This window comes from Castor canadensis, chromosome 19 (genome assembly GCF_047511655.1).
Source record: "Castor canadensis chromosome 19, mCasCan1.hap1v2, whole genome shotgun sequence".
Taxonomy (NCBI): Eukaryota; Metazoa; Chordata; class Mammalia; order Rodentia; family Castoridae; genus Castor; species Castor canadensis.
Window position 1 is genome coordinate 43552485 of NC_133404.1, and position 125965 is coordinate 43678449.

Here is a 125965-nt window from a genome sequence, read left to right on the forward strand (position 1 = left end):
TAAGACAAAAATCAGGTGGTCAAGACTATGAAAGGTGAACACAGACCCGGCAGGGACCCTGCCGATGTCCTGCGGGTGCAGGGAAGAGGCCTAACTTCTTTCCCTTGGGAAGTGCATCGGTCCCTGGTCTGGACCACTGGCCTTTGCTGTAGTGGGGACGGCAGGCTCCGCTCCTGGGGGGCAGTGTCAAGGACGTTAGGGGCGCAGACAAAGGCAGGCGAGGTGGGGCTCCCTTTTTTCACAGCCAGAGGGAAGTGTGGGGGGGTGTAAGTTCCTAGGACTGCATTAGAGTAGAGATGAGGACCTGAGGGAGCCAAATCCAGATGGACTCCATTTTCTTTATAAAACTCAGGTGAGGTCATCCAACAAGTGTCAGAGGGGGGAAGGGCAAAAATGCAATGGAAAACAGGAGAGGACGGCCCGTTTTTGAAGTTTTCAGCTAAACTTTATTGTTTGGGGGTGGCCAGGGTTAGGTAATTGGCTATGTGTTTTGTTTTTAGACAGAAGTGAGGGACCTGCAAAGGAGAACACAGGGGCCATTTGTTCAACACCACTGATTTGAGCATCCCAATTCCTATTTTTTAAAGTTGCTGCTATGTATAGTCAAAATCTTTAAAGTCAGGAACTGTAATTTATTTCTGCATATAGAAAAGAGCACATATGTTAAGAGTGTGCTTATAGTACACACTTGTAATCCCAGGTACTGAGGAGTCAGAGATTGGAGATTGGGAGGGTTGTGGTTCAGGGCCAGCCTGGGCAGAAAGTTAACGAGACCCCATCTCAGCCAGTAAAAGGCTGGGTGTGGTGGTGCACGCCTGTCATCCCGACAGGTCATACATTCCTGAGCGTTGCCAACAGTGAGTATTGCCTGCCCCATGCATGCACACTGCAAATTCCATCCCATTGCACATCGGGGCTGCTATGACCTGCGCCCTGGAAGGTGACTGCAGGCCACAGGGCTCCGATTCACAGGTAGGACCACATTCTTCCCTTTGGGCAAAACAGGGCTCATTCAGGCTTAGAATCCTACATCCACCCGGGTCAAGGTGACACAAATAATGTCAGCCTCTAAAGTTTACCAGCAGGGATGCTGAGGCACAGAGAGAAAGGGACACCCATGGTCACGGGAGAGACACGCCTGGGCCTCGGCTCATCAGCCCCAGGAGCTGCTCTGCCCTTGTTCCCTGCTCATCGAGTGAGTGCTCGTCAGCTGGAAAAGCTGAGTCTGGGTCTCAGCAGAGCTGGGGAGTGCTTAGCTCTTCCAGCTGTGCCACCTGCAGTGTGGTTTCCAGCCAGCTGCCGCTTGTTAGAAATGGAGATTCTCAGCCCGTGCCACCCACTTCAGGCCCAGGGAACCGGAACCTGTTTCTAAAGAGGTCCCCAGGGCTTCTGTGCACAGCAGGGATGGTCCAGGTTGGCTTCAGGGGATTTCACATTCAGTACCGCATTGAAGTCGTGCTGCTTCCCATTGGGGTCCCTCAGCGCCCCCTAGAGGCCAAAAATCACAACAGCAATGGACTGCGTTTAAAACAGGGATAGACACCATAGGCTTTTCTTTTTCTTTTCTTTTTTTTATTGTTTTATTACTCATATGTGCATACAAGGCTTGGGTCATTTCTCCCCCCTGCTCCCACCCCCTCCCTTACCACCCACTCCGCCCCCTCCCTCTCCCCCCCACCCCCTCAATACCCAGCAGAAACTATTTTGCCCATATTTCTAATTTTGTTGTAGAGAGAGTATAAGCAATAATAGGAAGGAACAAGGGTTTTTGCTGGTTGAGATAAGGATAGCTATACAGGGCGTTGACTCACATTAATTTCCTGTGCGTGTGTGTTACCTTCTAGGTTAATTCTTCTTGATCTAACCTTTTCTCTAGTTCCTGGTCCCCTTCTCCTATTGGCCTCAGTTGCTTTAAGGTATCTGCTTTAGTTTCTCTGCGTTAAGGGCAACAAATGCTAACTAATTTTTTAGGTGTCTTACCTATCCTCACCCCTCCCTTGTGTGCTAAAGCTTTTATCATGTGCTCAAAGTCCAATCCCCTTGTTGTGTTTGCCCTTGATCTAATGTCCGCATATGAGGGAGAACATACGATTTTTGGTCTTTTGGGCCAGGCTAACCTCACTCAGAATGATGTTCTCCAATTCCATCCATTTGCCAGTGAATGATAACATTTTGTTCTTCATAAGCTTTTCTTGATTAGAGGCACATACAGCACACGTGGAAGAGTAGAAATACCAGGTGTTAAGTTCATTTATGAATGCAGCAAGCTCTTTTGCAAGGGGAGCCAAATTTCATCTCCCAAGGGGCCTGGAAAGACAAGTATGAAGTCATTCTAGGGTTTATTTTTCTGTGGCTCATAGGAAAATGGGTAGACAAAGCCCCCTTTCAGTGTTCTTAAGGCTGAGCATGTGTGTCATGGTTCTGTGAAATGAAATCCTATAACTATTGCCTTTCAGCCCTGGGAAGGGGACTCTTCCAGGAACCCACTTAGTAAATTTATAGAAGGAATCCGACATTTTTCTCTAGGGTGGAAAGGCTACAACGGGCACCATGGTCCCAGTTATTGCCTGGTCAAGATGGTAGAAGACGGTGGGTGAGCTCAGATTGATGGGCTCCAGGACCAGAACCTCCCTGGCCAAGGAAGGTCCACAGAGTGACCGTGTTTAATGATGACAGATGAAAGTGTATTTAAGGGTCCTGCAACAGCAATGAGGGCTTCATCACCAACTTCACAGTCCACCAAGGACTCCCACAAGGCCAGGGACACATTGCCATGGGAGTTTCCTATTCTCCATGACAGCTGCTGTGAAAGGCTGTACCACTCCTAAGCATATATGTGAAGGAGTGTCGATCAACACACACACCCACGTTTATGGCAGCACTGTCCACAAGAGCCAAGCTGTGGGACACCCAACAACTGATGGATGGATAAAGCAGATGAGGTGCGTGTACACAATGGAGTACTCTTCAGCCATAAACAAGAACGAAATTACGTTGTCTGCAAGAAGAATGGGTGGAGCTGAAGACCAGGTTGAGATAGGTCCTGCTGAAAAGCTAAACATTGCCTGTTTTTGCTCACGTGGAATCCAGATCTAAAATGATAAGACGATGATGGAACAAGAATATAAATGGGGTTCTGTCTATAGGGGGAGGGGCCAGTGGGGGGCAGTAGCTTGCCCTGGAGGATGAAGAGGATTAGAGCATGTTACATATATGTAAATACATCCTCATACATATGCATTTCTCTCTCTATATATATAGTAGGACGAAGCCCACCAAATACTGCTTGAAAAGGGAGGAGAAGGGAGAGGGTTAAGGGAATATAATAAAGATGCAGAATTTGTTCAAAGTACATGGTACACACGGAATTAGCACAAGGAAACCCCCTGTGTGATGTGTGCTAATAAAAAAATATTTACCCCATCACTTCTTGATACTACCACTAGGTGGCAGCAGCAGTTTATGAAAGTCCTGCACTGCTGGACTCCTCCCTCCGCCCCCAGCACAACCTTTAGGCCAGCTGTCTATTAGATCCGGAAAAAAAAAAACACCTGGAGAAAAATCTGGGAATGTAAAATGAAACCTATGTAATTAAAAAGGGTAATTATAATTACAGCAACCTGGGACTGAATACCAGAGCAGGTATGATGGATAACTCTGTTGTGTGTTAGTTCACTGGTTACCTTTAGTGTTTAGATGCTGCCCCTCCCTCAATCCTCAACTGTAACAAATAAGATTTTTCAGTTTTTTTTCCCTCTACATCTTAAGATGAAAAAAATCTTTCCGGCTTTTTTTGACTGATCCATTGATTTTCCCTCAACTTCCCCTAAAACAATAAGTGAAGAAAACTCACCCATTTGTTCCCGGTTGTGATCCTGCAAGTTCAAGGCAAACTGCCATGTCAGCCATCTGGGATTTATCACGTCTGCTCTGTTACCTCATCAACGGGCACACATCTTTCCCAGATGTGCAAGAAAGAGACTCTGAGGTCACAAGGAAGGTGGAGCAGTGCCGCGCTCTGGGCTTTGTGGCAGCCAGGTGTGGGGATATTTAGTGACGAGAAAGAACGCCTGGGAGTCTGGTTTTTCTAAGACTTGGCACGTTGCACAGATGCTCTGACGCGGGCCAAAGCCCACCCTTTCATGCACGAGTGACCAGGACATCTCTTGAGGATGAGCCCAGATTGAGCCGTTTCCAGGAGAAAGAGGGACAAAGAGGGAAACTGAGAGGTCACGGTGAAACTCGCAGTTTCGGGTTAACCTGAAACATGTTTGACCTCCGCTCTTCAAGAGCTGCAGTCTGTGACTTGTGACACGCCAGCAGAGATCAGCTCTCACAGCATGTGATTCGATTCAAGGAAATGCCAGTCCCAAATCCATGTTTCTATGTCCCTGTCCTTTTTCCCTTGGGCCCTTCTCTGACCGCGTGGCTGTGCACCACGGGTGCATTAAACCTGTACTAAGTACGGATGGTCTGTCAGTTTGCACTGGCTCGCACCCCTCTGAACCCGACTCCACCCTAAGGAAGTATCCCTAAATACAGAAAGACACCATAGTACGGAAGGAGAGGTTCGCTGCAACTCGTTTAAATCATGAAAGGTTTGGGGGGGGGGCTCCATCTTTAGTATGCGGTCATGAAACCTGGAATATCCACACCACTGGTTTATTAACGGGTCATGAAAATAATGTGTGAAGATAGGTAAAAGCCCATGTAATTAGGAGAACAAAGAAGAAACAGGAGTAGGCACAGAGAAAGTTTGAATTTTGCACAGGGAGAACACTGAGGAACATGGCAAAATATTGAGTAGTTGTTTCAGATACGAGTCCAAGTCAATTTTCCGTAAGCCTCATGTAAAACGGTAAGTGAAGAAAATTTATAAATATACAAATCAGTTTTCTTTTTGGGTAGTTTCTGAATATTCTTTAAGTGTTCTACAATGGAAAATGTGTCCTATATAAACCTTTATTGAATATACAATAACTTCACAGTTCTTTTATCTCAAACTGTCTTGTCAAGTTGTCTTCTCTCCACCTTCACCTCCAGGTCTTAAAACCCGGCACCCCAGTCTGGATCTGGTTCTTTTGCTGTTGTAGACCAAAAAAATGAGGTCCAGTCTGGTTTCTGTCCCTGAATTCTCTGCCAGTGGGGGCCTGGGCAGGAGATGGCCGGAGTCGTGGGAGGTGGTAAGTGACGGGAGTTGAGGTGCCTGTTCCATCATGGCTTCCACACACTGTTTGCCGGTGGTGAACGAGAATATAAATTTAAAAACCTTATAGGCCAATAGTAAGCATTCTTTGAATAAAATTGTGTGTATAACTTCCAAAACATCAAGGGTTAAAAAAAAACCAGAAAAATCAAAGGAACAGGTAATAATGATAGAAAAAGGACATGTTTGAAGGGGTCAAAGACTAGATATCATTAAATGAGGTAATGAAACTGGAGTTTAGGACCCAAGGCCCAAACTCTTGAGATCCCATATGCCAGGTCTGGCCACCTGTCCCTAAAGGCCAGATAAAGAGAAAGGAAGTTTATTACATGGCTTAGGACATGCCGTGGGAAGAGGCAGAGGAAGCACTTAGCCCATCCTCAGCCGTCTTTGGGGTATAGACGTGAGCTATAGGTTTAAATAGACAAAGAACTGGGGGCAGGGGACAAAGGTGTGCAGAGTTAAACAGTCCTAGTCACAAGTGTGGTCTGCTTGACCATTATCTCCGTCTTTATTCTGGGAGAGGTTCCGGAGTTGTTACCTGGATTTATGGTCAACTAGCAGGTGGTCCATCCTGAGGAAGACCTACTGTTGGGGGTAGTTTTGTTTCCTTGTTGTAAAGGTCTTATCAGTTCTGTCCTTTCTGGAATCCAAGGTGATTGCAAAGTGACTGCACAGAGAATGGCTAACAGCAAAGTCAGATACAAAAATGGAGACAGAGATGTCAAGCTTTTCTCCCGCTTTGAATTAATTCATGGGACCAAGTAAGGAGTCAGTGCTTTTTAGCAAAAGCAATTTGAGTGCCTCTTACACTAAGACCAAGCATATAATAAGTGTGAATGCTTTAGCTTTCTCTAGGAAAAGATGAAGATGTATTTTGGTCCAAAAGCAAAACAAAATTTTATTCTGTTGTAACTGCACACATCTAAAACAAAACAAAAAAGAAAAATAAAAGACCAAAGGACAGAAGGAAGATGGCAGGTTAGAGACACCAGCACTTTCCTGTGTTTCCACAAGATGGCGGCAGACAACAGGTGTATGACTGCAGGGTGGGGGAAGCAAAAACAAATAGCCAGCAACCAGGTGAAGCCAGAAACACTGGGTCTGGGAACTGTAAGAGAAACAGACAGGGGCTGCAGGTGAAGGAGAAGGAAAGTATGGAAGAGCTCCACAAATGCAGAATTCAGAACCTTACAAAAACACAGTCGAAGGAGATGTGCAGTTCTCATGCAGGCTGGCCCCGAAGAAGAGGTTTCCTCCCCTTTCCAGTTTAGTCATTGGTACCACACCAGGGAGCCATGGTGAGAGAGGTCTCACCATTTGCATTACCACCAGAGTCATCAGCAACCCTGAATTTTTATATCTCCGAGTACAAATACAAAGCTTTCCTTCTTGGCTGAATCAGCAGGTGGCCACCCTAAAGCCAGTTAGGGTCTAGGAGAAGGTGGCTTAGACACAAGGGTGTGGGAACAAGTGTACATGGTGGTCTGTGTTGCAGAGAAAGGCAGAGGGCACATCCATGTAAAGTGATGGTCTGATGGTGGGAGGGGGATGAGGGACTAGGGGATCACTTGGTGCCCACAGCTTCCCATTTTCCCACTAGTGGCCAACACAGATTGCTTATTTTGGTCACCTTTTAACACTCAGGCTCAGAGACATGTAGAGAACATTGCTAGAACATTTCCCACTGCACTGGCAAAGCACTGGGGTGTGAGTGGTGCAAGTGGCTCACAGCAGGTCCTACTGTTGGAGTGTCAGTCTGCATACAGAGCTCAGCGAGGTGAATACAGGCCTGAGGGGAGATGGTCTTAGCTCTGGCATTTGGGGAAGGTGAGGTCCACGCTGCCCAGTCTGGTTTGACCTGGTTGACTGGCTCTGAGAAGGAGCGCGCTCTGTTTCTCCAAACTTGGTGAACTCCAGAACCACTGGCCAAGGAAAGACAGTGTCTGCATCTCTACACAAGGAGGAAGTGTTTGCATTTTTGTCTTTGTTTTGTTTTGGATTTGTATTGTGTGTTCTCCATACATAAATCTGAAATTCTTTATCTTCCTTTCATATCTCATTTCTTCTTTGTTTTTTCCTTTCCCCACTCCTTTTTTAACTTTATTAATATTACTTTTACCTATTAATTTTTTGGCAGACTGATGTTTGAACTTGGGACCTCGCACTTGCTAAGCAAGCACTCTATCACTTAAGAGACACACCCCCAGACCTTTTGCTTGGTTATTTTTCAGATAAGTTCTCACACTTATCTGAATTTTCCTGGGCCAGCCTTGGATTGCCATCCTCCTATTAACACCTCCCATGTAACTGGGATTATAGAATGCATCACCATGCCTGGGTTGTTCTTTGAGATAGAGTCTCATTAACTTTTTTTTTTTTTTGCCCAGGCTAGATTAGAAAAATGATCCTCCTGTCTCTACCTCCCAAATAGCTGGGATTACAGATGTGAGTCACTGTACCTGGCTACTTTATTAACTTTAACTTCTTAGTTTAACTTATATTATTTTTGTCCTTTTCTATTGTTATTGGGGGTATAGTGGATGTTTGACTGTTTTATATTATATTTATATTTCTGGTTTGTTTTGTATTGATGTTACTATGGTTTATTTTCTCCCTCCCTGAGTCTTATTAGGATTGAGCCCTTGATAGAAGGCTGCTCACTAAGATGACCTTCATAAAAAGAGATATCCATCCCAACAGATGCACAAATTACAAAACAGAAGCACAAGAAATATTAACAAGCAAGGCAACATGACTCATCCAAAAATTCATAAGTCTTCACTAACTAAATCCAAAGATATTGAAGCAAATGAAATGCCAGGCAAAGAAATTAAAAGTCAATTTTTAAAAAATGATCAGTGACTTCAAGGACGATCGAAATAAATCACTGAATGAAGTAAACAAGGTAAAACAAAGAATCTGGGTGAGAAATTCAGCAAAGAGAGGGATTCAGAAAAGAAAATGAAAGTCTTGGAAATGAATAGCTGAATAAATGAAATAAACAACTCAGAGAAAAAGTGTCTCAGTGGAAAGTACCACCCATAGACTAGATCAAGCAGATAGTGGTAAAGAAAAAGTTATGGCTGTAACTTCCAAGAAGTTTTTTTTTTATTTACTGGAAGAAGATTCTCTATTAGAAGACAACTAAAAGACCATGCTTAATTGTGTAAAAGAGGGAGCTGAAATACAGGCTAAAGCCACAGAAAACATATTCAGTGAAATGAGAGCAGATATTCCCTAGGGGAACATGTGGACATCCAGGTACAGGAAGCTAAATGCCCCAAATAGACATGACAAGAATAGGTCCTCTCCATGTCACATCATAATTAAAATTCCCAGAGAACAGAAAAAGGAAAGAATGTTGAAGCTATAAGAGAAAAGACCAAGTTAAGTACAGAGGTAAACCCATCAAAATAACAGCAGAAGTCTCAGCAGAAACCCTAGTGTCCAGGAGAGCATGGAGTGAGGTATTTCAAGCAGTGAAAGAAAGCAAAAAAAAAAAAAAAAAAAAAAAAACAACAGAAAAACCTGCCACCAAGACTCCTACCCAGAAAAGTTATCCTTTAAAATCAAAGGAGAAATAAAGGCTTTCCAGGATAAGCACAAATAAAAACCATGAGGAATCCTAAACATAGAGGAATAAAAAATTATATACATGTGCAGGAGCTCAAGAAAAAATAAATCTCACTAGAAAAAAAACAATCAAATGACAGCTAGGGAAAAACCAAATATCACCAACTTAATAAACCAGCAAACCCCTAAAATGAAAAGGAAAAAAGAAATAAACACTGAGTATTTGAAACAACCAGAAAGCAAAACAAAGTAACAGGAATTAGTATACACACCTTTCAATAATTTCCCCAGATGGTCTTAACTCTCCAGTTAAATGACACAACTGGCTGATGGGGTAAAAAAAATCAAGAAGCAACTGTTTGCTGTCTGCAAGAAACTCACCTCTCTTGCAAAGACACACACAGGCTGAAAGCAAAAAGGATGGAAAATCATATTCCAAGCAAATGAAATCTGAAAGCAAGCAGGAGTATCTAAATTCATAACTAACAAAGCAGACTAAACCAAAATTAATTAAAAGCAACAAAGGTCACTCCATGTTAATAAAGGGAACAATCCATCAAGATAGAATGGTTGTCTATACGTATGCAGTGAATGCTGGCATGCCCAATTTCATACAGACACTACTGGACATAAAGGGATAGACAGGTCTACATACAATAATAGTGTGTGACTTCAATATTCCACTCTCGTAAGGAGATCGATCACCCCAACAAAAAGTCAGCAAAGAAACTTCAGAGTTTGACAGTAGGTCAAATGGACTCAGTAGACATTATAGACCATGCCATCCAACCACAGCAGAAGACACTCTTCTCAACAGTTCATGGAACTTTCCCAAAATGGGTCACATTTTAGGTCATAAAGCACGTCACAATAAAACCAAATCATTGAAATAACTTCTTGTATCTTATCAGATCTTAACAGAATAAAGTAGAAATAATAGTAGAGACAACAGAAAATGTACAAACACAGGGAGATTGAACATTACACTTCTGAATGATAGGTGGGTCATGGAAGAAATCAGGAAGAAAATTTTTTTAAAAATCCTATAATCAAAAAGAAAATGAAAGCAACTTTCTAGACCCTGTGGGATGCAGCAAAGGCTGTGCTAATTTTAGATTTGACTTGTGCTTGTTTTTCTAAGAACTTCAGGTGCACCATGAGACTATTTTTTGAGATCTCTCTGTTTCTTTTTTTAAATGTAGGCAATTATAGCTTCACGTCAGGTCCACAAGTGAAACCATGAGTCAAAATAGATCTTTGCTCCTTTAAGTTTTTTTTCTAGGTATTTAAAAACAACTCTGTAAAAGTTATTAACATGACACCTCAATATAATAAATGCTATATATGAAAAACCAATAACTAACATTATAATAAATGTGGAAAAACTAAAAGCATGTTCTCTGAAATCAGGAACAAGACAAGGGTGTCTGCCCTAACCATTCCTGGTCAGCACACTTGAAATCTTAGCCAGAGCAATAAGGCAAGAGAAAGAAGTTAAGAGGGACAGGAAAGGAAGACCTCAAATTGCCCCTACTTGCAGATATAATCCTACATTTAAAAGACTCTAAAGACTCCACTGGAAATCTCTCAGATTCAGCATACTTTCAACAAAAGTATCAGAATAAAAGCCAATGTACAAAAGTCAGTAGCTTTCTATACACTGATTACAAACTTGCTGAGAAAGAAATCAGGAAAGTGATTCCATTCAAGGTGACCTAAAAAAATGCTTAGGAAATCTAACCAAGAAGGTAAAAGGCCTCAACAAAAAGTATAAAACACTGAAGAAACAAAGTGAAGCAGATATTGGAAGATGGAAGGACTTCCCATGTGTGCGGATCTTCAGAATTAACATTGTGAAAATAGCAGTATCACTGAAGATCTCCAGATTCAATGCAATCCCCATAAAAATTTGAATGACGTTCTTCACAGAAATAGAAAACAAAAAAAAATCCTAAAATTCACATGCGAGCACAAAAGATCCCGGCTAGCCAAAGCATCCTAAGAAAGAAGAACAATTTGGGAGGTATGACAGTGCTTGATTTCAGATTATACTGTGGAGTCGTAGTAACCAAGACAGCATGGTACTGGAAAAAACAGACGTGTAGATCAATGGACTGTAACAGAGCACCCCAAAACAAGCCCATGTAGCCATCTGGTTCTTGACAAAGATGCCATAAACATACATTGGAGAAAAGACAGCCTCTTCAACAAACAGGGTTGGGGAAACTGGATATCCACATGTAGAAGACTGAAACTAGATCCCTACCTATTACACTGCACAAAGGTCTACTCAAGATGGATCAAAGATATTTATGAAAGATCTGAAACTGTGAAACAAAGAGAGGAACATCCTTCAAGTAGGCATAGGCAGCAACTTTCTGCATAGGACCCCAGCAGCTCAGAAATTAAGAGCAAGAGCTGAGAAACGGGATTGCCTCTATATCCCATTTCCAGAGCAAAAGAGGTTGCCTACAGCACAGGAGAAAATCTTTGCTAGTGATTCATCGATGAGTGACTAATATCCAGAATATATAGAGCTCAAAAAATTAAACACCAAAACAGTGAATAGTGCAGTCAACAAAGAAGCAAATGAGTTGAACAGATATATTTTAAAAGAATTACAAATGGCTAATAAACGCATGAAAAAATGTCTAACATCTTTAACCTTTAGGGAAATGCAAATAAAACTCATTGAGATCCCATCCCATCCCAGTTGGAGGGGCTACCACCAAGAAAACAGCCATGCTGCTGAGGATGTGGGGAAAACAAACCCCTACACACTGCTGACCAGAGTGTAAATTAGTACAGACGCTACAGACCTCAGTATGGAGGTTCCAGAAAACCTAAAATTGTGACTACCATATGATCCCACTATACCTAATGTCCTAAAGGAATCAAAGTCAGCATATAATAAGATACTTGGATATCCACATTTACATGGCATGATAGGCAAGTTATGGAATCAGCCTAGGTACTACCTATGGATAAAGAAAATGTGGTATACGTATACAACGGAGTATTATTTAGCCATAAAGAAGACTGATATCACCAGGCGCTAGTGGCTCACACCTGTAATCCTTGCTACTCAAGAAGCAGAGATCAGGAGCATTGTGGTTTGAAGCCAGCCTGGGCAAACAGTTCACAAATATAGGGCTGGTGGAAGATGAAGGCCTGAGTTCAAGCCCCAGTACCTCAAAAAAAAAAAAAAAGAAGACTGATATCATGTTATTTGCAGGAAAATGGTTGGAACTGGAGATCCTATGTTAAGTTAAAGAAGTCAGACTCAGAAAGACAATATTGCATGTTTTCTCTCATCCACGGACTCTGTTTTAAAAACAGCCATGAAAGTCCCAGGGGGACCATTAGGAAGGGGAAGTGCGATTTCCTTTATTTTCATCATTGTGACAGCATCCCTGACATAAGTAGCTGACGGGAGGAAGGATTTATTTTAGCTCATAGTTTCAGTGGGTTCAGCGGGTCATGGTGGGTAGGGAGGATCAGAGCAGCTGATATCATGGTGGCCAGGAAGAGAGAAAGGGGATGCAGGAAGTGGGCAGGGTGAGATATAGCCCCGACTTCTTCCTCCAGTCAGGCCCCACCTCCGACCTTTCACCAGTTCCCAGTAACGCCGTCATTTTATGAGTCTATGGAGGATGGATCCATGCATTGTGCCAGGGCCTCAGGATCTAATGGGCACACCCAGAGGCGTGGTTCACTACCCTTCTAGAGTAATCCATCAACTTGATAGTTAAGAGTGACATCACAATCTGGGCGCTCACACCCGCAATCCTAGCTACTCAGGAGGCTGAGATTGAGAGGATCTCGGTTCCAGGCCAGCTCAGGCAAAAAGTTGAAGAGACCCCATCTCAACAGAGAAAGGCTGGCATGGTGACACATGACCATCATTCCATCTTGGTGGAAGTATAACTAGGATCCCAGTCCAGGGTGGTCTGGGCAAAAAAATGAGACCCTCTCTCAAAAATAACCAGAGCAAAAGGACTGGAGGTGTGGCTTACATGGTAGGGCTCCTGTCTAGGAAGTGTGAGGCCCTGAGTTCAAAGCCTTGTACTGCCCCAAACAAACAAACAAACAAACAAACAAAATTGACCACCACAAGGGGATGAGTGGGAGGGGGACAGCAGGTAAGAGAAAGGAGGGCGAACGTGATTGAAATTTATTATACGCATTATGAAAATGCTGCAATGAAACTGTTATTTTGTACAAGACATGCTGACAAAATAAATAAAAGACCAATTAATACATATGAAGCTTAAATGAAGAGTAGGGATGCAAATACTGATGGGGCAAAGCAAAACAAAAAGCAAAGAGCTGGGAACAGGACAGAATATGTTTTCTTAGGTAAAAGGAACTCTCAAAAGAAAGGTGTGAGAAACATAAGCACCTCCAGGCAGGCCACCACCATCCTGGTCCTGAGATATTTAAAGCAAAACTCCAAAAGAATAGGGGAACAGACATAACCACAAGACTGGGGTAGAAGACCTCCCAGTCTTTGACACACGAAGTAGGAAAATATTGAGACAGAATATTTTAGTAAACTCAGACTTGATTTATGAGCTCACAGGATGACATTTTGAAATGTTAGCACACTTCCTTCCTCCTGTGTCTCCTACCCAGGATTCTTTGTATCCCATCCTCGACCCCCAGATAGATGTGAGTCACTTGCTACAGAACTAGATACAAGATGCAAAACTGGCCTCAGCACAGACAGAGGGAGGTCAATGCATGCTAGCTTAGTACTCTGTGGACCAGGGGAGAGCCCAGGACCACAGAAGAAGGAGCCTCCCAGAACGTGGACCAGTGCTCCAGAGTGCCAGAGAGAACCCCAGTGTCCTTGTCATTGACCTTAAAGACCTCCAATGCACAAAGATCCATCATTAAGAGCGATGCTCGTTGGAGCCTCCAAGACTCTTCCTTGACGCCATCTGGGGCGTACTTCATCCCATGTACACAACTCCAGACAGTCTAGGACATTTGTATGCTTCTTCCCCAAGTAGAGGGGCTGGGGGCCCTGGGGTGGCTGAGGGGCGAGGACAAAAGCCTTGAACTGGTCAGGTGGTTCCAGGCAGCGTGGGTTTGAAATCTTCCTCCGGGTCAGGAGCGGTGATGGAACACAACACTCCTGCTACAGATAAACAGAACACAGTATTCTAGAGCTGAGAATGCAACCTTTATTTCAACCCTCTGTGCTACATATGTAAATTTTAACAGGCTATAAGAACCCTTCAAGACAAACTATTTGGCAACAGTAGTATAAGTACAATACACAATGTACTTTAAAAAATCAAATCACCTAGAAGACACCTGAAAGTTTCTTCCTGAATCGCATTTGGACCAAGTCAGGAATCAAAACTAGAATTACAGATGTATTTAGAAAATAATAAGAACATTTATCCTATGAAAACAAGGTATAAACCAAGCCCAGCCAGGAGGAAACTTCATAGCTTTGCATGTACACTGATTTTGAAACAAGAATGAACATATATCCAACTAAAGCGATTAAGGAGACACAAAAGAGAACCAAAGTTTCATGGGCATTTGATTTTGCTGGTTTTAGATTTGTTTTTGTCTGCATAGTTTCTCATGCTTCTTCCTTTATGAATCCTCCATCATGTTAGTCTTCGAGCTGGACTGAGCCAATTAGATGCTGTTCCCTGGGACTTTGAAGTTAAGAGTGTCACAAGGAAGCAGGGAACAGCTTAGCTTTCATTCTGGTCACCAAACCCAGTGTTCAGTGACTGAGCCAGGACACTCCGCCACCCTGCTTATCTGAGCACTCAGATTCCTCCCTCCTGCTCACTCCCTGCACCTAGTTCCCCGCACCCCTTGTGTGCATTTCTGGGCTTCCTGACATCCTTCTCCAGTCATTCTTTTCCAGCTACATTAGCCACAGTCAGTTTCTGTGGTTAATAACCTCATACCCTGACAGGTCTTCTGAGCAAAGAGAAATGGAAAAGAATAAGGGAAGAAATTAAGAAGAGAAAAATAATCTGAAGCAATGATGAGTAAATTCAAGAATTGTTTTCAAAGACCAATCCAGTTGGCAAGCCAGCAATGAGACTTGTCACTGAAAAAGTCTGAGAAAAGTCACAAATACCTGTACAAAGGAAAAATGTATATGTGAAATTCCAAAGTTTAAAAATTATGAAACTATGACTTACAATTCTACACTTGAATTAATTAAGGAGAGAAATAACCAATGTTAATTGAAGCAGGAAACTTGAATGTACTATTAATCATGGCAGGAAGGTCGATTAACCAGTTTATAAAAGAACCCACTTCCTTCCCAAAGGGCACAGAGCCAGACTGGTTTCTTTGAGCCTGGGGTGTTGAGCCTGGCCTGAGCCTTGGGCACAGAGGAACAAGCAGTTAAGTGCGGTCCACACAGCCCTGGACCGGTCCAGAACGAGAGAGACCCACCACTCCCGGACCCTGCTGGCTCTCTGCCTTGGTTGCTGCTACCCTGTCGCAGACCCCGCTGTCCAGCGGGCCTTGGTGGGCGGGGACAAGTCATCTTGCTGTGCTATTGAGATTCAGCTTCATTCACCCTCATACCTGCTTATCTATGGCTGGTGTCAGCCACCCCCTGACCAGGCAAGTCCATAGTGCTAACCCAAGCCATACTCATTAAACCACCGACTTGGCTGCTCGCACCCCAGAATCTCCAAGTTCAGGGCATTTTCTCCCCTGTCTGAGGAAGAACACTGCCGACTCCAGTTAACACCCCAAGGAAGCAGGGGCCGAGGGCTGGACTTACTTGCCAGGGGTAAGAACTCAGACCTGGTTGGGACATGGGACCTAAGGACCAGGGAAGAGTCTGTGGAGCTTGTCCAGGAGAAACCCTGGAGCCCAGTCGATGCCAGGACACAGGTGTGCAGTGGATGTATCCTGGACTGCTGGTCACTCCAAATGGGACCTGGGGAGGACCCATAAAGAGAAACTTCTTTCAGGTGCAGAGTGAAGGGCCATGATTGTCCTTTTATTGTGAAGTGTTGCTAAACACTTAGGAGCCCTGGGGACCTTGGAAAGTCAGAAGGGAAAAATGGTGGACTCGTTGGGGGCAGATACCACTCAGGTGTTAATGCAATGCCCCATGTCTCTCACTGGGCCTCACTGAGTGAACACTGGTCCTTAGGCCCTGTGCTAGGTGACTCAGTAACTGACACATCTGGTAGTGGCTACGGAGGGAGCCAGGCCCTTGATCTGGTGAACTCCCTTAGGCATGGAATGGACACCTGTTGACCACATCTTTCAGGTGGTTGATCAGTGCCATTAACAGTTGGCTCCAAGCACCAGGGACAAAGGAGCACTCTATCAATCAATCATTCAATCAACCATCTATCTATCATCTATCTATATATCAATAAATTACCCAATAGCTCTACGGCTTCCTGAGGGTCAAAAAATCCTCGGGCAGGTTGCACCAAAGCACCTCATTTCCTCACCCACAGGACAGGGCCCTTGCCCGTTCCATTTTAGTCCCTTTCTTAAATCACACCTCTTCCCAAAGTGCGCCAGAAGGAGGAGATGTTGTGCATGTGAGGAAAATCAGGTTTCCTACCAATTCCCAGAGCGCAGATAGGTGATCCCTGATCCAGGGCAATCTCAAAAGCCAGATGCATCCATCTCGTCGGGCCACCAACGAGAAGCCCTGGGTGGCTCCGCTTCCCGGGCCCTGAGGACATCCCGACACCCAGTTCCCGCCCCCCGCCCCAGCGCCTCCAGGTCTCCACGCAACAATGAAGCGTGGGCGGGCCCAAGCGGCCTCATTTGCATACCGCCGCGGCTTGGCCAATGGGCTGCTCGGGAGCTTTGGAACGCCGTGTTGCCATCTGCGTGCGCGTGTGTGTGCGAGTGTGACAGCGGCGGTGGCCGTGGCGGTGGCCGTGGCCGTGGGAGGCGGGCCGCCGGAGCCCAGTCGCGCGGGGACCGGCCCGGGCGCCCGCTGCCCAAGCCGGTCACGGCCGCGTGGCCCGGCGGAGCCTCAAGACCACCCCGCTCCGGCCCGGCGCAGTCGCGATGTCGGTGGCCGGGCTGAAGAAGCAGTTCCACAAAGCCAGCCAGGTAGGGAGGGTGACCGGGAGGCTGCGGCCCCGGGAGGGTCAAAAGCCCCAAAGGTCGGGGAGGGATGGGGGGCTTCTCTAGGGTCGATTTCCTCCCGCCTAGGAGGGCGCGGGGCGGCGGGAGAGGCCGCCTGCTTCCCCCCCAGCTCGCTGGCGCCTCCTCCTTCCCAGCCCCCGGCGGCTGTAGATTGGAGAGGTTCTGCGCCCCAGAGCAGAGGTGGTGGCCGCAGGGTCTCAGGCCCCGGGTGGGCTTGGAGAGGTTGGTCCCCACCTCCCCTGACGCGCAGGGAGAAGGATCTTAGGAAGGACGTCGCCGCAGGGCCTCCCCGGAGTCCCCAGCCTTTTGGTGGCGAGCGCCCCGGGGCTCGTCCTGCCGCCTCTGCGCGCTCGGGCGCCCCCGGGGGATGCTGCGCACTTGGCGCTGGCCTGGGCCCCGCTGCGCTCCCCGCGCGCGCCTCCGAGGGGACTCCGGGGTCTGCGCGCAGCTCTCGGGCTGGGGCTCTGCACGGCCGGCCTTCGCTTCCTCTCTCCTCTCCGGCCTTCCCGTGTTGGCCTCCCGCTCTCCAAGAGCGGACAGTGTGGCGGGGAGACACCGAGACAGACGCGTAAACAAACAGTGCTAGACACACCTCCGCGCCGGAGGATGGCAGATGACACAGCGGGGGCGTCAAGGAAAGCTCCCCGGAGGAGGACACATGTCACCTGAGAATTAAGTAGGACAAGGAATTGGAGGAGGAGAGGAAGGGCATTCTGAGCAGAGGAAATAGGAAAATATCGTGTGTGTGTGTGTGTGTTGACAACAAATTTGTTTTCCAACACTGCATATTTCCAGTCACAGCAAGGCTCATTCTGTAAAACCTATCCCCCATTAGTGGCGCTGAGGAGGTTGCAATGCCCGCTTTCCCTTTCCAGAACCCAGGTGGACAGATTTCATCCAGGTTCCACATTTGTAATGAGGCCCCATTCTGCTTCTCCCACAAATTGGTCCATGCACCGCAGCCGGACTTAGATGATTCCCTTCTAGCGTCCATCCCAAGCCCAGAGGCACTCACACCCCTTCCAAGAGCAGGCTGGGTGAGGCTGATTCTGGCTGGAACCGTTGGACTGGGATTGCTGTTTTGGATGGTAGAAGTCTTGGAGGAGGGTGAGGCAGAGGTGGTGGAGACGCTGTTGGACCCCTAGCACCTGGAGGGAGTCTGTGGCATGTTATTTGGCCTTGGGGCAGGTACTTATTCTACTTGTAGCACAGGGGATGAGGCCAAGATTGGAACTACTGATTTTCGGAGATTCCTAAACTAAAAATGGAGATTTAAAAATATCAATGTCGAGTAAAGTGCAAAAATGTACAGTGGGCTAAGTCCAGACCCCAGGGTACATTTGCATTTGGGGACAATGTGCTTGCTGAGCAGTGACCACTCAGTAAATATTTATTGAGTAAATGAGGTTTGGGGATGGCTAACACAGGAAGGAGAGAAGTGGGAGAATCCAGGAGAGGGAAGGTCTCATGGATGGAAGAGGGGATTGTTAGAGGCCAAGCAAGGGACAAACTCTCTGTGGGTTAAGAGTGGGGCCTGTTGGCTTGGACAGCCAGGAGGCTGCCTGCTGCCATGGTCAGGGCAGCGACAAACAAACTGCTGGCCATGCCTGTCACACTGGCCTCCTTAGTGCTAATGGGGAACAAACCTCCTTTTCTAAGCATTTTTTCTTTTATTGGGTATAGACTTCATAGGAGCTAATCTCAGCTAAGTATGATAAAAGCTGGCTTCTGGTCACTGGCCAGAATGAATGGGTGAAATCCTTGGAAGTTATTGGCATTTGGAGAAGTATTACACTAGTGGTTAAAAATGAAATGGAGCCAGGGGCCAGTGGCTCACGCCTGTAATCCTAGGTACTCAGGAAGTAGAGATCAGGAAGATTGTGGTTCGAAGCCAGCCCAGGGCAAATAGTTTTTGAGACCCTATCTTGATAAAAACCCACCACACAAAAGGGCTGGTGGAGTGGCTCAAGTGGTAAGAGCACCTGCCTAGTAAGCATGAGGCCCTGAGTTCAAACCCTACTACTACCAAAAATAGATAAATAAAATGGGCAGAGGGTCTGATTTTTTTTTTTTTTTTTTTTTGCATGAGCTGAAATCATCATTAAAGGAGAGACAGCACAAATTCTCTCTGGCCTCTCAACATTTGGTGGTTTAGGTGCCCAAAAGATACATTTTTAATGGTTCTACAAGTCTTTCTAAGAAGTCTTGCAATGCAACAAAATTGTTGGAGAAATTAGACTGGATTTAATATGATGAGATGGAGCACGGTAATAAATAATGCCAGCTGTCCTCAGACAACTTTTAGCAGTGGGTTTAATTCATACAGAAGTTCCCAGAGGCTGGAGAAAGAGAGTCAGGGTGATGTCAGTGGCTAAATAATGCCTAGGACTCGGGCCTGGCTCTGCCACTGATTAGCTCTGTGACCTTGGAAACGTGACTCAATCCACGTGGCCCCAGGTTTTCTCTGTATGATGAATTTGAGGATTGAGAAGAAGCTAGGTTCTTATTCTAAACTTGACTGTGGTGATGGTGGCCTGACTCTAAATACACTGAAAACGCTGGACTGCGCACGTTAGTGGGAGAATTATATGCTCTGTGAATTATATTTCAGTAAGGTTACATGTGTGTGCGTGCATCCATCCCAGTTCAGAATATCTTAAGTAATTTTCTGAAAGCATTTCAGAAGAAAGACAAAAATGATACAGTAGATTTTTTTCAGATAAGGGAAATGAGGACCATGGCAAACAGATTGTTTTTTCTCAACTACAGGCAAGGTAAAATTACCTGTCACCACCCGGTAACTGCTCCTTCTCTCTTTTTTTTTTTTGCAGTGCTGGGATTTGAACTCAGGGCCTTGTACTTGCTAAGCAGGTGCTCTACCACTTGACCCAAATCCTCAGCTGTAACTGCTCCTTCTTTCCTTAAGTCTTATCCGTCTTTGAGGACAGGATCCCCTTACTTTAAAGAAAGTAAAACCTGGGGGTTATGCATCTTTTAGTAGCATTCGAAGACCAACAGAGAGGTTGAAATGAACCAAAGTGAGAAGAGTGTAAGTTGTTACTAAAAACCTAACTCAGTTCTTTGCTTCAGCATTTGAGACTAGAACCCAGGTTGCTTGATTTTGTAATTGCGTACTTTAAAAAAATCTTGACAGGATTTAAAAAACAGAATTGTTTACTCTTTTCCTAGTAGGTGTTAGAAATAAATATGAATAGGGGCTCCAAGATGGCTCACAGCTGTAATACCAGCTACTTGGGAGGTGGAGGTAGGAGGATCTTGGTCTGAAGTTGTCCCCAAGCAAAAACAAGAGGCCCTAGTGAAAAAAATAACTAAATCAAAAAGGGCTGGGAATGTGGCCCAAATGGTAGAGCAAGCATGAAATCTTGAGTTCAAACCCCAGTACCACCAAAACCAACCAACCAACCAACCAACAAACCCTATACCTTAGAGACGGCACTGTGGTTTGTTGCTAAATGACAATAAAAATGTAGCTCACAATCGTTGCGTCATAGCTGTTATTCGTCGGTTTGCATTGCTCACCCTTGTCTCACAGTGATTTTTCTTGCCAGTGGTTGCTGGTGAAGGTGGGTGCTCCAACCCCAACACTGCACTCATATCCACGTTCTTTCCATTTCAGGACTGTCTTCACATCTAGGGCCTGGTTCCACATCCCCACGAAAGTCTAGGGACCACGTTCATTTCTTCTCTCTGGAGACTAGCCATCTGGTGATGACATCCTTGTGGGCTCTGCGCTAAGTTTGTTTCTTTTTGTCTTTATGTGGTGGTGCCCTTTCATCTCTGTAATGTGGCCCAGCAACGCAACAGGGGACAGGGAGCCCTTAACACAGCCTTTCGTGACTCCCCCACTTTCTCTTTCACTGCATTAACCAGAAAGAGGATAAGTGGTCATAGGGGCCGTGCCAGATTCCCTGCTGCCATCTATGGGCAAATGCTTCAGAGAAGGATGGCTTTGTAAATTATGAGAGTCTCTGGGGAGACAATGAATGTCTCATGTTTCACTGACAGAGAGAGAGAGAGAGAGAGAGAGAGAGAGAGAGATGCACTTTGCAAAAGCCATGTTTTCCTCTTAGATGCTTCAGAAAATATATTAAAGCTGAAACATTCTTGCTTCTTTCCACACAGATTGCTTGATAACTCAATCCATAAATCTATGTAATTTTTTTTAAGTCAGGGTGCAAGGATAGATGTTCAAACTGAACTGAATTTATTTTTAAGTATCTAAAGAATACAAGAAAACCCAAACTCTTCTTACCACAGGTAACTTTTTTATTCTATGAGGTGAATGTAGCTTGGAATTTGATTTAAAAATGCATACGAGAGCAGGTTTTTCTTGTTATTTCAGATTGGTTTGCCAGCTTTATTAACAAATCAAATAAAAATTATATTTCCCAAAGTTAATTGTGTGTGTGGATCTCTCATGTGTGTTTGGGAAAGTTATTACTGGCATGCTTTACTTAGAAAATAAAGCTGTCAGCAAGCAAAACTGACATACTACTTTATTTGGCTAAATAATAGGTGAGCATATCCCAGACATTCTCCATGATGCAGGTGTGGATTCTTAAACTGTGGTTTCCAACAGGAGCCTGGGGGGTGCTGAGCTGGGAGGGGAGGGCCTGGGGCAGTGCTAGGGAGGGACTCACGGAACCATGCTCTCTCCTGCTTCTTCTTTGAATGCCTTCCCAGCCAGCTCTTACGTGCAGTTCCTGGGGTCATCCTTACTTTGTTATTTTTATTTTTAATTTTTTTAGCACTGCACCATCACCTGCTGATCTTCCTGGGTCTGGTGGTGTCCCTTCTGACTTTCTCTCTAGTTTGTTGGGTGATACTGTCTTTCCACCAGCAGTGAGTAGTCTTTCCCAAACAGTGATGTCACAAATTGTTCATGGGCTCCAGCTACTGTGTGGAGCTGCCGCTGTTCCAGGCTGCAGAACCTCACTCCCTAGTGACTCTTGACATCTGAGTCATTCACAGCTGTGCTCTTTCCTCCTGTGGGTCACAGTTCTAAAGTCTAAAGAACCCCGTGCACTCCAGTATTGGGGCTGCTCTGCTCGTCCGAGTTAAGGGCAGACAGAATGCACCTGGCTTCACCCCTGTTTTCTCTCTCGTTCTTTGGGGGCTTTGCTGCTGTGGCCATGGCTGTTTTCAGGGCATCTCTCCATTCATTTCCATCAGCATGTAGACTTACAGACCTACCTCCATTTTGTAAGAAGAAAGGAGAAAGCCCTTTTTGGTCTTAATCCCCCTTAACCCGTATCCTCCTATCCCTTGGTCATCAAAATTCTGCAGAAAGTTGGTGTCCCATCTGCTTTTCTGTCACCGGTTCTCTTCTCAATCCATTCCTGGTGGCTGTCCTCTCCAGTGCCCTGAGCCTGTGTTTGTCTAGGTCATGTGTGCCTCCAGGTTGCCCACGCTGATGCTTACTTCCTCCATTTGAACTCTCAGAACTGGCCCGTTCTCTGAGGACAAAACGTTCTACCCTTGCTCAGTTCCTCTGGACTCTGCCTGCTCTTTCAGGTGACCTGCAATGGCTCCTTCTCATCCCCCTGGCCACAAAATCCAGGAATGTTCTGGGGCTCTGGCTTGGACACCTCCCCCTTTTTCCCCTCTCTCTCTCTCAAGGTGGCTTCCCCAGCCGCTCAGATTTAAATGCAGTGTATACATCCACTACTCCCTAAATTGTGTTTGCAGCTGGTGTTCCTCCTGAGTGCAGATTTATGAAGCTAATTGACCCCATCCCTCTCTCTCTCCTTGGATATTGGGTTGAGGTGGCCAGACCTGAAGTCTTAATTTTCTCCATCGTCACGTGTTTTTCTACTGGCGGTCTGCTTAGCTGCTTAAGTAAAAGAAAGCAACGACAAAACAACAACTAGGAGTTGTCCTTGATTTCCTCCTTTTTCTCACGCTCCGGTCATGAGCGCATCCACCCTCCTGGTTCTGTTTTGAAGGCACATCCTTCATCCATCCACCATTCTACCTTTCTGCTCTGCCACCCCCGTCCTGGCATCACTTCCTATCCCTATGACTGTGGTGGCCTCGTAACCCACTTCCAGCCTTTGTTCCTACCCAGCTACCTCTGTCCCCCCACAGTGGCCAGGATGATCTTTTAAAAATTAACTCAAGGAGCACAAAATAAAACATAGCAAATGCTGGAGAGGATACGGAGAAAAGGAACTTATGCTGCTGTTGGAATATGAGTTAGTGCAGCCACTGTGGAAGACAGCATGGCGGTTCCTCAGAGAACTAAAAATATGGGAGATGGAGATTGGAAAGGATTGTGTTTCAAGACCAGCCCAGGCAAAAGTTAGTGAGACCCCATCTCAACAAACAGGCCAGACATGGTGGGATGTGCCCAGTCTGACCATGCAAGACCTTATACAAAAACAGTTTGAATCGTCCATCCTCAGGTTGCCTTAGTGTCAGCTGTTCTTGCTCTGGAGTTAACTATGGTGTCTGCAGGTACAGCTCCTAGCTTTTTGTGGGGAATGTCCTGGAAAGCTTGTGGGATGGAAGATTGGCTAGAACAGAACTGAGCACTGGTCTACATGCTGCTGTCTTGTCTCTGGCGATACGGGGACTGTGGTACCATCAGGTGAGGGGCAGAGAGCTGTCAAGTCATGACGCAGACTGAGTGGGTGTCAAAGCAGAAGGCCATGTGACAGGGCAGCCTGGCAGCTGTGCAGATGCTGACGAGAAGTGAAGTGGGGCTGGCACTCTGCTGTGGTGACCCATCTAGAAATATTTTGAGGAGACAGGATAGGTGGTTTCTGAGAAGGCAGATCTTATCCCCGGCTTGGTGGCCCCATTCAGCCTTGGCATCTCATAAATAGAAGTTGCATATCTTAAAATAGAGCTTAACACATTTCTTGTAACTAATAAAATTTGTTAAAAAATGTTAACCAACATTCTCGAGTTTATCCATCCTGGATTCCTGCAGCTTACATTGATGTTGTTAATCAAATGTTTTTGTTTTCCCCGAGAAAAGACCTGCATTGCCTAAAACACAGGTTGAATCCTTTAAGGGTTGATTGTCTTTTATTTTTGCTGTACTGGGAGTCAAATCCATGACTTCCATCTTACCAGGCAAGTGCTCTACCTCTTGAGCCATGCTCCCCGGGGGTTGGTTGCTTAATTGATGAAGGAACAAGGTAGACTAGCAGTAATGTCAGGCTGGTAGGCAATGCAGAAATATCATAGTGTGGAAATAAAATTCCACGCTATTTAGGGCCTCAAAACCCAAGATTTCACTTGTTTTATTGCTCTTGTTTTTCTGCAGTGGGTGGAGGCCCAGGTTTATTTGGAAGGAGCAGAAGTAGAAATGGAAGTAATTAGGAAAATACAGAAATTTTTGTTTCCTCATCTTTTATTTTTGGCCCCCAGCTAGGCATTATTAAGTACAACATCAGTTCCATTCAACAGTGTTTTGTAGTTAACCTTCCGGAGATGGAACCCGCATTGATGTAGGAAAGACTCTGGACTGCAGGCTGAAGTCGCACAGTGCTCATGCCAGTGCACAGCTCTGGAAGTTGACTTGCTCACTTGGGAAAGGGGACACAGATGGCCTCACCTGCTGGCTGTGAGGACTAAACATCCTCAGGGGTGCAGGTGTGAGGTGTTGAAAGCAGTGATGTTCATTGAGAGGGAGGTGATGTGGAATGTCAGAAGGACAGGAGGGTTTGGAATTAGGAGAAGCAGTGTCCTGGGTTTGCCAGGAAGAGTGACTTTGGGAGAGTAGCTTAATTTTCCTTAGGGTTCGATTGTGTCCTCAATAATGCAGATAGCAGGGAAATATCAAAGGTCATTCTTAGGCGTTTCCATTCATTAGTAGGTACTTGACCTTCACAGGAACCTGATGTTTAACAAATGACAACAAAATAGAAACTTAAGATAAATTGCCCTCAAGAAGCTTCTGGACCAGTCTACTTCCTCCATCCTCCCCAGGATTTGGCCTGAGGTCTCACCCACAAATCTATAGATTGACCAAGGAAACCTAGGAGGCCAAGGCCTGTTCTCAAGTTCACGTTGCTTTCTCATCTTCCCTCCAAGGCTTGAGCTCAGCAAGGCCTCCACATTTGCTGTTCTTCCCTGTGTGGCAACCATGATTTCTGAGAATGAATGAAAGAATGAATGAATGAACAGGCTGATAAGCTCACTCTGCTACAGGATAGACAGAAAAGGATTGGTGTTCTTACCCTCCTCCTACAAAGGAGGGACTTGAGGCTTGGCAAGGTTAAATAAAAGTTGCTCAATGTCAGCCGGCTGGAAAGTGGTCCTGGTAGGACTCAAGAGGCCTGTGTGATTCCAAAGCAAGTGCAACAGGGAACTTGTCACCATGGTGCCAGGCTCCTCCAGCCTCTCCCAGTGGCTCTGAACCTTGCATAAATTCAAGGTGCTTTGTCATTCTACAGGTGTCACCTGTTTATGTTATATAGAATAATCTAAAATGGGTTGGCAAACTACACAAGGGCCAGGAAGATGTAACTGCATTGCCTGCTTTTTGTGCAGCCCTGGAGCTTAGACAGTTTTGTGCATTTTCTTTCAATGGTTGAAAAAAATCAGATGGATAAGAATATTTTGTGACACATGATAACTACATGAAAGGCAAATTTCATTGTCCCCAGATAAAGTTTTATTGGAATGCAGCTGTGTTCACTTGCTTATGTGCTTTTGCACTCCCAGGGTAGAGTTGAGTAACCGTTATAAGAACTCTCGGCACTGGGTGCAAAGCCTGCAATGTTTTTGCTTTACAGAAAGCGTTTGCCCATCTCTGCTCTGTCTGAGGAGTCAGTGTTGGTGGTGTGCATGTTTCTGGAGCCCTGAACGGGACGGGGTGGTACCGACGTTTGAACTCAGGGCCTTGTGCTTGTTAGGGAAGTGCTCTACCACTTGATCCACATGCCCGCCCACTAAAAAATGATTTGTCTGAATGTGAAGTTCAGTTTGTCTTTTTTTTTTTTTTTTTGTTATACTGAGGCTTGAACTCAGGGCCTTCACCATGAGCCCTATTTTTTTTTTTTTTTTTTTTTTTGGTGAAGGGTTTTTTGAGATAGGGTCTTGGGAACTGTTTGCTTGGGTTGGCTTCAAACTGAGGTTCTCCTGATGTCAGCCTCCCATAGCTGGGATTACAGGGATGAGGCACTGGTGCCCGGCAAGTTTGTAGATTTTTGAAAGGCCACCACTTGCTTAATACTTCTGATTCATTCTGGTGACCTGGGAAGGGTCTGGGTCTGGGAACACATTCTTACATTTAGTTCAGGAGACAGGAGTGCCTCAAAGTCATCTTGTCACCACACCATGTCACACTGAATTCTTCCATCAATTACTACTGTATGGAAGAACCACCGCAATGTATTTCCTTGGTTGGAGAACTCAAGAAATGTTTGCTTGCTTGGTGTGGTGGCTCACCCCTGTAATCTGAGCTACCTGAGAAGCTAAGATCAGGAGGGGAGTGGTTCAAAATCAGTCTGGGCAAAAAGTTTTCAAGACCCCCCCATCTCAACTAATGGCTGGGCATAGCGGCACACTCCTGTCATCTTAGCTATGTAGAGAAGCACAAAGAGGGGGGTTGCAGTCCAGGCCTGCCTGGGCCTAAGGTGAGACCAATGCATAAAGGCTGGGGGCGTGGCTCAAGTGGTAGAGCGCCTGCCTAGCAAGTGCAAGGCCCTGAGTTCAAACCCCAGTACCAGTCCCCCCCCCACATGTTGTTTGCTTACAGGTAGTTCGCCATTCTGCTGTGCACCCTGTTTTAATTCCTCCCCAGGGAAACACCACTTGCTCCTGGCTGGGTTCCCTCCTCTTCCATCTTCTTTCCTTTCTTGTCTTAATTATTCCTACTTCACTTTGAGAAATTCTCCTTTGCTTCATTTTGAGAGTCGTAATTTGCCATTCCTGCCGGTTCTCTCCTTCCTTTCCCAGGGCTCAAGAGGGCTGCTTGGGGGGAAGTTGTTTTCTCTGTCATTCTTTCTGGCAGGGCTTTGCTGGTAGGTGTGTTTTACTTTGTGAGCTGTGTGTTGTGAATGAGTCATTACCTAGTCTAGAGGCTTTGCAGAAATTTCATGCCGAAATTATGTGAGTTACCAGATGTGCAGACTTAAGGGAATATGGTGTGTTTATTTTCCTCTGGAGACTTCGAGGCAGTTCTTTGGGAATGGAAGCCAGCTGAAATTACTGAGCGAGAAATTCTTTGGAGCCTATTATTGAAATAGGGACGGTGACATCAGAAGACCAGCATTGACTTTTAAGGGACAAATATTACTGGATTTACTTGATTTTCCTCTCTGAGAAGGAAAACTTCCATGGATTTAGGTACAGTAAGGCCTGATCTATGACATGTTGCTGCTTTGATAAGGTGCTGGTTCTTACCTCGGACTCTGGGGACATTTGGGGCAGTGAGAGTGGTGGGTATGAGGTGGGTGGGGGCGATCGACAGGTGCCAGGAGATGAAGGGAAAGTGTGTGCCAGCCCATTAAGCCAAAAGCTGAGGGAATGGGGCCTCCTCACGCTGAGAAGTCAAGGCCAGGGCTTGCCGGTTCTGGAAGGGGCTGAACTCACTGGGGGACAACTGTTGGATTTTCAGGCAGAAGCCATGAAGCAGTAACAGTCCAGTGGAAGTCTAAAGATTTGGGGTCCAGAGGAGGCTGAGTCTCTGCAGGTACCCGCAGCAGCATAGGAACCTGGGAGCCCCGAGGAGAGAGAGCAGAGGCCCTGTGCCCGGCACCTGCTGGGACTCTGGGGATGTCTCCAGGCTTCTGTTTCTTACTGGCAACATGGAGTAAGGCTTCAAAGGGGGGGGTTTTCTAAAGCGGCTACAATGTGTGGCCCAGTTGTAACTTGCAGGGCTGTGGTGAGAATGAGAACCAATGTATCCAGAGAGCTTTTCACCTGGTACCTGCTTTAATTCATGGCGGCTTTAGTATAGTAGTCATGCAGCAGGGATAGGTAACACGCTGGTTCAGGGTTTGGGTGTAGACTTGGAGAGACCAGGTTGGATCCCAGCTCAGCCATTTTGGCAGCTCATGACTGTGAACAAGTTTCCTTGCTGCTGCAGGCCTCAGTTTCCCTCTCTGCACAATGGGGCCAGTGCCAGCTCTAGCATGTGGACTCACTTTGAGGGTGAAATGAGTGAATGCAGGTGGAGGGCTTAGCACAGGACTCAGCCCATAGTAACCACACAACAAGTGCCAGCTGGTGGCCTTCTCAGCGGACCTCCCACCTGTGACAGAAGGTGAGTGCTGCTCCCTGAAGCCGGTGGTGTTTATCCCCACAAGCCAGCCCTTGCTATGCCCGTGAGGACCCTTTTTGGGTTCCTGGGCAGCAGAGGGGCTGCTCAGGCCGTGACTTACGTCTCTTAGGTGGTTTTTATATTGTGCGCACTGAGCACCTGCACGTAACTCCAGGTTGAAAGGCGGCCTGCACTTTCCCGGGACTGCACTTTCAGAGGGGCTGGAGCACATTTGGGGTTGGCACTGAGGGGACACTGGTGTTCCTTCATTTGTACTGCAAGTGTAGCTGGAAGTGGAGTCTGGCTGGTGTAGACTGTGCACACTGCTTTCTTGGTTGAGTTTCACCATAGGTAGACTTTGAGCTAAGGATTGGTGTCCAGGTCAGTTTTCTGTTTTGTTTTGACTTTGAGGTGATCTCGGGGAGCCAGTAGGGAGCAGGGAAGGGAAGGACGCCACTGCAGTGCACCGTAGGTAGTTATTACCTCTGGTGGTGACTGCTACTCAGTCCTGATAGGGAACCAGCACAAGCAGCAGAGAAGTCCTGAGAGTGACCCTGGCAGACGCGGGAGGCTGCCCTGACTGCTGTTGTGACATGACCTCCCTGGTGCTTCCTGTTTGCCAGGCACCTGGGCTAACGTTTTTCCTGCCAGGTGGAAAGTGCAGGTGTTTGCAGAACGGGCTTAGCTTGTAGTGACGCATCCTGCAGGGCTGGGCAGGGTACCGATGCGCCTGCTTTCCTCACCTAAGGCTCTGTGCCTTGTTTTCCTCATCTGGAGCTAATAATGGCACCTGCTCCCTAGACTGTGCCTAGGAGTCACTGTGCTGGCAGGGTGGAAGGCAAGGCACTGGACAGAACGCTTGCTATACTGGCTTATTGTGATGTCACATTCTTCAGGTTCTTTATCAGAGTAATTAAATCTGCCATGTTTATTGTGGTGTAAGATGAAAGTTCTTTGAAAAAAATTTAATTTTCAGTTATCTCTTTGGGCATCATTTCCCCAATTTTTAAGACTATTACAACAAAATAAAATTATTTTTTAATTTTTTGTGGCGCCAGGGTGTGAACTGCTATCTAGGCACTCTGAGCCATGTCCCCAGCCCTTTTTGCCGTAGATACTTTCTGAATTGAGTCTTGTGTCTGTGCTTTGGGATGGACTGATCTGCCTATTTATGCTTCCCCGAGTAGCCGGGAACATCAGGTAGCTGCACACCACCACACCCAGCTACTGGTTGAGATGAGGTGTCTCAAACTTTTTGCTAAGGCTGGCCTCAAACTGCAATCCTCCCAGTCTCTGCCTCCTGAGAAGATGGAATTTACAGGCATGAGCCACCATGCCTGGTTTAAAGATTTTAGTTGACACCTATTTGTACATGTTATGAGGTACAATGTGATGTCTTGTGTACAAAGGGCAGTGATCAACTCTGGTAATTAATATATCCATCACCTTAAATTTTTATCAGTGTCTTATGGGAGTACATTTAAATTCCTGTCTTCTATTTTGAGATAAGGCATTAATTATATCCACCCTGCTGTGCCATAAAACAGGAACTTATTTCTCCTGTCTAATCTTGTAGCCATTGACTGACTTCTTTCTCTTCCCCCTCCCTCCGCACCCCCCTGCCCCCCCCCTTCCCAGCCTAATCACAATTTTATTCTCAACTTTTATGAGATCAACTCTTTGACATTCCACTCATGAGTGACCTCAGGCACTGTTTGCCTTTCTGTGCCTGGCTTACTTTGCTTAACATCGTGTCCTCTTGGTCCATTCATGTTTACGTGTGACAGTAGTTCACGCTTTTCATGGCTGAGTAGCATTCCACTAGGTACCTCTGGCACATTTTCCTCATCCGTTCATCTGCTGACGGACACTGGGTTGATCGCGTAGCCTGCAGTGCTGCAGTAAACATGGGGGTGCGGGTGTCGTCCTGCCCAGTTGACCTCCTTCCCTTTGGGTGCTACCTAGTAATGGCTTGCTGGATTGTATCACGGTTCCATTTTTGACTTTTTTTTTTTTGAGGAGCGGCCATACTGTTCTTCATAGTGGCTGTACTAATTTCCATTCCCACCAACAATATAGGAGAGCCATTTTCTTCACATCTTTGAAGAAATTTGTTTTTGTGTTTTTGCAAATTTCCATTAGCCAAGAGCCAATGGCTCACACCTGAAATCCTGGGCTGAGATCGGCCAGCCCAGGCAAATAGTTTGCGAGATCCCATGTCCAAAATAAGCAGAGCAAAATGGACTGGAGGTGTGGCTCAAGTGGTAGAGCGCCTGCTTTGCAAGTGCAAAGCCCTGAGTTCAAACTCTAGTCCCACCAAAAAAAAAAAAAAAGGGAAAAATCCCATTACCCTTAAACTATTTGTTCCCTTGGTGTCCTTCGATGTGAATTCATATTTCTATACCGTGATGACAAATGGTGACAAACTCCGTTTTTTATCACTGTCCCGAAAAGAAAATAGCCGCCCTGCACCTGGTCCAGTTGTCACAACTCTGAAAGAATATGGCACAGCCCCCATTTTGCAGATGACAAAACAGAGACAGACATCATGTGGCTTTCAAATGGTCACACAGCTGGTACCTTGTGGGGCCGCATGAGCCTGGGTGGCCGCAGAGCTCTGCTTTCTCTCTGCTCACTGGCTCTCACTGGTGCAAGGGGAAGTTTTCAAAGGAAAATGGAGGGGAACTGTAAGATGTTCTGAAACAATATTGTTGGCTCCCAGGACTGAGCACAAAAATGACACCAGCCCTAGGTTGGGCAGGCGGTGGTTAGACAGACGTCCTTGGGGCAGCGTGTCCTGTGTGAGGCTGTGGTGGCCTTTATGCCAGGTTGTGGGTCAGGCAGAGGCTTTTTAAGTTTATTTTCTATGAGGTGGAGGCTTTGTGGTTCTGTTTTCAGGCAGATGTGCCTGTCACCTCCTGGCTTTATTTTTTGTTAGGGTTTTGACACAAGCCACTCCTTTTGATTCTGGCCACTTTCACAGTGCTGACTATTTGCACTTCTTTGTGAATTGCCTTCTGATATTTTCCATTTTTTTCTATTTCATTATCACTTTAAATTTACCTTTATATATTAAGTGTATCTATCCATCAGCATGTAATAATTTAGTTAGTTAATCATCTGTGGTTATTACAGCCTATTTTATGTTGTTCCAATTTTCTGCTTGTGGCTTTTTAATTACAAATTACATCTTTTTTTTTTTTTTTGGCAGTACTGGGGTTTGAACTCAGGACCTTGTGCTTGCTAGACAGGAGCTCTGTCACTTGAGCCACTCCCCCAGCTCCTCCATCCATTTTCTTTTTTTTGGAACTACCAACTTGCTTTATATTCCAGGTGGTTTTCTGTCTTGCTTTTAGAAGAGAGTGGATCCCGTGGGTCTGGTTTCAGTGCGGTTGGTGCAGGAGGTGGGAAGGGGGAGGCTCACAGTGGCAGCTCAGCCCAAGAAGATGGCACGTCCTGCCCACAGCGCTGCCCTGGCCATGTTCCAGGATCTGAGCTGCCTGGCGTGATAGCCACCCACTGTGGCTATTTTGAACCTTTGAAATGTAGCTTCTGTCTGAGATGTAGTCCTATTATTTTTTAAAGTTTTAATTAATTAAGATTTAACTTTAAGCGGCCATGTACTGGATCCCACAGTCACCCTGAGTCCAGGGATCCAGTGTGCTTTACTTAGCAGTGTTGCCAGTCCCAGTGCCTGTCACACAGTAGGCACCTAATGTTTGCAGGAAGAGTGAATGCAGCTGGAGGAGGCTCCGCCCGGGCTGCTGCAATGACTGCTGTGACAATGGTGTCTTTCACCTCTGTGTCTGCTGCAGGGAGAGGAGGCCGCTCGCTCACCTCGTCCTAACTCCCTCTGGTGCTCTTTCCCATCCCACTGTGTGTCAGTCCAGGCGGTGACACCCACCTGTCCTTGCCATGGGGATTCCTGCCTGCGTAACGTCCTTGGGAGTTTCTCAAGGCTGCCGTCGGGCACTTGGCACTGGTCCTCATTTCCAGAGCTGACCTAGGTTTTTCCAGTTTGGTAGCTGCTTGCTGATCCCAGGGAGAATGTGGGTGCCAGCGAGGGAGAGAGGACGCGGTCTCTGGCTCGGGCAGGAGCTGTGTGTCTCTGTTAAGTAGCTCAGGAGTCCCCAGGTCTCCATGGCGGGCTGTGTCTTCCGACCATGTGAAATGGCCCCAGAGCCCTGCTTGCTGCTCTCTGCTGTAGTTCTACCCAGACTGGTGACATTGCCTCCTGTTTAATTTTTCTTCCCATTTGTCCTCACCGCTCAGTGTGGCATGACACTGTCTGAAGGAGCAGTAGTTTCGGTTTGAATCAATTCTGGGGTCCTTGCCTGGTATTTAAAGACAACACTTAACCTGGGGTGTCATGGACGTCATGGATGCCTGGTTGCTGGCCACCTGGCTTTCCTCGCTGTTTGTTTTCTGTTCCCTCCTGTTGTCAGCTGCATTCCCTTTTCTCTTGTGCCTTTTATTTGGATCATACTTACACCATTGCTAATTCTACCAGTAGTAAGTTTTCCAGAATCCTTATTAAAGTTACACTTTTGAAATTCCTGAGATTAAAAAAAGGCCGAGTATGGTGGCTCATGCCTGCCATCCCAGCTACACTGGAGGCAGTGATTGGGAGGATTGTGGTTCGAGGCCAACCTGGGCATAAAGTTCATGAGACCCCATCTCAACCAATGGCTGTGTGTGGTGTTGCGTGCCTGTCATCCCAGCTACACAGAAAATACAGGTGGGAGGATTGTGGTCTGTGCCCAGGCATAAAACCAGACCCTATCTCAAAAATAACTAAAGCAAAAAAGGGCTGAAGGCATGGTTCAAGCAGTAAGGTACCTGCCTAGCAAGTGCCAGGCCATGGGTTCAAACCCCACAAAATAAAAATAGCTTTTTTTACTCTTCCTGATAGATAATTCCAAATTTGTCTTTTTCTTTTAGTTTTTTTTTTTGCTTGTTTCTCTAAATCCCGTTTATTCCCCCATTACCTGAGACGTACAGCAATTTAATCTAGTGTTACTCAGTCCCTCACTACTTCATTTTAATTTTCTGTCTTTGTTTTCACATCTGTGATAAACCGCATTTGCATCCATGGAGCCTGTTTGATGCTCACTTGTCATTCTTGGTTTCTCCCACTTTGACACGGAGCATTTTCAGGGACATTTTCCAAGAAGGCTGAGCCGTATGCTTCCTGAGACTTTGCATATTTGAAGCTGTGTGCTGAATATCGTGTGCTGAATATCGTCGTTTTAAGTCACAGACTTTCCTATGTGGAAAAGTAGACCTTGCTGGATCATCTTCTGATGCCGCCTGTTGGGTGAAAATATTGCGGGATTGGAGTTTATTTCTGTCCCCTTGCAGATGACCAATCTCTCCAGTCTCTCTCTCTCTCTCCTTCCTTCCCTCCCCTCCCTCTCTCTGTCCTCCTCTTCCTTCTTCTCTCTCTGTCCCTCCTTCTCCTTTGAATTCTTATGTGACTCCTTATTCTTGTCACCTCAAAATGTCACCAGCGCATGTTCAGCAGTGAATATTTCATCAATTTTGCTGATGCATGGTGAACCACGCAAGCTGAAGTCTGTTTTCATCTGGGGAAGTTTTTCAATTATTTATTGTTCCAATACTTTTTTTTGAGCTTCTTTTTTATTTACGTATTTTTTTTGAGAAAAAATTGATGCATGGATTGGATGTTTGTTCTTTGTCCCTTCATCCGTTAACCTAGTTGCCTTAAAAACTTTGGGGAAGAATACACCTCATAAGAAAAAAAAAATCACTTTTTTTGAACTAATTTTGTTTTTAGGTATTTTTGCTCTGTTTTTGAAGAATTTCTCCTCTTTCCCATAAATGACAGTTGTAACACTGGAAAGTCTGTGTTTACTTTTTATCACTTACCCAGTGGATTTGGGTTTTGTTTTTATTGTGAAAAGTTTCAAATATGCAGAAAATGACAGAAGAGAAGCAATGGCTACCTCACTCCTATCATAGAGAGCTGCAGCTGTTAACTTTTTGTCATCTTTGCTTGTTTTTTCTTGAAGTTTCAGAGATTTCATAACATTTCATGACCTAATACTTCAATCATCTAAAAAATAATAGTCGTCCCCCAAACCAAATAAAAAGTAGCAGCCCTTCCCTATTTCATATGTCCCCTGTCGTGCCCAGCAGTGACTGCGCTCCAGTGGGCATTTCCTAACCCCCCACCTCCGACAGATGCCTCCTGCATACTGGATCGAGCCAAGGACCACACATTGCATGTTTTTGTGTGTCTTAAGTCTTTTGAAAAAAAGAATTGAAATTCGCATAGCATAAAATGAACCATTTGAGGTGAATACCTTAGCGTCCTTCAGCACATTCACAGGATGGTTGACTGTGCAACCATCATTTCTACCTAGTTCCAAAACTAGGGTTTTCATCAGCCCCTGAATAAAACCCTAGACCCTGTAAGCAGTTGCCCTCCATTCTCCGCCCCCTCCCCCATCCGAATAATCACGCATCTTGCTTCTGTCTCTGTGGATTGACTTGTTCTGTATATTTCTTAAAAGTGGAACTGTACATTATATGGCCTTTGGTGTCATGCTTTCTTAGTACGTTTTTTAGATTCATCCATGGTGCAGTATGTACCAGCACTTTATTCTTTTTTATGGTTGAACAATATTCCATTGTTTGGATGTGCCATAATTTGTTTATTCATTTATGCATTGACTGACTTTTGGGGTTTTCCACCTTTTGGATATTGTGTGTAGTGGTGCTATGAATGCTTGTTCTGGTCAGTTCAGGATCCTAAGATAAAGTATTAGGGACTGGGTGGCTCAGACGGCACACATTTATTTCTCATAGTTCTGAAGACTGGCAAGCCCAAGATTAAGGTGCTGGCTGATTTGGTTCCTGGTGGGAGCCTCTTCCTGGCTTGTAGAAGCCGCTTTCTCACTGTGATCCCTCTTGGTGGGAAAGAGAGAGACAGCCAGCAAACTCTTGTCTCTCTTCTTTTTTTCTTTTGGTAGGACTGGGGTTTGAACTCAGGGCTTCTTGCTTGCAAAGCAGGTGCTTTGTTGTTTGTGCCACACCTCCAGTCCATTTTGCTCTGGTTGTTTTGCAAATGGGGCATCATGAATTATTTGACTGGGCTGGCCTCCATCCTTGATCCTCCCCATCTCAGCCTCCCATGTAGCTAGGAATACAGGCATGAGCCACTGTGCCTGGCACTCTCCTTGTCTTCTTATGAGGGTACTAATCCTATCATGAGGGACCCCACCCTCATTACTTAATCACCTCCCAGACACCCCACTTCCAAATAAATCCGACTGGGGGTTAGGGCTTTGACATTTCAACAGGGGGCCCATAGAGTTCTCATGTATAGGAATTGGGTGCCTAGTTTCAATTATTATTATTTTTCATTTTTATTAGGATATATTCCTTATACAAGGGGATCCATTGTGACAGTTCTTGGTTAGATCACCACCCCCCACCCCTGCTGTTTCCCCCCAGTTCCCCTCTCTGCCCCACTTAAAGCCATTGCAAGAGGTTTCTCTGTTCTATTTCATATAAGAATATGAAGTCCATCCACCATATACCCTCACCTTCATCTCCTCCATCCAGCGCCCCCTGGTTTCAGGTACTGTGGGTGTCCACCCACGAGTGGAATCACTGGGTCATTAGGTCTCTTAATTATGAAGAGTCTCCTCACCTTCATTTTCTTGGTATTTGTTCTTTTTATTCTTTCACCTGATGACATCAACTTGCTGAGTCAGTGGTCCGTCCTTTTGACTTAATCTAGCTCCCTCACGTGCTTTCCCAGCATGCTCTCCTGCACCTGTGTGTCTTCCAATCGCAGCATGCACCTGTGCACCTGTGTCTTCCGATCCCAGCATGCACCTGTGCTCCTGTGTGTCTTCCGATCCCAGCATGCACCTGTGCACCTGTGTCTTCCAATCCCAGCATGCACCTGTGCGCCTGTGTGTCTTCCAATCCCAGCATGCTCTCCTGCACCTGTGTGTCTTCCAATCCCAGCATGCTCTCCTGCACCTGTGTGTCTTCCAATCCCAACATGCACCTGTGCTCCTGTGTGTCTTCCAGTCCCAACATGCACCTGTGCGCCTGTGTGTCTTCCAATCCCAGCATGCTCTCCTGCACCTGTGTGTCTTCCAATCCCAACATGCACCTGTGCGCCTGTGTGTCTTCCAGTCCCAGCATGCACCTGTGCTCCTGTGTGTCTTCCAATCCCAACATGCACCTGTGCGCCTGTGTGTCTTCCAATCCCAGCATGCACCTGTGCTTCTGTGTGTCTTCCAATCCCAACATGCACCTGTGCGCCTGTGTGTCTTCCAATCCCAGCATGCACCTGTGCGCCTGTGTGTCTTCCAATCCCAGCATGCACCTGTGCGCCTGTGTGTCTTCCAATCCCAACATGCACCTGTGCTCCTGTGTGTCTTCCAATCTGGACACAGTGTTCTTGTTTTCTCTCCAGTCTCCTTTTTCCTCAGTGAGGAATTTAAGATACTCACACCTTCTACTTTGCACACGGCCTATTTTGACAGGAACCATGCCCTCATTTCTTGTCGTGGACCTAAATCCATCTCTGTGTTCCTACAGTAAGTCTTCCTGGAAGAAGGCTTTGCTGATTCTTCAAGGAGCTGCCTTTGACCTCGCTCCATCAACTTCCGGCCACAGGCCTCTGCTTTCTGTTCCCATTCACCGGGCCATGGATGGGCCTCATGTTGACGCATAGCTGTGACACCCCGGCTGCTCAGTCTTATCACCGGCTCAGGCACAATTCCTCGTGTTGGGCTGAGTGGGTGGCACTTCCCATGGGACACCCTGGGCTGGGGCACACTCCAGCCCTTTTGGGCTGCTGGTTGTTTTTTTTCTTCTCTCTTCTTCCATTTCCAAAAAGTGATAAAATAGATATTGAACTGTGCTATAGTTTGGGTCTGAAATGTCTTCCAATGGCCTGTGTGTTGAAGGCTTGGTTCCCCAGCCCATAGTGCTATTGGGAGGTGATGGAGCCATGAGGAGGTGGGGCCTAGCGGGAGGAGGTGAGGTCATTGGGGGCGTGGCCTTGAAGGGAATTGTGGGAACCCAGTGCCTTCTCTCTCTCTTTGCTTCTGGCCACCATGATGTGAATGGGCTTCCTCTGTTTGTACCTGCTTCCTCAATGACGTAATGCCTTGCCACAGGCCTAAAAGCAACAGGGCCAACTATCCATGGACTGGCACCTCCAAAAGCATGTGCCAAAATAAACCTTTCCTCTTTCTAAGTTAATTAACTTGGGACTTTCGTCACAGTGATGGAAAGCTGAGTACATGATCCTGCAACATCCGAGGCAGCTCTGCTGTCTTTCAGGGCCCCAAATGCACCTGCCTGCAGGCACTGTCCTCAGGTGAGGAGCCCACACACCTGGGCATGTGACTTTTCTGGTTATCTGTGTGTGCAGCTGGTGGTTCCCCAGGAACTGTGGATTTGGGATAGACAAGGAACCAGAGTTCTTCATAAGTCACAGGGACTCAGCCCTGGGGTGCTGAAGTGGTTTGAATCAAATTCTTTGTGTCTCTTTCTTTGTGGTACTTGGGTTTGAACTCAGGACCTACACTTGCTAGGCAGCTGCTCCCCCTTGAGCCACTCCGCCCCTTTTTTCTTTGTAGTTTAGGTTGCGTCTCATGTATGCCCTGTTTCAGACAGTGATCCTTCTACCTCACAGCATCCCACATAGCTGGGATTGTAAGTTTGAACCACCATGTCTGGTTTATTGGTTGACATGGGGGTTTGCTAACTCACCCCCCACTAGCCTTAAAGTGCAATCCTCTCAATCTCTGCCTGTTGAGTAGCTAGGATTACAGGCATGCATCACCACAACTGGTCCCCATGCTGATTTTTGGCAACGATCCTGGATTGTTCTGAAGTTACAGTGCTGTGCTCCAGGGTTGCATGGGTAGGATGGGCTAGCATCTCAGCTGGCTTAGCTTGTGTTTGGAACTGTGGGCCTTGTAAATCAACAGCATCTGTGTCACAGCTTATGGAGAGAGTCATTTCTCCCAACTGTGTTCTGACAGGCAGAGGTCACTTCCTGATGACTCTTGGCTGTCATTCTGGTCCCCAGGAGAGGCTCTGGCAATCGGGTTCAGAGGTCCATTTTCCTAAATATGTCCATAAATACCTGGCCAGGAAGAAAATATAAGCCTCAGGCACAGTAAAGCTAGAGGAAAAAAGGAAAAAAACCACCTCAACTTTGTGTTATCCAGGGCAACAGCTCCTCACCCTGGTCCCCGTCCCTGTCCCTTCTCCATCCTTACCCACTGTGCTGCTTCCTTGGATGGTCGGGCCTCTCCCCACCCTAAGTAACTTTCCTCTGTCAGTATGCACCCATCTTCCTGGTGTTTGATAGCTCAAACACAGCAAGCTGTGTTATTCCACCATAACTAGAAGCCCGGGGCTGCTTTGACAGTGAACAGTTCAGTGACTGCAGGACACAATTTTAGACTTCAGCTGTGCCATTTTGGGAAAGTTGCTTAATCTCTCTGGGCTTCTATCTGTATTTTAAATGAAGGGGCTAAACCAGAATGCCCTTCCAGATGTAAGTGAGCAGGGGAAGCAGGACAGCCTGTGGCCAGCTTTGTGCTTGTTACTGATGGAGACTGGTGGCTGGGGTCAGGAGTAGATAGATGGAAGGATGAATGGATAGACAGCAGACAGATAGCTAAATAGACAGATAGATAGATAGACAGACAAAAGGGAACTGAGCTCTGTCTCTGTGCCTGGGCGTTTTTGACAGGCAAGGAAAAATAGTGTCACTGGGGATAGAATCATGTGGCCACAGATGTCTGCTGAGATTGTAAAGAGGTTAATAACCTTGTGTGGAAGCCAAGCGCAGAGGGACTGTGCGTCTGTGCCCGGCCACTGGACGCCATCCTCCTGATGTGATGACACAGTGTTGCCCCTTGGCCCTTGCTTGTTGTCAGCTGATCTTGATGAGCAGAGGTTGGTTCTGCACACTGACCACTCGGGTGACTTCTGTGCTGGTCATGGTGTGTCAAGGCTCTAGGGACATGGGGGAGCTCTCAGGATTACTCAGCTAAAACAAAGGTTTTTCTTTTTCGTGTGTGTATGTGTGTTAAATGTAGTGGGTAGAAAATGTCACCTGTGGGCTGGACATGTCCACTGTGGGCATAAGAGAGGAAGGGGAGGCTTTCTGAAGATGGGCAGGAAATAGTGCTCACTTTGCTGTCCAGAGTGAGGCAGCCTCTGCAGAGTCACTCAGTCACACCATGATCTGACTCAGCCTTGCTCAGTTGTAGACAGGCACAGACATTGGGTTTCTTTCTGGACAGGATTGTCCCTCATGCCAGGAAATCGAGCAGTGTCACCGTCACAAGAGCAGTAATGTCATCTGGAATTTGTGCACTCAGTTACACACTTGTCAAAAGGCTTTAGGTTTTCTGGACCATCGAGCAGTGTCATAAACAGCAAAGGTGCTTAAGTCAGGCTGACGAGTGGATGGCTACTTTGCTGGGTAACAGGTTCGTCAGCTGTGCCTTACCTGTGTGTGTCTACGGGTGAGAGGTGGACAGGCGTTGGAGAAGAGCAATGAGCTTGGAAAACCACTTTCATCAGCTCGGTCCTTAGTGGCAAAAGTAGGAGCCATACATCAGTAGGGAGTGACGATTGCCCAGGACCCACTGTGCTGGACAGGGTCTGAGGTGCTGTGCATCCAGGTGAAGTTGAGACGTGAAGTCCCTGTGTGTGCTGAGGGACAGACACATAAATGGTGACTCCAAAGCATGGTGAGGAGAATGCCATGAGAAAAGGATTGGATAGCTGCCCTTAGCGACAGTGAGCCGGGCTCCACTGGCTGCTTCTCAAGGCTCCTTTGTGACATCAGTAGTTGGTCATTCTGAGAGAACAAGCAACAGCCATGGAGGCTGATGTCCTTGAGATGATGTGTGGGTGCTCGTCAGGGATAACACGGAGCAAATCGGCACCCCAGATGTCAGGAGCCACCCAAGCAGTGGCTGGCCTGAGCTCACATGTCAGAAAGCGGCTCTGGACTGAGTGACTGGACAGAGTGGACTCCAGTGTGGAAAAAGCTGAATGGAGGGGACTTGAGAGGACCTCAGACAACCAAGCAAAAACCAGTGTCCTGCCTAAACAGCAACAGCTGAAGACCATCAGTCTTGCTGTCGCTGGGTGAAACACCACTGTGGACGCACTGTAGGAATTTAATTTTCTCATTCCTTCAAGGGTTGGGCTGTTTCTGTGTGCGTTACAGTGCAGCGAGGCAGGCGTTTCTTGTGGAAGGCATCCAGGATCAAGATGTCTCCGTTTTGGAATTCGTTGATGTTGGGGTGTAGACAGATTCACACATCCAAAGTTCAAAGTCAGAAACACGTGGTGCTCGCCTCTCCTGACATTCAAGCTGGTTTCCAGAGGAGCATGGAGCTTGGAAGGGGCTGTGAGGAGTGGAGAGGAATGTCCTCAGATGTGGTTCCAAGGCCCAGGCGAACCTGCCACCAGTTTGTCAACAAGGTCTTTGTGTGACGCACAGTCCGACTTGTTTATTGTTGTCCAGCTTCCATGCATGTGGAAGAAGCTGGGCATCCTGGGAACTTGTTGAATTAATGTCCAACACTGAGGGGGACGAGCCAGGCAAACCCATCGTGGTTAGAAGCCCCTGTTTCCTGAGGGGAAGCTGTAGGAGGGTCACATGTCACCTACAGACATTCTTGGCAAAGCATAGAATCACGACCCAGGCTTCTACTTAGTTTACAGAAAGCATAGAGGTTGGGGACATATTAGCCAGGACTATGGGGTGCAGTCCTCAGGTAAAAGGGTGGAAATTCTGAAGGGGAAACAATACATTTCTTAATAAAGAACTGAGACGAAAGAGATGCTGCCAGTGAAGGAACTTTTAAGAAGCACTGGTGCTGGCAGTTGGTTCATTACACTTCTTTCTTTTATTTTCTTTGTGGGCTGGGGATCAAATCCACTTCTTTTGAATGCTGGTTTTTATTTCTAGCCAAAACATAAAATTGCACATATTTGTAAGGTACCAAGTGACACTGTTCTGATAAGCATCGATACATTGTTACAGTTCACAGTGATACATTGTTGCCTTGTGTGTTGATACTTTGTTAATATGTTAAGTCAGGGTGCGTCTCTTAAACGTGCATCATTTCTTTTTCTTGAGAGCTTGTTTGGAGGTTCTAGCAGGGGAGCGCAGCTACTTGTGTACCCTTGACCGAAGAACGGTCCTCCTCCATCGGGGATGGTCGTCCTCTTCGACCGAGCACGCAGCTTTGGGAGGGACGCACATGGAGTGGTGAGGGAGGAAGGGGACACCCGCCTAGTCAGCCAGATCAGCCGAATCAACCCTGGCGATCAATGGGGTAACAGATGTCGCAGCCAGATCGCCCTCACATCCCATTTCTTTTTCTTTATGATGAAAAAATTCAAAATCTCTTTTAAAAACTATCCAGTACAGTGTGGTTATCTGTACTTACTCTCCCATGCAGTGGAACTCACCTAGCTAGTCAGAGCTTTGTATCCACTGGCCACCCTGTCCCCGTCCTCCTTGTCCCCTGCTCGCTCCAGCTCCTTGTAACTGCCGTTCCACTCTCAACTTCTGTGAGGTCAAGTGTTTAAATTGTACACATGCTTGAGATCACGCAGTTCTTGCCCTTCTATGCCTTGCTTATTTCACATAAGATAATGATCTTCAGTTCAATCCTTTTGTCACAAATGGCAGGTTACTACATTGTTTTGTCTACTTTTGTGAAACCGTCAAAGTTTTTCATGGCAAAATGTTAAAACAGAAAGAAGCACACAGATGCCCTTCTGGTCCTCTTCCTCAGAGGCAGGAGTCAACCATCCTCTTCCAGCCTGGCCCTGGGACACGTCAGCGCTGTCACCATGGGCCAGTGGCTCAGCAGGTGAGCTCAGGCCTCACAGTTCTTGGTCCTCTTCATGCCATCAACCTTTGCTTCCCAATGGCCTCCACCCATCCCAAAGCCAGACCAGCACCTTGGATATCAACCCGACCTGCTTCTCCTGAATCTTAAATTCTGTCCATGAACTTGGGCTCAGAATTTGACTGGTTCTTCTGATCCTGTGGCAGCCACCTTCCAGCCTGTAGTTCCTGAGCATTCAACCCCAGTGGACTTGACTTTCCATGTCAGAGGGCTGGGGTGAGCAGAGTGGGGCAGGGTGAGCCCTGTGACAAGGGGTTGTTTTTCCTTTAGAGCGTGGTCAGTGACTCTAGAGGGATATCCAAGATGTGGTGACTTTGGCCCTAGCCAGATATCCCAATGGTTTTTTTCCAGCAAAAATGGAAGTCCTGTCTTGGCTCTAAGAGGAGGGCAAACCCCGGTCAGGGAGAGTGTGATAGAGCAGGAGTTCAGTCCTCAGGGAGAGGGTAGGAGCCAGATGGCCTGGATTTTCGCAAGGGACATTGTAGTATAACAGGAAACAATAGAAACCCAGTCCTGCAGCTGGACACCTGTGCTGGTCAGGGTGGGCTGCTGCCCGCAGGCTTCTGTTATCAAGAGGAATGGAGAGCTTGACCTCGGGCGCTGGTGGCTCCTGAGCCTGAGTCCCTGGGACAGGAGGGGCGAGGGAGGCCATGCAGAACTTGCAGGCTGTTGTCATGTTTCTGGAGAGGTCTTCCTCTGTGCCTGCCCAGGAACTGGATTTGCTCCAGCCCACTGTCGCTTTCCAAGGTGCTGAAACAAGCCTTTCTCTCCTTCTGGTGGCACTGGTGTGTGTGGGGGGGCAGGGGCTGAGTTAGGCCCTGGGGCGCCTCCTCCCCCTCCTCCTGCAATGCCTCCTCCTTCCCCTGGTACTCAGAGGTCAGCCAGGGAGGCCAAGTTTGTATCCCTCACCCTGGGTGATGTGTGGGTCCCTGGCCTTGCCCAGGTTCCCCAGTGTTGCTTGCTGCCAGGGCCCTTCCGACATGGTGGAGGCCTTGCAGGTGACATTGAGGAGAACTTGGGGTGGAAGCAGCTTTGCTGTAGCCCCTGTTTTGCTGAGGCCCCCGCTTCAGAGTGGCAGTAGTGTCCCTTTGGTCTGAGCAGTTGAATATAATCCCATCCTCCTATCCCTGAAGCTGCTTGGAAAGCCCTGTGCCCCCTCCTGCTCCTTCCCAGCTTGCACCTTCTTGTTGGGTGACAGGAGCCCTGGGGTCTTCCTTCACACCCCCCAAGGGCTGTGAAGAGCAGCAGTCCATCCTTAACAGTGTCTCCAATCTTGGCATGTGATTTTTACCATTGTTTGTGGTATTGGAATTTGAACTCAGGGCTTTGTGCTTGCCACTTGAGCCACTGCCTCATCCCTTTTTGCTATTTATCTTTTCATATAGGGTCTTGTGCTTTTGTCCAGGGCCAGCCTCAGACTGTGATCCTCCTCCTTCCACTTCCTGTGTAGCAGGTATTACATCACCACACCTGACTTGTTTTTAATATGGGGTCTTGCTAACTTGTCTGGGCTGGCCGTGTATGGTGATCTTCCCATCTCCGCCTCCTTTGTAGCTGGGATTACAGACATGAGCCACCATACCAAGCCTTGACCAACTCCTTGAAACACTTGCTATGGTTCCCATTGTACCACCCTACTGGTCAAACTCTTAGCTTTCTGTCCACCACCTTTTATTTCCTGGACCCTCTTTCTTTGCCCCATCTCTTTAAAGTCAGTGATCATGTGGAGTTTCTCGTGGTCTTCTTGACTTTTCACTCTTTCACACTTGGGGTCATGCTGTCATTGTCATGGTGGCCCTTGAAACTACTGTAATTAAGTCTTTCTTCCCGTTTTCTGACAATTCTCCCAAGCTTTAGGCCTCCTTCCAGACATCTCTACTTGGACACCCAGCACACCTCAAATTGGTGTTCAAACATGTGCTTATTTTTAATTAAAAAAAATCAATCCACAGCTTTCATCACTCCAGGCGCTGGAACCTGTAGACCTGCTTTCTTTGTTGGGCAAAGAGCTCTGGGGTTCGACTGCCCACATTTCAATCCTGGCTTCTCTTGTGAGTAGCTGGATGAGTGCAGAAAGTAATCTAGCTTCCCTGTCTCAGTTTCCAGAAAATAATCAAACCTGCCTTAATGTGATCATGTGAAGAGGAAATTATATAACAAGGCAAAACTCAACACAGACAAAGGATTCAACACGTGGTAACGTCCACTGAGCGCCATGTTTAGCTGTGGTTGCCATGTTCTGTTTATCATTCGTCATCCTGCTGGATGTCCCCAGCCACACGCCTCCAGCTGTCCTTCTACGAGGGGAGACTTCCTGAAACACAAACCTGACATGTCACTCTAAGAATTCTTAGTGGTGGTTTTTCAAGATAAACCCGTACCGTTTCCCATGGCTGCTGTGGCCAACTGTGTGTGCTAGTCTCACCTGTGACTGCCAGGCCACCTGTGTCTGCTGGCCTTGCTCTGTCCATCTGGAACCATTGCCTTCCCAAGCATGGAGACGACTGGGGCTCTGGCCCCCGAGTTCTCACAGCACTTCATCATGTCTTGTCTCCCATGATCAGGGCTTCTGTCTTTCTCGTCCCTTGTTCTTTAATGTCTGAGGGCTCAGAAAAGGAGAGTTACAATTACCAGCATTTTATTCCATATTTAATTAATTAAAGTCATGAATGCAAAAACCAATTCTACCTTAAACTCTTGAAAGCAACTTAACGAATTTTGTGAATTTATTTGTAAGTCTCGAAAGGTTAACGTGAAAAGCACTTTTGTGTCACTTGCTCTTTGAACAGTGCTGTTTATAAGTTCCAGTTATTCAATGAATACCATTCATAAATTGTTAATGTCCCTTAAATATTTATAGCCATGAGTTCCCTTATATGGTTCTCATAAGACTTAAAACTCCATAAAAAATAGACAAAAATATGCATATAAAAATGTTTGCAGAAGGGTGCCATCAGTGTATCATGTTACAATCTTTATATCCAGTACAGAAGCCTTAACACTGGGGATTAATATGTTTGTTTATCTCACAGTTCCAAATGACTCACCTGACCAAGGGGGGAACACAGTCCCCATCTCCTGCCAGCTGCCATTCCTCTACAAAATATTGGGAACCAAAGTACAGTTCAGCCACTTGTTCCTGGTTGTTAGGCTTTAAATATCGGAGACACACTACCCCTTAGCTGCTTGCCCCATTTTCCAGGATTGTATTGAAGCCTCCTCACCTGTGCCCAGGCCCTGTGGTGTAATTTAGCTGTTTATTCTACAGGCCTTGTGCTGATGGGACCTTCTGTACTTTATTCGGGTTGAGGTGATCACAGCTGTCCCACAAAGAGCAGCCTTGGAAGGAGCCTCCCGTGGGGTGGGGACGTCAGCAGTTGACCACACAGCAGGAGTGGGACTCTCTTGCTGACGGGGGCTGAGTAGGCAGTAGGGTGGCTGAAATCACCCTGGGATGAGACTGATGGAGTGACCAGTTATAGCTAGGGTGAAAGTGGAACTGACAAGGCAGATCAGGATTGGTGGCACAGAGACACCTCCCAACACCAGTTAACCTGAGGCACAAAAGACCTGTAACACTTTGAGCCTTGGGCCCTCTCCCCACGGCCCAGAACCCTGTGCCACCACCCTCACTGTCAGAGTCCCAGAGCCAGCTGCCACTGCCCCCTGTCCTCCACTGGTGCTGCTTACAGACCCCGCTGAGGGCCCAGAATAGCAGAAGGGACTTCTCCTGCCTACCCAGGACTTTTATCTGGGTAGAGCAGAAAGACCCCCCGCCCCAGTCAGCTAGCTGGTGACAGTTCTTAGAACAATAATTATGGAATAACTATGAAGTTAACAATGATTTCTCTGTCACTTCAAGCAATGGATTCTTGCCAGCTACTCAGAAGTCCCCAGTGTCTTCCCAACCCTGTGGGTGACGCCACGGTGGACAACTTCACAGATGGCTCCCAGCCACTCCCCCCTCCTTGTCTTCACACCTTCTGCATTGCTTCAGAGTTAGCCTGTGTGACCAGCAGAATAAGCAAGAAATACTGCAGTCTTAAGGATTTGAACTCAGGGCTTCACACTTGATAGGCTGATGCTCTACCCCCGCTGCACATCCAGCCCGTTTTATTTTTTAGATAGGGTCTCATGCTTTTGCCCAGAGCTATCCTCAGATGACATTCCTCCTACCTCTGCCTCCCATGCAGCTGGGATTACAGGTGTGAGCCACCATGCCTGGCCCAGTTGTCATGTCTTGAGGCACTCGGGCAGCCCTATGGAGAGCCCCAGGTTTTGAGGGACTGAGCCTCTCAGTCTGAAAGCTCTAGAGAGAGGAGGCCTGCCAACCACCTTGTGGGTGGCCTTAAATGACCAAGGCCTTGGCAGACCTTGTGCCAGTTCCTGAGGGCCCTGAGCCCCTCAGCCGAGCTGCCCTGGCTTCCTAAGCTTCAGGAACTGTTTGATCTATTTACCTGAACTGGTTATTACTGAGATTTGAAAACCCATCTTTGTGCATACTTATGTTTTCATCCATCACCTTTACCAGTGTGTTTTATTGTTTTAAATTACTTTTTAATGGTTCACCTTGGACCAGGTGGGTATTCAGTTTGCATCCCATCCTGCAGGATGGGAGGATTCCTCTTGCTTCACGTCCTCCTCCACACTTACGTGACTCGACTTTCTGATCTCTTTGCCTGTCCCAGACAGAGTTCTAGGCTCTTGCAATGTGTGTGTGAACAAAACTGCTGAGTGACTGTGATAAACTCAAAATGATTAGCACTGTGAGAGGAAGGAGGTATAGAGCCAGGGGTGCTGGAGGTGGGGTGCGGGGGCCAGGTGTAATTTTAAATAGGATGGTCAGCATCAGCCTCATTGAGAAGGTCACATGTGAGCGAAGACTTTGGGTGAGGAAGCTGTCTGTGCAGAAATTTGCTGGGAGTGTGTGCCGTGCAAAGGCCCTGGGCCAGGAGCGGCCTGTGAATTGAGGACCTGTGCTTACTCCCTGAGCACAGTGAGTAAGGGGTGAAAGTTGGCACCCAGGGAGGGGTGGGGCTGCCTGTGTGGGACCTTGCTGAGAAAACTTTGACATTGAGTGAGAAGAGGAGCCTCGCAAGGCTCTGGTGTATTGGAGGGACAAGACGAGCAGAAACTATAAAAAGACCATTCTGGTGGCTTGATTGAGAGTGGACTTTAGAGCTCAAAGGTGGGCAGCAGGACAGTGGGCAGGAGGCATTTGCAGAAAGCCTCACCCGGGACCTCACTGCAGCGGCGCGATTGCTGAGGCGGAAAGGATGCTTTCTTAAAACGTTCAGCATTTCCACGTGCACTGAAACCCCACGCTCTCGTCTTGAGAAAGAGCAAAGGCAGAGGCCACTTTTGCTCAAGCTGTGTCCTGGGTGATGACATGGGAGGGTGAAGGCTGGCCTGCCTGGGAGGGGAAGAGGTTGCCTCCCGTGAGGTCCGCCCAGAGGCCAGGGTGCATTATTGGGGTGAGATCGCCCCCATCTCTGTGGACAGATGGCCTGTGTGTGGGGGGATCTCCATGAATTTCAGCCATGAACTGCTGTGTATTTCCTGCTGTCCCCCTCCCGAGGGGCTGTTCATCCCGGAGATCAGGACTCAGGTTTTCTGCCCGACAGTGGGAGAAATAAGAACCTGGTGTTTAAGACTTCGTGCTTCACATCTAGTTTTTTTGGTGTGTTAAATGTTTCTTGTGAAATTTAACAGGTGGGTCACTGTCGTGCCTGTTAAATTGAAGAACTATACTACTTACACACTGCAAGAAGACACTTAGACTGGATGCTAACAGAAGGAGAGCAAAGTTCCCTAATGACTCAGAAATCTGAATAATTCAGGCTTTTGTCCTAGAACAAGTATAAATTATTCTGTTCTTGATGGAGTTTTCAGTTACTTTGGAGAGCGTCCTCCTCCTCCCTTCTCTTCTCCAGTTTCACAAAATCTAACTTAAAGGACACCCTTGGAAAACGTCAACCAGAAGACGCTGCTCAAGTGTATTTGGTGTGTGGTTTCGTGGCTCTTCGTTTTTTTTTGGTCCTTTAGTTTTGGGGCTGCACTCTTAGGCCGTCCTTATGAGTCATGCATGGTGCTAAGTTTGAAATGAACACGTCAATGTGTGCATTTGCCATCACTGCCTCGTGTCGGGGAGAAACAGAAGAGCATGTCATGGAGGGCTTGTGGACTTTTTTTTCTTTTTTGTTAACACAAAGTGCTTTCTGTTACTCTGTGCACATGCCGTCATCTGACGACTTCATCCAGCGCACACAGCAGTGCTATAATATGGCCTGGTGCGAAATGCCTCACTCTGTACAGAGATGCAGAAATGCGTGATGGGTGCAGAGGAGAAAGAATCTGTGCTCTGTTCACTCGTGAATAAGACGTCTTTGTCCGTGGCAGAGAAGAGTGACCCTTGTAGTTTGCAAGCTGTGTGCATTTTAAACTAAGCCGATGGTCCATGACATTAGATCTTTTAGGGCAAAAATTAGCTTTGCTTGGGCAGGTTTAGGATCTAATGACTGATCTGGTGGCACGTGTAGGTTTTGCTTTCAAGTTTGGTTATTATGTAAAAGACAGTGTGTTTGCCATAACCACTTTCCTGCTAGTGAATTTACTTTTGGCAAGATTTCATCATTTGAACTTAAGTTTTGTTTATAATCTCTAGTTCCATATAGGATTTGAAGCAGTTTGTAAAAAATTAAAAACAGGTCAGGCGCTGGTGGCTAACACCTGTAATCCCAGCTACTCAGGAGGCAGAGATCAGGAAGATCATTGTTCAAAGCCAGCCCTGGGGAAATAGTTCAGGAGACCCTATCTCAAAAATACCAACACAAAAAAGGGCTGTTGGAGTGGTTCAAGTGGTGAGTGCCTGCCTCACAAGTGTGAGACCCTGAGTTCAAACCCCAGTGCCACCAAAGGAAAAAAAAATTAAAAATTTACACTGGAAATAAGAAATGAGGGAAATATAAAATGCTTGGTGGAAAAGGCAAGGCTGTGAGGGTGGAGGAGTATAGTTACTGTAAGTGCGTGTGTAAAAAGACACACAGAGTCACCACTTGTGGATAATCATATCTAATGTTGAGCTTCCCGGTGGCCAGGTGAAAGAGGGATGCAGTCAGTTCACTTGAAACATGCACACCAGCAGGCACCGGCCAGGCTCTCCTGAAGGAAAACTGGCTGATCAGAAGAGAAGATTGAGATGAAGGATCCCGTGAGCCCTGCCCCCTGCCCTGCGCTGGGCTCTTCAGAGAGGGCATCTGTTCTGCTGGGCCACCTGCAGGGCTGGAAGGGCACAGGGCCTCAGAGGGCCTGGTGTCCACCACACTGACTCCACATGCAGAGGGGAGCCTGTGGCTTGCTTCAAAGTGTTCATGAGTTCCCTTTGTACTGGACTTTGAATTCAGGGCTTCACGCTTGCTAGGCAGGCGCTCTACCACTTGAGCCACTCTGCCGGCCGTTTTTTGTGATGGGTGTTGATAAGATAGGGTCTTGAGAACTTTTTGCCCAGGTTGGCTTTGAACCATGACCCTCCTGATCACTGCCTCTTGAGTAGCTGGGATTACAGGCATGAGCACTGGTACCCGGCACTATCGGTTCTTAATTGCCTGTAAAAATCCCAAAGTCTGGAAGCTCCTCTTCTCTTGGGCTGCACACCCCACCACCATCACCTGCTTAGACTGCAGATCACAGGGACCCAGTTTTTTCTCCCAGTGCGCAGTGCATGTGCTCATCCCTTACCCCACAGGCCATGAGGCCCTGACGCCCAGGAAGCCACCCTTGACCATCACCATCTACCCTTGGCTTTTACTCCCAGCTCCTCTGCCCTGAACAGGGCTGCTGTGGCCCCATGTTGCACAGCTGCAAGCTCCCGAGGTCCAGGCACCAGGGGCACCTGACATTTGGGGCAATGCTGGACTGCAGGGAGCCAGCCTTGGATAGCTGCCACTTGCCATGACTTTCTGCCCAGGCCGCAGTGTGGCTTTGCTGTGGTGGGGTTGCTTGTGGCACAGGGGTCTCCCACCAGAGGGCTAAAGTGACCTCAGCAGGTCCTCCAAGGGGGCAGATGTCACTTGCTATGTCAGGGGCCTGGATCATCCGTGTTAATGGCTGTGATTATAAAATTTCTCCCATTGTGAAGATCTCAGGGATGGTAGGATGGTGGAGCGCTGCCTTTTTGTCACCCAGGTGCATGGACAGGAGCTACTTCATATAGTCAGGTGGACAGATGTCAGTGTGGGTTGGTTTTTAAGACCGTCTGAGTAAGATGTGCTCAGTACTCCTCATTGATCTGAACGACTCTACAGGAACCTAATATTCATGGACTTCCTGCCCCCAGGGTCAGAAGCCATCATAAGCGCCCGTGTTCCACAGACTTGGCTTTTGGGCAACAGCTACAGCCTGGAAGTGGTCACTTTCCTTGTCCCTGGCACAGAGATGCTACTCCTGATTCTGGGAGGAGCTGCTTGGTCCCTTTTCCTGGGGATTGGAGCTGAAGGCCCCTTCTCTCTCCCTCTGCACCCCTGGCTCACCATAGCCAGCAAGCTGCTCCCCACCTCGGGGCTGGCTGTCACCTTGTTCCCTCTCCCTTGTCACAGGCTTCCTCCAGATGTGCTGTTATTCTATCTGCATAGAACATTTAAGACCCAAATTGAGCAAGCTACTAGCAAGGTTTTCCTGCCTCTTGTGTTTTAAAAAGGTCCTATCTTTTTTCCTTTTAAATTTTCAGAATAACTTGAAAAGAATCCTTTTGAAATGTATTTATTTACCTAGCACAGGTCCTCAGGACAAACCCAGACAGACATTCCTTCTCAGACACAGTTGTTGAGTGTGCGATGAGGCCGTCAGAGTCGTACAAGTCAGACTGGGCCAGGCACCAGTGGCTCACATCTGTTATCTTAGCTACTTGAGAGGCTGAGGTCAGGAGGATCACAGTTCAAGGCCAGCCCAGGGGAATAGTTCCAGAGACCTCCATCTCCAAAATAACCAGAGGAAATTGGACTGGAGGTGTGGTTCAAGCAGTAGAGTGCTTGCTTTGCAAGCAAGAAGCCCTGAATTCAAACTCCAGTCCCAACAACAACAACAACAACCGCCACAAACAAACAAAAACAAACAAAAAGGTCCTGTTCTTTTGGGAATCTGTGCTTCTCTGTGGGGTCTGTCTGCAAGCCTTCCCCACTCACCTTCCATTGTGGTGCTTAATCACTGCCTAGAGCTGGGAGGTGAGGCGGAGGGTCTCTGAGAAACTGTTTAATGGAGGTTCAAGTAGGTCAAGGTTTTGAACATTAAACTCACAAGATGCTAATTTCTTGGCAATCAAAAGGAAATTTGTTTTCCATAAAGCCAACCCTGGCCTCAGGAAAAAGACTGTGGGACAAGGAGACCTTACCCAGCCTGCCATGCAGGCCCCAACCCTCCACCTCCCCGCTGCTGAGCCACACTGGACGCGTCCCCTCCTGTCCCTAGAGCGCTTGACGTCCGCACCCTCTGGTGCCCTGGCTCAGGCTTGCTCTTCATCTGGAATGCCCTTCCCCCACTCCCATGAGCTGCTGCACAGTTCACCCAGCCTGGCTCTGTCCGCCCAGAGCACTTCCCTCATTCTTCATTCCCAGGGCAGATGTGTGCCTGTCCCTTCAGACGCCTGATGTCACCATGACCATGTGTTCATTTCTACTTCGTTCAACCCAGGGCACGGTAGGTGTCCATGACGCTTTGCTGAATGGGGTTTTCCATCCGTCCTGTCCATCCAGCTGGGCAGAAGGTCATAAGTGAGTCAGGATCACCGTAATGAGTGGTCACCATGAGGGAGTCAGGTGGACACAATATGGCACCCTGGAGCTGTGGTGAGGTTGATGCCTGCAGGGCGACCACTTCACTCGAAGGCAGGACACAGAGAAGACAAGAAATACGGATCGCCCTGGGTTATGGTTCATCCTCTTCCTCCATCCTCTTCCCCCCATGCTCCTCCCCATCCTCTTCCCCCCATCCTCTTCCCCCATCCTCTTCCCCCATCCTCCTCCCCATCCTCTTCCCCCATCCTCCTCCCCCATCCTCTACCCCCCATGCTCCTCCCCCATCCTCTTCCCCCATCCTCTACCCCCCATGCTTCTCCCCCATCCTCTACCCCCATCCTCTTCCCCCCATGCTTCTCCCCCATCCTCTACCCCCAATGCTCCTCCCCAGTCCTCTTCCCCCATCCTCCTCCCCCATCCTCCTCCCCATCCTCCTCCCCATCCTCCTCCCCATCCTCCTCCCCCATCCTCCTCCCTATCCTCTTCCCCCCATGCTCCTCCCCATCCTCCTCCCCCATCCTCCTCCCTCATCCTCTTCCCTCATCCTCTACCCCCATCCTCCTCCCCCATCCTCCTCCCCCATCCTCCTCCCCATCCTCCTCCCCCATCCTCCTCCCCCATCCTCTTCCCCCATCCTCCTCCCCATCCTCTACCCCCATGCTCCTCCCCTGTCCTCTGTCCTCTTCCCCCGTCCTCCTCCCCATCCTCCTCCCCCATCCTCCTCCCCCATTCTCTTCCCCCATCCTCTTCCCTCATCCTCCTCCCTCATCCTCTTCCCCCCATGCTCCTCCCCCATCCTCTTCCCCCCATGCTCCTCCCCCATCCTCTTCCCCCATCCTCCTCCCCCATCCTCTTCCCCTCATGCTCCTCCCCCATCCTCTTCCCCCATCCTCTTCCTCCTGTCTGTCCTGTCTGGAACCCGCTTCCCCATCCTGGGGTACCTTGTTGTAGAGGCTCGAGAGCAAAAATCTGGAGTTTGGGGTCATATTTGTGAAAAATAAACTTTTTGCAATTTAGTGAGATGTGATGTGTCCCCTCCCTCACCCTCTTTTCTAAAACTAGGACTTGTCTTTGGATTTTGAGACCTAAAAAACAATATTTTCCTTGGAAAACTTTTCCTACTGACAGTTCAGTCTTCTGTTTTCCAAACCCTTTGAAGTTAAAGTGCATTATAAATACTCAACAAAATGTTTAGACGTAAAGGAGAGATCTGCAATTTGTTCTCAGAGTAGTTGGGGGTGTGTGTTAAAGGAGAGAAGTGAGGAAGGGAGGGGAGAGAGAATAAAAGCAAATGTAGTAGAACTTAGGGAGTCTGGTCAAATGTGTGACAGATACATGTTTTGTGACATATTTGCAACTTCTCTGTAAACCAGTCACTTTTTTTTTTTTTCAAATTAAAAAGTGTTGTAGCTGAGCCTGGTGGTATATACCTGTAATCCCAGCATTCAGGCTGTGTTCCTAACATTTGGGAGGATTCAGAGTTTGAAGCCAGACTGGACTACATATCAAGGCTGTGTCTCAAAATAAAAAGTTTTTATTTAAAAACAAATTTTTGAATTGTTCAATTTAAAATAATGAGATAATTGCAGAAAAAGTTTGTGTTTTTCTGTGTATAAACAGCAGCAGGACTGCTTTGCAGTTTGGGATCTGCTCCTATAGACGTGCACTTTGGGAAGCCCTTACACTTTGGGCAGGTGTGTCTGTGTCCCTTCACGCCCCTTGCGGAAGCCTGGCTGGCTTGTGTCATCTGCAACTCTTGTAAGTGCAACCTCTGCTACCTGGGTGTGACAGGTGGGCTCATGGATCTAGGATGTCCCTGTCAGAATCCTTAGAACCGTTGAGTGTTGCTGTTTGTCAAGGAGACTTTGCAAGATGTGATTAAACTAAGGCTTTGGTGAGAGATTTTGCTGGGTTAGCTGGTGAGCCCTTGTGTCCCCGTCCTTCTGAGACAGGGCAGGAGCAAGGAAGAGAAGGCTCTGTGTGGATGGAACCAAGAGGCTGGAGAGGCGTGAGGAAGGACGGAGTGGGCCAGGGCAGCAGGACCCTCTGGGGGAGAAGGAAAGACAAGCACCTGGTTCTTCTCTGGGCCCCCAGCAACCTGCCATGCTAGCACCTTTATCGTAGCCCTGTAAGGCTAATTTCAGACTTGTGACCTCCAGGACTGTTAGGGAAGTCACTAAGTTTTCATGATTTCCTGTAGCCACTCATGGGACCAAATCAGGGCAGTGACTTTGAGTTCATAACAGGAACAAGGCTGAGGTATGAGCACCTGGTGGCGATCACTGGCATTTCAGAGACTTGTCCCCAGGCCCAGGTCAGCTGTTTTCACCCCTTGCTTAATTGCCTGGGCCGTACTTTGGTCCAGGCTTTGATCACCTGGAACCGGAGGGAATTTGCATTTGGAGCCAGCAGGACCAGGGCTTGACATTTGGGGGATTTTGATCTCAAGTGCCAGGCTAGGTGGCAACTCATGGTTTTGTCCTGGGGCAAAGGGAAGGGAGGGACTCGGAGCCGATTCTAGGCCAGGGTGTCCCAAACCTTGTGAAAGAAAGGTCCTCTTTTCATACAGGGCTCCTGGTGTTGACTTAAATTTAGTTTTATTATGTTGTGATTTAAATATGCATAAACATGAAACTAAGTGGCAACATATGCTTACAGCTTTAAGACGACTATAAATTCCGAACTTATTTAGAATTCAATGCAAATGGAGCTACAAACCCAATAAAATTCAAGTTCACACCACTAACTAAGCTGATGTCGCAGATAATGTTTTGGCAAATCTAAATCTGTTCTCAACGTGATTTCACAAATGGCACACTCGTAAAGTGCTGGCTCACCGTCTTTTTTCAGCTGAGCTATGTTTACTATGAAAACAGCGTTTTGTGGGGAGAAATAAAGCATCATGGTGGTTAACTGATCTGCCAGGAAGAGTTTTCAGGCACCAATGTCAATACTTGATTGGTTTTGTTTATGTGAAAATCAAGAGACCAAGGTGGGCCTTTAGTGTTTCCTGCCTTGCGTGGGGGTTAAAGCCAGGGTCCCAACAGCAAGGGAGGAGCGGGAGGTCCTGTTGAAAGGGTGTGGGCTCTGGCTTGCTGGTGATGTTCAGTTTCATGACCTGGGAATTTGTCTCTTCTGTCCTTTTTTGTTTTTTTCTGTGCTTATTTTTAAGGCTATTAAGACATAAATGTGCAGACTGTTGGAGTGACACCAGTGTTTGTTTTATAAAAATCCATCAAGGACATGAAACAAAGCAAACCATCACCCCATAAACCATCCCGTGTTGCCCTTCACAGTTCTGTCCTCTCCCCACTGCCCCCAAAGAACCCTCCTGTGTTTTGTGGCAGTCACTTACTGATTTTATTTATAGTGGACAATCTATGTAGGTACCAAAACTACTCTGGGTTACTTTCGCTTATTTTTGGACTTATCAAAACAGGGCCACGTTGTGTCTTGTGTTTGACTTCTTTCCATCCAACATTTGGTTTTAGTAGCTCTGCGTGACTGTCATTCGTCCATTTTTATGGTGGTGTAGAATGTCACTGTATAGCTACACAGTGGTTTACCAAGCCATTCCCCTGTTGGTGGGCTTCTGGGTTCTTTCCATTTTGGGGCTATTACAAGTCACACTGCCATGGATACAATGTATCACAAACCTCCTGGGGATATATGTCTGGGAGTGGAGTCGTTGTGTCACCTGGTGTCCACTGCTACATAATGTCACACTGTTTTCCAAAGTGGCGTTTCATGGTGGTTTCCATTTCTCTGGTTTTGCTGGACTTGACACGTTGATGAGTCATTTGGGTTCCTCTGCTGTGAAGGGCTTCCTCAACTCCTTCTTTTGCTGTAGGATTGTCTGTCTGATTGATTTACGTGGTCTGGATTTATTCTGGATGCCCACGTTTGTTGGTTGCTATGGTGGTATTACATCGCTTGTCACTGCAGACACCTCCTGCTCTCTTAAGTAGGTGTTGACCCATGGCAGTTCTTCATTTCAATGTAGTCAGGTTTGTACTTTTCTTTCCCTAAATGGTAAGTGCTTGTATTTAATTTTTTCTCAATTTTAGATTATGAAATTATTCTGTATTTCATTTCCTACAGTGTTATAGTTTTGCTTTTTCCATTTAAGTAGTATAAGTCAAGAAGTGGGAGGGTCTGAAGTTGTGCAACAAGCTGACAAGTTAGCCTGCTCAGTGTCACCAATGCAAACGACTTTGTTACTCACAGCTGTGGCAGTCAGAGTGTCAGTATGGCCGGTGCTGATTCCCTGAACCCAGATCCCACAGGCCAAATGAGCAGAGGGCAGGTGGCTCCTGTACCCACAGTGGATTGCAGTAAACCAGGAAACTGGGATCTTCTGTGGTGGACTGTGAGCTGGCCTGAGGGCAAAGGTTGTCTTAGTGTACTGGACAGTAACAAATCTGTCCTCCTCTTTGGGGAGAGACACTGATCTTCTAAGACTGTTTGCCACACAAGCATCCTTGTGATATTCTAGAGCAAAGGGACCAGAAGCAGAGGAGAGCCAAGGAGAATTACCTCCTAAAGATGCAATCCACCTGTTACCACCGTGTGTCTCCAAGGTGACTCAGGAGTTGGACCAGTGACAGGTGCTGGTGGTCAGAGCAGGGCTGCAGCAGTGGAGGTGACAACTTTGGGGAGGCTGCACTATGGGGTTAAGACAGAACTGTCCGGGCTCCCTGGGACAGAGGAGGAAGTGCTGAAGGAGGGAGATGCATCAGGATTGAGAACCTTCTTCATTGAATCCTAAAACCTGTTATGTCTGGAGAGAGGAAGACACTTAAAATAGACCTGGGTTGTATGGTACCGTGGACACTCGCAAAGAAAGTAGATTCTAGGTGTTCTCTCTCTCTCCCCCTCTCTCTATCCCCCTACCTCTTCCTCCCTCCCTCCCTCCCTCCCATGGGACTTCTGCTAGAAGTACCAGAACACTGGGAGGTAGAGGGTGCATTTGGGGCCAGGAGACAAAGCTAAGGGACCAGCACAGGTCCTGAGCGGCAAACCTCCCAGCTCAGAGCATCCCACATCAGTGTAACGCTCCTTTGGAATTCTAGGGCATGTGGCCTGCGGGTGTGAACAGTCAATGAAGGACACTGGCAGCACTGGCTTTGGGCTGTGTGTGTTTGATTGTTTTCCAAAGTCAGGTTGAATTAGTTTTGGACTTACATGCATTTTTGAGGTCAAGAGTAGAAGTCATCACATCTGAGGTCCCCTTCTAGCCCCTCTTGCTGTCACCTGGGCAGTGGGGACTGTATTGGGGAGAGGGCACGGTGTGGGGCAAGCTTGGGGAGGGGTGGGGGGAAAGGAGTCCAGAATGGGGCACGAACTGGGATGTCCAGGAGGCAGCTGGATCTTAGATCTGGACTCGGGAGGATCTGAGGCTACCCCTAACAATGTGGGTGCTTGGTGATAAGTGAACGTGGTTGGAGGGTGCTTGGAATTTCTCAGAGCTCAGGAAATTGAGCAAAGGAAAGAGGGGGAGGATGAAAACTAGATTTTAAAGGGACAAGAACATTCTCAGCGTGAGGGGAGCCAGCAGAGGCGGGAGAGCCGAGCAGAACGTTTGCTTGAAATGTCATTTGTTTGTAGGGCTGCAGAAGATACCTGCAACACTGCTGTGTAGGTTTAAGCCCTGGCCTAAAGGAGTTTTTTAATGGACAGCCTCGCTCCAAAGCCACCGTCCATCAGCGTGGACGTGACAATGTGTCCTGCTCTTCGTCCCTCCTGCAGGGCTGCGGGAGGACGAAGCCTTCTCTGGCCCCCACCTCACTTTTGTGAGTTTGTTGTGGCTCATAGGCCCCTGCATGCTAACGTGACAACACTGTCACTCCCTTAGTGTGGCTGTGGAATTTGATCAGAATTTCTTTTCTTGCTTTGTCATGATAGCTGCTTTTAAAAAGGCAAAATGACTCAATTTTCTGACTCAGTAAATTTCAGTTTGACACAGAAAAGGCAAAGCAGATGAAGGCTTTCAAATCTGCCTTGAGATCAGAGAGTGGGCTTTTCCTGACTCAAGTGGGCAGCAAAAACCGTCCGTGTAACTGTAGGAAAAGGCCATGCAGTGACGGGAGGGACAAGAAACAGGTGAAAAAGTATTTTGTTTAAATTTAAATAATTACCCTTCGACACCCTTTTATTTTACCAAAAGATTCCTTGATTTATTTTGGTGGTAGTGGGATTTGAACTCAGGGCTTTGTGCTTATTAGGCAGGCACTTGGTCACTTGAGCCACGACCCCAGTCCTTTTTACTTTATAGTTGTTTTTCTAATAGGGCCTGTGTTTTTGCCTGGACTATGACCCTCCCGTTTATGTCTTCTTTGTATTTGGAGTGACAGCCGTGAGCCCTTGAACCCAGCTAATATTTTTAAATAAGCAAGTTTCTAAGTGAATTTAAAATGTTTTGAATTATGAAAACTGGAGTGATGCATACATTTTCAAGGGCATATCCTATAAAGGAGGCACGTTCGTAAGTACTGAGCAAAGTCAGGTTTTCATGGGAAGGGAAGGAAGGTAGCATTTTTATTTTTACTTTTTCTCTTATCAGCATCTCAAAATACACCAGCAGTACCTTTTATTGTTACTATTTATTTGCTACAATTTCAATGACATCCCATTTGGTTTTTGCCCTTTGTCCTTGAGCTAAAATGACACCATGGAAACAAATGAGTACCATATAGCTGTGTGGCCCTCGAAGAGTTTGGAAGGGTAGAGTTCCATGGGAGGGTCTGCTAGGAGGCAGGGGATGGGCTGCCCAGAAAAGGGGTGTGAGGAAGAGACAGGGAAGGGGCTGGGTTGTAATTCCAGACTGACTTTTCTTATGTGAAGGGGTCGTGCTGAGGAAGGGGGAAATCCCCACCCTACAAGCAGTGGTGAGGTTTCAAACCTTAACTTTTTTGGGGGGAGGTGGGCAGTAAGAGGTTTGAACTCAGGGCTTCCCCTTGAAGCACTCTACCACTTGAACCACTCCACCAGCCAAACCTTAACTTCTGAGTTGTAAAGAGGTTCACAAGTTTAATGGGAACTAAGGTCAAGGAGTTTTTATGAAATCCTGGAAATGTCTGGCTCTTATCTCTTAATCCAACTTAATCCAGTGTGGCTGGAAATACCTTGTGTCCTTCAGTCTGCCCTCTCCCTCTCCCTTTCCTGTTTTGTGTTCATCATTCTTATCTCCCAGGGGCTTCAAATCTCCAAAAAGAGAGGACTGTGAGGTCAGTGAGCATCCCCTCCCTGAGGTCTCCTGTGGTAAAAGCAACAGGGATTCTGCTCCCCTCCCCGGTCCCCCAACACCCCAAACACTGAATCCGTCCAGCTGGCGTTGAGAAAGGCGCAGAGGAAGAGAAGAGGGCTGGGAGGAACTGGTTGTACCGAGGGGATGGTTTGTTCTGCACGGGTGCCACGCTTTGCTTAAGTCTGGCTTTTCTTGCAGAGTGGGAACTTGAGTGTGGTCAGCGTGAGAGGAGGAAAACACGGCGTTTGGGGCTCCATGGAGCCTTGGTGGCCCTGAGGATTTAATTAACAAGGCGGTGGTTGACCCAGTCCTTCTTCCCGACAACTTCAGCACCTGCCGGTCCCGACGTATGGGCTGCTTTGTTTAAAATCTAGATGCATTTTCTAATTTTAAAGGGAAATCAAATTGCCCATGCCTTTCTGTTCAACTAGGTTTTTTTTTTTTTTTTTTTTTAGTAGTAATTTTTTCCTTTTAACTTTCTGGTCTTAAGTCCTATTTGATTCTTAAAAAGTGGTCCAGACACAACCACAAGTCAGTAACTTTGTGCTTTTACCTATTTTGAACGGAAATAGGGTTAGGTGATTGAGTTAATCATCACTCTTTCTCTTTTCTGTTATTTGCCATCCAGCATGAGTTCTTTTTCACCTTCTTAACTTCATGGAAGTCCCTCAGGCTGGGAGACCCCATGGCTGTTCCCTCACAACCCGGAGCGATTTACCCAGCAAATGGTAGCCAGCCCTGCCAGCCCTGAATCAAGTGTCTTGTCTGTTTTTCTGTTTGCAATTTAGGGATAATTTTAAAAATTCTGAGTACCTTGTAAAGAACAAAGGTTTATCCAGCTCATGGTTCTGGGGGTTTCATTCGAGGAGCTGCATCTGGTGAGATTCTTCTTGCTGGTGGGGATTCTGCAGAGTTCCAAGGCAGCAGTGGACTTCACTTGGTGAGACAGGACAAGCTGGACCAAAAGAGCTGCCTTTGTGACAAGGTCACCCTTTAATCCAGTGCTGCAGTGATTTAACACGAGGGGAGAGCCCACCTCTTAAGACCTCATGAGGAAATAAAAGTTCAACATACATTTCACCGGTGACACTCAAATAGCACCAAGCAAAGCACTGCCATCATCTTTGCTGTCATCGTTGCTGTCACTTGCTTGTGGGAGACAAGTGTCAATAGTGGAAATTCATACAGTGTCCTTAACATACCCACAATTACCTCAGGGACCTTCAGTTCTTTTGCCTGGAAACGGGTCATGGCCTCCTGCTGGGGTTCCAGGATGTGTAGGACGCGATCTGGCCTTCAAGGGTCCCACAGGTCACTGGAAGAGATGACATGTCAACAGGCGGTGTGTCAGGATGGTAAGAGCTGTGTTAGCACGTGGTGTATGAAGGGGACCCACAGAAAAGGCACCTGCAGAGTCAAGCAAGACATCCCAGTGACACCTCAGCTGAGCCTTGAAGGTCGCGCAGGAGTCAGCTCGGTGGGTGACCTTCCAGGCAAGGAGGACAGCTCTACAAAGGCAGGACAGAGCAGGGCGATCTGAGTGACCTGGAGTCCAGCAGTGGAGGCGTGGGGTGCTTAGGGGGGTGGTGGCTTGGATGAGGCTGGAGGACCACAGAGGGGTGGGGCTCTGTGAGGAAGTATAGCTTTATTTTAAAGGCAGTGGGGCTCACTGAATCCGTTTGGGGCAAGGGATTATTCACTGGGTGTTTTGGGTGCTCACGCAGTGGTGTGGAGGGAACTCGAGAGTCCAGGTATAGAAGCCTGTCCAGGGTGAGGTGATGATGGAGTCAAGAGATCTGGAATGTAGAATGGATGGGATTTGGAAAGGAGGTTGTGGTGGGGAGAGAGAGAGAGACAGAGAGAGAGACAGAGACAGAGGGAGGGGGGAGAGAGAATGTGTGTGTGTGTGAGAGAGAGAGAGAGAGAGAGAGAGACAGACAGAGGGAGGGGGGAGAGAGAATGTGTGTGTGTGAGAGAGAGAGAGAGAAAGAGAGAAGAGGGGGGAGGAGGGTGTGTGTGTGTGAGAGAGAAGAGAGACACAGAGAGAGGGAGGGAGAGAGGGGAGAGAGGGGAGAGAGAATGTGTGTGTGTGTATATGAGAGAGAGAGAGAGAGAGAGGTATATTAGAGTAGGGAGCTCCATGGAACTTTTGTGGTTCTGAAAGTTTTTATTTCAAGGTGCTGGGTGAATCATCGTTTCTTTCTTTTCTTTGGCGGCACTGGGGTTTGAACTCAGGGCCTCACGATTGCTAGGCAGGCACTCTACCACTTGAGCCAGTCCACCAGCTCCCAAATCATCCTTTCTTCCTGAGAGCTTCAGCACCTACAGGTTGTTAACTTATCAGTGTTTATTTTTGGTTGAAGTTCTGTATTCTTTGCTATTTTGCCAGGAAGGAGGCATCTTCTTATTTTCAAAGAAGAATCAAATTGATCCATGCCTTTCACTTGTAAGTTTCTGCTCAGCTGTTTTTTTTTCTTTTTTAACAGATAATGTATGTGTAAATATGGATGGATGGATATATGAACACACACTCATACCTCCTTTAACATCTTGTAAAGCTAAGACAACTTTCAGATTCCAGGTTTTCTCAACTGTGTGGTTAGTAGTTGTACTAATTGAGAGTAAAATACTGGCAGGGAAGGGGGATGATGAGTTTATAAGTTTTGGGTTTGAGGTGTATTTGGAATATCCAAAGAAAATTTCCTACTAGAAATCACCTCCTGGGAGCCAGGTATGGAAAAATTGAAGTTTACATTGGGCTGGAGTTATGTAGCATGTATCAGCAATTAATAAATCCATGATATGAGATAAAAACATCTACAGAGATTATTTAGGGCAAGAGAGATAGAAGGCCAAGGTTGTAAGCCTGGTTGGAGAAAAATGGAATTCCAGTGGTGACCAAGGAGAGTCCAGAGAGAAGAGGCCAAGGAAAGCGAGCATCTCCAGGAAGGAATGGTCAGTAGACTCAATGCCTCGGGTCGTCTAAGCTAGGAGCTGACATTTTTCCTGGGATGCAGAAATAAAGGTCACTGGTGAGGGCGGTTTCAGTGGAGCCAGCTCATAAGGTGTGTCGGGAAGGAATGGGGTCGGCTGCAAGTAGGTGATAAAAGCCCTGCTCACAGTGGCTTCTTTGTCTTAGGAAACATGAAGTGGGAGGCTGTGCTCAGAACTTACTGAACCAGGTCTTCTAGAACCAGTCTTCATCTTTGCAGTTACTGAAGTTTTTATTTTTCCCATGGTGGCCAGCTGGCTGCTGCAATCTCGGCCATTGCCCTCACAGTCAAGGTGAAAACTTACATTAAGAAACCAAAAGCGTCTGAGAAATCCCCACCGCCAGTGATTCCACTTAGGTCCCTCTGAACATGGCGAGGCCTCCATCCCCGTGGATGGAAGGCGTGTTGTGGTGTGCAGACAGCGGTGGGCTGGCACGTTGGCTCCTGGACCAAAGTCTGGGTTGTGCCAGCAAGAAGAGGGGTGTGTGTGTCATCGGGTGGACGGTGACAGCGGTGGCCTTATGTGGGTTGAGGGGTGAGCAGGAAGTGAGAGGATGGGGAAAGCCCGTGTCTGGGGCTCCTTAGGAGGCAGGGCTGAGAGGAGAGGACAGAGGAGGCGGGAATAACCCTTTCAGAGTGTGACAGGCTCGGCTCGTGTTGGGTGGATCTGAGTGGGGACGGTAAAGATGCACAGAGGAGTCCGCACTCTGGGGTGACACCGAGAGACACGGGAGGGGGGCTGTGCTCTTTGTCCAGTGGCAGAAGGACGTATGGGCACAGGAGCCTTCTCAGAAGTCACCTGAGATCACAGGGCACAGGCGGAGCGGAGAATCTGGGATTCACCCCTGCTCACGTCCACGTTTGCCAGGGTGAAGGTTTATGGCTTCGAGGCCTTTAGCACAGCTTCAGTTTGCTCGCCAGAACTCTGGCTCTCTGGTCACCCCACTTTGACCGTGGTTGAGGTGAATCCCCTCCCTAGCTAGGCGGCCTCAGGCAGGCCACGGCCATCAGGAGGGTGTGTGGTCCCTGTCACCCCAGAGCTGCTGGCCCTGTGGGTTTGGAGCGTGGGGGAGAATGTGGGCAGAGAAGCCGCTGGTTGTTTGGTGCCTGTGCCAGGTGGCTTTGATGTCCTTGTCCCCGGCCGGTATTCATGGGTGCCTTCCTAAGGTGTCTCATTTGCATTGCTGCTGCTGCAAGGTCCTTTCAGATTTCTGGTGGCACAAGCTTTACCTTCTAGGATCTTCTTTGAGAGAACTCCTTACCGTTATCCCCACTGAGGCTCTCTCTCTCTCTCTCTCGCTCTCTCTCTCTCTCTCTCTCTCTCTCTCTCTCCCCCTCTCCCCCTCCCTCCTCCTGTTGTCCTGGGCCTGGACTTTTGGACCTTTCCTCTGTCTGTAGGGTTTTTCTGTTTAGTCTAAAGCTTTTTAAAAAAGTCACAGATCCATTATCTCCCTCCTGAAGCTCATGCAGGTCAAACAAAATTAATAGGGGGAAAAAAACTCCGCTTGACTTTATAAAGTAGAAATTAAAATTTTTTTTCAAAGAAAAATGAACTTAATTTAGAAATTAACTCCCAAGTCCTAAAAACAAAAGATTACAAGAAATAGTTACCTTCAGGTCTTTGCCTCGGACGAGATCTCAGTAACACGGCCCTCGGAACGAGAACGCTCGGTGTCTGCAGAGCGCGGAGGACCAGTGCGACACAGAGCAGACGCCACCCTGGCAGTGACACTTTTTGTGAAGCAGACACTAAAATGCAAAGGTCTCTTTGGGGTGATCTTGTTGAATGTGTATAACTTATTGTCATTTTTGTGAAGGAAATGTGCGTGTTTGTATTTGTGTATGCGCACACATGCAGTCAGGAAAACGATTTCTCTCAGACTGATTATGTCAGGGAACAGGGAAACTGCCTCTTTTTTCTTTTTTTGGCAGTACTGGGGTTTGAACTCGGGTCCTCGCACTTGCTAGGCAGGTACTCTCCCGCTGGAGTCACACACCAACCCTTTGAACATTCATTATTTTTTGGATAGGGGCTCACGCTCTTTGCCTGGGGCTGGCCTTAGACCATGACCTTCCTATTTACGCCTGCCAGGTAGCTGGGATTGCAGACTTGTTCAGCAGAGCCTGCCTCTTTGTTCTTATAACTAAGTGAAAATTTTGAGAAGATTTTAGCTTGTATTTTTTGTCTTTTTTCTTCAATTTTAGCCAAGGACTGGTTATACAGTTTTTTCATTTAAAAGCAACCTTTGCTTATTCATTTTAAAATACTCAGGCATATTATTTGTGCTAGAACTTTCTTGAGACTGACACTGGTGAGCATTAGGAATTAAACACCTTAGGCTCCTACTTTCTACCTCCTTTTGAAAGTGTTAAAATCCCTTTCATCCTTTCCCAGGTTAGACAGGATGGCTTGAGGAAAATAAGATATATTTTTCTAGGCAAATTATTTTATATGGCTCAAAACTCTGTCATTTTACCATCTGATTTCTAAAATTCACCTAAAGAGCTACTTGGCAGGCCCTTGTCGGGATCTTGCCTGTCTAGTCAGTGGAAAATGGTACAGGACACCTCAGATCCTACATGAAGACAGGAAGGGAGTAACTCCCTCCACAAGAAACCCCCGGGTGACCCCACCTTCCCACATGGGCCTGGCCCCAGGTACAAATGGGCTCCCGGAACCCAGAGTCCCAGGAAGAAAGTGACCTTCCTGATCAATTACATTCCCAAAGTCTCTGCCTTAACCGTGCAGGGTCTTCTACGAAGCAAATTCTGGAAGACCATAATTTTTCTAGGAAAGGAATCAAACACAAAATCCCAGTTAGTTCCAGTCAGAGTCAAACCTTGAAGACCCGGACAGCTATAACTAATGATCATTGGTGAGCTTTGAAAGAAACAAGCTGGGTGCCCGGTGCTCACGCCTGTAATCCCAGCTACTCAGGAAGCAGAGATCAGGAGGATCATGGCTCAAAGCCAGCCCCCAGCAAATAGTTCACAAGACCCTATCTCGAAAAACCCCTTCACAAAAAAAGGGCTGGTGGAGTGACCTGAGTTCAGGTCCCAGCATGGCAAAAAAAAATGAAGATATTTGTGGAATAGACACCAGCTACATCCATCAATCCTAATGGAAAGCAACCAGAGAAAAATACAGGTGGATGGACACCAGCATGAGGGTGCAATGAGGGAAGGGAGGACATTCTTTGGAGGAAGTCCTGCCCAGTGTCGTGTGAACAGGGAGCCACCAGGCCACATAACCTGTGGCCGCTCTTTCTCAGGAAAGCTACAGGAGTAAGTAGAAAGGATCCGTCCAGATCTGTGGACTAGCCGGGAATTTCCAGGTGTGAGAACGGAGAGGGGTCAGCCTCTTACAAATGGGCCATTGCTCCTTCTTGGAGCCCTTTTTCCCAAGTGGGTCCACAGCTTAACATTGGCTCCTGGAAGCCCCAAGCAGGCCTGGGGGCAGCAGGTCTTCTTCCGACGTGGGGGCAGAGCACTCAGAATGGGGGTGGCCCTGGGCCGCCTGAGCCAGGAGGGGATGGGACCAAAGTCCTTCTTCTTCCCGCCTCTCGTTCTTTCGCTGGGACGTTTCCTGGACTCTGTCTTCCCAGACACAGCTCTGATCTCAGCAGCATCTGTTCTGTTGATTTTTCCATCTTCTTCTGGACGCTCCTTTATCATAGTAGCCTTCTCTTGTTTTATGTGTGTAGTGTTCTCTCACATTTATCTGTGGGTTTTAATGGAAGCTTTCCGAGTTCACCTCAATGCCTAGATGGTCACTTTCCTTCCTGTTTGACCCCTTGTCCCATGTTTCTGGTCTTCCTCAAATTTCTGTGAGTCTATAAGGATGAAGAACTTGATGAAGCTGGGGCAGGTTTTGTCCCCTGTCCTTCCTGGAAAGGCTGAGTGAGGGGTTGGCGTGGTGACCAGTGGGGCTTGCACTGAGGTCAGTGGGCAACAGGGATGACTGGAAGCTGGGAAGGAGGGTTTTTGTCTGGGGGGCGCATGGCTGTGCCCTTGGCAGGGCTGGCTCGCCGTCACCGCTTCGGTGTCTTGGTGTGTTTGCAGAGATCTCTCGCCCCTCTCGGGTCATGACTCCCACTTTGGGCTCACCCATCAGGGATGACCGCCCTCTTTATAAGGAGAGCGGGTGCAGGCTCCAGTCCGGGACCGACACCCCTGTTGCCTGTAGCTGAGCGAATGACACTGATGTCTGCTATTTAAGGGGACTTAGTGTGACTGATGTTCTAAACGCTTCCGTGCACTGACCCTGTGGAGCAGGTGCCGCTGCACGTAAGGAGCGGAGCAGCGGGAATTCCCGTGTGGCTTCTCTAGTTGGTGGTGGGACACGTGTGACCCGAGCTCTTGCCTTCGGCTCTAGAGAAGGGGTGGGTGTGGGGGAGCGGGGGAGGGAGCCTGGTCCATGCAGGCTTTAAAGCAAGTCCCCTGGTATTTCCCCGGGACTCAGTCCTGTCTTCCCTGGGTTGACTTAATTTGGGTGTTGGGCTGTCTTGCTATTAATCCATCTTGGGAGCCATTTGGTAAGGTGGCTGTGGTGGAATATTATGCACTCATGTATGGAAATGGAAAAATGAGACCTGTTGAAACTATTCCAGGAATGAGGGGGTAAAAGAGAATAATGGAGGGGGTGAATTCCACTGTGATATATTTGATATATTGTAAGAACTTTTGTAAATGTCACAATGCACCCCAGCACAACAATAATAAAAATAAAAGCATTTGGTACAGCAGAGGAAAAGGAGCGTGCATTGGATCTCCCATCCTGACTGAAAGTTTTCGGCATGTGAGTTCCACCTGTTTACTCCATGTTTTTGTCACGCTGCTCCGATGGTTAAATTTGAAGTAGCATTTGGGGCTCAGGGAGCAGAGTCACAGTGTGACACCCCCTGGGAGTTTTGTTGTTTTGTAGTAGATTCCGTGTGGTGTGGTTACGATCCTGTTGAACTGCTGTGGTCAGACATGGTGGTGTTTCCACTGCTCAGACAAGAAGAAGCGAGCTAGTATTATTGCTTGACCGACTTCCTTCGAAATGAATCAGGACAGATATGATGTGTGTAAATACGAAAGTTAAATGCAGGATTCACTGAGGATAGCTACACATTTTGTTGAAATGGGACATGCAAGCCAAGTGCCGTGGCTTTTGCCTGTAATCCCAGCTACTCAGGACATAGAGATCGGAAGGAATGAGGTTCAAAGTCAGCCTGGGAAAAAAGTTAGCAAGACCCTATCCCAACCAATAAAAGCTGTGTGTGGTGGTGCACGCCTGTCATCCCTTATAGGTGCGTCCTATAAGGGAAGCATAAATAAGAAGATTACGGTCTAATGCTGTTCTGAGCAAAAACACAAGATTCCATCTAAAAAAATAACTAAAGCAAGCTGGGTGCTGGTGGCTCACGCCTATCATCCCAGCTACTCAGGAGGTGGAGATTGGAAGGATTGCAATTCCAGGTCAGCTCTGGAAAAAAGTTAGTGAGACCCCATCTCAACCAAAAGCTGAGCATTGTGGTTCACATGTGTAATCCCAGAGTCAGTGGGAAGCATAAAATTGCAGTCCAGGAGGGCCTAGGGATAAAAAAAGAAAAAAAAAAGCAAGACCCTATCTTAAAAATAACTAGAGGGGAAATAAAAGGGCTGGAGGATTGACTCAAGTGTTAGAGCACCTGCCTAGCAAGCACAAAGCCCTGAGTTCAAACCCCAGTCCCACCAAAAATCCAAACAGCAACAACAAGAAAACCCAAAACCAAAATGTATCCGTGTACCTAGGTCACGACGTGGACATTGTGGGCACCCCAGAGCTCACTCATGGCCCTGACCGGAAGGTGACTTCTGTCTCACGCCGTCTCAGTTGCAGTGCGCTCTCTTCCGAGTCACACGGGGACGTCTTTCACGTGTGTTATGTGTGACATTTACTCCTGTTGTCCCATGGTGTAGTTATTCATTTTGCTACCAGTGGACATTGGAGTTTTTTCCAGGGTTTGGTTGTTGCAAACAACACCGGTGTGCGTGATTTTGGTGCACACGAGGAATTTGTGCTACCGAGGAACGCATGGCTGAGCTGTAGGACGTGGTGTTCTGTCTCGCCTGCCAGACCCTTTGCCAAAGCAGTCATGGCCCACGCATCCTTGGGGACACCTGCCTTGCCATCGTTGTCCTGGGTTTTTAGAAAGAATTTTGACAGATGGTGGCACCTTGCCGTCATTTAGTCCTGCTTCTGTGACCACAGGTGAAAGCGTTTTCACGCGCCGTGGGTGCCCCAGCAAAGTGTCCTAGACCGAGGACTAGACGTGGTCCTCACAGCCGGGGGACTCGAGTCCCAGGCAAAGGCCGTGTTGGGTCAGTGCGTGGTCAGCACCGCCACGTTCACCGTGCCATCCGCGGTGGCGGGGGTGGGACAGCTCTCGGGGTGCATTCGCCCCACGCCTGAGGGCTTGTGACTTAACCACCCCAAAGGCTCCCCCCAGTACTGTCACACGGGATTAGGATTCCAACCATGAACTCTGAGGAGACGTCAGCATCCAGGTCACCACGGATGCCTGCTCTTTGTGACGGTGTCTGTACGAGGTTTTGGTCTATTTAAAAAAAATATTCAGTCTGTTAGCTTTCTTTAGAACAGGGTCAGCTATGTCCCGCGAGCTGAGAGATGTTTAGGATTACTTACTTTGAGGTGTTTTCTAATTTTCACGGTGACTTCACCTTTGATTTCTGTGTGAATATCACATGGTCAGAAAACACATTCTCAGTGATTTTGGTCCTTGAAATTGTCAGAGATGTGATTTTTAATGTAGCATGTGGTCTGTTTTGGTTGCTGTTCTGTGTCCACCCAAAATTAATGTATCTTCTGTAATAATTTTCCTTAATGTAGTGTGATGGTTCATAAATTAATCTACTGACTCTTTTTCTGCTTGTTTTATCAGTTAGTGAGGGGATGTGCTGTGGAATATTTGGAGTTTTTTCTTTCCCATTTTAGCTTTGTAAGACTTTGCTTTGTGTATTTTGAGGCTGTGTTATTAAGTGTGTACAGATTGTGATGTGTTTCTTCTGAATTGTCTTTTTATAATTGTTTAATATCCTTCCTTATTCTAGTAATAATTTTTCCTCTATTTTGATGACATTGATGTGGTCCCTGAATGAGTTTTTTTTTTTTTTTTGTCCTTCATCAATGTAAAGTCTTTATTTTTCATATATAGTGATTACTTTTCTTTTCCTAATTAACCATAATGTCCTTGTGTGATTCTTTTTTTTTTTTTTTTTCATTTTTCTTTTATTATTCATATGTGCATACAAGGCTTGGTTCATTTCTCCCCCCTGCCCCCACCCCCTCCCTTACCACCCACTCCCCCCCCTTCCTCTCCCCCCCCTCAATACCCAGCAGAAACTATTTTGCCCTTATCTCTAATTTTGTTGTAGAGAGAGTATAAGCAATAATAGGAAGGAACAAGGGGTTTTGCTGGTTGAGATAAGGATAGCTATACAGGGCATTGACTCACATTGATTTCCTGTGCGTGGGTGTTACCTTCTAGGTTAATTATTTTTGATCTAACCTTTTCTCTAGTTCCTGGTCCCCTTCTCCTATTGGCCTCAGTTGCTTTTAAGGTATCTGCTTTAGTTTCTCTGTGTTGAGGGCAACAAATGCTAGCTAGTTTTTTAGGTGTCTTACCTATCCTCACCCCTCCCTTGTGTGCTCTCGCTTTTATCATGTGCTCATAGTCCAATCCCCTTGTTGTGTTTGCCCTTGATCTAATGTCCACATATGAGGGAGAACATACGATTTTTGGTCTTTTGAGCCAGGCTAACCTCACTCAGAATGATGTTCTCCAATTCCATCCATTTACCAGCGAATGATAACATTTCGTTCTTCTTCATGGCTGCATAAAATTCCATTGTGTATAGATACCACATTTTCTTGATCCATTCGTCAGTGCTGGGGCATCTTGGCTGTTTCCATAACTTGGCTATTGTGAATAGTGCCGCAATAAACATGGATGTGCAGGTGCCTCTGGAGTAACCTGTGTCACAGTCTTTTGGGTAAATCCCCAAGAGTGGTATTGCTGGATCAAATGGTAGATCGATGTCCAGCTTTTTAAGTAGCCTCCAAATTTTTTTCCAGAGTGGTTGTACTAGTCTACATTCCCACCAACAGTGTAAAAGGGTTCCTTTTTCCCCGCATCCTCGCCAACACCTGTTGTTGGTGGTGTTGCTGATGATGGCTATTCTAACAGGGGTGAGGTGGAATCTTAGTGTGGTTTTAATTTGCATTTCCTTTATTACTAGAGATGGTGAGCATTTTTTCATGTGTTTTCTGGCCATTTGAATTTCTTCTTTTGAGAAAGTTCTGTTTAGTTCACGTGCCCATTTCTTTATTGGTTCATTAGTTTTGGGAGAATTTAGTTTTTTAATTCCCTATATATTCTGGTTATCAGTCCTTTGTCTGACGTGTAGCTGGCAAATATTTTCTCCCACTCTGTGGGTGTTCTCTTCAGTTTAGAATCCATTTCCTTTGATGAACAGAAGCTTTTTAGCTTTATGAGGTCCCATTTATCTATGCTGTCTCTTAGTTGCTGTGCTGCTGGGGTTTCATTGAGAAAGTTCTTACCTATACCTACTAACTCCAGAGTATTTCCTACTCTTTCCTGTATCAACTTAAGAGTTTGGGGTCTGATATTAAGATCCTTGATCCATTTTGAGTTAATCTTGGTATAGGGTGATATACATGGATCTAGTTTCAGTTTTTTGCAGACTGCTAACCAGTTTTCCCAGCAGTTTTTGTTGAAGAGGCTGCTATTTCTCCATCGTATATTTTTAGCTCCTTTGTTAAAGATAAGTTGCTCATAGTTGTGTGGCTTCATATCTGGATCCTCTGTTCTGTTCCACTGGTCTTCATGTCTGTTTTTGTGCCAGTCCCATGCTGTTTTTATTATTATTGCTTTGTAATATAGTTTGAAGTCAGGTATTGTGATACCTCCTGCATTGTTCTTTTGACTGAGTATTGCCTTGGCTATTCGTGGCCTCTTGTGTTTCCATATAAATTTCACAGTAGATTTTTCAATCTCTTTAATGAATGTCATTGGAATTTTGATGGGAATTGCATTAAACATGTAGATTACTTTGGGGAGTATCGACATTTTTCCTATGTTGATTCTACCAATCCATGAGCATGGGAGATCTCTGCACTTTCTATAGTCTTCCTCAATCTCTTTCTTCAGAAGTGTATAGTTTTCCTTGTAGAGGTCTTTCACATCTTTTGTTAGGTTTACACCTAGGTATTTGATTTTTTTTGAGGCTATTGTAAATGGAATTGTTTTCATACATTCTTTTTCCGTTTGCTCATTGTTAGTGTGTAGAAATGCTAATGATTTTTCTATGTTGATTTTATATCCTGCTACCTTGCTATAGCTATTGATGATGTCTAGAAGCTTCTGAGTAGAGTTTTTTGGGTCTTTAAGGTATAGGATCATGTCATCTGCAAATAAGGATATTTTGACAGTTTCTTTACCTATTTGTATTCCTTTTATTCCTTCTTCTTGCCTAATTGCTCTGGCTAGGAATTCCAGTACTATGTTGAATAGGAGTGGAGATAGTGGGCATCCTTGTCTGGTTCCTGATTTTAGAGGGAACGGTTTTAATTTTTCTCCATTAAGTATAATGCTGGCTGTAGGTTGTCAATATTTGTCTGCTGCATCTTTTCCCACCTAGTATTTCCCTTGCCTGTGATCATACCTAATGTGCGTCCTTTATAGACAGCATATGGTACGGTTTGTTTTTTATGATCTTGGCTGATGTTCTTTTAATTGGAGTATTTACTTCACTTACATTTAGTGGAATTATTGACATTTTCACATTCAAATACGCCATGCTGTTTTTTTGTTTTCTATCGGTCTTCCTCAGTTTGTGTTTTCTTCTTTCTCCCTTTTTTTTTTTTTTGCCTTTTTTTGATTAGTCATTTATTTCTGTTAATTTTTCTTTTCGTATTTTAGAGACAGTCTCACCTTGTGCTCAGGCTGGGCCTGAACTCCTGGGCTCAAGTGACCCTTTTGTGTCAGCCTCCTGAGTAGCTGGAACTATTGACAGGTACTGCTGTGCCCAGGTTCAGTGTTTTTACCATTCCATCTTACTCCTGTAGCAGCTTGATAGTTCTGTATCACATTGTGATTACTTACAAGTATATTATTTACAGTGTGCATTTTTATGTGGTGGAGTGTTTGTTTAATTAGTACTTTATTACTTCCAAGTAACTGAAGACCTTGCAACAGTTTAACTTAGCTGGGTGTCATGGTGCACGCCTGTAATCCCAGCACTTGGGAGACTGAGGCAGGAGGATCACAAGTTTAAGGCGAGACCCTGTCTCAAAAAAAACCAACCAAACAAAAAACCAAATACAAAACAAATAAAACAAAATAAAGCACACACACACACAAACCAAAGAGCAATTTAACTCGATTCCCTTAGTAAGGCCTTTTGTGCAATCATTTTCATGTTTTAAAATTAAACATACATATATGTGAATGTATATATAAAATCTCCCAAGATGTCCCCGTCATTTGAGCTGTGCACAGGTATTTGCATCCATCTTTCAGTGTTTCTTTCTTTCCATACTTCTTTCTTCTAGCCGAGATATTTTTCTTTTACTTAAAGGTCGTCTGTTGGCAAGGAATTTTCCCATTAAACAATGACTGTTTCTTTAACTTTGCTTTGTGCAGATGTGTTCCTACTCTGTTCTTGGCTGGCAGCGAGGTTCTGTCATGGCTTTGGAGTTGCCATGTCTGTGTCCCGAACCTTTCATTATTTCTGCTGCAGTGGGAGCTGAGGGTCTTTTGCTGCTTCTTTGACTGCTGTGTGTTTTTCTCTGATTGCTTCTCTGTTCCTCTTATTTTCCCTCTTCAGCAGTTTGGTCGTGAAAAGCCCAGCTGTATTTTTCCATATTCACCCTGCTTGGACTCACAGAGAAGCTGAAATCTGCAGCTCAGGCCTTCCCTTCTTCCTTCCCTCCCTCCCCCCTTCCTTCCTTCCTTCCTTCATCTGGGATTTGAACTCAGAACCTCACGCTTGCAAAGCACGTGCTCTACCACTTGAGCCTCCAGTCCTACTTTTCCTCTATTTTGAATAATTTCCTGTCTCCTCATCAAACATCTCGCTTGTCATCTCTCTGTCCTTTTGTTCTGGAAGTCTAACAGCGTGCGTTAGGTGTTTTCACAGTGACTGATGCATTTATATTTTTTTTGTGTGCGTTTTTTTATCCGCTTTCCCCTTTCTTTCTCAGCTTGGATGCTTTCTCCTGACTTATCTTCCCGTTCACACGATGTCTTGCTTCTCGTTTACCATCTCTGATCATCACTGGCCCCTTGTGCAGAATTGTTAAGTTCAGTTTTGAATTCTCATCTAGAATTACTTCCCCTTTCTTTTCACGTCCCCCAGGGATTTTTTTTTGGTCCAAATTTGCATTGGCATCCACCATCTTGGAACGGATCCGTCATAACTGGAAGGTGTTTCTGCATCTGATACACGCCATGAAGATACTCGGCAGGTATTAGGATCAGCTACTCGGTTCTCTGGTTGTAATTTTCCACTGTGTCTCTCACTCTCCTGGTAACCTTTTTTTTTTTAATTTTGAAGGCAGACAGTGCTCTTGGCGAGCTCCAGAAGTGACCTAGGTTCTGGCAGGCCATCTGGGTAGATGCTGGTGACCACCATACCCACAGGGAATGCCTTTCAGGCTTTAGGGGACCTTGTCTGTCTGTTATTTGCAGTCATTAGACCTTCAAGGCAAGCTCAAACCCCAGGGTGTTTGGTGGCGTTTTTTCTTAGAGTTTGGCACCGGGTCCCATCTCTGACCGCTGTGACACTGTGACACCTGTTTAGGTCGTTAGCTTCTCGGCAGTGTCTTTTCTGTGTTCTTAGTGTTGTACCTTGTGAACAGGTATGGAGTTGTCAAAAGCCATGAGAGAAAATTGAACATTCCCGTCAGGCTTACTTCTTTAGGTTCCTCTTTTCCCCAGAAATCTGACCTTGTCTCTCCTGGTTTCCTTGGTTACCACGCATCCTGATTTTCCTCTGCATAGATAGCGAAGCAAGAGCCAGGCTGAAGCTGTTTGTCCTGTGTTTCAAGCCAGAAAATTCCCCCAAAGAATTAGCAGCTGTAAATGTATAGCCCTCTCTGGGCATTTCCTTTGCTCTTAATTTCGGCCCTTCAGACAGATTGTGGCTGCCTTGGTTACTTTGATGCCCTCAGGTGTTTTTAAAATTTAAAAATTCCAGCTAGATATGGTGGCTCACACCTGTAATTCCAGCTGCTGGGAAACCAGAGATCATGGTTCAAGACCAGCCCAGGAAAGGTGTTCATGAAGCTCTCTTGTCATCTCCTCACGGCCTCCCTGTCTGCCCCTGGCTCCTCTCCAGTCCTTCCCACTATGGGCCATGTGTCCCATGGTCTGAAGGGCGGATGTGCTGTGTCACTCACCTGTGCAGCAGGTTAAGAGCCCCTCATTGCCTGGCCCGTCTGTCTGCGTGGCTGACCCATTTCTGTTGGGACCGGTCTTCTGTGCTAGTCACCCTTACTGAGTTGTTCTGTTTCCTTAATACATAGGTACAGATCCATGTGCGTAGTGAGACGTTATACACCCATGTACAGTCATAGGGCGACCTGGTGGGTTCTTTATCTTCCAGCTCCCTGGGCTGCCAGATGTGACGGCGTCAGATGTGGCTTACACCATCTTCCTTTCCATCCCCGGCCTTGCCCAGAGCTGTGTCCAGACTCCCTGCCCGTCCATTTAGATTCCTGTCCCTCCAGCGTCCGGCCATGCTGTGATCGGGCTCCTTTCCAGGTCCACAGAAGGCCTGCTCTGTCTCTGACCTTGCTTAGCTCTCTGATTTTGCTGTGCCACTTCTGCTCTTCCGAGCACCGTCAGTGCCTGAGGATGAGTGTGCACCCGTCCTGACCAGAGCTGAAGCTTCAAGTTCACTTTGGCTTCGAACACCCGCCGCCAGGTGAGCCCAGGCAGATTCACGTGGTGCTGGTTACAGTGACCCCTCGGGGCGTGTGCTCATTTGTTTAAGGGGCCTCTTTCTGTCTATAAAACGTCTACAAGGCACAAACTCAGTGACTGCCCCGGGTGGCCTGTCCTCTATTTGCCAAAACTAGTGGAAGATGGAAGAGTCGCATTTCTCCATGAGAAAGTCACCTTCTCGCCTCCTAGCCAAGCAATAAAATATGGAAGGAAAGCTTGTGTAACTTTTGTCAAAGTCTCAGAAAAGTAAGAGCCAACGTTTTACTGATTTCACTGAGAAACAGCAACAACAAAACCTTAAACCACCGCGTGGGGTGGAGCAAGGCGATTCTTGACTGTTCTATCGATCGCCACCCCTTGCATCAAGGCGTCAGGATGACTCTGACTTTGTCACCTGGCCTGAAGTCAGAGCCCCTGTCAGGTGTACCGCTAACTTCTTTTGAGGAACAAGCCACCACAGAATTTGGTGGTTTAAAGCCACACTGCTTACTGGACTCGGGGTTCTGGGGGTCAGCAGGTGAGGCTGGCCTTGGCTGGCCTTGCTCAGAGGTGTTGGTCAGCTCGGTCACTCTGAGCCTGGGACTGACTGGTCATTGCAGTGGGTGCCGCGCTGCTTGTCTACTTACCAGGGTGGTTGGGGTCTTGTTCCCTGTGTGGTGTCAGGAGGAGGAGGAGGAGGGGAGAGAGAGAGAGAGAGAGAGAGAGAGAGAGCAGTCACCGCCTCTACTTGAGTTCTTAAGTCATTCCTGTCACTTGTCCTTCAGTGTAGTTGATGTTACTGTGCTAACTCTTCTGCTGAATGACAAGGATCTATCTGGTCTTTGCACGAGAGTGACTGTGCTGCACAAAAGCAGGTGACCGTAACTAGGGCTTGAGCAAGTGTGACCGGGACGTCCCCCACCCCTTGAGACATGAGTACTGCTAATGACGTTCTTAAAGGACTTTTTTAAATCTGGGATTTTGTTTTTATAATGTTGACCGAAGGTCTGATAAGAAATCTTTGTGTAATACAGATCCTTGTGTTTATTTCTGCAGCTTTTTAGTGAAAAAATAAGTGGTGAAGAAGGGACGAAGCTGGACGAGGATTTCCTTGACATGGAAAGAGTAAGGACATTTTAATACATCGATTGTGTCAGAGATCGGCTTTATGTGACACGGGACGGACTGCTGCTGTAAAGGCAGGCAGCCGGAGTGGGAAGATAGGATGTTTAAATTTGGGTGTGGATTGTACAGTCAGTCGAGGAGCAGTGCTCTCACACCCTCAACCCCAAATCAGCCCTGCCTTGCCCTTCACCTGTGGTCTAAGTGGGCTGAGGGAGGAAGTGGGATGTGGCTAACCTGCTCCCTCTGGTGGCCGGAAGTCAGAATGCACAAAAGGTGCGCCATCTTGGTTGTGACTGGAAGGCCAGAGTTAGCTGGCTTCTTGGAGACTCGGATGTGTTGCTGGCACAAGTAAATAACCGCTGACTTCCTGTGTGGAAGGCCAGGGCCCTGCCATGACCGCTGCACTGGAGCCAGCCGTGTTAACTTGGCTAGGCTGCCCTCACCTGTGATCCACAGATGTGCCCTGCCTGCCTCATCTGCATGCCATGGGAATTTGGACACCATTGATGTTTCTGAAATAACTTGAAAAATGTGACATCTTGGTGCAGAAATGGTAGTAAATACCTCAGAGGAAGACTGTCCCTTACCACACTGGGAGTGTCTCCCCTGGGGACAGCCCTAGCATCACCAAGAATCACCAGCCTGCCCAGTTTCCTTCCCCTTTGTCTTGGATACTCTGACTTAGCCACATTCTACTCATGAGACCCCCTCCCCCAGGAAAGAGCCCAGGACATATAGCATCTGTCCTCGGGTGTGAGGTCAGGCCAGGACCCGGGGGCAGAGGCCAGGCCAGCAGGTGCTGGGAAGGAAGTTGGCCCAGGCTGTGTGGCTGGCCAAGTTCTCGCTCAGAATTCCTTGGCCCTGACCAGTCTCTGCCCCAGGGAGTTTCCTGCTTTCTGCATGAGAGGTCTTGGGTTTCTGGAAATGTTACTGCCTTGAGGGCAAAAGCTTCTTTTGTCTTCATTTTGGAAAAAACATTAATTTCTAAAAATTGAAAACTATGGAAACATGCTCACATCACTGACATGTCTGAAATTACTTGTGAAGCTTGGACACAAGGTGTGGTTCAAGCTGTAGAGTGCCTGCCTCACAAGTGCCAAGCTCCGAGTTCAGACCCTGGTACTGCCAAAAAAAAATAATAATCTCTTAGTATACAAAGATAGTCTGTGTAACTTCATAACCGGCAAAATGTTTGTTGAAATGTTAAATTTAGGGCCGGGTATGCTGGCCCTCTAATCCCAGCACTCGTGAGTTTGAGGCCAGCCTCGACTATATAGCAAGACTGTCTCAAAAACAACACTAACAAAAAGTTAAATTTATCTTATTTTTTATTATCGTATTGTACAAAGGTTAACTCTAAAAGCTTATTTCAGGAGTTATAGTTTTATGTACCGAAATCCTTCTTGTTAGTCTTTTCATTCTGAAAACCCCAGAAAGTAACAGAAGATATGTAAAAATAAAAATCCATTATCTGTTTCATTGTAATACAGAAGTACTGGAATTTATGTGACCAGAATTTTTTTTGGTGGGGGGGAGGGAGAAGCAGGGCTGGGGTTTGAACTCGGGGCCTTGTGCTTGCCACAGGAGCTCTACCACTTGAGCCAGGCCCCTGCCCTTTTTGCTTTAGCTATTTTTTAAAATAGGGTCTCTCCTTAATGTCTGGACTGGCCTGGACTAAGATCCTCTTATTTAAGCTTCCAATGCAGCTGGGATGACAGGCACACGCTGTCATACCCAGCTTTTCATTGATTGAGATGGGGTCTCGTGACGTTTTTGCCAGGGCTGGCCTGAAACTGTGATCCTTCCGTTACTGCCTCCAGAGTGGCTGAGATTACAGGTTTGAGCCACTGCACCCAGCTGTGAGCAGGAATTTGCAAGACTTCCTGGAGGAGATAAATTAGAGAGCATCATACACACCCAGAACATGATACAGAAGTGACAATGTAATAAAAAAAAAAATCCATGGCAAATGCTACCTAACCACACAAAAATAGAGGAGCAATGGCGGCATGGAGGTAAAACAATGATGCAAAGAAGACCGATATAGAAAAAGATCTTTTCTAAAAAAAAACTATGAAAAGTTGAAGTGAATGTAATCTGTGAGGAAATTGTAATAGCTACAAGTCATAACAGCATCTAAATTTGTAAGGTAAAATCTGTCAGACATACGCAAGAACTGAGAAAAATCAGACCTCACATGCGTCTTTCATTAAAAAACAGACTAAACTGACAATTATCAATGGGTTCATGTTAGATTTGCATAAAATATAGCTAATGAATTTGATTATAAGTAAATGTAGACATCCTCATTCCCAAAACGGAAAAATGCACATTCTTTTCAATTCTTTTGGAATGGTTACAATAATCAATCGTGTATTATGTTACCAAAAAATGCTCGGTGAATTTCCCAACATCGAATCATAGGACACAAGAATCACAGGAGGGAGAGCGTCCAAATTCTGGGTGTTTGGAAACTCAAAACCATGTCAAAATTATTTTGGTTTCAAGAGAAAAACTAAAATGACAGACTACTTAGACACGAGTGACAGAATCCAAGGTTCAAGAGCCGTAATACATGGCTAAACAAAAGTGCATTTTGCGTTCTGCTGTCCAAGAGCTAGGAAAATGCCAGCAAATGAAACCACGGTACGTAGAAAGTGGGCGGCAATATGGATAAGAAGACAGATTGATAAAACAGAATGTAATGGCCACATAAAAAAATAAAGGTGAGAGCTGCTGACCTTCTGGTCACGCTGAGCGTGACCGAGAGGGACAAAATACAAATGACATAAAACAAAAGGAAGCGTGGTGGACGTGCAGCTCGGAGGTCAGTGCTTGCACGCTTGAGTCCCAGCCCTGCAGAGAGAGCGATGTCACCACAGCCAGACTCCTTTTCTGTTTTTAAAGAGCCCGTGGTGCTCTCAGAGCCGTAAGCCCTTAAGTCTGTGACTTACACCGTTTTCCTAGTCCTCTGGGGCGGGAGTGGGCCTTGGGGAGTGGGGTGGCTGGGGCTTTAGGATGCGTCCTGAGCAGGTGGCAGCTCAGATGAAAATTCCAGATTTAGTCAAAAACCAGGCCACGTGGACTTTTCAAAAGTGAGTTCTACCTCCATCCTTCCGCTGCTCTCGTGGCTTGCCAAGACCCCTGAACACACATGTGGGCGCCCATGACCTCCCCGTTATTCCAGGAGGGGTTTTGTTTTTGTTTCTTTGCCCAAACCACACGAGATTTTTTTTCTTGAGTCCTCTTGGCCGCCTCTGTTCACCAGCATTTCCAACGGACATCCTTTGTTGTAAGGGGTTTATTTCCAGGCCTGGCTTGGGTACAGCTCCAATATGGCACCTCAGGGCGTCTGTGAGGCTCTGGCACACTTGGGTCCAGTTTCTTGGGCTTTTTTTCCCAAAAGACTTAAAAGGATCTGAAATAGTGACTATTCCCTATTTCCATATTTGCGAGGTTCCTCTTAGCTTCCCAGGGGCTCTACATGTCCAAAGAAGGCTCAGTACATCAAAGGGAGAACTCTAAACTGTGCTTTAATTAATACTGGATTTCTTAAAATTATTAATCTAAAACCTAGTTTTTCATGACCTTTGAACTTACGAATCTTCTTTACAAATTTAGTAATCTTGGCATAAAATAATGATTTTTCATCTTCATTTTAGGTGTCATTAACTCACAGGCTTTAACTGAATTAGTCCTTAAATATTCGCCACCGGTTATAGGATTAACTGGACATTTCAAGTTTCAGTTACAAATGGTTCGCATCAGATCCACAACAGGGTTGCTCCAAGCACTTAAAATTCTTAAAACTCTAACAAAGTGTGAAGATGAAGGTGTCAGAATCCCTGGCACATTTCAAAGATGGCCATCGTTTATAACCTGTTACGAGGCACGAACACACAGCACATGGGTCATTACTTACCATTTCATCCCAATTCTTCTTTTCTTTTTTTTTTTCAGTGACTGGGGTTTGAACTCACGCACTCTACCGCTTGAGCCACTCCTCCTGTCCCTTTTGCTCTGGTTATTTTGGAGATGGGGTCTTGAGAACTATTTGTCCAGGCTGGCCTTGAATCTCAGTCTCAGGCTCCCAAGTAGCTAGGATTTTCAGGCCACCGGTGCCCAGTAACTTATCACCTCTGCACTGTCTCTTTCAACTTTCCTGGGCTCCAAATTTAGGTATTTGGCTAAAGACTGAGTGGGACTGCTTGGGTGAGACCTTGTGACCCTGACTGGATCATAGTTTTTTTAAGTTACACAAATGTACTTTTTCCGCGATAGCCACTCTGCAGTGGACTCTCCTCCTTAGCAGCGCTGTGGGCATCCCCCAGTCCATGTGGCTCTTCCTTATGTATTTATTTTCCTGATGATAAGGAGTTTTCACTAACATGGACATTTCACGATTGATCCCATCAGTCTTTTATTACTGCATAATTCTACATAGGACACAATTTGCTGTTGCGTTTCTATGTGATACATCTCTAGAAGTCAAATAGCCAGTACCTTCTGTGCCAGGTCATGGGGACTTTGACCTTGATCTCCGAGAAGGTCATAGCGTTTTGCTGTCCCATTGTGCATGAAATGGTCCATTATCCCACACCTGTATATTACCTAATATTAGGTATCATTGCTTTATAATGAGTTTTGAACTTCTTCTGAGGTTTTATCAATCTGAGGTTTTGAACTTGGGGCTTTGCACTCGATAGATAGGCACTCCACCAGTTGGGAGCTACACCTCCAGCCCTTTTTGCTTTGGTTCTGTTAGAGACAGGATCTTGCAGTTCATGCCTGGCCAGCCTGGACCATGGTCCTCCTACTTATGCATCCTGTGTTGCTGGGATGACAGGAGTCACCACTGTGCCCAGCTTTTTACTGGTTTTGAGATGGGTCTTGTGAACTTTTTGCCCAGGCTGACCTTGAACCTTGATCTTTCCAGTCTCTGCTTCCTGAGTAGCTAGGACTATGTGCCTAGCTTTTATTTTCTACTTAGTTTTCTACTAATTAACAACAAGAAAACTAAGGAACAGTTTTGCAAAAGGAGAGATTCCTTTTAACCTGGCAGGGAAATCTTTGATGGTAATGTCTGCTGACCATAGCACAAACAAGCGTGTTTATTTTAGCTTTTACGCTAATGACTGTGAGTCCCTTGTTATCACCAGGTGTCTTCTGACGTGAGCCATTGTTTCGGTAATCCTTATGTACGCACAGAAATTCAACTTCACGGCTCACATTGAGTAGAAAGCAGTAACTTTCCAAGTGCTCTAAATTTACATAAACACTCATTTTTATGTTAAAAAGGAAAGTAAATCAATGTTCTCCAGCGTCACTGAAGGAGGAGATGTTCCTTGTAAGAACCAGAAAGAATACTGTCCTTCCCCAAACATGGAAAGCGTTTATTTGTATTAAAATCACCATAATGGTGTTAGAAGTATTCAATTAATGAAAAATACTTTTCGACTTGCTCTTCTGGGAGTTCACCGAGTTTCCCATTTACTGACATCGCTGTGTGTTTTCTTGTTTGAAGAAAATCGATGTCACCAATAAAGCGGTTGCCGAAATTCTTTCAAAAGCCACCGAGTATCTCCAGCCGAATCCAGGTAACGTGAGGGCATGTTGCGGAAAGCTGTGGGTGCGTTTGCTGCCACGGGCTGTACATCCCCCGTTTTCTTGGCATTTGGTGCAATGATCTAGAAATAAGGCCCCTGCCATGTGTCCAATCATGACTTCAGATTTTAAAAATTGAGTCTCTGGTGACAATAAAGAAGTCACAGTGAATCCTAGACAATGGGACAGATACCTCCATGAGCTTGGGCGTGTGTCGTCTGGATGGAGGATTGGTTTTAGAAACAAGGTTGTCCCCAGGAATGCATCTTCTGTGTGATGCTTCATAAGGTCACTAAACATCCTGGAAGTGATTTCCTCTTTAAAAAGTCTTTAAAAGCCTTCCATCCTGCTCCAAAGGACCCCGTTCTCCCACCCTGCACACTCACTTGAAAAGGTTTTCACTTTATGACCCAACTGGTCAAGAGGCCTGATGAGTGGGAAAATCACCCCGAGGAGGTCCCTGTCACATCAGCCTCTGCACAGGAGTTCCTCAATTCTTGGGTCCCCAAGCAACATCAGTAGTGAGGCTTCCCTAGGTCGTGAGCTATAGGATCTGACAGAGGTGTCCACACCTTGAACTCCATGGGTTCTGAAGCAGCCTTTTGTGTTTTAGGAAGTTACTGTTTGCATGTAGTTACTGAAATTCCCCTGTGAGCAACAGAAACCCAGTCATCTGAGAGCTGAGAGGGTGGAGTTTTAAGATGAATTTTTATCACATATACGCAGGGATGACAGCAAGTATGAAGAGTTTTCTAGCTGTACTATGCTAACGGCTTTAACACCTATGATATTGTATTTTTCTCCACCTTCATCAGTAATTGCAATGAATCACACAGGGTTCACAAATACCTAGCAAAATGTCACCTCCATGCAAGAGGCTTCCTGGATGCTGAGCTCCACAGGTTCCACAGGCTCCACCCTGGAAGAGTTGATATGGAATTGTGGACGGGAACTGCTGGCTGCAAGGACAGTCCCCAGTCCAGAGAAGGGAGCTCTGTGGCCTCGAGTCCAGTCTAAGGGCTTTGCTCAGGCCACACCACACTCACTCTGACAGTGGGAAAGAGCAGGGTGTGTGGTGTAGGTATATGAGTGACTGAGTGTGAGTGGTGGGGGAAGCACTTTTGAGTCTGGGGGTCTGGAGAATACACTGGTTTGAGGCTGAGGTTGGCCCAACAGGCTGGCACCGTGTGTGTCTAAAAGCCTTGCTACTCAAAGCGTGACCACCACCCAGTGACACCAGCTCCCCTGAGAAATTGCTAGAAATTCAGAATCTCGGGCTCGCCCAGGACCGACTGAATCAATCTCGACAGTTTAGCAAGATGGCAGGGCTACTTGCATACATGGTAAAGCACCGATCGAGAATTCATTAAAAGTGAATCCCCCAGCACCCCAACTGGTGTGTGAGTCACTCTCTGACCTGCAGAATGGAGCCCAGCTTGGGCTTCGCTTTGTCCGTAGACAGCTCCTTCTGTCCTGGGTTTGTTTCTTCCTAGGTCAAACCGCCCCACGCCTTGTGCCCTGCCCCCGGGACCCCTTCTCGCACACTTCCTTGACACTGCTCCATCTGTCTCGGGCACATTGTCATCTATTGTTCCTAATTGTTCAGACCTCATTTTCTTACTTACACCGTGTGGTCCTCACCCCAGCAGCTGCACTGTGAACTCCTTAAGAGTGGACGCTGCCTCTGCCGTCTCAGGGGTCCCAGTCACCAGCACAGCAGTGCACAGGACCAGGGGGCAGTAAGTCCTCATTGCCCAAGTCAGGGGACAGAAAAGCAGGGACTGCCGTTCCCTCCCTGGGGACAGGTTGCGGAGCTGCACCTGGGTGACAGGATCTGCCTCTGACCCTATGCGACACTCTTCCCTTTGACCTTGAATGCCCTTCTTCCCAGTCAGTTCTTGGGACACAGTGGGGGGTATTGGTGACCAAGTGGCAGATTGACACAGCCAGCCAGCAGTTCTGTTCTTAGGCCGGCAAAGATGGTCTGCGCAGGTCTCGGCATCTTATTCCAACGTGTTGAAACGTCAGCTGTTCAGCGGTGTCTCACTGCGGGGGGCGCCGCTTACTATGACTTGGAGACAGCCTGTGGCACCATTTTGGTGTTCCATCACGGCAATGGCACAGTGTGCTTAGCGCCCACCTTGGTAGAGAGTCTAGAAAGTCACGGGAGAAACCAAAGCAGGTCACACGTGGCCATTGCCTGCCTCGGGTCCCTGGCATTTTGTCTCAGGTGACCTGGGTTTGGGTAGCTGCATCTGTGAAGTGCTGTGTTCTTGTCACCGCGCCTTGGGACGTTAAGGAATTACAAATGACGATGTTTTTAAGCATCCAGAGCTAAGCTGGGAATGCTGAACACCGTGTCGAAGCTCCGAGGACAGGTGAAGACCACCGGGTACCCGCAGACGGAGGGCTTGCTGGGGGACTGCATGCTGAAATACGGGAAGGAGCTCGGGGAGGACTCCACCTTCGGTGAGCACGAACGTGTCACCTGGCCGGGCCGGGGCTGGGCTCAGGATGGGCTCAGAACCTTCTGCTTCAAAACTTGGCAGGTTTCTCATGTTAACTAGAGTGGAAATGAAGGGAATTCTAATAGTCCCCATCATCCTGTCTGCACCCAGAGGCCCAGGTGACTTGCTGTGCATCCTTTGTTCTTTTGGTTTATTCTCATAGACATTCACCGATATCTCTAAAAATTGAAACAGGAAGCCAGGCGAGGTGGCTGAAGCCTGTAAACCTAGCTACAGGCTACTGAGATCGGGAGGATCCCAGTTCGAGGCCGACCAGGGCAAAACGTTCACAAGACCCCATCTCAACGAAAGGCTGGGCTTGGGTGGCTGTCATCCCAGCTATGTGGGAAAGCTTAAGTAGGATTGCAGTCCAGCCTGGCACATGCATGAAGCAAGACCCTAGCTCAAAAACAACCAGCACACAAAGAACTGGGGATTTGCTTCAAGATGTAGAATGCCTGCTTAGCAGGTGTGAGGCCCTGAGTTCAAAACCCAGTACAGCCCCTCCCCAAAAAAATTAAAACAGGATTATAGTATCTATACCCTTTTGTAACCTGTAACCTGTTTTTTCCCCACAGATTATATCACCATCCATGTCATGGCATAATTATAGATTAATTAATTACAAAGACTGCACAATATTCCTGGTGTTATCGTGTGTTCAGTGCACCTCATTCACTCGGTTGTTACATGTTTCCTTCATGTCAAATTTTACATAGCATCGATAATAACCGTTTTCATATGGAAATCTTTGGGAATCACCGAAATTATGTTCTTTGACATCATTTAAATGAAATCTACAGTAAAATCGTTGGTTCAAGAATGGGCCTACATTTTAGGTTTTAAAGGCCTCTGGCAGGCTGGGCCGGTTTCTTTCCCGACACAATGGTGAGTTGGGAATGAATTTTCAGCCAACTTTTAAACCGAGCAGTTGAGGTGCAGTGCATGGGCTGGTGTCGTGGTGCTGATTTAACCCTCTTTCATTCCTTTGTCGTTTTCCTGTCTGTGTCCTTGCCGGTCCCGTCCGAGTGGCCGTTCTTGTCCTTGTGGATGTGAGCCAGTGGTCAGGGAGTCCTCCACTCCCTGATGACCTGGTTGTGCAAGCTCATTTCCCACACTTTCCTTTTCTCGCCTTTGCGTCTCCGAGCTCCAGCGTTTATTCAACAGAGTTCCAGGTTGCTTCCCAATAAATTTAAAAAGCCACTTGTCCCCGCACTTTGTGGATGGTCCCGCTTTTCCCAGCTGCCTCGAGGTGGCTCTTTATCTTAGACAACACTTATTGTTTGCTTGTTTCTGACTTTTCCTTCTGGTTCTTGATCAGTATCCTGTTTGTTTTTAAACATTTGTTATTTACATATCTGGTTTTTATGGTGGGACTGAGTTTGAACTCAAGGCTTCATGCTTGCTAAGCCCTTCCACTGGAACCACATCTCCAGCCCTTTTTCGGTTTGGTTGTTTTTGAGATAGGGTCTTGCATTTATACCCGGGCCTGCCTGGGCCATGAGCCGAGGCTGTATGCCTCCTGAATAGCTGGATGACAGGGGTGTACCACCATGCCCAGCTTTTACTGGTTGAGATGGGGTCTCAATAACTTTTTGCCTGGACTGACCACGAAACTCAATCTTCCTGATCTCTGCCTCCCCAGTGGCTAGGATTACAGGCGTGAGCCACTGCACTTGTTTTTTAAAAAACGTATTCATTTCTCTAGAGACAGGGTCTTGGTTTGTAGCTCAGGCTGACCTAGAACTTGAGCTCTTCTGCCTCTGCCTCCAAATGCTGGGATTACAGGCACGCCCCACCGTTCCTGACTATGTCTTGCTTTGAGCCAGTGTCATGTTAATTATTGTAGTTTTAAAATATTTAAAAACGTATTTTACTAAAAATTCTCCTAGTTAATTTTTTTTTTGCAAATATCACATGGCATATTTAATGAATGTGTCTCTTGGAGTCCATCTCATTTTAAGTCTCCTCTACCAAAAAGCAGAAGCTCACTGCATTCTCAGTGGGATCACTTTAAGTCAGGATAAATTGAGGGTGAATTGAATTTAACATATTAAGCCTTCCAGGAGAACTCAGCATAGTTGCTGTGGCAAAATTAAGTACCTGAACAAAACAACTTACAGGAGAAAAGATTGATTTTTGCTCATGGGTTTAGAGGTTTCAGTCCAAGATGGAGGAAGGGAAGGTGTGACAGAGCGAGGAGCTCACCTCATGGCGACCAGAAAGGAAAGAGGGAGAGAAGGAGAGAGGAAAGAGTCCCCAGTCTAGGAAGAGCCACACTGTCTGGAACTTTGAGTTCAGGAAACGCAGTCACCAGGAGCAGTGAAACTCCCAGTGGATCAAACGAGAGTCCCAGCCACCTTTAAAAGGGCTTGGTGGTGGTGCCGGGGTTTGAACTCAGGGCCTCACACTTGCTAGGCAGGTGCTCTTTTGCTTGAGCCACTTCCACTAGCTCTACATTTCCTTTTTAAAATGTGGGAGGAGGCAGATGTTTACCATCTCTGTTTTATGGGTGAATAAACTGCCCTCATTTGACAGTGAAGGGACTCAGAGGAACGGAGCCTTTCTGGGGTGTCTTCTAGAGCGAGCACCTGCATCTCGTGTGCAGCCACCAGCACCTGTTTTGGTTGCACCTTGTGAGTTACAGTAGGTTGATTTCCTGGGCTGAGGTCCCCGTGTCACCAGCAAAAGCTGCCTTTGTTGCCCAAGCCTGGGAAGGCTGGCCAGCCCCCTGCAAGAGCAGACACACCCACCTGCTGACAGGGCGGCCCTGCTGTGGCCCCAGCAAGCTTTCTTGACCCCAGAGAGGATCGGAGCAGGGAACCATCTGCAAGGGAGCAGGGACAAAGTCCCACTGCCAGAGGCTGACTGAGCTTTCCTTTGTTTCTGCTGTAATCTTTATAGGATAACACTTACTCTCTGATGAATAAACCCTTTCACTTCATTGTTTACAAAGAGCGATTTTATTCCCTTGGTGCCAGCTTCTAGAAGTACCAGTTTTTGGTTTAAAAAAAAAAAAAATTTTTTTTTGGACAAAGGAGCCCTATCGCCATCTAGTGGCCAAAAAGGTAAGTGCCTTGCTCTGTCCACCTGTTTGATTTCTTGCAGAGAAAGTAAGTAGAGAGGCACAGAAAGCCTTTCGCTCCCCCGCCCCTTGTTCTTATTCTTCCTCAGTCGGGAATGGAGAGGTCCTCGAGGGAGGGTCTTATTTATACCACCATCCACAAAAACCTGGGACACAGTGAAATAATGTAGGGTGTCGTTCTGAAGATGTGCATTGCTTGTCCTTTCTGCTCAAGGGTGTGCACTGGTGGAAGCTGGAGAAGCCATGAAGCAGATGGCGGAGGTGAAGGATTCTCTCGATATTAACGTAAAGCAGACCTTCATTGATCCTCTCCAGTTGTTACAAGACAAAGATCTCAAAGAGATTGGAGTAAGTCAGCCAGGCTCGGATGCACCTGTTGCTACTTCTAGGTTTCTTTGTGGTTATAGGTTTCTGCAGGGACTCAGGGAAACCTTCCTTTTATTGCTGGCAGTGAGAAAAACAGCTCATGAGCTCATGGAAAGAGCGCCAGCTTCCATCAGCCTGCCTGTCGCGGGGACGGGAGTGTGGCCTTGGGTGGGTTGGGAGCCAGTTTCCTCCACTGGAGCCAGTGAGAAGCCAGGCTAAATACCCATGCTTCAGCAGCCACTTCTCATGCAGCAAGGCCATAACTTTGTAGTGGGTTTTTGATGATCAAGACCATGCAACATTAGGTACATTTTTGGATCAGTTGCACTGCTGCTCATTATTTTCCGTTACCTCTCGAGGAAATCAATATGGAGGAACTGACATTTTTCACCTGCAAAACTGTTAGAAACAATCTTCCAGTGCGTGCTTGGGGACTTTCAGGCCCCTGTAGACAAGCTCCTTGCTTGGTGGTGGTCTTGTAAATGAACAAAAAGAGCCCCAGGAATTCTACACTGCCAGGGACTTCTCATGCTGTCACCCACCAGCCGTTCGTTTGTCGTTTTGCAAACATGCCCGAGCACAGGCAGCGGGGACAGCCTCCACCAGATGCTAAGGCATCCATTGCAGAAGGGTCCAGTGGGCCCCCACCTCTGGAGTGTAGGTTGAGAAAAAGCAGTGACTGTTTTTATAGAAGCGAAGAATTGCTGGAATGTGCACACAATGTACAGTTACTAAAGCCGCTAATCACATCTCTCTCCCTCTGAAAGGGAGAGGCTTCAGGAGGTCCTGTGTGCCTGTTGTCCCTAGCATAAGCTGCAGCAACCTTGCAGCCTTGCTTTGCAAAGTCCGTTTTATTTTGATCAGTTCAGTAAATCGCACTGGTGTCCGTTTTATTTTGATCAGTTCAGTAAATCGCACTGGTGTCTTAGGTGTTTCATTCTGTGAAATCCACCATGTGTCCGAGATGACTTCTCTTCCTAAGGGTGGAGCCACTGCCGAACTCGCGCATCTCACAGTGATGTGGTCAGTTCAGTGTTTGGTTTTATGTGAAGGTGCTCAGGATGGAATAAACGCATAGAAAGAAAGAAAAAGATGTGTGCATATGTGCACGTGTGTGCCAGGCCGTGTGTGTGCACCATATGGTGTGTATGCCAGGCCTTGTGTGTGCCAGGCCATGTCCATATGGTGTGTGCACCATACGGTGTGTGTACCAGGCCGTGTGTGTGCACCATACAGTGTGTGTGCCAGGCCTTGTGTGTGCCAGGCCGTGTGTGTGCACCATACGGTGTGCGTGCCAGGCCATGTCCATCTGGTGTGTGTGTTCCAGGCTGTGTTTGTGCACCATATGGTGTGTGAGCTAGGCTGTGTGCGTGCCAGGCCATGTGTGTGCACCATATGGTGTGCGTGCCAGGCCGTGTGCGTGCCAGGCTGTGTGCGTGTGTGTGCACCATACAGTGTGTGTACCAGGCCGTGTGTGTGCACCATACGGTGTGTGTGCCAGGCCATGTGTGTGCACCATACGGTGTGTGTGCCAGGCCGTGTGTGTGCACCATACAGTGTGTGTACCAGGCCGTGTGTGTGCACCATACGGTGTGTGTGCCAGGCCGTGTGTGTGCACCATACAGTGTGTGTACCAGGCCGTGTGTGTGCACCATACGGTGTGTGTGCCAGGCCTTGTGTGTGCCAGGCCATGTCCATATGGTGTGTGCACCATATGGTGTGTGTACCAGGCCGTGTGTGTGCCAGGCCATGTCCACATGGTGTGTGTGTACCAGGCCGTGTGTGTGCACCATACAGTGTGTGTACCAGGCCGTGTGTGTGCACCATACGGTGTGTGTGCCAGGCCTTGTGTGTGCCAGGCCATGTCCATATGGTGTGTGCACCATACAGTGTGTGTGCCAGGCCTTGTGTGTGCCAGGCCATGTCCATATGGTGTGTGCGTTCCAGGCCGTACGTGTGCGCGCACCGTGTTGGGAGTTAATGATTCTCTGAGGCCCTTCTTTCTCTTTTTCAGCACCACCTGAGAAAGCTGGAGGGCCGCCGACTGGATTATGATTATAAAAAGAAGCGGGTCGGTAAGATACCAGACGAAGAGATCAGACAAGCGGTAGAAAAATTTGAAGAGTCAAAGGAGTTGGCTGAAAGAAGCATGTTTAATTTTTTAGAAAATGATGTAAGTATTATAATCAAACAGGAAACCCTAATGTGAATGAATGAAACACTGAATGTGTGACTGTGTTAGGGACATTTCCAGAATGTTCTGGAACAATTATCTTCTGCTTCAGGGATAACATCAGACAGTCAGCCAGCCCTGACGCAAATCTCAAGTCTTGGGAAGTCCTGTCTAGACCAGGATCGTTTCGGGGTTGTCTTGAATGGGCCCCCTGGGATGGGTTCCCCTCAGAACATCGTAAAGGGGACCGGCCGGCCATCGTGTCCAGGTCAGGCGGCATCCTGTTTTGTAGGGTGAGGCCTGTCCCCATCACAGGGAGCATGTAGAAGTGTGACCTCCATCTTCCAGCTCTTCCATGTTGGTGCTTGTGAACTTGGGGACTCTCAAGGCCTTGGGGACACCGCCAGAGACGCCAGTATTCTAATGTGCGGTGATTCTCACGGGTGAAACAGAGCTGGCGGGGTGGAGGCCCAGGGCCTCCCTTCCTCACGTTTCCTGCCTGGGCGGAAGAGGCTCTGACCTCCTGCCTCTCTCTTGAGTCCCTGCACTCCGCCCGGCCTCGGGAAGCCAGGAGCCACCTCAGCCCCTGGTAGCTTTGGACCCATTTGTTAGGCTTCCAACTTGTGGGGAAAATTTGGGGTTTATTTAACCGTGTTGGACTTACAAGTTTATTAAGAGGGACGCCAACATCTTTTGCATCAAGTCAAACAAAACGTAATGACTACCTTTTATTCCGTGGTGATTTTGGGGGAAATTATGTCCCAAACTGGCAATTCATTAAATCCTGGAGAAGCTAATTTGAAATCTCATGCCCCTTAAACCATGAAGACTGAATGAGGCTCTATGAGGTTTTTTCTTTAAATTTTTCTGTGCATTTTATGGGAAAGGTGTAACCATTTGCTGCCTCTCTTGACTCATTTTCCCTTGATATTATAAATGCCGTAGCAACGAGATCTTTGTTTTGCTTTGGATTCCGTGAGTGATTTGTTGGAAGTACTTGGGAAACATGTTTCAGGTATGACACATCTGACATGTTCTTGGGGTCATAGCAAATGGTCTCAGCAGCCCCAGGACTGCTGGATCTAAATGCTGAGTTGGGCCTGTGTCAGACCCGCTGCCTCACCCCGGTGCTCTGTCCATGACCTTCATCGTGACCTCAGTGATGAGTTTTTGCCAAGTACTCCCTGAGGGAAGCTGGTGTCAGCAGCTGTGGCCTTGCTGGCTGACCCGAGACCTCATTTTTCCCCTCAGCATCAGTGACAATTCAGAAACGACCCCTTCATGATAAACATGTGGTCATTTGCCCATTCTTTTATTTATTTATTTATTTTCTTTTATTCATATGTGCATATAGTGTTTGGGTTATTTCTCCCCCCTGCCCCCACCCCCTCCCTTACCACCCACTCCGCCCCCTCCCTCTCCACCCCCCCACCCCCTTGATACCCAGCAGAAACTATTTTGCCCTTATCTCTAATTTTGTTGAAGAGAGAGTACAAGCAATAACAGGAAGGAACAAGGGTTTTTGCTGGTTGAGATAAGGATAGCTATACAGGGAGTTGACTCACATTGATTTCCTGTGCGTGTGTGTTACCTTCTAGGTTAATTCTTTTTGATCTCACCTTTTCTCTAGTTCCTGGTCCCCTTTTCCTATTGGCCTCAGTTGCTTTTAAGGTATCTGCTTTAGTTTCTCTGCGTTAAGGGCAACAAATGCTAGCTAATTTTTTAGGTGTCTTACCTATCCTCACCCCTCCCTTGTGTGTTCTCGCTTTTATCATGTGATCAAAGTCCGATCCCCTTGTTGTGTTTGCCCTTGATCTAATGTCCACATATGAGGGAGAACATACGAGTTTTGGTCTTTTGGGCCAGGCTAACCTCACTCAGAATGATGTTCTCCAATTCCATCCATTTACCAGCGAATGATAACATTTCGTTCTTCTTCATGGCTGCATAAAATTCCATTGTGTATAAATACCACATTTTCTTAATCTATTCGTCAGTAGTGGTTGCCCATTCTTTTAACAGTGACAAGAATTCTGTCTGTCATAGACGGGCCCTAGTAAAAGTAGGAGCTACTACTTCAGTTTTTTTGTGTTTTTTTTTTTGGTTGGTTGTTTTGTTATGTGTCTGTTGCAGCACTGGGGTTTGAACTCAGGACCTCCCGCTTGATAGGCAGGCACTGTATCACTTGAGTCACGCCTCAAACCCCTGGGATGGGCCCTGCTCCAGTAGAAGGGCAGTGTTTCCCTCAGAATCCCGTGGGGAGCTGAGTACGGGGAGGGGGGTACCCGTGTCCACCTCCTGGGGTCCACGCCTCCACCGGGCAGGCTGCTCTGGTGGGCGTCAGAATGCCTGAACTGTCTGTGCTCAACCCTTTGACATAAACTCCTGAAAACTGATCATTGAGATGAGAAGAGACCAGAATAATGAGATGACTGCAGGACTGTCTGGGCTGGCGTGGTGCACACTCCTGGTCTTCCTCTCCTCCCTCTCCTCGTGTGTCCTCCTTTGCCATGGTTACCAACCCTGTTGCTGTGGTTACCCATCTTTGTGGTCATGCCATGGTGGTGAGGGAGACATTGGTGATGACAAAAGTGACAAGCTGGCGTTTCTGAGTACCTCATGACAGAGAGGACTGGGGTGCTGGCATTATGGTCTTTCCCCTCCTGAGGATCACAATCAAGGACACTCACAGGTACTGTGTATCTTTAGAAGCTCGTGTCCATCCTCTTCTTGGAGTGGCAGCAATTAGATATAGAAGGGGACTGCTTTGTCCTTTTCCATGTCCAAGTGGTCTGACAGTTGGTTTGGCCCTGCCTTCAGCAATGACCAGGCCAGGCCAGGCAGCTGAGTGGGTGCCAGTGCACACCACGTTCAGAGAAGGGAGCTGATTCTCTGGTGATCTCTCCCATTTGGCTCTCGAGGTGGCATCACCAAAACTGGGAGCCCAGGCCTTAGCCTGGAAGTGGGGTTAAGCCTTTCTTCCCATCCCAGGTCAATGGTGGGTTTGCCATGTTGAGTGGTTTGGCCCATGGAAAGGTCTCTTACCTTCTGGAAAGGTTTTGGTTCTTGCAGAGCTTGAGTTTGTTGCTTTACATTGGTTCTACCTGTCCAGGTATTAATTCTAGCTGTGGCCCTGGAAGGAGAGGCCACCCCAGCACACAGCTGAATGTTCATGAGTTAAGACAGCTGGAACTTTCCATTTTCCCATAGTGAGAGACAAATGATCCTTGTGGTACCCTGAGTCTTCCCTGCCAATTAGACCCACAGCTCGGTAGCCACCTCTTTGGGAATTTCACTGGGTACCTACTGTGTGCAGGCACTGTGTAGCATGGCTGGTGTCTCCCAAGCTTTAACGGCCCTGGAATCCATTGTCTTTCCAAAGTTAGTCATCAAACAAATGTCCTTACAAATGCATTTCTAGATTACATAATCTTATATCCTAGCCACATCACAGAAATAGCTGGTGATTCCCAGACCCCACCCCCTTCCAACCCCACTATGGGATATTTGGGTAGCTATCCCTCACAGCTCCCTTAAAGTTATAAAACGCCCAGCACATTTCAAAGGGAAGTCTAAAACAGGACAAATTGATACCACTGAAGGCAGAAGTGTGGGGTAGATTTCACCAAGCACACGACTCTAACAACTGAAGGAAGAAAAATTCTCTCTGTGGGAAATTCAGCCATGATTACACTAAAGGCTGTGATGCTGCACTTACTTAAAAGCTATGCATAAAAGCCAAAGAGGTGAAATTTAAGAAATCCTTTGGATTTTGTTGGGGCCAGGCTGTCTTTGTTTTGTTTATTGGGTTTTGGGAAATTTAAGACTAGGCTTGCTGCTTTTCCCAGCCTCAGAGCGTGGTAGGGTGAACACAGTGAGATGGGGTTTCCTTACTCACATGTTAACCACGTTTTGTCACCAGTGAAGATCCAAGTGTATATGGAGCCCATGTTTAAAATCATACATGTGGGGAAGAAATTAAAGATAGGCAACAGCACACAAAAACAGCATGCATGGGTTTCTGAGGGCAGGCGAGCCCATGGTCAGGTGAGGGGATGCAGGAACAAGCAAAGGATATGCCCCAAAGCTGAAGAGAGTGGTACAGAAAAATGTGAAGTGGGCTTTGGGGAGGTCTGGGAAGGATTTTGATTTGTGTCTTTGTCCAGATCTGGAGATGTTGGGGGGGGGTCCTGTCACCTCTGCACCCTTGGGCTTGTCTTGGAGGCTTCCAGAAACAAGTTTAACTCGTTCTTTCTTCATATATCAGTCCATCCATAACCACACAAGCTCTCCCGAAGATTATTCTTCCTCCAGACTTGTGTCTTCATGTCTTCTAGACTTTTCCCTATGTGATACAGCTTTTTTTTTTTCTTTCTTAAACATCCACTGTAACTTGGCCACTAATTTCTCGAATGTGTTGATTTGTGGGAAAGAGAAATGCCACAGGCTTTCTAGTTTATTCCTTTCATATGTTTCAGGGAATATTTTGTGCTGCTAGTAATAAACACCCAAAGCTGGGAACAACTTAATTTACTAAGTCTCTTGATTTGGCTTAATTAGAAAGTGCCCATAGACACTTCTCAAAGTGAGTTCCTTTACTAAGTGTTGGTTTTGCTGACACCTGGAAAAGCTCTGTGTGTCCATTTTTCAGATCTGTGAGCATAAAATTCTCCTGGGTAAACTTTCACCCACCTGGAGAAGAAGGCATTTGGTTAAGTTACATCAAATTCACAATCACAAATAAATATGAGCATGTTTTTCTAACATCTCCAGCTCTGTACCACGACCTGACTGATTGTCACACAGGGCCCCGAGATGGGGTGAAATGAAGGGGGCCAGAGTTGGGTTCCCCTGTAGAGTGGGTCTCTGTGACTTTGGATGTTGCACAGCCTCTGGCTGCGTGGACTAACTTTGCGTTTCTGCTGCAGGTAGAGCAAGTCAGCCAGTTGGCTGTGTTCATCGAGGCTGCATTAGACTATCACAGACAGTCCACTGAGATCCTGCAGGATCTGCAGAACAAGCTACAGCAGCGGTAAGGGCCTCCGTCTTCCTGACAGCCATGGCTGCAGAGCTCAAGTTGGTCCCAACCAGTCTGTCTGTCTGTCTTCCCGCCTCTCTTTCCCTCCACACCATTTTGGTTGGGGATGGGATGGGACTCAGATGATAAGTATGTGGTTCTGGCCAACAGGACAGATGTGGGAAAGGGATTGGTGGCTTCTCTCCTTCTACTGTCCATTGAAAAGCCCTTTATGCGTGATCTGTGTTTGGGTAACTCGCCATGGAGGTCGGCCCCTCCAGATCTTCCCTGCGTCCTCGCTGGCTCACTGGGGGTTTAGCTCCCGCTCACAAGCTGGGGTGATGATGTAGGAGTGTGGAGAAGAGTGAGCTGATACTGAAAAATATTTAATGTCTGTACAAAGTGTATCTCACCAGTGAAATTACCGGGCTGCGTTCATAAGGTTGACACGAGGAGGGATGGGCAGTCAGAGAGAGTTTGCCATCTCAATATATCGATCCAGCAATATGTTCTATTTTCTGAAAATTACTAACATCCTTTATAGTACCCACAGCAACACTGTTAGTCAAGATACTGGGTTTAAAAACTCTCCTTGTTTTGAGCAGGCTTGACACAGGACAGTGTTTTACATAGGATTGTGATACTGGATGAACACGGAAGGAATTTCCCTGTAAACCAGTGCCATGACTGGAGAGGGAATGTGTGCAGGCTCCGAAGCCCGCGTCTGCAGGCAGTCGGTTGTCACATGTTGACGGTTGTCTCTTTAGCAGAGGGGTGAGGGGAGAGACACCCGCTCGTCCCTGGCACTTGCTAAACCTCTCAAGGGCCGTATGAGGACAAATGGTCCTCAAGACGAATCTCACCGAGAAGCTCAAATGCGTAATTGAAGAATTGCATTTGGGATGCCACCTCCATCCCTTTGGGCTACTCAGGAGTCCGTGCGTAAAGTCACTCATCTTCCTGGCACTGCCTGTCCCCTAGGTTTGATGTTCTTCAGGTGGATCCAGGTGTGCTTAGAGCCAGGTGCATTTGGAGGCATCGCTACCTTCATCAGATGTCTGATTCAACTTCCGCCGTGTGTTGCAGGGTATCAGTGGCATCCAGCCTCCCCAAACGGGAATACAAGCCAAGGCCCGTGAAAAGGAGCTCTAGTGAGTTCAACGGGGTTTTTGCCACCTCTGCAGCGAAGTCGACAGGTGAGTTAGCCATTCTGCATGTGCAGGGTGCCCTCTGGAAGACGCCTGCGCCCACAGTTACCATCCCCTTGCTGGCTCTCTCTGCGAGTGCGCTGAGACCCTCTTTGGTTAATTGATCGCTTCCCTTTTCCTCCATCCTGGTTTCAGGAAGAATTCTGCCACTATGCTATGCCTCCGAGTGTGGCCCTCAGGTGAACCTTGGCCACGGAAACACCATCGAGACCCTGCCCTTTATGTTTCAAAATTGGCCACTGATTATTAAAAAAGTTTTAATTAGTATTGAGCACCTGAAATACGCCAGGCACTTTCTCAAGGGTTGCATCATTAATTTTTAATGATAAATGATAAGTATATTCTTGAGTAAACTAATCAAATTGAGAAAACATCCAAGTGGTATAAACCACCCTATTGTCATTTTGACTGTCCCCTCATCCCAGCTACTGCCAGATACAGCCACCATTAACAATTCAGTATGAAGAGTGTCATGTCTACTTATGTGACTGTGTATCTACGCCGTATGTATAAATACACAATTTAAGACTTTCTATAATTACTGGTGAGAGTTAAACGGTTTTTCTATATTTTAGTGTATCATTTGTAATTATGTCTGAATTGTTTATACCATGTATTCATTTCCTATTAGGTAACTTGTCTTAGTGATCTATAAGAACTCTTTACATATGGGGATTTTAATAGGTTTGTTTTTTTCTCCCAGATTTTCACGTACCTCTAAACTTTGTTTTTGAAGTATTTTGTTTATTTATCATCTTTATTGCTATTATTTGCTTTGTAAAGCTCTGATTTTTGAATATATAGAAGCTCTTAGTCCAATTTGTCAATCTTTTTGCTTATGGCTTTTCATACTGTACTCTGTTAAGAAAAGTCTCCCTGTTCCCAAAGTTATTTCTAATGCTTTTAAAACCCTTTCTTCACCTTTAGATCCTTGTCAGGTGGACTTTATTTTTGTAAGTTAAAAGAAACTTTCCAGACTCTCAGAGTGGCTGCACCGTCTTACATTTTTCTGGCAATATGTGAAAAATTTATTTCTCCACGTCCTTGCCAGCATTCGGTGTTATCACTGGTTTTTTTTTTTTTTTTTTTTTTTAAGCTACTTTGATGTTGACCATCTTTTCATGTGCGTTTTTGCCATCAGTATATATCATCTTTGGTGAAATGTCTTTATATCTTTGCACATTTTCTGATTGGATTGTTTATATTGTCACATTTAGATTCATTGCCTATTCTAAATATTAAGTCCTTTGACATATATGTGGTTGGCAGAATCTTTTTATTAACAAGGTCTTTCACAGATCAAAAGTATTTGATTTTAATGAAGTCCAGTGTATCAGGTTTTCCAGATACAGATTTTGGTGTGAAGTCTAAGAGTTCTTTGCCTGGCCTTAGACCCTAAAGGTTTTCACCTATGTTTTTTCTTAAATCCATGGCCCACTTTGAGTAACTTTTTGTGTAAGCATGGAGTTTGCTTGATGTTTATTTACTTTGTCCTTGGGTGTCCATTTGTCCCTCTGTTGCACACATGGCCCAGACAAACTGCACAGTGGATTTTTCCCAACACTGTGGACATAATTTTAATAAGAAAATGGTACCATAAGTTTTTTATTTATGAAAAACAGCAGTTTCCCTCCCTATTGGTTCCCCAAATTTCAGTTCTTTTCACTATTTCTTTGGTGTTTTGCTCCATTGTGCTAAATAAAATGTTTATGTGACTGTTTCTTGATTTTTTTTCCTTTTGGGTCCTATATAGTGATTTCCTGATATAGAAGCTGACAACTGCCCTCAGTCTCCCCTACATCCCTTCCCCCTTCCAATTTACTTGTTTGTTATATTATTGTTGTACTGGGGGTCCATTGTGACATTTACCAAAGTTCTTACAATATATCTTAGCTGAATTCCCCCTTCCATCATCCTCCTTTATCTCCCTTCCCCATTCCTGGAATAGTTTTACCAGGTCTCATTTTTCCATTTTCATTCCTGAGTACATAATATTCCACCATATTCACCCTCCTACACCCTTTCCTTATATCCTCCCCCTTCTGCTGGTGCCAACCCCCAGACAGGATCTGCTTTACCTTCCTGTTCTCTGTTTTTGAAAAAAGGTATTTTTGTTTGTTTAAGATTATAATCACCGTTAAGAAAGTAAACATTTATCATACAGCCATCAATTCTATTTTGTGCAGCTCTCTCTCTCTCTCTCTCTCTGTCTTTCTGTCTCTCTCTCTCTCTCTCTCTGCCTCTGCTTGTTAGATAGGCCCTTCAGTGCTTGAGCCACACTCAAGTCCATGCAGGACTCTTAGAACACCGCCCTCCCTCGTTTTCCCCGCCACCTCTACCTCTGAATGCAAACAGGGCTGGCCATGATTTTCTCATCACACACGTTCCCTGGTCACCTGGCGGAAGTGCAGGCTCATGCGGTATTCAGACCACTGAGGTCCTTGTGTGGTCAAAGTCAGTCTCTGTTTAATCTTACAGTGGTAAGGGATGTCGGGAGGGGTTGCGTTTGGCTTCTTCTCTTCTCTCCCATCTGTCACTTCTGTCTTGAAGTTCCAGGGAACATACTTCAAGCTCTCTGAGGGCTCTTTAAAAATCTCTCTCTCAGAAGACCCAAATTAATAAAATTAGAGATGCAAAGGGAGGTATTATAACAGATACCACTGAAGTCCACAGTCCACAGGACCATTAGGAAATATTTTAAGACCTATATTCTAACAGACTGGCAAATGTAGAAGAAAGGATAAATTTATAGATGCGTGCGACCTACCAAAATTGAACCAGGAGGATATAAACCACTTAAACAGCTCTATAACCAGCAATGAGACGGAAGCAGTAGCAGAGTCTCCCAACGAACAGCCAGGACCAGTTGGAGTCACTGCCGAATCTATAAGGCCTTTAAAGAAGAACTGACACCAAAGCTCCCCAAACTAGTCCATAAAATAAAATGTGGACAAATGCTGCCAAACTCATCCTATGAAGGCAGTATTACCCTGATACCAAAGCTGAATAAGGACACAACAGAAAAAAGAAAAAAATTTTTTTAACTTTTATTTTATTCATATGTGCATACAATGTTTGGGTCATTTCTCCCCCCTTCTCCCTGCACCCTCCCTTCTCCCTGCACCCACCCTCTCCCCCCCACCCCCTCGCTACCTGGCAGAAACTATTTTGCCCTTATCTCTAATTTTGTTGTAGAGAGAGTATAAGCAATAATAGGAAGGAACAAGGGTTTTTGCTGGTTGAGATAAGGATAGCTATACAGGGCATTGACTCACATTGATTTCCTGTGCGTGGGTGTTACCTTCTAGGTTAATTCTTCTTGATCTCACCTTTTCTCTAGTTCCTGCTCCCCTTTTCCTATTGGCCTCAGTTGCTTTTAAGGTATCTGCTTTAGTTTCTCTGCGTTAAGGGCAACGAATGCTAGCTAGTTTTTTAGGTGTCTTACCTATCCTCACCCCTCCCTTGTGTGCTCTCGCTTTTATCATATGCTCAAAGTCCAATCCCCTTGTTGTGTTTGCCCTTGATCTAATGTCCACATATGAGGGAGAACCTACGATTTTTGGTCTTTTGGGCCAGGCTAACCTCACTCAGAATGATGTTCTCCAATTCCATCCATTTACCTGCGAATGATAACATTTCATTCTTCTTCATGGCTGCATAGAATTCCATTGTGTATAGATACCACATTTTCTTGATCCATTCGTCAGTAGTGGGGCATCTTGGCTGTTTCCATAACTTGGCTATTGTGAATAGTGCCGCAATAAACATGGGTGTGCAGGTGCCTCTGGAGTAACAGTCTTTTGGGTATATCCCCAAGAGTGGGATTGCTGGATCATATGGTAGATCTATGTTTAGATTTTTAAGTAGCCTCCAAATTTTTCAGAAAAAAGAAAAATTATAGACCAATTCTCCGACAAACGTAGACGTGAAAATTCTCAAAAAATACAAACTAAACTAAAAAATACACTAAGCTCATACAGCACGATCAAGTCAGTCATCCCAGGGATACAGCTCTGGTTCGACATATGCAAATCAATAAACATGATACAGCACCTCATTAGAATTGATCATCTCAATAGGCACAGAAAAGCCTTTGACAAAATTCAGCATCCTTGCATGATAAACACCCTGAAGAAATTAGCAATAGAAGAATAATACTGCAATGTAATAAAGGCCACGTGTGACAAACTGTACAGCCGCTATGACGCTGAATGGGGAACAACTGAGAGCACTTCCTCTAAAATGAGGACGGAGGCAAGAGTGTCCACTCTTACCACTCTGACTCAATACAGTGCTCAAATGCTTAGCCAGGGAAAGAAGGCAAGAAAAAGAAATTAAAGGAATAGGGAAGGAATAACTCAAGTTACCGCTATTTGCAGATGCTATGACCCTGTACTTCAAAGACTCTAAAGACTCCACCAGACAACTCTTCAGTCTGCTAAACACTTTCTGCAATGTAGCAGGATATAAAAATCAGTAGCTTCTCTGTATACCAATATCCAACGTGCTGTGAAAAGATACAGGAAAACAATCCCATGCACAATAACCTGAAAACATGTCTAGGAATAAACCTAACCAAGTAGGTGAAAGATCCCTGTAGTTCAAACTGTGAAACACTGAAGAAAGAAGCTGATGAAGACACCAGAAGATGGAAACAGCTCCCATGTTCATGGATTGGCCAAACAAATGCACTGTGAAAATGACCATACTACTGAAAGCAATCTACAGATTCAGCACCATCCCCATTGAAATTCCAATGGCATTCTTCACAGAAAAACAAAAACCCTAAAAGACCCTGGATAACCAAAGCAACCCTAAGCAAAAAGAGCTATGCTGGAGGGCTCACAATACCTGACTTCTGGTTATACTACAGAGCTGTAGTAACAAAACCAGCACGGTACCAGTGTGGTTCCATGGGTCTGCATGGTACTTTGTTTTGTAAAATAAAAACAAAGCTGTAGACTTATGGACTAGAATAGAAGACTCAGAAAAAACCTCATGCAGCTGCCTGATTCTTGGAACAGGTGCCAAAAACATGAATTAGGGAAAAGGCAGCCTCTTCAACAAGTTGTGCTGGGAAAACTGGATATTACATGTAGAAGACTGAAGCTGGATGCCTGCCCCTCCACCTGTACCAAAATCAGTTCAAAATGGGCCAAAGACCTTAATTCAAGACCTGAAATGAGACTACTAGAGGAAGAACACTTTACGATAAGCACAGGCAATAACCTTTTGCATAGGACCCCATCTGCTCAGAAGATAGAAGCGAGGATTGACAAATAGGATTGCATCGAGTTAAAAAGCTTCTGCCCAGCAAAGGAAACAATTCCCAGAGAGAGGAGCAGACTCCAGAGCAGGAGGAAATCTTTGCCAGCAATTCATTTGATTAATATCCAGAATGCACAAAAAAAAATAAACAGCAGAAGAATAAATAATCCTGTCAACAGATGGGAACATGAACTTTAGGGTTCTCAAAAGAAGTACAAATGACTGATAAATACACAAAAGTGTTCAGTATTCTTAGCTATCAGGGAAATGCAAGCAAAATCTGCACTGAGTTCCATCTCTCCTCAGTCAAAAGGGCTGCCATCTAGAAGATAAATAACAGCAAATGCTGCGAGGATGTGGGGGAAAGGAGACTTCCACACTGTTGGTGAGAGTGTAAATGATTACAGTCACTGTTGAAATCAGTGTGGGGTTCCTCAAAAGAGTGAGACTAGAACTGCCACCCCCCTGGGCATATATATGCCTGAAGGGATGTAAAGTCAGCTACAGCAGAGACACCTGTACACCATGTTGCTGGGAGCACTGTTCACTGTAGGCAGGTTATGGGATCAGCCTAGTGTGTGTGCCTACAAAGACATGAGTGGATAAAGAAAGTGTGAGATAGAGATAATTGTTTTATTCAAACAAGAACAAAATTATGACATTTTCAGGAAAATGAATGGAACTGGAGATTATTATATTATATGAAATAAACCAGATGCAGAAAAATAAATACTTTGTGTTTGGTCCCATCTTAGCAAATTTAAAAGACATGAGGGTTGGAGGCATGGCTTAGGGAGGCATGGCTTGCAGGAGTCATGGCTTAAGTGATAGAGTGCCTGCCTGGCAGGTGCAAGGCTCTGAGTTCAAACTCCAGTATCTCCAAAAAAGAAAAACATGGCATGAAAACAGAAGGGTGACTGGGAAGAGGAAGAGGACCAATGGAAGGGAGAAAAGGGGGGACAAGAGAAGATAATTGGGTGAATATGATCGAGGTATATTATTTACATGTATGAAAATGTCATAATGAAATCCATTATTTTGTATTGTTAATATATGCTAATAAAATGAATGATAAAAGAAACACTAGATACATTGAAATCAAATAGATAGACAGGAAGACAGATAGGTAGGTAGATAGATGACTAAATAAATAAATACATATCTCTCACAGGTGGGAGTGGTGCACACTGTAATCACAGCTGCTCAGGAGGTAGAGGAAGGAGGGTCTTGAGTTGAAGGCCATCTGGTCAAAGTTAGTGAGACCCTATCTCAAAAACAAAATCAAAACCAAAACCAAAATGATTGTTGGCATAGCTCAAGTGGTAGAGTGCTTCTTAGCTAGTATGAGGCTCTGAGTTCAATCCCTAGTCCCCCCCCCCACACAAAAGAATCCCACACATCCCCCGCCCCGTCCCCTATGTCACTGCAAAAGTTTCTCTAAAAATCCTTTGTCATCTCGGGTCTCTGGACCTGTCTACACCATACACGCAGGTTGGGATTTAGAATCATAAAATGTTTCCCTACCTCTTCTGTTTCCATCTGTCTGTCTGACGACAGGTTCTGCATGATGAATTTTGCACATTAGTTTTTAAAAAACAGTTCTGAAGTTTCAGCCAAAACTTCTGTAATGGTGATTGATTTGCGGTGTCATTAGGCGTAAAATAATGTGACAGTTATCTCAGACTTTGTCTTTGTCAAGCTTGACAGTTTGGGGGCGCACTCGTCAAGCTTTGTAGGGTGTCCTTCAGTTGAGATTTGCCTATGGTTTTCACGCCCACATGGAGTTCTGGGTTTGGGGAGGAAGACCTGGGTGGCACACTGGATTTGTCCCACCGATGTGACTGGTCACTGCAGAACGCTTGTCTTGGTCAATAGGCTGACCCTTCTCCTTGATTGCATTTCTCTTTTTAAATTTCCCAGTGAAGGTTTTTAGGTACAGATCCAGCATTTTGTAGCTGTAAACCTATTGAGATCCCTGTTCCCTCTTGCGTGAGCTTTCCAATTTAGCCTCCTTCTAGGACTCTGTCCATCTCATCAGCGCTGTCACATTTACAGGCGTAAAGTTTTCAGAACATTCCACTGTCGTTCTTAAGCTATGGGGGCTTTGTAGTGATGCTGCCTCTCAATCATTTCTGAAATGGGTGCTTTCTCTCTTTTTTTGTCTTGATCACTCTGGCTGTGTTTCCCCATTCTACTGACTTTCTCAAAGAACCTGTTCTGTGTCATCAGTTTTCTCTCCTGGTCACTGTTTTCTCTTTTATGGAGTTCCGCTTGGATCTGTGAGCATTCCTCCTGCTTGCTTTGGATTTTATTTTAGTCCATTCTTCTCTCTCAGGCATCACATCTGTCCAGTGCTGTCACTGAGTCTGTCCTCCTCTCAGGCAATACCTGTGTCCAGTGCTGCACTGCCCCCTAAGTATTACGTCAGGGGCATCTCGTGGATGTGGACATGTGCTCTCCCTTTCAGCTTCCAAATTCTTTCTAATTTTGCTTTTCAAATTCTCTTTAACTTAGGGTTTCTTTGGAAGTATATGATTTCATTTCTATGTATCTGTCTGCTTTTAGATTTCAAATGAACTCCATTGTGTTCAAATAACACACCATGTAAAATTGTACCCTGTTAAATTTCACGAGACTTGCTTTAGGACCCAGAATATGATCCATTTTGGTAAATGTTCTGTGTGCTCTTGTTTCTTATTCCCATTGGGTGGAATGTTCTGCATATGTCAGTGAGGTCAAGTTATTAGTGTCGTTCAATCTTCTGTGTCCTTACTGATGGTATTGGCTTTTATTCCTATTAATTTTAGGGTTAAGAATATTGAAATCTCTAATGGGAGGGTAGATAGGTCTGTTTTCTTCCAGCAATTGAATCAGAAATATGGGAACTTTGGTTACATTCCTTTTCGGCTTTCGGTCTCATTGATCAAAGTCGTCTAATTACTCAGGTTATTTTTAAACATGGAAATATCTTTATTGCCTTAAATACCTTCCTCTGTTCCCTTAATCTCCTGTTCTCAGCTCCTACTAGATGTTGGCCCTTTTGGCTATAGCTCTGTATCAGCTTTTCCTTTGCCTTTCCCCATCTCTGCTCTCTGCAGAGATCACACCTGTACTTCCTCCTTCGACTGCACCTTTCATTAAGCACACCTACCAAATTCCTCTTCCCTTCTATTAGTCTCTTACTGATCCTTCAACAGTTGCTATGAAGTAAGCTGAGTCTGTTATCTCTCTGCAGTGCTGGGGTCACAAGTCCTGAAGCCATGGTTTAGTTTCGTTATCCATCGATCCATCTCCTATCTATCACCTATCGTCCATCTCTCTCACCTATCACCCATCTATCACCTATCTATCTGTCTACCTATCATCTGTCTATCTATCTATCTACCTGATTTCAATGCATCTGGTATTTCTTTTTTCATTCCCAGTCTGAGGTGTTTTGTTACAGCAGCATGAATGGACTAAGACAAGACACTCTTTTCACTGTATTTCCCATGCTGCTTTGCCATTACACATGGCTGTTTCATTGTGCCATTTCCACTGTATTAACAATTTCCATTTCCTCACCCCTTCGCACTGGGGAATTTATACAAAACACGATGTCTTGCTCACAGTTCTGGAGGCCGGCAAGTCCAAGATCAAAGCACTAGCAGATTGGTTGTCTGGTGATGGCCCACTCCTGAAAGATGGCACCTTCTAGCTTGCCAGAAGGGGCAAACAGGTTCCCTTGTGCCTCTTTCCCAGTGATGGGGCTCTGACTTCCTGGCCTACTCACCTCCTGAAGGCCCCAACTCTTAACACTTTCTCCTGGGGGATGAGGCTTCAATGCATGAATTTTGGGCAGAAGTACACAGCAATATTTGTATCGCAAATGTTCAGACCATAGCAAGTGGCACAAGTCCATAATAACCCTGGGACCCTGCTGGGCCGAAACCAGAAGACTCCTAACCCCTGCAGTGAAGGAAGTGCCTTGATTTGAGCTGGCTCTGCTCTTGGAGGTGGGGAACCTCTCTGGTCCTTCATCCTGGGTGCCTAGATTTCTCCCTCAGAAATCTTTCCTATCTTCTGAGTCCACTTCAGATGGGTTTTGTGGGATCACCTTCCTTGGGTTTTGCTGGTGGCTCCTCAGGGTCAGCAGTGTGGATGTTTCTGGATTGGGCCAACTCTGCAGAATTGGAATTCCATTCTGCAGAATTGTAACTCACACAGTCTGAGTGTCCGTGGCCTGCTTCATTCCTCTCCTTCCTCGTCACACCCGTGCTCCCCTCTCTCAGCTTCTGAAGCTTACTTTGAAGCCACCTGAAACAGCAGACGCGAGCGGGAAGACAAAACCTTGCTGATCCTTGACACGCTCCGGGTGCTTTTGGTTTCCTGAGGTCTCAGAATTATGTGGAATGACATCTTCCAGGTTTTGGGGTACAAAGGCAGTTAGCTTCTCTACTGGGCTGCCCCGGATCTCCCTCCACCCCTGTTCATCTTTACTTACGCACTGGGCGATTCTTACCCTGCCTAACTTGCTAGACACAGCGAGGGGTCCGTGACATGCCCTGGTACGTGGTTTACCCTGCGTCTTTCCTTAGAGCTGCTGGCCTGTGGTCTGCTTTCAGGGTTATCGTGGGTCAGACTTCTACCAAATGCTTTGCCCTGGCCTAACAGGAGTCGCTGGCTGTCACCCTGTTCCAGACACCCTTGGGGCCTGCGGGTACCTGGCTCTGAGGAGAAACCTCACACTCTCAGGGTGCACAGAGCTCAGGGTGGTACCACAGATGCTGGATTCATTTTCTCTTAATGCTCCCCAACTTCTGCCGCCTTTCAACACATCTCAAATTGTCACTGTCACTTATCACTTCGATTAGGCACATGCACTTTTTTTTATTGTTTTATTATTCATATGTGCATACAATGCTTGGGTCATTTCTCCCCCCTGCCCCCACCCTCTCCCCCCCACCCCCTCAATACCCAGCAGGAACTATTTTGCCCTTATCTCTAATTTTGTTGAAGAGAGAGTATAAGCAATAACAGGAAGGAACAAGGGCTTTTGCTGGTTGAGATAAGGATAGCTATACAGGGAGTTGACTCACATTGATTTCCTGTGCGTGAGTGTTACCTTCTAGGTTAATTCTTTTTGATCTAACCTTTTCTCTAGTTCCTGGTCCCCTTCTCCTATTGGCCTCAGTTGCTTTAAGGTATCTGCTTTAGTTTCTCTGCGTTGAGGGCAACAAATGCTATCTAGTTTTTTAGGTGTCTTACCTATCCTCACCCCTCCCTTGTGTGCTCTCGCTTTTATCATGTGATCAAAGTCCAATCCCCTTGTTGTGTTTGCCCTTGATCTAATGTCTGTATATGAGGGAGAACATATGATTTTTGGTCTTTTGGGCCAGGCTAACCTCACTCAGAATGATGTTCTCCAATTCCATCCATTTACCAGTAGGCATATGCACTTTGACTCTGCTTTTTGGGCACCATTTGCTTTTTGGGAGGCAGACTGTATCTTCACAAAATGAAGGGCAGGGAAACACTCAGCAGATCACACGACGACGTCAACACAGCCGAGAATCACGCAGGGCAGACTGAGAGCTGCTCGTGTCCACTGCGCTGTGTAATACGCACGCAGAAATTTAAAATTTTTAGTTTTGAAATTTCTTTTGATTTTATTGATTTTTGACCACACTTGATCACAACCGTGTGTAATGAATCCACGAATAAGGCAGGCTTACCTTACCTCTCTTTGCTCTCCTTGCCGACTGTCTGCAGAATCAGGACACTGGCTCAGGTTGCAGCATGGCCACATCCTCTGGTAGGGTTTCAATATTAGGGTCACAGTAGCTACTGTTCATCAAAGACTCGAGAAAGCAGTGGTCTTAACAAGATAGAGAGTAAGAGTGAAAGTCCAGGGCCAGAGATTTCCTCTTAAGAAAGTCACTCCATCACTTTGTACTTCTGCTCTTATCCCCTGGCCAGGGTGTAGCCCCATAGCACATCCAGCTGCAAGGGCTGGGGACAGGTGAGCCGGAGGGTCACATCCTATCTACAGTTGTGTCACTATGGAAGAGGAGAAAAGTGACTAAGTAGCCATTTTGCAGTCTGCACCACATTTATGCACTTAACAGATCTGCTTGGGAGGAAAATGTCTGTTCTGTCACCCACTGTGTCATGTGATCTGCTGAGTGTTTCCCTGCCCTTCATTTTGTGAAGATACAGTCTGCCTCCCAAAAAGCAAATGGTGCCCAAAAAGCAGAGTCAAGGTGCATATGCCTACTGGTAAATGGATGGAATTGGAGAACATCATTCTGAGTGAGGTTAGCCTGGCCCAAAAGACCAAAAATCGTAGGTTCTCCCTCATATGTGGACATTAGATCAAGGGCAAACACAACAAGGGGATTGGACTTTGAGCACATGATAAAAGCGAGAGCACACACGACTTCTGTCTCCCAGCAGCGTGGGGATGTACATTAGGATAGCCTAGAGGTGAGTGAGCTTTTCGGTAGAGGGCCGGATGGCAGGTGTTTCAGGCTCTGTGGCCTCTAGGCCCGGCTGTCTCTGTTTCAAGGACTCCACTCTCTCGCTGAGGCACACAGCAGGATCTGTGGACAGCAGATGAACGATGGGCATCACTGTCCCATGGACTGCCAACCCCCATGTGACTCCCTGGGAAATCGAGGCAGCAGTGCCTGAACATATGTGTCCATCCTCTCTCTGGAAATGCTTCCTGAAGGAATAAATTTAAGTGAGCGTATTCTTGTTTGTGTTACATGATCAGCAGCTAAAGAAACAGGTGACAGATGGGAAGCATTGCGACCACACCACATTTCTGTGTTTTTAACATGATGGTTAATGCATTTATATGTAGATTACATGGAAATGTATCCTGCAGGCAGGATGGGATTAAGTGCAAGAGGAAAGACACAGAGTTGCAAGTGTTCTGTGATTGCAATTTTGTAAACTTGTCTGCCTGTTGTCTAATCTAAGTGGTTGGAGATTGGTCACACATGCATACATTGTTTGGGCCATTTCTCCCCCCTTGGTCAGTCCTTTTTCCAAGACACTCTTCAAATTTTATTTCAGTAAGAGTACTGTGAATTTCACTGTGGGAAAAGCTGATGGGTTTTGAGGACCAGGTGTGTTTCTTGCTTTAAATGAAGTTTGCACGTTGGGATGGTCTCCCCTTTGCTCTCTCAGGAAGCCCGTCATGTCAGGGTCAAGGCAGTTCTGTTTAACTGTGGCGTTTGAAGAGACATAGGGTGATCACACACACGTCCTGCTTGGCGTGGGACTGTCCCCACGTGTCTGCTGTGCCGCTGTAATTCTTTTCGTGCCCACTTCAATCTCAGAAGTCCTGTTGTTTGGATGAAAATGATATCATTTCTATACTTTTTATGTCTTTAACCTCTCTGCTTCTGGTCTGAAAAATAACTTTATTCTAAACACAGATATTACTGTAAGCCACTTGTAAAATTTCTGTTCAGAAAGCAGCTGCATATAAACAGGCTAACAGAAAGCTCTGGAAAGGAGTCCCACACCGGCCCCACTTCGGCAGCATAGTGTATGTGAGTTGAGCTCAGCCCCAGACACCAGGCACCAACCCCGTCCTCACGGTCTTTCTCCAAGCCAGGTCCTGAACCTGGATTTGCAATGCATTGCTTCAAGCTGGGATTCCTTCTTTCTCCATTTTTAAAGAAATGGAGGCCAATGGGGAAGTGCTTGGTGATGGGACCCAGGACCTCAGGTCAAATTCCCAAAACAAGGATTGCTTGAGCTCAGGAGTTCAATACTGACCTGAGCAATAATGAGACATCATCTCAAAAAAAAAGTTCTTCCAGGTGTTGTGGTGCACATCTGTAATCCCAGCACTTGGAAATCTAAGGAATTTGAGTTTACTGGGCTGGGGATGTAGCTCATGGTTTAGTGTTTGCCTAGTACCACCCACAGTCCACACCTACACCCATCCATACACACACCCACACACCCACACACACCCCTACACCCATGCACACCCACACATACACCCCCACCCTCCAACACCCATACACACCCACAACCCTCCCACTCCCCCCACACACACACCCACAACCCACACACACCTACACACACAACCCCCCCTAAATACACCACCCCAACCACACACTTCCCCCCCCCCAACACCCCACACACAAAAGTGTTTGAGACCAACCTGGGCTGTATAAGTGAGACCCTGTCTTAAAAAAAAAAACAACAAAAAAACCTTAAAACAAAAGAACAAAAGTAGAAACCCAAACTCCCAGGACACAATTCTCCCGCTCACCCCTCCGGAGAGAGCTCAGCTTTCTCTTGTTGGGGCCTCTTTGACCAGTGGTGCAGAGAGCACTGGGCCCTGTAAAAATGAAGAGGGCTTTGAGTTGAAGTGTCACTGAAGGACGTAGGTCCTAGTGCTGGAGTGGCCCAGTGTGCAGTGTCACTACCTGGTGCTTTGCGTAATAACAGCACAACACCACTGCAAGAGGACGAGGAGGACATAACAGCTGTCACCCTAAGGGCAGCTGTGCTGAGCTCCGATAGCTTAGACATCTATTTCCAGTGTTTGTCCCCATTTTCTTATGAGTCAGCGGAGTTCAGCGAGGTTAAGAGACATTTTCAAGATCACAGAGCCAGTAAGAAGCAGAGACGGGCACTTTCTCTTCTAGAAAATTTCATTTTATTTCATTAAGAAGGAAAACTGGAGAGGGTTACAAAATGGTTGGGAACATTGGGAGTGATTTATATCCCAGACTCCTGACCCCAGGGAACGTGTGGGGTCCGCTGAACACATCCGACTGGGAGGAGGAGGAGAACGGCCAGTTCCTTGGCTCCCTCACGCAGGCTGTGTCTGCGCTCTGGTCCCTTCCTTCTCGGCTGTGGCCCAGTCCCAGGGAGATGCAATTGTTAGAAGGGTCATATTCAGTCAGAGAATCACAGATGTGCAAGTCATGTCCTGGAAGGCCCTGTGTCCCGTAAGGAGACTCTCCGCTGCTCCCCAGTCTTCTGGGTGCCACTGTGCCCCGTGCCTGGGCCTTGCTGGCTGTCTCAAGTTTCCTTGGCCATAGTTTTGAGTCCCCATGTTACACACCCAGCACTGGGCTTCATTGATTTGTGAGTGGAATTTTCAAGTGTAAAAGGTCCGGTACTGTTTGTCAGTCAGGCAGTTTCAAAGGAAAAGCATTTTATAACCTGCATTAATGGGAAATGACTTTCCATTAGGATTCTGAATGACTTGCACATAATATTTATAAAGTAAAGGAAAAATGTCAAGCATTTCACTAACAATTTCAAGCAAAGCTCAGAAGACTTCCAGAAACGGTTCCAAGAACATTTTCTTCATCATTTCTTCTTTCTAGAGAGAGAAGAGAGAGAGAGATGAAAGGAGGCAGGACAGTTAGGCAGAAAGCATCGTGGGGCTGAGATGAAATATCTGATAAATAATGTTGCTAGGTAGTTAAGAGAGTCAATAAAGAGAGCCAAAAATGGAGGAGGAGGAGGAGAAGCCCAGCTTGAAAGGATGCATTGCCAAGTTCAGGTTCAGGCCCTGGCTGGGGGAATGAGCACTGGTCCAAGCCAGGAGTACAGGGTCAGGCTGCTTCATCCACTTAAGCTGCCCTTCTGTCCCCAAAGAGAAATGGAGGCCAACGCAAGTTCTTGAGCTCAAATGTGCACCCAGGCAGTTCCCAGAAAACCACTGACTTTGAAGAGAATAGTGTAAGACCTGGTGACCGGTCCTCAAGTGTCCTCTGCACCCTGGGGTTTGTCAGGCTCTGACTTGCCACTCAGTTACACCTGGAAAGACCAGAGGGCAAGGTCTAGTTTGCAACTCATTTATTTATGAGCATTTTTTTCCCCAGAGAAATTCCTAGAGACGGCCCCACTTGCTACAATGACAACCAAGAGTTAAGAGGGTCCAAGCTGGGCGTTCCAAACGTGTGCTACTGGTGTGTCTGAGCCAGGCACAATAAATCTCTCAAATGACATGTATGAAGGCATTCTGACTCTATTTAGGTGTAAGTGAGACTTTTAGACAGTTCTTGACACTACGAAGGTTGCTCAGAAATAATTTCTAGCGCCTAAGTCACTCCCCCTTGTTGATGTAAAAATCTCCAGGGGTGTGTTAGAAAATACAGCATTTCTTCAAAAGTGAAATGTGAGGTTCAAAACTTCAGGAGGACAAACACTTCACAAATAGAAACTTAGTCATTTTTTTTAACCTACATTTCCAAAGAGGAAATTAAAATTTCACAGAGCAGCGGGAGTGGAGTTTGCTCAGTCAGCAGGTTATTTCCTACTTTTCTTTTTCCCCTCCTTTCGTCTGCCCCAACCCCCAGTCTTCCCCACGTCCGTTTTTGTCTTTGCCAGAGAGAAATAAACAAGTCAAAGAGAGCCCCCATTGTCATTCAGATGCTGGCACTAATTAGCTGTGTGACTTTGTGGGAATCTCTTAACATCGCTGGACTGTTCTGAACGTCCATTATTAAGTAAAGGACTTGAACTCAGTGCATTCTAAGGCACTTTCTGGTTCTAAACTTATGAGTGCTTAGCATTCTGAAATTTTGAAAATTAGAGGATTCATTTCCTATATTTAAAAAATCATTAAAAATAAATGAACTGTGATTAAGATTGTTGATCAGTAGTCATTGGTGAGGAACAGGGAAAGAGTCTTCTGGTTTTCCAAGATGAACGAAAGTTTGGAGTGAACTGTTTTCTCACTGCGGGGAGTGAATGGTTTCCTGTAATTTTTCTGAATACTTTGGAGAAGGAGTTTTTGATAGGTTGAAAGACGTAACTTCTAACTTAGCTGTGGGGAATTTTGATAGGACTTAGCTGGAATGAACCTATTATCCCGAATGCTCATATCTGATAGTCTTCTGTACCTGCTATGATAATACATTTAATCTGTAAGCTAAAATTTAAAATGCCACCATCCAAGTATTAGTACAGGTATTTATGCTTTAAGAATCGCATACAAAGGGGGTGAATTCAAGTATGATATATTTGACATATTGTAAGTACTTTTGTAAATGCCACAAGTGTACCTTCCCCCAGCACAACAATAAAAAACAAAGATTTATGTTGAACTGGCTTATGTAAAAAACAAACTCTCATAAAATCAATTTTACAATGAAAACCTCTATGAGGACTCTGCAAATTCTTTTTTTTAAAAAATGACTATTATTTCTAGACACCTTTCAAACTATATGGCCAAATTTCTTTCGCAATTGAGTTAGAACACTAATTCAAAAGAAAATATATCTTATTGCCTATTAAAAATTTTTTTCCTGAAAAAAAATAGCATAGAATTGTTTACAGGGACCACAAATAGGGCAACTGTGTGGCACAATTCCAGGGGTCTCTGTGTTTGAGTCCACATGGATGACACCCCCTGGGTCATACTTTGTGCATGGCTGCAGGTATAAAACTCCCCAGAACGTGGAAAGTGTAAGAAAGGAAATGTGTAAGAAAGTTGCACACGGCCGGTGACACCAAGTCAAGTCAGGTGCATGGTATCCAGAGGGGTTACCTGCTCTGTCTGCAGAGCCTGACCTACAGTCAACAGCAGCTGCCTTTGCGGGAGACCTAGGACTCAGGCTGGCCAGCATTTCTGATTTTTTTTTTTTGCGGAATTGGGGTTTGAACTCAGGGCCTCATGCTTGCTGGGCAGGCGCTCTTCCACCAGCCCAACATTTCTGATTTTTCAAGAGAAGCCAGAAATCCTAATTTTATGTGAAATCTCCTGAGTTATTGTTGTTGTTGTTTTTTTTTTAAATAACTAATCCATGCTGTAAACAGCAAGGAGCAGGTCAAAAAGTCCCATCCCATCTGCAAGCTGATCCCTGTGCTGGCAACCAGAAAGCCACCTCTGATGACAGCTGCCTTTTGTCTTTCCCATATCTCAGGGTGACAAAAAACACCTAAAATGTTGGACCTGGTGGTAACTGTGGGGTCTTGTGTCAGGAAGTTTCGATAAATAAATGGACCACAGGTATCTACGTAAGCCATTTCCACGGACGTGACAGCTTTGTAAGAATTATTAGTTAAATGCAATAATACAACCTGTGCACACTGGGGAGGACTGGAATTGAGGTTTATACAAACCACACATGCTTATTTTTTATGGATTATAATGATTAAGCTTGAGTTCCACAAGTAATTTCAACAAGTCACATCTTCTGTGGATAAATACAGGGCTGTTATTTCTAGAAAGACTGTTTGTAGACTTTTACTAGACTTGGCTTGGTCTAGTAACTTTTGCACTGTAGACCATGGCTTAAAATTTGCAGATGAGGAAATTAGGGGTCACAGCCAACTTAATAATTCCCAGCCAGGACTCAGGAATTGCAAATTACTGTCCTTCCATTCTTGCCCGTGGGCACAGATAATAGTTTAGGCGGCATGATCAGAATTAGGTACCCATGGGTGCCTGGGTCAGCTTAAAAAAAAAGCATTAGCTTCAAAAGAATTTTGCTACAAAAGTTTGGGATTTTAGGTTAGGAAACAGAAATGATAGCTTTTGAAGGGAGGTTGAACCAGACGCACTTGTTCTAATTCCAAAGAAGTGGAATTTCGCAGGTTGAGCGTGGTGCCTGGCCCACAGCACACACTTGGGAGAGTTTGAGAACGAGTGTGAGCCAGAGCAAAACTTCAAAGTGCCAAATCGGACTTTTGCTCCAACATGGCAGGAGGTGAACCATTTGGCCAGAGCCTGCAGGTACAGTCACATTTCAGGGTGATCTTCTTGTGGAGGCAATGCTTCCAGAAGGAGTCTTGGATCCCATTTTTGCCTGGGATGCCAATTCTCCCCATTAACAGGCGCCTTCCTCTCTGTACCCTAACTCTCTGGACAAATAAGTAATAAGGAACCGGCTTTGAACTTCTGGACTTGAGACCAGGAAGTGAGAGGAAACAAGTCCATCCAGGGGACTTTGAGCCAAAAGGGAGGCCAATCCCAGCTCTGTCACTTCTGGGCCTCAGGTTTTTTGTTTTTTAATGGGATTATGTCCCATCTTATTCTAAGCACTGAGTAGATGTGTGCATTAGAAGAACTGGGCACGGGTACGGGCTAGTGAGTAATGCTCGCAGGTCAGGGCTGTTGATCCTACATAACTGGTTGTCTGATTTCCCAGCCTACAGCAGACTGGATCCCACAGATTAGGAAGGCGGAGGGGCTCCCGGGAAGGCCCACTGGCAGCAGGAAAAGTGACAGGTCGCAGCCTGGCCACAAGGGAGGCGAGAGAGGAAGTAGAAAAAGCAGGAACAAAAAACTCAAAAGACACAGCAGTCTGGGGCATTTTCTAAAAAGACAAAGATCTTCTCAGGTCAGTAGCTTCTTGGAGACACCTTGTACTGCGAAAGGTGGTCACGTGGATGGCAGTGGTGTGACTTCCTTCTCTCTCCGTCCCCCCAGAAAGTAGGTATGTGTGTCAGCGGTCCAGTCTGCCTTTCAGTGGGGATGCTCTGACCAAATGCTTCCAGCCATGAAATCCCCCAAGTCAAGGCCAGCAGAGGAGAGAAGAAAGAGTGGGCTCTTTTGGTGGTCTGAAAAATAACTCAAGTTCAAGTACAACGAAAGAGCCATGACTTAGTGCTAGGGAGAAAAGAACTCCCCTTATCCCCTTATCCACCTCTGAGTCAGTTTTAGAAATATAGCCTTTGAGATTGGCTTCTGGATCCAGGCTTGGGGGACAGGGATGGGGGAGAGAGAGGGGAGAGAAAGGGGAGAGGGGGGATAGAAAGAGAGAGAGAGAGGAAAGGGGGGAGAGACAATAAAGGAGAGAGACAAAGGAAGGGAAGGAGGGAGGAAAGGGAAGGAGGAAGGACAGAAGGAGGGAAAAAAGCAAAGGAAAAGAAGGGAGGAGAGAGGATAAAGGAGAGAAAGGGAGGGAGGGAGGGAGAGAGGAAGGAAGGAGGGAAGGAGGGAGGAAGGAAGGACAAGAAAAGGAAGGAAAGCAAAGAGAAAGGGGAGAAAGGGAGAAGAAGTGGGGAGAGAGAAAGGGGGACTGAGGGAGAGAGGGAAAGAGAGAGAGAGAGAGGGGAGAGAGAGAGAGAGAATGAAGAGTAATGGCAGCTGCAGAAACGCCACTCTCTCCTGCTGAAGTTTCTGTTCTGCGTTTAGTGTGCCACCTGAATGGACCCTGTTGTCACTGGAAAGTCTCTCGTCACTCACTCAGAAGCAGGCAGTCAGGCAGAGGAAGGCAGGGTCCTCAAGGGTGGGACAGGGGCAGGTGGGCTCTGGGGAGGGTCAGTAGGGGATTGAGGTAGAGGGGTTGATCTCAGCAAGCCTTCCCAGTCCTGGGAACTTTGGGGTCACGTGCAGCTAGGGACTCATTCCAAACCGGGCTCATGGGCCACCCCTGGGGCCGAGGATGGCGCAGAAATGAGAGGGGATAAACTCCCCGCTGGGGATTTTCAGTGAGGTACACACTGGGATCAGGAGCTCAGACCCTGAGCCAGGCCTCAGCACTGCCTTGCTGGTGTGGAGCCTCAGCTTCTCCATCCCTCGAATCGAATGGAATCGGGGAGAGTGATGGCACCGATCCGCAGGTTTTCTCTGAGAACTGATGGCCCGGCATGTGAACATAAAACCGAGAGGTCTCACTTCATCCCGTAGCTGAGCAGGGCTGAGGAATTGTGTGACCGGAAGGCTGTTACCTGATGGTACAGGTGAGTGACCCTTTGCAGCTGGGACTTGGGCAAAAAAAAAAAAAAAGTGAACTTGTTTGGGGGAAGGGCACTGCAGTTAAAATAAGAGGGGGCCCTTTCTTGTTAGACTCAGAACTGCATTAATGCCATATTAATTTAGGGAGAAACATGGCTTCTCTACCTACTGGCTAGGCATCTTGAAACCCTTGTGATGGCCTCTCTCCCCCTTCTTTTCTCTCTCCCTCCCTCCTTCTCTCTCTCTTTCTTCCCAAATGGGGTGAAATATATATTGAATAATAAATATTTAGCAGAGACGCTCCATTCTCTCTGTTCAAATAATCTTTGTTTCAGTGCTTTGACAAGGATGACTGTCACCTTGCCACCTGTGCTCTCATATTACATAAAGCCCGGGTCTCGGGGCGTTGGAGAAAATAAACACAGGCCCCTGGGGTGGGCAGTGCTGCATGATGGCACAGGGCTACAGCACACAGACCACATCAGGCAGTGAGGAGCTCACGTGCACTTCCTCTCGGTAGTTCCAGGTGACAACTTCTGCGCAGAGAGCTGAGGTGGAGGAGGAGGTGGAGTGGCCCAGGCCTGCAGGTTGCCAACAAAGCTGGGACACCGGGGAGGGCCAGTGTTTTCTTGCAAGGCGTGTTCAGGAGAGGCGCTGGCTTCGGGTGCTGGGCCAGGCACCTGGGCACCTTGGCAGATGATTGCGTCTCGCAGGGTTTGAAAGTCACTGCTGAGGAAATTCAGCCTTTTCTGCCTGGACATGGCTTCTGTCCACTTGGAGTCATCTTTCTTGTCAAGGACAAAGTCAGCCACTGAACTCAACTTGCTTGTAAGCCTTCCTTTAGAAGAACAGTGGAAACAGCTTCATCTTTTCCCCCCATATCTTCTAAAACCAAACCAAACCAAACGTCATCTTCCATTCCAAGGTAGCTCGGTCTGTTCCAGTGGACAGTGCAGTCCATCACTTACTGCTTAGTTGATTCTGGACACAGCTGGTCAGAGCCGGAATTCCCCATCAAGACGGGGCATGGTGAGGTTCTCTCCCAAGCTGGGTGCCTGGGGGAGTTTGTGGGGCTTCATGGTGGCAGGCGAGGTTTGCTTCTTGCTAACGTGAGTCCTGGGTGTCCTGCTGACATCTGTGGCCCCTGCCTTTGCTTCTGGGTAGCCAAGTCTCTGCATCCCGAGTCCTGCGCGCTGCCCACAGGTGGCCCAGCTGCCCTGCAGCCCTTCCTCACCTTTGCTGGCACTTGCGGGGAGGTGGTCTGTTTGCAGTTCATGAGGAGCCAGGGGTGCTTCCTCAAGCCCCCTTTTTCTGCTTCATGATAGCACTCCCGTATTTCAGAGTGCTTTGGGGTCCGGCCTCCCCTACCCCCAGAGTCCCAGTGGAAAGTGGGGCCCAAGACCATATCTGGGTGAAATCCAAGAAGTAGCTCCATCTTCTTGCCCACTCTCCTCTCTCTTCAGGCTCCAGAAACAGCTGACATCTCTTTTCTGAGTGGCAGGAAGCAGCTGCTCCTCCACAGCTTGTAATAAAATCTATAAGCTCGGAGGTCAACAAACTATGGTTCCTTGGAACCCAGAATTAGTTGACTTGCTCAAACGCTCTCTCTCTCTCTCTCATCTTGTAAAAACCTACCTGGCTCTGGCAGGAAAGCCTTGGCTTTTACCATATCTCACACTGAGGTTATGTTCTTTTGGAACTTAAAAGCTAACCATGGGCTAGGAGGCCACAGCTCACTGGGTTGAGGCCCCTCGCAACAGCAGTGACCCAGAATGAAAACATGTAGGGTGTTTCAGAATTTTCTGCTGCGTGTGTAGTTCAGGCCAGCCCGTCTAAGCTCCATCAGTGGGAACTTCCCAAGTGTCCTGTCCGCCCTGCTGACTCTGTGTATGTGTGTTGGGCAGGTAGGTGCACCTGCCTTACTTGAGACAGGGAACTCCTATGTGGGGTCTTTGGGAGAGAAGCTGTGTCTTGGGCTTATTTGCTGATGGAGTGTGATGTGACTGCTGCTCAGTCTCCCACTCTCAGCATATGTGACAGTGGTCCCTCACCTGGAACGAATGCAGTGAGAAGTGAGGAATGTGTCTTTTCTCTCACGCGTGCACACAGTGGCAGTTGGTTCGGACCGATGTGTGTCTGCCATTTAGAATGCACTTGGTCACTGCACGTGGCTTGTGGTCAGTGGGAGGGGAAGTAGATATAGCTAGGCTCACAGTCAGTGTGACAAAACGTCTTGGCAGCCCTCTGCGGTGTTCTAGATTACGTAGGAGGTGACATGGAATAAAGTAGCTCATGATCTTGGGTTTGGAGATCTGGTGTCTCATTCCAGTTGGCCATTAGCCCAGAGGTCAGGCCATTGTAACCTCTTGGGGACATTGCTACCTCCTTTTCAAAAGGGGGGAGGGCCCATGGGAGACTGCATAGCTCCCACCCAGCATTAATGTCTTGTGACTACCGTGTAGTGAGGCATCCGCCTGGCAGAAATGCTAAAAGAAGGTTAAATAACTTCATAAGCCATATCAAGCCAGCTGTGCGTGCATAGACTGACTTTGACTCATGACTCAAGTTGCCATGGGTTCTCAGTGTCTAGCCTCCACCCACCCAGATACACGCTGTGTGACCAAAGAAAAATGAAAGGCTCTGTGCTGGAAATACTCAATCCCCAGTGCTTTGAAGTCATTGAATGTTATTCTGTTCACACTCAAAATAATAAACTAAGCCCCACTATTCAAATTCTTCTATGTCCCATTGCCCATCGCTACAACAGAAGAAAGCTACAAACTTGAGTTGAGTTGGGGTGTCATGGAAGGAGCCATCCAAATGCTGGAGAAATTGAGGGGGTCATTGTCCAGACTTTAAGAGGCTGACCTGCCTGTAAGTCCCCACATGGAGAGAAGAGGGCTGTCCACCATCACCTTCCCTTTCTTCAAATCCAGATCAAAAGATGTAAATGAAAAGAATTGAATGAAAGCACTGGAGCAAAATTTAGCTCTGGAGTCATATATGACTGTAGAGGATAAACTGAATGAAAAATTCAGATTTCCTGCTTATACTGTTTTAAATTTCTCTGTAAGCAAAATGGAAGTCCTGTTCCCTGCCCAAACTATAAAAGCAAAAGAAAATAAAACAAGCTAGAAGTAATGTTTGTGTCAACTGTGACAGATAAAGGTTAATATTAATAGTGCTTGGGGGCTCTTAAATTTTTCCAAATGATGATAGAATGGTAAATTGACCGTAAATGTCAATATCCTGGAAAATTCATGTTCTGTGGCCATCAGGTCCTTTTAGGAACTTATCCTTGGGACAGTATGTGCGTATTTGTGTGTACATGTACATACACGTCTGTGCTATGTTTTAAAGAGTTACCTGTGAAAACCAAGAGAGAATGAAGGAGAAAGAGGAGGAGAGATAGGAAGGAAGGAAGGACCTCAAATATCTAAGTAGGTTTAAGAAATTCAGTTACATTGATGTTCTAGCAGTAGCTAAAAGTGGTCTGAGAACACTTCACAATAGAAGATTTTTAATGAAAACTACCGTATGAGCAGGGTGCTGGTGGCTCACGCCTATAATCCTAGCTTCTTGGGAGACTGAGATCAGGAGGATTGAGGTTCAAGGTAGCAGCCAGGGCAAATAGTTCACAAGACCCCATCCCCAAAATAACCAGAGCAAAATGGACAGGAGGAGTGGCTCAAGTGGTAGAGCACCTGTTTTGCAAGTGTGAAGCCCTGGGTTCAAACCCCAGTTCCCCCTGCCCCCACACCCAAAATAAACCTACTTTATGTAGGGCTGGGGGGTGTGGCTCAAGTGGTAGCATCCCTGCCTAGCAATCTCGAGGTCCTGAGTTCAAACCCCAGTACCGTTAAAAAAAAAAAGAAACAAAACAACTATTATATGTAAATGTGCACACAGATATATTTGCCAGGACTTCTGGAATCGGAAAGCTTCACATCATTTTACAGCTATAACTCCTCACATTTGCCTGCCTACCTGCACTTTCTCCTCTTTTACAAATACCATGTTTTAGTTTTGGAAAAATACATTTTTTTATGATCTTCTGAGAACTCTATGCTTGCTATAAGAACCTGAAGGTGTTGGGCTGGTCTGTGACTATCCTGCTCATTTCTGTCCTGGCTCCTCTCCTCCCTTCCCCTTCCTGCCTGTGTCCCACGTTTTGGTCACCAGCTCTAGGAAGATGGCTGTCACCCTCTAGGCATCTCTGCTCCTCTCTCCTTAGAGCTTCTGGCCACCAGTGGCCTGGCACCTCAACTTCGTCCCTTAAATGTCCTCATGTACCAGCAGTCTCTGAAAGAAACTGTCAGCTCCCTGTAGCACGGCCTGGGCCTGGTGCTTCTTCCGCCCCTCCCTCAGGGCTCCAGGCTGAGCTGAGTGACTGTTCAAGGGGCTGGGTCCTCTGCTGGGAGGACTGAGGAAGTGGACACTGGGCCCAGGAGATGCTGACACAGTGGGAGTCAAGGAGGCCAGAGGCCATCAACACAGCCCCAGCAAGCCAGGGTGGGGAGCCAGCCTTGTGAGCGGGAATCCAGGCCTCACGTTTTCTCCAAACCTTCCCACTGGCTGATGGTCACGTTAACCTGTGCTTTTTTCCCTCCATATCATGTGGACAGGTTCTAACGCCCCCGTGGACCAGCCCTGCTGTCGTGGCCTCTATGACTTTGAGCCAGAAAACCAAGGAGAATTAGGATTTAAAGAAGGGGACATCATTACCTTAACCAATCAGATAGATGAAAACTGGTATGAAGGAACGATCCGAGGGAAATCTGGGTTCTTCCCCATTACCTATGTGGAAGTGGTCGTGCCTTTACCTCAGTAAATGTGTACTTTGGACGTACTTTTGTACCTAAATGAATTCTTCATGTGGTGTTCTGTGACATCCTTGCTCTCTGACTGACTTAATGACTTTTGTACGTGTGTTCTCTTTATAATATATTTTGTAGCAATTTAATTTGTATAAATGATTTTCTCGTCCTAGTTACGTGGAAATAGTTTTCTTTCTTTATTGTCCTAAAAAGTCATCGGTTAAATATATGTGCTTCCTGTTGCTAAAAAAAAATAAAATAAACCAAACCACTGCAGCCATGACAGCGTGTGGCGTCGCCAGGCCGCACCTGCAGCGTCTACACGAAGAACTGCTGAGATTTTGTTTCTTGACGTTACTGGTGGCGTCTGGCCTTTTCCCTGCCTCGTGTTTTAAGCTTACCTGTAAATAGTCCAATAAACATGGCACCCGGTGTTGGCAAGGCCTCTGTGATTTTGGATGCTGAATTGACTTTTTCTTTTACAGCTTTGTTAGCATGTCTTAGTCAGGCAGGGGTTTCACTGTGACATTTCCCGATGAGCTTACCATGCACCTTAGGGAGATTTGACTGTCCGTCGGTCTCCCTCCTCTCCTCTCCCTCCCCCACTTCTTAGGACAATCCGACAGATTTTATTCTATTGCCAAACACGAATAGAAAACCGAGTACACCGACCATATTCGCCCTCCTTCTCCCTCCCCTTCTCCCTCCCCACTGAAACCCACCCTGGACAGGACCTGTTTGCTCTTTCCGCCCTTCGTTTCCCTCAGTGTGGGTTTTCACCTCGGTCACTTTATTTTAAGCACAGACGTCCATCTGCAGTCTCCTCCCACGGCGCGGTGACCACAGGGACCCGCATGGGTGACCAGGTGATTGCTCGAGACAGGCGTCAGTGGGCCTGAGAGTGGCCGTTACATTTCCACTCACGCAAATGTGGCCCAGCGTCCTGGCACTGGGCACGGAGCGCCGTTGCAGCCGCTCAGTTAATGAGCTTTGCCTGTGATGCTCCATGCCCGTCCTGTGCCGAGTGCGCAGGTAGCAGCCGCGACAGGGATTGGGTTGAGGGTCCAGTAACATGACCCTCAGAACCTTGCCCAGGACGTGCTTGTGTCCCGCGCGCTGGCCGAGCAGGGTCCACGACAGTCCTGTTACAGGAAGGGGCAGTGTCACTCCCCTTTGCAGAAGGGACGCATTGAATGACTTCCCCCGGATTCGACAATCAGGAGGCGGCAGAAGGAGAATCTGGACTGTGATACTTTGAGCCCATCAGCGTCACTTGGAAGTGTACTGTGTTCACTGGCATTGTAACAAATGCCCAAGGAAAGACCGGTCACCTAAGCCTGGTGACTTAAACCAGGTTTCCCAGTGTTCTGAATCCATGACTTTATGCGAGTAAGTTCACGGCATGATTTCCTAGCAGCCGGCAGCACGCACACACGTGCACACACTACACATATGCACATGCATGCATACACGTGTGCGCTCACACATACACACCCCTTATCTGAAGCAGTTGCACGTTCAGTGTCTATGCTAAAATAATGGTGACAGGTAACATTTATTGGGTGCTTGCTGTGTACCAAGCCTCTTCAAGCATCTGCATGAACAAACCCGTTTGGAGGTAGACCTGATGTACGTTCTTCAGATAAGGGAACAGGGGTGCTAAGTGGCTTTTCCACAGTCGCACAGACTAATGGCAGAGCTGGGGTTTAACTCAGGACTGCCCGAGTCGTCTCGCTCCTCAACTACCTCTCTCTGTGTGTGGCGTCCACTCAGATTCACACGGGAGTCCTCTTATTCCCCGTCAGCCTTTATCCTGTAGCCATGGCAGAAACTTACCAAAGGGAATGAGACCATTCTTGAGGCCCATCGTGTACTCTAACGTGTTTGGGAAATAAACAGTAATTGAGGACAATAGAGTAACTCAGAAACGCCAGCAACTTACATGAGATTACTGTAAAGCAGCTACTGAGGAGAAGCTGGGATGGCCATGTGTGGTTACCCGGTGTCCTTCACTGACTTGTGGCCTCTGCCATCCTGCAGAGTGCCATCTCCACCCGATGCCATGGAGCAGGCTAGCAGACCCTGGTGTGGGTCTTTGCCAACCTGCTTCCAACCAGCTCTTGGAGGAGGCTGTGTTGTGAGCTCTGCCCAAAGGCCTCATGGTTCTACAGCCAGAAGTTCAGTGTTCACTCTCACCCAGTCTCCTCCTTTATCTCAAAAAAGTCATGCAAAACTTCTTTCATTGTAAAATATATCCATGACTTTTTAGATATCAAAACAACTTTAAAAGTTCAAATAGCTGGTGTGGTGGCTCACACCTGTAATCCCAGCTGTTCAGGAGGAGGAGGTAGGAAGATCGTGGTTCAAAGCCAGCCCAGGTGAACAGTGGGAGCCCCTATCCAAAAAACAAACTAAAAACAATAGAAGTGGGGATGTGGCTCAAGTCATAAAGCAAGTGTGAGGTCCTGAATTCATGTCCCAGTACTGCCACACACACACACACACACACACACACACATGCACACACACGTGTGTGCTCACATGCACACGTGCACACACAGGCACAGTACACAAACATACACACCTGCACAGTGCACACACATACACATATTCCTACACACATGTACACCACACATACATACACAAAAAAGAAAAAAAAACCAACCAAAGTTCAAATTGCTTAATTTTTCTAATTATAAAAGTAATACAGGTACATGGTAGGAAAACTCAGAATGCAAGTTATAAGGAGAAAGTAAAAGTCACCTTTTAGTACACAGCCTCAAAATAACTACTAATGTCAGAATTCTCACTAGCCTTCCATTTTTGCCCATGCATGCGTGTGGGTGTGTGCACCTCCACGCACACAGATGGGAGTGTGTATTATGATTTCCCCTTTTCCTATTTTAATAATCTTAGGCCTAATTTTACAGTTTATTGGCAGCATGGCATTTGTTGAATGACTGTAAATTCAAACACTGTAGAAAAACCTATAGCAAACATTTCCGTGTATATGTATGTAAGTATGTATGTATATTAGGTCAATTATTTCTTTGTGGTATATTATTAGGGTTTTTTTTTACATTTCTGACCTATAAGATGGTCGAAAGGACAAACCTATGCCATAGATTTGTCTAACTCTGGCGTAATAGCTATCCTCCCCATGGCAGTGCCTGCCCCTCCCGAAGGTCGTTCGTTTTAGTATCAGTGGTATTTCTGTGCTGTTTCCCATAATACCGATACCAGTCAATATTCTGACCAAGTGTGTGCTGGGGTTCCCTCTTTAATACGTGTGAGTTGAGACCGTCACGCCCCCTCATCTGCAAGGGCTCCGTTCTTGACCCATCGTGGGCGTCTGAAACCACAGACAGCACCAGGTCCTCGTATGCCCCATTCCCCGTGCCCACAGGCGCACACCGAATTTCTTTTCCATCTTAGCCAAGCACCCTCCGTGCACCGGGGCCATCACTTTCGCAGTCTGAGGTGCACCGGTCAATCCGGCACACGTTGCTTGGTCCTTCACCACTTCACAGATTTGTTTCATTGTCACAGATCTTAGAAATCTCAGCACCCGATTCCCCTTTGCTCCTGACGTCAGGAATTTTTACCCGTCCACTCTAGAGAAGTGCGTTACAATTCCTCTTCACCATTTCCCAACGGCCATCATTGCTGCCCCCGTCCATGGAGTCGTTATAAAGCTAAGCACCAGTGACTGGATTACAGGCCCTGCAAGGCCTCAGCAGCTGTTCACATACAGCCTGGGTGTCCTGGATGGCTCATGTCCCAGGGGGTAGACCAGAAAGCCGAGGGTGCCTCCTGCTACTCGGAATGGTGTGTGATTTAAAATGTAGGAATTTTATTCCTGCAATTTTCCATTTGATGCATTCAGAACGCAATTACCCATGGGTTACCTAAGCTGTGGACAGCAAAACCGCAGTTTCGAGTTGCATTTCCTTGGCTAGTGGTGTCAATCACATTCCTTTGCTTTTGTTGGCCATTTGTAAATCTTCTTTGTAAAAAATGTCTATTTGAGGACTTTGTCCATTTTATACGGCTATTTGGTTGGAGGTCCTTTGGTGAACCGTCCTGCAAGGGCCTTGGGGAAGTCGTTTGGTGATATCTGTGAGCTGGTAAACAGGATTTTGGCTCCATATGGAGAGCATCGTGCTGGTTTCCCAGCATTCCCTTCTGTCTGTTCCCAGACGATTCTGCCATTCTGCTGTGTGAGTCAGTTTTGTGTTGCTGTGACAAATACCTAAGAGGAACAATTTAAAAGAAGGAAAGATGGATTTTGGCTCGCAGTTTCAGAGGCTCCAGTTCATGGTCACTTGGCTCCAGTGCTGTAGGCCTGTGTGGAGGCAGGACATCATGGCGGGGAGGAGCTGCTCACCTCAGGAAACAGAGACGCAGGAGCTGGGGACAGAGATGACCTTCAAAGGCCCATTCCTAGTAGACCCCACCTCCTTACGTGTCCTCCGCCTTCCAAAATAACACCACCAGCTGGGGACCAACCTTCAACACATGCATCTCCAAACCATCACACTGGTCCTCTCTGTGTCTGGGTGTGGAAAGGCAGAAGTTGGCCTCTGGGGAAGTGGCTTGCCAGAGGGAGGAACTGGGTACTCCCTTCGCTCTGGCTTTCCTCTGTGGGAGGAATCACAGGGCTGGGGTTTTCAGTTTCCGGCTGTGCACTTTGGGGCACAATTGATGCAGGTAAGATACAGCCACTCGGTCACGCTCTCCAATGCATCCCTTTCCAGCATTTCCACTCCACTGGGTGCTGGAAACTTGTGTACACAGAACTCACACAAAAATGCACTTGTCTGTGGGTGGTTGTCAGATCATGCTTCTGTGAGGATGACAGCTGGCACCCTCTATTCTGCCATCTGGCTGACATCATCCTCTCAAGTCGTCTTATATTGCCTTTTCATATTCCTTTCTCCAAGGTCCCAGTCATCACAGCAACTTTCCTCTGATGACCTGACCTTTCACACTTCACAAACCGCTCTGGGATCCCTCCTCCTCCAGGTCC

At 46.7% G+C, this 125965-nt stretch overlaps 1 protein-coding gene across 6 annotated transcripts; it reads left to right on the plus strand.

The window, feature by feature from the left end:
- The first annotated feature begins 16561 nt into the window (after positions 1–16561).
- On the plus strand, positions 16562–121388 carry Sh3gl3 (SH3 domain containing GRB2 like 3, endophilin A3). Of its 6 annotated transcripts, XM_074061497.1 has the most exons (10): positions 16705–16864; positions 74794–75114; positions 76170–76238; positions 81763–81835; positions 84168–84311; positions 87649–87782; positions 89815–89973; positions 94902–95005; positions 96077–96186; positions 120745–121388. In XM_074061497.1, the coding sequence occupies exons 3-10, from the start codon at positions 76230–76232 to the stop codon at positions 120948–120950; spliced, it is 939 nt and encodes a 312-aa protein (XP_073917598.1). In that variant the 5' UTR covers positions 16705–16864; positions 74794–75114; positions 76170–76229; the 3' UTR covers positions 120951–121388. The 6 variants fall into 6 exon arrangements, with proteins under 6 accessions (XP_073917600.1, XP_073917596.1, XP_073917597.1 ...); XM_074061495.1 differs by lacking the exons at positions 74794–75114; positions 120745–121388 and adding an exon at positions 96334–96739 and having other exon boundaries at positions 16685–16864; XM_074061500.1 differs by lacking the exon at positions 74794–75114 and having other exon boundaries at positions 16693–16864.
- Positions 121389–125965: the final 4577 nt, after the last annotated feature.

What these genes read in the sequence shown, in the direction of transcription:
- Sh3gl3 (XM_074061500.1), top strand. Translation starts at nt 16,820, where the DNA reads ATGTCGGTGGCCGGGCTGAAGAAGCAGTTCCACAAAGCCAGCCAG. An exon ending in GTATCTCCAGCCGAATCCAG is followed by an intron (nt 81,836 to 84,167) that starts GTAACGTGAGGG and finishes GATGTTTTTAAG; the next exon opens with CATCCAGAGCTAAGCTGGGA. An exon ending in AAGATCTCAAAGAGATTGGA is followed by an intron (nt 87,783 to 89,814) that starts GTAAGTCAGCCA and finishes TCTCTTTTTCAG; the next exon opens with CACCACCTGAGAAAGCTGGA.